Source organism: Ixodes scapularis, unplaced genomic scaffold (assembly GCF_016920785.2).
Source record: "Ixodes scapularis isolate PalLabHiFi unplaced genomic scaffold, ASM1692078v2 PGA_scaffold6__148_contigs__length_123643588, whole genome shotgun sequence".
NCBI lineage: Eukaryota > Metazoa > Arthropoda > Arachnida > Ixodida > Ixodidae > Ixodes > Ixodes scapularis.
In genome coordinates, this window is record NW_024609881.1 from 31,318,574 (window position 1) to 31,462,053 (window position 143,480).

The window sequence follows — 143,480 nt, forward strand, 5'->3', positions numbered from 1 at the left end:
CCGGTGGCGTCGCTGCGTTTCCATAGGAGCTAAGACTTTTTCTTTCTTTACTTTTTCCTCAGCTAAATTCGCTCTTTGCAAATTTTACAAAAAAAAAAAAAAATGCACCATCTGTGGGCAACGCTGCACAAAGTCGTAGCGCGATAGGTTAAGAAACCGAATTTTCGGGTCAATTTAAAGAGCCTGCCGTCTCCTTAAATCACCCGGTAGAACGCGCTGACGTCAGAAGGGACGTGACGAGCCCTTACTTAACGCTCTTAGAGTGAGCGCTAGCGAAAGGCAGAACTGGCTTGTATGATTAGGTAGTCGTCTACATAACGGTACACCCCGCAGCCCGGCGCTGAAACCTCCAGTCGCTCCGCGATGACCCGATCTACGTACATGAGAAATACCTCACTCAAAACCGGTGCACGACCCGATGCACACCCCCGCTCTCTGTATATAAACCTTAAGCATAAGTCACCGAAACATTCGTGTCTCGAATGTCGCGTGTGATGCTTTCACCTTAAACTGGTAGCCTCGCTTAATATGAAGCACAGAAATCCCGGTGGCTTCAACGTAATATTTCGTAACGTAACTTAACGTAAGAAAATGGGGCAGTGTGAACCAGCCTTAAAGGTATGTTTATACTCCAACGTAACGTCGACGGGCGCGGCGTAGCGCAGCGAGCAGAGCGATTGGTCGCAGATATCGAGTTCCTGATTGCCGGCCAATGAAAGGCGCGCGTCTTGCGCTAAGCTGCGTTCACTGCGCTCAACGTCGGAGTATAAACAACCCTTTACCCTCGTACTCCACAAAGGTTGAGCGTATAGGTAAACATCCAGCAGCTCCAGAAAGCCATTGACTGGAATCCCGGTGGAATTTTAGAAGTTCAGTGTTCGTGGATGGCGTTGTTCACGAAATCTACAAGCAACCGTAAATCCAGGCCATAGAACATGTCCTCAATGTCCAAAGAGAACATCCCGAGGGGCGCGGAGGAGACGTGGAGGGGCTCAAGATGGGGGATCAGTTCTGAGGAGTTCATTCATTTATTCACTCCCCTTCAGACCCACGATGGGTATTACAAAGGGGGGGGGGGGGGGGGGGGGGGGGGACATTGGCAAAAAACACAATGCAATAATGCCAGAAGAGAAAAAGAAGAACGAATTGAATGGGCGTATCACAGATGTAGGTAACCAATAACAGCTTCGGCGAATTTTTGACGGTCTGTTATCGTGACCACGGCTTCTGGTAACATGTTTCAATTTGTAATGGCGAGCTGCAAGGGTGAAAACTTGTAAATATTAGTCCTGGGAATGTCTAGGTGAAGTTTGCAGGAGTGGTCAAGTCGGCGAGAAATGAAAGAGGCAGGTATGCAATAAATAGACTTACGAGATGGAGAGTGCTAGAAAAGTTTATTAAGTAGTTTTAGTTGACATACAGCTCTACGTTTTCTTAGAGGACGAAAGTGGAAAATTCACTTCGAAGTGGTAACGCTTACAGAGTGGTTATAATTCCTTAGGATGAAACGTGCAGCTTTATTTTAGATGAATTCTAACTCTCTTTCAAGGAAGACTTGGTGGGGTTTCCAAATGACAGAAGCATACTCTAAAATGGGGCGTAGTAAGGCGCTATAAGCTACAAGTTTAGTTTCTTCAAATGCGAGATATAAAGTACGACGCAGAAAACCAAGAGATGTGTTAGGTTTAGAGGCTATATGATTTATGTGACATTCCCAAGAGAGGCTATTAGCGGCGAGATGTTTGGGTGGCGCCCTCCCATGGTTACCTCTCGTGACGTAGTAGGAGGGTAGGAGGGGAAGAAGCCTACAGTGCAATTGGACCCTGTGAGTCTTTTTATCTAGCATAGTATTACACAATAACTGGCATACCAAAATCTGCGCATTTGCGCTTGAAAGTTCCAAAATGACGCGATTTTAAACAGAGTTTGCACGCCAGCCGGACGCTAGCTACAGCCCACTCGGCGGAGCGGACGGCTTACGGGGGAGAGGGGGAGTGCATTTTTTTTCTCTTTTACCCTCTCTGCTATGACCCTAATGGAACGGTCTATACATATCATGCCTAACTCTGAACACCTGAACAGTTAAAATTTGATCGTTATCACCGGTATCTTCAAATCCTATTCGTAATCACACGCGGATCGATAGTTTGCGACATCGCTTGCCAAAGCTGGGCGTGGAAGGCATATTTTGGAATTTTTCTATCTGCCTCTCACCGCCTTCATGGCGGTGACATCCCATTGAAATTTAAAAAAAAAAGCCTTCGTGGCGTAAAAACAAGATAAAAAAAAATTCACAAGTAAAACAAATAAAGCTCCAGAAGAATCGATTTTTTTATTTAAATCAGATTCATTTGATTTAAATTTGACTTATTTAATTTAAATCTGATTTATTTGATTTATGATATTAATTTCGCTTCCATCCTTCTAGCCAGAAAAAAAAAATGTGTTCTTTCGTTCTTACAGTGGCGTCGACTGCGTTCCGTCATGCACTGCAGCGCCTCCCCATTGCCTCGTCGTAATGGGTCGCCATAGCAACCGCTCGACGCAAGCAGTAGTCGAACGCAACTGTGTGAACCAGCCTTTTGATGCATAATAAACATATCAGATTGATTTATTAATCCGTACGATCACTGAAAGTAATGGGGAAGAAACGATTACTGTTAATAAGCCGGGTAATGTTTTAGATAATGAAAAAAAGCTTTAAAGCGTTCTCATTCACAGCCTCATTTGCTTGCAATATATAGACATATATAAGACATTACGTATTGTGACGCACGAAGTGGAAGGTAGAAAGGAAGCTCGACGCTCCGTTTTGCTCAGAAGAGCACTACCTTTGATCTTTCGTATTTGATGATTCCTCCATTTAAATGCAAAGCAGATGCACAAGAAGGTCCTCAGATAATATACCAAACATGAAAAAAATTTTTTTTTTTTTGGAAAAGGTAAGATTTAGGTTAACGTAATAAAACCGGCGCGATAAAAAGAAAAAAAGAAACTTTATTATTGTTTATTTTGCATAGAGGCTTGATTTCGTCCTTCGCAAGTTCTAAGTGCATGGGCTTGAACCCTCCTGAAAACACAGAAATAAACTAGCCGATAGCTAAGTTTGCACCTTACTCAAACCAGATGCCTAAGTTTCAGAACAAACCATTATAACCGTTATCAAATATTTATTAGTTATGAGCGATTTTTTGAAAATGGCAATGGGAAAATGGGGTCAGTTTTTGGTAAATGGTGCCATTCAGCTTCACCTAATCGATGACTCAGTTTGCCTCCATTTTTCCGTTGAAATTTTAAGAAAATCACATAACTTTTGAATAGTTTATTTTTGTAATAACGAGAAAACGTTTTTTTCGCGAAACTTTTTTTGAAGGCTGCGTGCCTTGAGGGCAAATAAATAAATATAATACCCCCCCCCCCCCTTCCTAATATGTCCCATTCCTCCAGAACTCCAGACTGAACCGTAAATCCTGTAAAGGAATTACATTCCCCGTGCTTGATAAACCTTCGAGCCGAAACCTACGTTTTGGTTAACATTAATCAAATGTATCACTAATTCATTTGTTCTTAAATATAAACACGCTTTATTCTTTCTGTAAAATATAACTGAGGGAAGGACATAAAAGACGAGGACGGAAACGACGTTTCCCAACTGGCAGCGAACGTTTATTGACGATTTCGAAGGGGCAGGCTCTCCTCTCCTGAGGGAGGGGGAGTAAGCAGGGCACGCGTTATCAGAAAGAGGGGGAGGAGAAGAAGGAAGCAACCGGAATAGCAAAGGGAGGGAAAATGGGAACGAACGGGGCCTAACGAACTGTTGAAAGGAACAGAATGGGGGTCACGCTCTTCATCCCAAGTACTTTCTGTTCTTGCTTTGTTTTAAATCCCCAGTTTGTCACTTCTTCACTGTCCTCACTCACTCGCGCACCTCTTTGTACCGCGAGCGAGGATTCTGCTTCATTTTGCTGTATTTGCTATCCGAACTGTTGAGATTTCGGTGGGATCGAAACGATGGTGGTGCCGACGTTCGCTTACGTCGTTTACGAGGATGGTACGAGAGCAGTAGTGCCGGTGAAGCGCATCAAAAAGTTTTATCCCGAATCGGTGAGGTAGGAATAAGATGGTGTACTGGCGGTCATCTGGCGACCGTCACGAAGAGATGGAGGGATACAATCTTGGGAGACGTCGAGGAGCTTGGCGGTAAGTTAACACAGCGTTTATAACTTATAAAATGTTATACTCGACAGTGTTTTGGCCATACTCAATTTGGCAAGTTGTTTGCAACATTGCCAGAGACGGGCACGGGCTTAGTTTGCGTGCGTTGACATGGGCCCCTTACGTGAGCCGGGCTCATGGGGATCAGCGAATACCGGAGAAAAGCTCACACAGAAAAGGTCCGACCCTGTGCGGGTCGGAGAAAACCTCACCAGTCTTCTGACGGACCCGGAGCCAAGCTCACCTTGAATAAAGCTTTATGTAAAGTGATCGTTATCACGCGATATACCCAGTGTCCAGCATTGCGTCCGACGGAACTCAAAATGAAAATTACATTTACTTCCAATGTAACTTTACCCCAAAGGTTTCGAGTTACGTCCGACGTAACCCAATATCAAAATTAAAGTTACATCGGACGTAACTTTAAGTTTTATTTTGGGTTCCGTCGGACGTAACGCTAGACACTGAATTTAACGCAAGGATTGTAGGTGCCTTCCACGCAGGCGGTACTCTGTGTAACAAAGTTGGCGCGAAGCGCTTTTTCGCATTTTACTTATTATAGGGCGCGTTCACATCGGAGATGTAAAACATTCGCGCAATGCAACGCCAAAAAAAATATATATATATAAATAATTAAAAAAAAAAAAAAAAAGACAAGTTACACTGGCGTGCGCGATGAGCGAGAGAGAGAGAGAAAGCGTTGTGAAGGTCTCGTCTGGAAAACTCCTGCTCCGAACGCCGCTGATTGGCTCAGCCGCACCACAACTAAATCACATCGCGCAAGAAAAAAAAAAAGTGATTTTATGTTTACAAAGCCTCAACCTCTTACCTACAGAAGAGAAATTTAGCCATCGCTAACCTGGGGTATTTAACGTGCATTACGCTGAAGATCTGATTCCACGGAAGGTTGAAACGGGCAGGGGGATCGAACCCAGGAGGTCTTGCAACACAAGCTTTCGCTCCCCGCTTCGACGCTGAGGCGCTTTAGCCCACTCGGCCATCGATCCTCCTCATCGCAAAAAGTCGGATCAGCTGGCAACTGCTCAAAACGTGTCGGTTTTTTTCAACGATGGCCGCTTTTGCGATGAAAGTTATCGTGCGACTGCTGCCTTCGTTGGCGAGTCGTTTCTCAAAAACTCTCGCTCCGAACGCCGTTGACTGGCTCAGCCACTCCGCGACTAGATCGCATGTCAAAAAGCCGGGTCAGCAAGCGACTGCTCAAATCGCGCCGCCTTTTGCCGCGATGGTCACATTTGCGATGTGAAAGTTATCGCGCGACTAGATCGGATCGCCGGTGTGAACGCGCCTTTAGTGGAGCGGCTGTCCAGCAAGGAGGTTAGAAGTACTAGGAGAGGGCACGTTGCAATATTGGTGAAGCCTAGTCACAAAAAGTTTAAACGATGTTGTGGCCAACGTGACCGCAGATCTCTCTGGCTATTGGTGCGCATGACATGTCACGTGTGAGATGGATGGTTGATTGTAGGAGGATTCCTTGCACGCTTGCGCGCGCTCTGTCCGGTAGGTTTTATCTGATCGAAGGCTAAATGAAGGCTAGCTACGGTCACGTGATGTGGTCATGTTGGCCTGTTAAGAGAGGAGAGTAAGGAGGAAAATGAGAAATAGGCGAGGCGTCAAGGGAGCATGGCTTGCGGAGGCTTGGCGGCCGACGTCACGCCCTCTCCTACCCTTCTATCCTCCTTGCTGTCCAGCGTCAAACATTTATTGCATAGGTTTGTGCCCCGAAGGAGCAACATCCACCGCACAGTAGCTTTCATGGCAACCACTAAATTTAGAAATAAAAATAAAAACCCGAAATAAAAAAAAAAAAATAATACTTGACAGAAGAAAAATTCATATTTTTTATCTCAGATTAATTTGATAATTTTAAAACACGAGCTAGAAAATATGTATTATCGCCATATACATTTTTAAGCATCAGTGAACACGATGCGGAAAAAATGATTACTGCATTTTTTACAACTTTTTGTTAATGAAATCCCCGCCATACTAGAACAAAAACAGGTCCTTTTTTTTGTGAGCAGTTTTTTTTAATTTTCACTTCTATTTTTCGCGTTCTGATTTGATCGCAAAAACATGTGACGTAACTGACACGCCAAGTCAAAGGTAAAAATAAAGCTCAAGGCTCATCGATTTGCTCCAAGCCAATGTTCAGTTTTATATAAATCTTTCTTGTGTGAGGAATTTTTTATTTAAACACAGGAAATATGTGCTCATTGAAAGCATCAAATTATAAATGCTAAATAAAAATAATTATTTTTAAAATTATTTTTGCGGGAAAGGTTTGATATAAATCCTAGTAAAACAGGTCCGATTGTCATTTCTCTTATTTTCTTGTTATTCTCCACCCTAGTGAAATATGGAGATTTGGCAATGCGGTGTCGGTATCCTACATAAAAGGTCATTTCATAAATAAATATTCAGCAGCTGCTCACGCTGTAGCACTCCCACACTAAATTTCCCTCATTACTTTTTAATTAATGTTCTAGTGAAAATATTTATTTTACTTTATTTGGGAAACACCCTATGTGTTACGATATGTTTTTATATTTTAAAAATAAATTCAGCCAGTGAAGTGCAGAACGACCGCACGCTTCAGTTGGGTGAACATATTTCACCCGAGTGAACGCTCGATCCTTAGATTAATAGGTAGGCTTTATTTTCCCTTATCCGTCAAAAGGCCGATGAGCTTTTCTTTGCATCGGACAGTTTTGTGGTAAGCTTTTCTCTGCCGCCCGGCATCGGTGGTTGTGTGGACAGTGTGCGTCTCAGCTCAAAGCTTGCACAGCAGAACCTCCTGGTTTTGGTCCGCATTCTTTGCCCGTCACGATCTGGATACCTGGTGCACGTCAAAGACACCAGGTTAGTGGCAGTATCATGGTAGTGCTGCACAGGCTAAATTTATCATCTACAGCTAAGATACAGGTCACCCATTGAGGCGTACTGACTTCAAGGCTGTCTAAACATACAAGCAAGACAATTTTGAGCCGCACTCTACATTCGCTGTGTCTACAAGGTGGCTCAAATAGCGGCCAGGCTCTTTGAACCAACTGCAAAAATCGTTTCCTAAACCTGTCGCGCTACGACTTTGTGCAACATTGCCCACAGGTGGTTCATTTTTTCCATAAAATTTGCAAAGAGCGAACTTACCTGAGGAAAATGTAAAAAAAAGAAAAAGGCTTAACTGCTATGTAAACGCAGCGAAGCCACCGGTTTTTAAACAATAGGGTGCTGTTTGGCACGGGAGACAAAAGATGGCACAAGTGGTCACGACACCAACTGCCGCCAACGAATAAGCACACGGCGCCAAAGCCCGGCGTCAAATGGCAGACAATTTTTTCAACTCAAAAGCGCGGCGCGAGGTTTTTCGATGTTAGTTGCCAATGCATGATTTTATCATCCACAATAAGTCACGTTAAATGCACACATAATTGATTAAAAATGTATTTTTCAGGTTATTTTGACAATTTGTTTTTCTCCTGGTACTTATGTGCAGGAGTTTTCGAAGCCTGCGGAACGCGCGCTGCTTTTGAGTCAAAAATATCGTCTGCTATTTGACGCTGGCTCTTAGCGCTGTATGCTCGTTTGTTGGCAACAGTTGGCATCGCGACCGCTTGCGCCATCTCTTGTCTCCCGTGCCAAAAGACACCCTATTGTTTGAAGATCGGTGGCTTCACTGCGTTTCCAAAGGAGTTAAGCCTTTCTGTTGTTTTTTACGTTTTCCTCAGGTACGTTCGCTTTTTGCAACTTTTATAGAAAAAAATGTACCAGCTGCTAAAAACGTTGCATAAAATCGTAGCGCGGTAGGTAATGAAACGGTTTCTTGCGGTCGATTTAAAAAGCCTGGCTGCTATTTGAGACACCCTGTACAGTGTCTTCCGACGACACTTTACCCGTGCCGTCAGGTGCCGCCTCAAAGTGTGAAGCACGACGCTTATTCTGACATGTGTTTCATCGGCCGCTCGCCAACAATCTGTTTTAACATAGAGCACGAGTGAGACACATGCTGGCGAACCTTCGGTGATGCTAATCCTTGAAAAGTCTACAATCGCGGAGGAAGCGACTGGGGTCTCTGAAGAGAGAACCCTATGGGAAACCAGGTGGCCCCTCAGAGTATGTCACTTGAAAAATGATGCAAAAGTTGAAAAGCACTTTGCCCTTCGATTGTAGACTTTGCCCTTCAACCGCCTGGGCGTCGTCGCTCTCGTTGTCAGATGGCTCATGGGGCAGCATGGCGTCCAGCATGGTCGTTACCTTCCGACCATGTACCAGCTGGAAAGGGGTGAATCCAGTGGTCTCTTGAACCGCCGTATTGTAGGCGAACGTGACGTAGGGCAGCACCTCGTCCCACGTATTGTGCTCTACGTCGACGTACATAGAGATCATATCGGCGATTGTCTTGTTGAGTCGTTCCGTCAGCCCGTTGGTCTGCGGGTGGTACGCAGTTGTACGACGATGGCTGGTGTGACTGAGTCGGAAGATTTCTTGGGTCAGTTGTGCCATGAACGATGATCCGCGATCTGTAATCAGAACTTCTGGAGCGCCGTGCCGGAGGACGATGGAGTCAATGAAAAACTTGGCAACTTCCACAGCAGTCCCCGAAGGAAGAGCTTTCGTTTCGGCGTACCGCGTGAGATAATCTGTGGCGACGATGATCCAGCGGTTCCCCGACGTCGAAGGCGGAAAAGGACCAAGTAGATCCATTCCGATCTGCTGGAAGGGTGCAGTTGGAGGAGAAATAGGCTGCAGGAGTCCGGCCGGCCTCGTCGGAGGTTTCTTGCGTCGCTGGAACTCGTGGCATGATCGTGTGTACAGGTGGACGGTCTTGGGGAGCTTGGGCCAGTAATACTTTTCACGAATACGGGCCAGTGTCCGGCTGTATCCAAGGTGTCCGGACGTCGGGTCGTCGTGACATGCTTGAAAGATCTCCCCTCGAAGGTCGGTCGGGATTACCAGCAGCCACGGCGAGTTGTTGTCCCCGAAGTTCTCTTTGTGGAGTACACCTTGTCGAATGGCAAAGGTCGGCACGGCTCGTGAGAAAACACGGGGTACGGGACCGCCGCGCCCTTCCAGCTGCTCGATTAAGGCTGGCAGGATCGTCTCGTTGACGTCGTGCCATGTCATCGGTGTTCACTGCCCCTAGAAAGCACTCGTCATCATCGTCGTCGCTGTTGCCGGAAGGTGTTTCGACAGGGGTCCTGGACAGGCAGTCAGCGTCGCTGTGCTTGTGTCCTGACTTGTAAACCACAGTCATGTTGAACTCTTGTAGCCGGAGGCTCCATCGAGCGTGGCGTCCTGACGGCTCCTTGAGGTTCGCAAGCCAGCAGAGCGAGTGGTGGTTCGTGACTACGCGGAACGGGCTTCCGTACAAGTACGGACGAAACTTCGTTATTGCCCAGACGACCGCAAGGCATTCTTTCTCAGTCGTGGAGTAATTTCTCTCTGCCTTGGACAGTGTCCGACTTGCGTAGGCGATGACTCGTTCGGTGCCTTCTTGTACTTGAACTAGTACCGCGCCAAGTCCTGCGTTACTTGTGAATCTCGGTGTCCGCATCCTGATCGAAATGTCCAAGAACCGGAGGCGTCTGGAGTCGTCGCTTCAGCTCGTCGAATGCCTGCTGCTGTTCCTCGGCCCATTCGAACCTCTCGGTGTCCTTCGTGAGGTTTGTGAGCGGTGCGGAAATCCGTGCGAAATCCCGAACGAAGCAACGATAGTAGGCGCAAAGTCCAAGGAATCTTCGCACGGCCTTTTTGTCTGTCGGCACTGGAAATGACGCGACGGCGCGAGTCTTCTCAGGGTCTGGGCGCACGCCTTCGTTGCTAACCACGTGACCTAGAAACTTCAGTTCGCCATAGGCGAACCGACACTTTGACGGCTTGAGGGTGAGTCCAGCGGTCCGTATGGCTTGAAGAACAGCTCGGAGTCGTCGCAAGTGCTCGTCGAAGTCGCTGGGAAACACCACGACGTCATCGAGGTAGACCAGACAGCTCTGCCACTTCAGTCCTGCCAGTACGGTGTCCATAACACGCTGGAAAATTGCTGGCGCCGTACATAGTCGGAAGGGCATTACCTTGAACTCGTACAGCCCATCCGGCGTGACGAAAGCTGTCTTCTCTCGGTACCGTTCGTCGACTTCGATCTGCCAGTAGCCGCTCTTCAGGTCCATCGATGAGAAGTATCTAGAGTGGCGCAGCCGGTCTAACGTGTCGTCGATTCGTGGGAGTGGGTAGACGTCTTTCTTCGTCACCGCGTTCAGCTGCCGGTAGTCCACGCAGAACCGAAGCGTTCCGTCCTTCTTCTTAACCAGTACGACTGGAGAGGCCCACGGACTGCTTGATGGCTGGATTATGTCGTCGTTCAGCATCTCTTGAACTTGCTTTTGGATCGCCTCCCTTTCTTTAACGGAGACTCTGTATGGTGATCGATGCACAGGGCGCGCGTCGTCCTCGGTAATGATGCGGTGCTTCGCAACGGCTGTTTGGCGTACCTTCGACGACGTCGCAAAGCAGTCACGGTATTCGGCGAGGAGGTTAATCAGCTGCCGTCGTTTCGGGTCCGGAAGCTTAGGGTCGATGTCGAGTTGCGCTGGCGACGTACCGTCTTGCTGAGGTGGCGAGGATTCATCAGTAATGGCGGCGATTTCGGCGGAGTTTCAGAGATCCTCGACGTGGCCAACGGCTGCACCTTTTGTGAGGTGTTGCGTTTCATTTCGGAAGTTCGTCACGAGGACCACAGTCCGCCCATCCTGAAGTTCAGCTACTCCTCTTGCGACGCCTATTCCTCTTCCCAGGAGCAATTGAAGGTTGCCTTCCAGGACAACTTCGCCACAGGTAGCTGTATCGGCCACGACGGGTATGACAACACTTGATCGCGGTGGCAGGTTCACGTGGTCGGCAGCGACTCGGATGGCGGCTGACGCTGTTTGGGGTTTCTCTGAAGGTGGCACAGGGGTTCGCAGCGTCAATCTGTTTTCACGAAGGTGAAAACAGATTGACGCTTCAGACCGTATTCAGACAGAAAGTCCACGCCGAGAATGACGTCCCTGGCACAGTCTTGTAGAATGACAAATTTCACAGGGCACGTCTCCCCATGGATCTTGACGCGAGCGGTGCATCTTCCGACTGGTGTGATGAGATGCCCTCCGGCGGTCTTATTTGAGGTCCATCCCACGGCGTCGTCACTTTTCGCAGGCGGCGAGAGAGCCTCCCACTCAAGACTGAGTTGTCCGCTCCGGTGTCCACGAGTGCCGATGCGTCGAGGCCGTCAATAACAACGTTTAGCAGGGACTCAAACCGTAACCGTAACTGAAACCGAAAACCGTTTAGGAACGAAATTTTTTCTGTAACCGTAACCGGAACGAAACCGTTATTTGATATTTATAAAAACCGTAACCGTAACCGGAACCGTAAATTATTCACCGGTAACCGGTTTTAACCAATATTAACCGAAAAATAAACTATTAGTTTTTCTGAAGTATGACCTGGAGGAGAGATCTTAAATTGTTGTGGCCATTTGACAGAGTTACTGTCAGCGAGTGGTGCATCTGGTTACATATTTCCATTCAATCTGACTTTAGGATTAAGAATACTCAGATTGAATTAGTGGTCGAGCTTATAATTAAAAAAATTCCATATTTCTAAATCTGCCACACTCCTACATCGCTACATGTATTCAGTACGTGTCGCTTTCAGTGTATTAACTAATAAGTTCGAATTCTCAGATGTCCATCCAACTCGGTTCTATGAAAACCAGCGATGTTCCTGACATGCAGTAGCCAATATAAAGAAACGAGGTAAATTGGCCATCATGCAGAGCTGGCGGAAAAGAAAACCTGGGCCCGTTTGCTCGAAGCGCTAACCGCGGCTAAAGTTAGCAGCAGTACCTAGGAGAGGGAGTTTGAAATCACGTGACTGGGGGCTGGGATGCCGGGAAGCATGGCGGCGCCCCGGTGCGTGAGCGTCGCTCGCTTTGTAACTAATATGTCGTTGTAGCTGCACTATCGGGCGCGTTAGTCAGCAACGAATGGTTCAGGAGGCTTTCGCTTTGCCTTACCTCGCTTAAATCGCAAAGCACGAGCAATGACTTCGCGGCATTTGTTGCATAGTCTTTCGATTCTGGCCTTTCTAAGCCTAAATGAACGCGATAAGTGTCGGCATGGCAACGTCTTTGGAAAGCGGATTGCCTTGACTCAATCGACCGGATATTAATAGTACACAAAAGAAGACCAGCGTCCCGCCCCGACAGACCTTTTTCTAAATTACCCAAGCATCGAGAAGAACGTTGGAAGTGTAATTCTATGGTCCGCGCTCGCTGTCCTTCCTCTTATAAAAGATTCGAAGTAAATAATCATTATAAGACTTGGACGAACGCGCGTGCAAGGCAAAATTTGTTTTAGACTTTTTCCTTTAGAACGATAGGCCCGTAGCTCACAAGTAGAGTTCCTTCATACACACGCGCGCTTTTGCTTGAGTGGTGACATCTCAGCCATTTTTCCGCCCAATCGTTTCTTTATGCATTTTGAAGTGCGCGCCATCCGGTGTCACTCAGCTCGAGCGCGTAGCTCTGGCTAATGCATAGACGCCATTTTACCGCCCAAGTCACGCACCGAGTGCGCGAGAGCGCCACGCGCTGGCACATTCGAGGCAACAATGGATGTCTTCACCCTGAGACAGACAGACATGTAGGCACCCTACTCACAAGTTTTGAGCAGCGCTGCAGGCGAGCAAAATAGAATATTTGGCTCGCGTTTCGAACGTGCATCAATACGCTTCCCCACTAGAGCTTTTTCTACTCAGTTCCATTCTAAGTTCCAGCGTAGCAGAGGCTACAAGAGCGAGCTGTGAGGTTTCCGCGTCCCTGCCAAGCACGCGCGCTCGTGCAGTGCGAGCATCGTTCAGGATGACGCGCTTTTCCGAGTAGCTTCGGCTTCACTATCACGTAAAGTGAAATATACGTGCTCGCGGAAGCTCTGAAAGAAAGCAAATATGAAAGGAATGTTTATTGGAACGCTGCGGCCGCAACCAGCATAATTCTGTTCTTTTTTTTTAACTTTTTTTAGACGTTTTGTTACCGCACATCTACAGATGCTGACAGAGGCTTGTATTCGAACGTGGCACGTGCAAGATCGAACGTTACAGCGCCACACGGATGATGCAGCCAGCAAAACTTGGTCGCGTCTTGCGTAAGTCTTCCGGACGCGCTCGCGCCCCCTGCCCAGAGCAACGGGTATATTACTACTGCATACGCCAGCACGCGCAATGCCTGCAACTACACTCGTAGCATGCACCTCGGTGCTTGGGAAATTTGTGTGCTATCAATACAAGGCCGATTGAGTCAAGGCAATCCACTTTCCAAAGACGTTTCCATGCATGCCGACAATTATCGTGTTCATTTAGGCTTAAGAATGGCCAGAATCGAAATGCTATCTAAAAAATGCGGCGAGGTCATTGCTCATGCTTTGCGATTTAAGTGAGGTAAGGCAAAGCGAAAGCCTCCTGCACCATTAGTTACTGACTAACGCGCGCGATATTGCAGCTACAACGACATATTAGTTCCGAAGCGAGCGGCGCTCACTTTGCGGGGCACCGCCATGTTTTCCGGCATCCCTACTGATCCCTGTCACATGATCTCAGAATCCCTCTCCTAGGTACTGCGGCTAACTTTAGCCGCGGTTAGCGCTTCGAGCAAACGGGCCCTAAAGCCCCTGTATCCTGGGAGAAGTGGCGCCTTCATTGTTGTGGAAACGCGCGAGACACGTTCAGCGCGCCACTTCTGGAAAGAACATGGCGTCTGAAATCTAGCTCAGTGCTGCGCTGTGCCGCCATGACCTTCCCAAGGGATGCACGTTGCACGTGCCTCGTGCATCGACGCACTTTGCGCTACTTTTGAAACATGAAGGGGCTTTAATGGGCCCTGCTGTTCATTAATAATGTTTATGTTGTTTATTTAGTGTGAAACGTGTCGCGAGTGACGATTTTGAAACAACACAGAAAGAAAAAAAAAAGTCAAGGGTTTGACATTGGCGTTTTGTATTATATATACAATATATATATATATATATATATGCTCGGGCTGAGAGTGATGGAAGGAGCGAGGAAACGTCAGAAGGGTGTCCGAGTTTTTTTTCTTTTCCTTCCCGCGCCGAGACCCTTCTTCAAACCGAGTGGCACCTGCCGCCTAAAGCCCCTTCATGTTTCAAAAGTAGCGCAATGTTCGTCGATGCACAAGGCACGTGCAACGTGCAGCCCTTGGGAAGATCATGGCGGCACAGCGCAACACTTAGCTATTTCAGACGGCATGAATTTCCCAGAAGTAGCGCGTCGCACGTGCCTCGAGCATTTAACAACAATGAACGGCGCCACTTTTCCCAGGATAGAGGGGCTTTACCGTCGCCGGCACTGCCACGCCTCTCAGCTTCTCAACATCACAAAAGAAAAAGCCAAGGAGAAGGATGCCTCCTCGTCAAACGCGCCAACGCGCCACCCTCGTCCAACAGACATGGGATGCAATTTCTGCCTCCTTCGCCTGAACCTTGGGAGCTGCCCTGCTTCCAATCGTCGATGGCCTGGCCAATCTCGCCCCACACGGCCAGCAGGCTCAACAGTCTCTCTCGCAAAACTGTGAACGCGAGCTATTCGAACGTCGGCACGGTGAGCTGGAACATCCACAGACGCGCCGAGAGATCGCTTCCAGCATCGCCGGAGGCCTCCCCCTGCCACCGCCGGAGGTATGGCTTCTACGAGAATCATTTCTACCAGAGCCACCAGCGCAATCCAACTACCTCTGATAGAGGCCCCACCACCCATGCCGGAGCGAGGGTCCGTCATGCCTACGACATTCTGAGCGACCTCGCCCAGGACACCATAAGTTTCTCCACGAGAGATGTCCATGAGATCAGGCATCTCCCCCGCCATCGGTTCTACTGGGATGACATGCTCCCCGAACACCAGCACCTCATTTTCGATAGACTGGAACTCTTCCACGTCGTCGCGAGAGGGAACTGTAGGACGGCAGTCCTATCCCAGACGTCGAGGATTCGAGTCTGAGGTTTTCAGAGAGCTCCCCGACCAGCTACCCAACCAGCCTCGACGCGGACGCCACACGCCTCGTGCTCCCGCGCACACCAGCTACCGCCCAGACACCAAGTCGAAGAGGCCCCCTAATCGTGAGTCCGGCAGCTACGCTGAGTCTTCGAAACCCACCAGTGCCGTCATCGACGGCACAGTCGTCTCCTCGACGCTCCTGTGCGTTTTTCCTGTCGAGGACATTCTCGCCCATGCTCTTTGCGAGGCTGGCGTCTCGGCCGACCGTGCCCGAGCTTGATCTTGGATCGAAAAAAACGACCCAATGGATCCCGACTCGACAACCACCGCCACCGAGCGAATCCTGGAGTGGCTCAGCAGGACCGACAGTCATTGAGCCCCACGCCGATGACGGCTCATTCGACACGTAGGATGGCAAGGAGGAAAACCACACCAACACAAAGGAACACACTACAGACAAACAAAGCGTCGTCGAAGACTCTCAGTCGGACCTGGGTAGCACTGCCTACAAGTCAAAAGCGACGAGACCTACACCGCCAGTCCACTCGACCCAGCAGGCACCTGAAGTCGACTGGGCAGTGTTTAGTGAGGCAAGTAGTTTTCACGGGCCGCCCGACTACGGCGGACTTTCCTTTCGCTGCACGAAGGCTTCTTGCCTCACGGCCCGCCCAGCCCAGCTCTCAATTTTATTACTTCATTCACTTAGCAGTATTTTACTAGTGGATGGCTGTAGTTCTGTTCCTTCCTTCAGTGAAGCGAAGACTCGCCTGCATGTATGAGGTTGAAATCAACTGTAGCGACGAGAAAGTGCGAATGGTTCTTCCAGCATCAAGTGGGAACTTTCTTAGGGTAATTGTTTATAAATGGTGCCAAACAACAGAGTAGCGGTGTTTATTTTAATTTTTATTATATAGAACGCGATGATCCCCGAGTACTAGAAGTAACATGTATGCTCGGGCATCGAACTAAATAATGTAAATAGATGTAGTGAACACGAGTTGGAGCTAGGAACGTGTGCAACTTCTGACCAATTAGAAGTATTAAGACGTTTCTAGGTTCCTTGTATTTCACGTTATTGGATATCTGAGACTGCTTTAAACAGTTTTTTCTAAAATGTCTGTCTAGCATTTCAATTAGACAAATTATTGGAAAAACCGAAATAAACCGGTTTTTATGAACGTGTAACCGGTAACCGAAACCGTAAAAATTAAAACCGTAAAAAACCGAAACGAAACCGTTATCAACAGGAAGCGGTAACCGTAACCGTAACCGAAACGTTATATTTTTCGGTTTGAGTCCCTGACGTTTAGGCTGTTGGACACCGTTGCAGGGACGTCGGTACGATGCTGGGCGTCGGTAGAGTGGGAGCGCTCCGGCGTTCTTGGAGGCTGTTTGCTTCCGTCGTTTTCGGCGACGTCACCTCCAGGCGTTGCCGCACTTAGTTTTCCCGGCGACGGAGGGGAGATAGGCTCTCTCGGCGGGGTCGTTGTGCTGGGGACGCTGAACGTCGTGGCGATGGGGAGCGGGCTCCACGGCGGACAGACGACACTGGGGAGGGCGAGCGTCGGTGGTACTCCTCAATGTCGCGAGGGCGTTCGTCGTATCTTGGGCGCGGGTCGCTCGGGTGGAACCCGCGCAGCCCCAGTTGTCTGTAGGGGCATCGACGGTAAACGTGGCCGGCTTCACCGCAGTGATAGCACAGGGGTCGTCGATCCGCTGTCCTCCACACGTCGGTCTTTCGTGGCGCTGCCTGTTCTGGGTGGGCGTGCGCCCGATCTTCCTGGCGCTGGGGAAAAAGCGGCGCTGGAGGTTCACGTCGGGGTGGCGCGGTGTACGGGTGAGCAGGGGGTGGTGGTCGTCGGGTCACTGCGGCGTAACTCAACGTCGGTGGTTCCGGAGCGGTGCTGACGAGAACCTCAGGCTGCAGCGCTTGCTGGACTTCTTCCCTGACAATATTGGCGACTGAGGGCGAAACTGGGCTTGCGGCGGCAGGTAGAAGTTTCTTGATCTCCTCCCGGACGACGTCTCGGATTATCTCGCGGATGTCCGTGGTGTTGCAGCCGGAAGGCGAAAAGGAACCGACGCCGGGAACTCGGTGATAGTGGGCGGCTCGTGCTTGGAGGGACGTTCTATGTTGGTGGCCTCCGTCATGAAGCCTTCGACGGTGGTAGGCGGGCTCCGCACAAGACCACCGAAGATGTTTTCCTTGACGCCGCGCATCAAGACTCTGAGCTTCTTTGCTTCCGATGCTTCGGGATCGGCGCGGTTGCTCCGTCGCAGGACATCCTCCACGAAGCTAACGACGCTCTCGTTAGGGCCTTGAATCCTCGCTTGAAGAAGCTCTTCCGCGCCTTCTCTTCGTTGTTGGTTCGTGAACGTTCTTCGCAACTCAGCCTTGAGTTGCTCCCAGGAAGTGATCGAAGCTTCGTGGTTCTCAACCAGTTCCGGGCGGTGGCTTCCAAGGCGAAGTAAGCGTTCTGCAGATACTGTTCCGGTGTCCACCCGTTATGACGGGCCACTCGTTCGTACTGTTGGACCCCGTCGTCGATGTCTTCGTGGCTTTCGCCGTGGAAGGGAGCCGGTGTCCGAGGAGCGACGGGTAGGTAGACGACGGCAGGAGCGGCGGGGGTATGCGACTCGTTGGCCATCGTCGTCTTCTTCGGCTTGGGTTTGTCCAGCAGCAAACCGTACTCCGGATCCTCTCCCTCGGTGCGGCGGCTGGTCCGAGTTTCAGGTTCCGCGCTGAGTGGTCTTCTCACAGAGCTTGGAGTCGGGCTTGCACTGCGGGTCCTGGGAGGGGAACGCTGCACGGGCATGCGGTACCCCGCACCTCCACCAAAATGTCACGGGTGGTGACCAATAAACAATAAATAAACAGAAAGAAATAAACGTTTAATGTGGCGAACTTGTGCCAAAATAAAAGGGTACAAAAGATAATAATAGAGCGTCGCGGGCGTCGAAGTCGCCGTAGCAGCACAGTCGAACGCTGGGGCGAAAACTGACTCCGCTCGCCTTGCGGAATCCCTTATGTACCCTCGTGGGTTTCTGGATCGTTCGGCGTAGAAGGTTCGGCGCGTGGAACATTCTAACCTCGAATCAGCAAGACGGTTTTCGAATTCACCAGAACCTTACATTACAGTGTCAACAAAAATGCGTCTCCGCGGCCAGGAATCGAACCCTGGCTTTCAGCGTGGGAAGCAAGCGCGATAACCGTTAGGCCACGCGCGCGCTGCCTGCTTGGCCAGCTGCGCGCGCGGCACTATGCAGAAATGCGGGCCCCATCAATGTTTCTAGGTCACTTCGTGGTAAAGTTACTGAGCTTCCTATCATGCCAATGCATCGGAAGTGGCCCGAGAAACATCACTGAGCCCTCATTTCGATGCGAGCGCTTCGTGCAGCTGGTGGGCCATTAAGAACGCCATTAGTGTTCCCAGGTATAGTTCCACTCTGGAAAATGTTCTGTCTTGGTCATTGGGTAAGTGAAACTAACGGTTTATTCAGGGTGTTAGGGATTATATATGTGAGGAATGATTCAGGGCGACATCTCTCTTGGCCTGTGCCGCAGCGAGTGTACATGGCATGGTTCGTGCATTTTTTAGAGCACAGCTCTTAGGCGCCCGTTTCCGGCTTGAGCGGCGTCGCCGCCGGCGTAACCGCGCGGTGCATTGCGGGTAAATTTCCCCGCTAAATTTAGCGGAAACTTTTTCCCGCTATATCTAGCGAAAAATTTTCCCGCTAAATTTAGCGGAAAAATTTTCCCCTAACTTAGCGGGAAAATTTCCCCGCTAAATATAGCGGAAAAATTTATCCGGCTAATCTAGCGGAAAAATTTCCCCGCTAAATTTAGCGGAAAAATTTCCGTGCTAAATGTAGCGGAAAAATTTCTCGGGGGGGGGGGGGGGTCACTGACTCCCTGAGGTCACGTGATCCCCACGTGACCCCCCCGAGGTCACGTGACCCCTCCCCCAAATCACGTGCCCCCCCCACCCCCCGAGGTGGAGGATGAAGGGAGGAGGAGTAGCAGGCAAGGTCACGAGGGAGGAGAATGGGGAGGGGTATACCCTCCGTTCAGTACCCTTCCCTCCTCCTCCTCAAGAGCTGCGCTCCAATTCGGCGTTAAAGGGAGTTGTAAACTCCTTCCATATTTGTTTGGTGCATCGCGGTGCTGCAGCCAGCGGTCGCTTGTAGATGCAGCCTCGCGACAGTTCCCTGGTCTCTAGCAGTTGCAGCGAATGCGGCCATGTTAGGTGCCTTCTCACACCCCTCACAGGGATCCCAGTACAGGCCCAAGAGATGAACCGCATTAGGTACGGAGCTGCTAGAACTGGGAAGAGCCAGCATTGCTGCCATTGCATCACCAGTCGGATGAGGTGCTTGTGCCCAACAGAGGGCTCGCGCCAAGAAATTTCTTGTCCCAAACTCGGAGTCCGAGTTGCGCAACTGTACCATGAAGTGCTTGTATTTATGTTAGGTCCTATCCTTTATTTCACGCAAATATGTAAAGACAAACGATGACTCTAGACAAAAATTACAATTAAAAATAAAAAACTGGTTCACGGGTGCCGTGACATTTGCACTTCACCAAAGTCAGCTAACTATAAATTTGTTTTTTCTTCATCATAAAGAGGAACATTCAATTTTCACAAGCCCATGAGAAGTGAAAACAACTTCCTTGGTTTCAGTTGTGCTCGTATTGCAATTTCAAACAACAATGCATCTTGTTCACTTAAATGTCTGGGTTTTAGGTTACATATTGTAGATAGTTTCATTGTTCTCACATGGTGAAGAAATGTCATAAAATATGCTAGATTGTAGGACTGAAATGCATGCACTCCGAGTAACATATCATCTACCCATCCAGGGACTTTGGCTGACTTGGTAGAAAGGCTGAAGAAGAGAAGGATAGCCCTTCCAAGCGTCGTTGAGGGACATGTTGACCCTGACGAGGTCACTGGAGTATGCCAGACAGAAGTATGTATAGAAACTCCGAAGTCTATAAAAATTAATGTCTAGTAGTTCTTGGACTGACTCAGTTTAGAAAAAGCCGATGAGTTTCTGACTAAAACAATACTTCTATCTGGTTTAAACTAATTTAAACATATATATTAAGAACTCAATAAATGCGTACTTACCCTGCTTACCATGTATCTCATAGAGGTGGCTAATAAAGTGGCAAATTTATTTCTGCGCATTTAACCCTTTATTGACAAGACATAAAAAAATTGCTGAAAACATTTGTTTTTTAGAGATATTATATTTAACAAAATCAACGAATAGAGTTGAAATTAAAAAAAAGAGAAAAACCATAAGGTAAATTTGCAAGTTATACACGAACTGAACTCTGTGACGTCACGGCGCGGTGGTGTCAATCGCACTTCCGGTCTCGGGCTGTGGGCAGAAGTCCCCATGCCGGACGTGTATTCCTGCGTTGTTTTGAAAGGAATCAGACAAAAACCTGACTTCTGGTCAAAACGCCGCGACTGGCGCCGTACCAAAAGTGTCGAGGAAGGTTTCAAGGTCAGTTTTCACGTGCTCGGTTCGTCCGAGAATCTTGATATGTGCCGTGAAAAGGGAAAAGCAGACGCCGTCGGACAACGATTGCTTGGGCGGGAAACACTTTGGGTTGAATTCACGAATACTTGTTGTTATCAGATTTATTTGTTTTGTTCCAACATGAACGCCAGAAATCCGTCAAGTTGTGCAGACCACCTGCGGACTACGTTCAGTGCGTCTTCAAGTTCAAACGGCCGCCTGATCGTTCGAACTGTCGTCTGCTCTTTCATACGTTTCTGCTTCTCGTCTGCTCTCTTAGACGACGCGGACCCGTAGACCAAATGGTGGCCCGGTACTTGCGATAAGAAATAAGTGCAGGCCCCAACAGTATTAAATTTGAAGGTTGGTAAGCAGGCTCGATGTAAACAGCAGATAGAAGATGTTGATCATTGTTACCAGTGACCATCACCGACTTCTTATGCCTAAATCACTTGGTCCGATTCTGCTTGCGATTTTCAGTATCGACGTCGACCATCTTCTGCAGCCCGAGCGGCGTCGCAACTGAAAATTGCGAGTGAAATCTCATCATGCGAATCAGGCTTTAGCGTACATACTGCGGCGTCCACGCGTAATAAATCGCCACATGTCACATTATTCACGCGAAGTTTTGCGGTGTAACGAGCCTCGGTAATTTCGCTGGTGCCACTCAAGATAGTCAGAAATCGCAGGGAAGACGTAGAATCAACAATTGGAACGCGAAAAAGGGCAGGGGGACTCTCGCCGACGCCGACAACATCGCATTTCAATGGTTTGTTTATAGGCGACGGCGAGCTTCTTGCCCACACCCCCATCGCGCATGTGCGGCGCCAGTGGCGTCCGCTTTGGGCGCTCCGGTTTGTTTGTAAACATGAGTTGGTGTATAGCTTTGTTGCATGTGGGAAACACCAGGCGAATGTCCGAAGGTGGCTTTCTCTGCGCATACGATAGACTCAAGTAGAACAATCACACACTGCAAAATATTCCCTTACCCATATTTTTCGAAGTATTTGCGTACCTTTTCACCAGATGACTCTCTAGTTTCAATCTTTAAGACTGTTGCCAGACCACTAAATACAAAAAAGGTAATAATACCGAATATTTTACACACACAAGAAAATGGGTTGTTGCCTGTAGGCAGCATTCGTCAACGAAGGGTTAATACAGTGCAATCTCGTTAATTTGAATCTGAGGGGTACCAAAACTTCGAATAATGCAAAGTTTTGAATTATCGGGAGTTTCCTTCCTAGAAACACAAAGGACGGGACCTGTATGTTAGTTTGAATTATCCGCGAGTTTGAATTAACAGAATTTGAATTAATGAGATTCTGCTGTAGCTTTTTGCAGGTAGTTCAGCCAGCCTTCCATAAAGCACCCCATAGACCCAGCTGCTGCATGTTGTTTTTATATATTATTTATTATGCGCTGCAGGTGAATTGTGCAAAATGTAAGAGAAGCATGAAAAAAATCCTAAAGCTTTTTATTTTTTCATATTTTGATATTTCAGCTTTCAGTCAAAAGAAAAACAAAAAAAAAAACTGTGGTGGCCTCAAACACGCGGGGAAACATGCTGGGAGTCGCCTCAAAAGAGCCAGAAGCAGAAGTCCTCGAAAGAAAGGTCTGGTGCCACGTGCATGCTTGCTACAAGAACAAGAAAAATCTAGAGGACTAGAATTGAAAATCGCCATGCTAAACACAAAAATGAAAGAGTCTCAAATGCTGAACCGAAGGCTACAAGACGTTTTGATCTGCAAACCGGGTAATTTATTAAACTGAACTATGACCTCCTTCATAGTTAGCATAGTTAATTTTATTTCAATAAGCCAGAGTTACAATTAGAAAGGTTGCAAATGGAAAGTCAATAGTGCTTTGAGACAGTTGTGTATCTGTTGGACAGCCATTTCTGTGCCTCATCAGACTAGAGGGTTTACAGCATGAGAGGTCACAATCGCTTGTTTTATGTAACACTTTTAGGTTATATCTGTGGCAAAAAACTGAGGGAGAGGAAGTGATGAGAGAGCACTAGGATGCTACAGCTCCGAGCGAGCTCTTTTAAAAATGATAGTGAGTAGCAGTGGCGCCACAAGGGTCACCCGAGGCAGTAGGCTGCCGCGACCCTCCCCCGCTCCCCCCCCCCCCCCCCCCCTCCCCGCTCTCCTGGCCTGCTGCGGCACCACCCCCCTTTCACTGCCCAGCTGCACCCCCCTGAGCGCTGCATCGGGGCGGCCTGCCCCGATGCAGCGTGAGTCACTGCAAGGAGGCAGTGAGTAGAACCAAAACTTTATTCTACTCAATATTGTTCCAATGAGAGTTCAGCACTGTGATGTTCCCATGCGCTCTAACCTCCTCCTCTTCCTCAGCTTCTCACCAACTTGGTTATTTAAGTAACAAACACACATTCCTATGTACTACTCTCATTCTTTATGTTCCTAATTAATATCTCTATATTCTTCAGAGGCATCACTATAAGATGCCAGTGATGAGACTGATATAACAAAAAGGAGGTGCAGGGATGTAAGTACTGTTATGCTTATGAAGTGTTACCTTGTTTTAACACACCAATGTTCCGTACTTGCAGGCTGCGCTTCCTGCAGTGCAGGGGCTGCCGCCAGCCACAAGTGCTGGTTGCCGGGTAAGGAACTTTACCAGTCTTCTAGCGGAATAGCTGTCTGTGTACGAATATTGTCTCTGTCTCACGATTCAATGTGCTGCCCCGCAGACGTTCATGACTGTATATATGCTGGCTCTGCTGGGACAAACAGAGTGTTTCTGGGCTCTGGGGCAATCATTAGCGTCACTTCTTGAAAGACTCCTTTTGACCCTGTTTTGAACGCAATGACGTTCCGTGCTTGCAGGCCGCGCTTCCCGCAGTGGAGGGGCCGCAGCCATCCTTGAATGCTGGCAGCCGGGTGAGGAACCTTCCTAGTCTTCTAGCGGAACAACTGTCTTTATGTCCGAACATTCTCTCTGTCCCACGATTCAATGTGCTGCCCCACAGACTTTCATGATTGTATATATGCTGGCTCTGCTGGGACAAACAGACTGTTTCTGGGCTCGCGGGGGCAATCATTACCGTCACTTCTTGAAAGACTCCTTTTGACCCTGTTTTGAACGCAGTGACGTTCCGTGCTTGCAGGCCGCGCTTCCCGCAGTGGAGGGGCCGCTGCCATCCTTGAATGCTGGCAGCCGGGTGAGGAACCTTCCCAGTCTTCTAGCGGAACAACTGTCTTTATGTCCAAAGATTCTCTCTGTCTCACAGTTCAATGTGCTGCCCCGCAGACTTTCATGACTCTATATATGCTGGCTCTGCTGGGACAAACAGACTGTTTCTTGGCTCAGGAGGCAATCAATACCGTCACTTCTTGAAAGACTCCTTTTGACCCCGTTTTGAACGCAATGACATTCCGTGCTTGCAGGCCGCGTTTCCCGCAATGGAGTGGCCCCTGCCATCCACTAGTGCTGGTAGGCGGGAAAGGAACTTTACCAGTCTTCTAGCGGAATAACTGTCTTTGTGTCTGATTAACATTGTCTCTGTCTCGCGATTCAGTGTGCTTCCCCATAGACTGCCATGACTGTATATACGCCTACTGTGCTGGGAGGAACAGTCTTTCTAGACTCTCGAGCATTCCACATTGTTTCTATTAAACTTCCAATTAGAAGTATGCCCAATGTGAACATCTCTCTCCGACACGTCCATTGTTTTTTTTTTGTTTTTTTTTGTACTTTAATTCTTTCAGATATTAGTTTTATGTTTATTATGTGCTTATGTTATGCACTTGCATTCCTTTTTTATGCAGGCTGTCCAAATGGAATGTTCAGCGGTAACATTGATGGCTGGCGCTCGAAGATGCCTTTTTGGAGTTTACGTTTTAATAATCTTTATTTTGATGTGTCTGCAAACAGCATGAAGCCTAAGGACTGCCATGGAAAGAGAAAAAAAACACTTACAAAGCAGGAGAAAAGACAAGCAAATTCACAATCATGCACACAATATACTTCGTTCACCCCTAAGCAAAAGACTGCGGTATGAGTTACGTGCCCGCCGGATCAATCAGCTGCCTCCCTCTTTTAACCTGACCCGGCTTTTTACGCCTGGGTATGGGCGGGAGCATGATGACATGGCAAAAGAAAGGCGTATGACTGGTTCATTGAGGACAGCTTCAACTGCAGTCTCAGCGTAAGCCTGAAAAGAGTATAGTGGTTCGATTACTCATCAAAAAGTTGTCATGTCACAAAAAATATCTATCTTTATAAATGATTGCCTCCAGTTTACTAAATTTTTCAAAGATCACATATTGTGTCATATAGTTGTTGACATGAAAGACAAAATAGTCTTGTATGCGCATAAAAATAAATGAATGTACTTGCAATTGCACATAGTGGGCTTGAACCCCTTTACTTTGGTCGCAATCATTGTAACCTGCAGTATTCTTGGTGCTCGAGTGGGTCTAAGGGGCATCAACAATAGCCATGGCTACTCTTTTCAGCCTTCCAATGACTGCCTTTTTGGGGTCCGCGCTAACCATTTATTTTCTGGAATTTCACCTTGAGGCCCGTTCTGACACTGATCTTGAGCGACCGCAGCATACCCTTGATCCCGCCCCGAGCCGCACGCTTTGCCCAGCATCCTATGCAGATCTTGTCAACACCATATTCTCAACCCTATGTATGTCTGCCACACCCTAGGGCATAAGTGACAGTAGGAAAGTATTTACCCATTGCTTTTCGGGTGTGGAGCTCGCACAAACTAACTTAGCAGAACGGAACGTTCACGAAGCCCAATGCATTTAGAAACCCGAATGCAATTTCGCAACGGCTATCATCACATGAATGGAACGTGACCAGGGATGATTTAAAAACCATGAGGACTGCTTTCTGAACCTTTACTCCCGTAATCTTTCCGATTTGTGCTTCAAAATATGGTGAAAAGCAAGAGTAGAGGTGCAAGCATGCCAGAGTTGCATAAAGACGCCGAGCAGAGCATGCGCTACACCCCTGACGCGTTTGGAGCACCTGGAATGTTATACACGCATTCATACTATGCACACAAAAAAAATTGTATACATTTTTTGGTGTAATTTGAGATAAACTTTGTGTATAGGTACAATCAGTGCTCCATGCCACTGACACACTTTTAATGTGCACCCTAACCCACCATTGACAAGCCACCGATGGTGCCATGTCACAGTGCCGTTGGCACTATGTCGGCGGCTTCTTGAACATAAGAACCGGCAATGCAAACCCTCATAGCAAGAAATTATTACATCTGTTTCTTTGGTTGTTCGGCGGGACCAACGTTTCTGAACGTAAAAGCTGAGAATGTAAAAACTGGAAATGTACCTTTTGGGTTCCGCTTTACGGGCTTACAACAGTTGATCAAATCCCATTTCATCGAAGCACGGCTTAGAGAACGGGCTCGTTTTATCGAAGCACGGTTTAGAGAAAGAAGAGACTCAGTTTAATGAAACGCCGTTTATCGAAAAGGGAACAATATTTAAAGGGCAACTCCACTCCATTTTTACAATTTTTGGGTTATGATCTGTTTAGTCGAAGCCGGCGACCCTGAATCACGAGATATAATTTGTTTTTCGGTAGTGTGTATAGTCTTGTAGATATCGCGAATGCAAGAATCGGTCCGGCGGCACGGCGAAACCGAAACTACCGGTTGAAGCAGCTTGGCAACACTGATACTAGTGGCACGTCGTCGGTATGACCTAGTTCTAGTCCCGCGCTTTTGAGCCGACGCGCCGACAAGGTCATCTCAGTCCCACGTGGAGTTTCAAAACAGAAGGTTAGATGCACATTTTCTTTTTTTACCGCTTCACTTTGTTAATATGTACCAAATGTAGTAATTTTTAGTGTGTATTTATAAATTTGCCGGCCGAAAAGCGAATCCGGCTGCTATAAATATGACGCGGCCGGTGCCGGCGCAGCGTGACTGTAAAAAAGTACGAGCTCAGAGCCCAGCGTCGATCGGGACTTTCGTAAAAAGAAGCTCCGGTAACACTTCGGCAACTCGTGAGCGTTAAAGGGCAATTCCACTGCATTTTTACAATTTTTGAGTTATGATCTATTTAGTCGCAGTCAGCGACCCTGAATCTCGAGATATAATTTGTTCTTCGGTAGTGTGTATAGTTTTGTAGATATCGCGAATCCAAGTATAGTTACGGCGGCACGGCGAAATCGAAACTACCGGCTGAAGCAGCTTGATACTAGTGGCGTGTCGTCGGCATGACCTAGGTTTGGTCCCGCGCTCCCGAGCCGACGCACCGACAATGTCGGCTCAGTCGCACGTGGAGTTTCGAAACAGAAGGCCAGTTGTACATTTTCTTTTTTACCGCTTCACATTGTTAATATGCACCAAATGTAGTAAGTTTTAATGTGCATTTATAAATTTGCCGGCCAAAAAGCGAATCCGACTGCTATAAATATGACGCGGTCAGTGCCGGCGCAGCGTGACTGTATATGTTTCTTGCTCGCTGACCGAGAGAAAAAGGGATAATGGGAGATATTGGGAAATGTGTGTCCACAAGCGGTCTAAGTTGCTAAGCTAAGGTGCCTTTATATGCACGCTAGTTAGAACAGCCGCGACCTTCTGCGTCCGGCCAATCGTGCTGGAGCAGCCGGCGGAAAGTACGCGAACAGCGACGGCACCGCATCGTTCTTCAAAGACGCGTGTTTCATGGAAAAACCCGCAACGGTCAGCAGCCGCAGATCCCGTATGTAGGTGTCTGACGTAAAGTGCTGAGAGCAGAGCTTCGCGTTGGAGCTCGGAGTCGACGGTCTTCCGAAGTCTATCCGGCGAGCGGCACCGACCCACACCTTGTGCCTCTTCCGGTCTCTTGGGAAGTTGTGGAACCGCAGCTCCGGGTTGCGCACCGGATTGTTGGTGCAACGCACAGCACTACAAGTCGTGCTCGACATTGCCCAACGCGAGTCCGGCGAGTCTGTCCGGCTGCACGACACGCGCGTGAGCGAGCAGCACCGCTTCGGTCTCTTCCGCGCTGTTGCGAAAGCAATGCTGGAGTTAAATTAACTGCCTGGACGCTAATAAAAATAGGAGAACACAGGATAATGTGGTAAACACCTCGTGCCGTCAGCAGAATCGCAGAATGCCACGGGAAACGAAGCGTTCGCGGCGTCCGTACAAGAGCGTAGGACTAGACCTACGTCATTGCCCAGTGTTGCTTCACTAGCTCACCCGGTGCCAGCGTTGCTCACCCGCTTTCGCGCCGCTAACCGAGCCGGGAGAACATTTTTAATATTGGTTTTAATCGATAACGCGGCGTCGGTTTGACGTGATATTTTGAGTATGACCGTATTTTGACCTCCTAAAGCGATATCAGTAATTTCGAAAGGGTCTACTTTTTCAGTGGAGTTGCCCTTTAAAAAAAGGCTTTCCTACTTCGGGCGTGTATCACTGGTGCGCGTGTTAACCCAAGCCCCTTGCTGCCCTCCCGCCGGTTCGCGGCGGCAGTCTACGGCGGCTCATTACAAAGATGTTAACTCACCAGATTTACCCGTACACGCCGCTGCGCGGCGGCCGAATTCGTTAAAAGGATGTTCATCGCCATTTTCTCAAAAACTGGGTTCTCTATAAAAGGATTAGTAAAGCGGCGTTCGCTAAAACGAGCTTCTCTAAAGCGCATGCCTCCGCCACTTTACAACTGAAGTTGTATTTCCTGCCTCTAGTAGGGATGGTATTTATCTATATAAGTATTTATTTCCTCCCTCGGCGCCCGAAGTCCTTACAGAGGGGAATTGACAAAACGCACCCAAATCACATACACAGAGATAATAGGCAGGTGAATGTAAAACAAACAAAGAACCTAAATACATACACAAAGCTATTTAGAGGCAGGTAAACTTAACGAAAAAACTGTTAATCCGATTACAAAACACACTCATAAATGGCATTATTAAATTTGGCGCTTTCGATTATGTCGGCAATACATGAGGGAAGGCCATTCCAATCTAGAGATGTCGTGGGTATAAAAGACTGATTAAAACTTAATCAGTGACAGCGGGGGATGCCTACTTTATTTCGGTGATCGACACGTGATGAGAGATAAAGTGGTTGAGTTAAGATATGCTGACATAATATAGGGTTATGGTGGTAGACGTTATGAAATAAGCAAAGCCTTGATACCTTTCTGAAAAAGGAGAGGTCAGACAGGCCTAAAGTTATTTTTATAGCTGTCACGATCTATGTGCGATGATAGTTATGTAGTATAAAGCGAAAGGAACGGTGCTGTACGGCTTCTAGAGATAATGCAAGAGTTTTAGCAGGATTCCAGATAGAGGCTTCGTATTCCAGCTTACTGTGAACGTACGTATTTATAAAAGAGCAGTTTTAAGGACAGCAGTGCAACAGAGAAGTTTCTTTTGACGAAGCCGAACATGTGGTTACAGCATTAATTACATATTCAGTATGAGTGTTCCACGTTAGGGTCTTAGTTATATGTACGCCAAGGTGTTTAGCTTCCAATGTAACAATCCAAAGCATAAAATTTTTGATTTCCACTGTTGTAGAGGTGTCGAAAAATGGGGCTCGCAGGTTTATTGAAGTGAACCCCTACATCTAACATTAGAAATTTGCTGTTTGTAAAGTTTGGACTGCTTCCAGGAGGATCCTTTGTCAGCTCCACAAAGTGCCCCCTCTGCTGCGCTCCGATCTGTTAGCCAGACTCCTAGCCCCAGTGAAGGCTAGCACATGGAACACTTCTCGGAAGCTGTGGACGAGCCTTCAGTGGAGAACATGGAGCAGGCTGCAGATCCAAAGGATTCGCCCCTTTATGATGATGGCCTACCTGCACTAAAGGACCTGGCTGTGGTGCAGCCGTATCCGGCACTTTTCGAGCAAGGTGGTGACGAGGTATGGCTGTTTTTTATTCACATTTGTTTTTATGTAAATTTTTTGTTGAGACGCATACATACATTTTGGTACTATGAGAGCTAGTAACGAGGGATAAAAAGAAGACATTACTTGCAGCTTAAGAAACTCAGGGTGTGGCTTGAGTACTCCAATATCGCTCTGCAGCCAATGAGGTTGCAACAAGAACTGATTACCCCTGCAATTTATAAGCTCTCAAGAAGACGTCATCTGGCCTGTCATTATTCATTGTGTACCACAAATCACAAGAAGTCCCTATTGGCTTTACCATGATTAATCAGTTTGAGCCAATAGGGCCACAACTTGTGGGCAACCTCGTAGCACAGAAAAACCGACCAGGTTGACCATACGTCAATCATCCTTGGTTACCTCCCCCGTGATGTGGCCAAGTGCAATCTGCCATTCCAGAGGTGCTTTGTCGTGTATCTAAAGCTGGTACAAAGCATACGCAAAGGAGCAAAAGGTTCCAGCACTCAACAGTAAGTGTCAATATATGACTGCTTCCCATTGAACCAGCACAGTGTGCCGTTCTCCGAGGCAAGCAGCTGCGAGAGAAAGCCAACATATTGACTAATGATATGTGGCATGCTTCATTCGGACTTTTTTTCTGGGGGATATTAAAAGTAATCTGTAAATGTTGTTACTTCTGCAGGTTTACCTTGGTGAGGGCGTGTTTGCCTCAACTCAAATGCTGGCAGACAGAGAGGGACTGCAAGAGCGACTCCTTGTTCGTGATGGAAGTGACGACGGGGTTGTTTGGCACCCCCAACCTTCGAGATAGTAGCCTCACCGGGGAACCCTGCATGGGATATGTGAAGCAGAGTGCAGTCGAACGCCAGGCACTCACGCCCGTAAAGGTCAGGGCTGTCGAAAGTGAGTTTTGGTTTTCCATAGATATATGTTGATTAACATTCTTAGGATACATGAAGGATGCACATGCTCCCACCCTGCCATACTGTACTAGCAGTATGGCGAATTGAGCACTAAAGTGAACTGTACGAGCATGAGCTTATGGCTTTAGGAACGCAAGCATTTAGTGCCAGAATCTTGTGCTTCCTGTTGACTTTATGAGGAGAGAAGTAAAGGGACGAGTTGCTTAACGTAAAGCATTGGCATTTGTGAACCTTGACAGTTAGCTGCTAAAAGGAACAGATTTTTTGTTTAAAGCCAATGTTGAGGAACTGCTGGAGTACTCTAGCCAGAAATATTATAGACGGACAGGTGCCCGGTACTCACAACCTGTGAGATGAAATAGTGTGGTGATCTCCACCACACTGAGGTTTGGTTCCTGCTGTGTTTCGGCGTTATGCTTATAGTTTTGCCTTTGTTCCTTCTGACAGTGTAGTGGTTTGAACAGCATGCTATGGCTGATCTTCATGTGTAAACAGCATGCTAATTGGTTTCTCAGCATCTGTCTCAAAAGTTACATGTGTAGAAGAATCATGAAATTCACAAACTAGATTACCAGTTATGACACTCTCCTTCAATTAAAATGAAGCATTCAGCAGTGTCCACATTACTGGGAGCAATGTAATTCAAGTTGCTGTGCTTGAAACAAATAAGCACAAATCAGGTTATTTCCTCATTAATGCCAGGATTTGAGAGTTTCTGGCCTACATTTGTCTAGTATAAACAAAAATATGTGCTTAATGGACTGCAGGGATGATTACCAAACTAAAAGTTGCTGTTCATGAATGAAATAATTTTTAAATTATATATGAATACTAAGGTTATGTGGCTTCACTTCCATGAAGTAAAAGAATAGTGCAGCGTGTTCTTGATACTTCAAAACATTTTTAAACACAAGGTTTCTGACATTAGAAGGTGGGTGTAACACAGTTTTTACAGAACTTGTTCAGGGTGCAGGTTTTCTGAGTTGGCATAGTGCGTATTTAAAAACCAAAAACCCTCTGCATGGGAAACATTGGACACAAAGCGAAAGAAGACTATGGGCCAAGAAAGTGATGGAGAGGATGATACGAGGGCACACGGGGGACGTCAGAACGCCGAGCTTTGATTCGAATGATTAGTGGGTAGACCTAAAGCTAGCAGCCGTTGTCTCCACTGCACTCATTGAACGCGTTCAAATGTTAAACGCCTGGCATCCGACCTTTGTCCTTCTCATTCGAACGCGTTGGACGAGTACAGTGGAGGCAGCTAGCTTTGCGTCTACCCACTAATCCTTTCAATCAGAGAAGGGCGTTCTGACATCCCCACGCGCTCTCGTATCCTCCTCTCCCCCAGTTTTCCGGTGCATACTTTGATGCCTCAATCTTCAGAGCGCTAGAAATAACTATTCTTACTCTTATGAATGCTAGATGTATGCAAATACGGCAAATGAGTTTATTTTTATGGTCTCATTATTTTTTGAGACTGAAACAATTTGAGTATGGAGATTATTTTACAGGCAAAATATTTTGCAATTGGGCGTCCAATATTATGGTCTTCAATTATGCGGTGATGTATTGGCATTATCTTTGTTTGTGATTGTTTTTTAAATGTGAAAGTTGCATTAGTTACATTATTTTAAACATTAGGTCCCCCCATATTAAAGGGACCATGAAATGATTTTAAAATCTAATTTCATCCACCGCACGTCGTAAAAGGTGTGAAAAGAAACACAAAAACACAAAACTAGGGAGCCAAAAAAAATTATTTGCTATAGAACTTTTAAAAGAAAACTGGACTCTTTTGCGACTTCTTTCCTTCGAAAGCTCTGCCTTTTCACTACGATGCATCCGCAGAAATGGAGCACGTCAGCCGAATCCACGTCGCCTATTGGGTAAGAGCCTACCTCACCAGCACCGCGGTCGTAAACAATAAATAGCCGGCGAATGTTTCCTAAAAGTTTTGTTAAATAATATTCAGACCCACATTTTGTAGCATAATTAGAGATGTGTGGCGAAAATTGCCAAATTTGATAATGCTGAGAGCCAAGCGCCATCTATCGTGTGGTAAACGAAGCAACTACTGCGCGTGCGCAGTAGGGCAGGGCTGGCAGGGCCGACTTGAGAACGGTTATTTCCTTTGGTTTCCTTCCTCTCAAAACTCTGACTGACTGAACGTTTATTTTTCTACGTGTTCATCTCGCGCGTGCCGACTTCAAGCAGCAAGAAAAAAATGTACTTAAAACAGACCACGACGAACAAGAACGCTGGATCCACAAACACCCGAGAAGAGCGACAACAGCCGCGAATCGCGCTCCGACGAAGCTGTCGGAATATAGGCCTAGCAGGCACTCCGACTCGGCGCAGCGTTGCTTCGTCGCAAGACCGTCTGTCTGCCTGCGACCGGCTGGCGTGCTGAATGGAATATGCCCGCGCTACCCTTCTGGGGTACCCTTGTGGACCCTTCCCGTATAATAGTTTGATCGCTGACCTCAATTTTACGTTAAGAGGTGAGGTCAATCTCTTCCCCTTGTTTTCCGAGGCAGTGTTGACGAACACTCGTCGAAAAGGGACCCTCGTCGATTCTCTCTTCTTGTTTTGTGTGATATAGAGCTGAAATAAACGCTGTATGGATTACCTTCGTAACACGGTATGTACACTTTGTTATTGGTATGCCATTTTTATCCTGACAGACTGCACGTCACTGTCGAGATGTAACAGTTCGTGAGAGGTATACGTGCAATACCGGTCCAACCTTTCTTTGCCGAGTGTCGCGTCAGTATCGAGTTGCAATCGTAAAAGATCGGTCCCGAAGCGCTTACCAACAGCGCGAATACAGCACTTCCATCAAACGCGCGCGTCCGCTCCGAGTGTTAACAGGTATTTACGTGGCTCTTGCTGACACTCGTAGTTCAAACGTATCTTTTTTAACGTCGGCTCGCTCCTGCATCTCCGAGACCGCGAAAAACGCCGCGGCAATTTTTTTCCATCTACGTCGCTTTGCAAACGACTGACACTGGCCGCCTTTTGCCAACAATGACAGTTGGGTTGACTTCTGGAGTCTTCACCGGAAGACTCGCTGCACTTCCCAACAGGCATACCGGTGTATGGGACTAGTCCCATGCTGTCGCTGTAGCGCAACATATCTCGTTGAATTTCGCTCAGCTGCGATGCGGCGATGAGAGGCGCCGATTCAGAAAATACATCGGTGACATCGGCGCAGTAAAACCTACCGGCGCACCCAAACTCGTCGCCGCTAATGCTCCCATCTCCTACTGCCGAGAGAAGTTCCGGTTCCGGAAATAGCGTACGTCACGGCTTGCTTTGCGGTCAAGAAAAAGTCGATATTTCATTAATTTTTTGTGTAGAAGTTAATAAACCGAGACGAAAACGGATGCCTGTTCGGCATTCAGTGAACATTGACGGTTTAATGTAAAAGTTATCTGGAAAAAGTAAAAAAGTCATTTCATGGTCCCTTTAAGATACGCATAAAACGTAAGTCACATTTAAGTAGATAGACCCTTTTCCAACGTCTGCACCAACGCCTGTCTGCCATTGCTTGCTCGCATACTGTGAGCATATATTAAAAATGAGCGCCATGTCAGCATTTTGCGAGGACTAGTGTCCAGTCACGCACTTCATGAGCAAGCAATGGTGATCGCCAATGTTGCTTGATGGACTTTTGAAAAGGGACTATTGACTAAATAAATACTGTACCAACTATTTTATAAGGACATCGATGTGACTGTCTGTTTTGTTTAGATTACTTTCAGACGCCTGTCGGAGGTTCATCAGGGTTCGACCTACTGGCACAGCAGTGGAAGCTCGGCTCAAGGATATGCGCCACTACATGCGCGAGCTCCTTCAACCCTGAAGCCGAAGGTCAAATAAACAAGCCTGCGGGAGGAATGCATGTTCACAATTTCTCGAAGTTGAAGCATATTTCTCTGTGCATGCACTTTCTCTTAAGCTGCATAGGCTTTAGGAGGAAGAGCATTTTCCTGCTGAACTTCACTTTTTCCTTTTCTTGTTTCTAAAGCCTGTGAAACTTATACTGATGCACCATGATATCTAAACTTTTGTCAGCTGCATAAAAAGAACTCACTATCGAATGGTTATCTGAAAGGGCTCCTGGAAATTCTATGCAAAACTCTCGTATACAAGTTTGACACAAAACAGTTTTAAACCATATGCAGTGATAGGTGATTCATGTGAACCATGTGGTTAATAGAACCAATATACATCAACACGCGGCCCTGACGTCACGTCGCTACGGTGGCGCTGCTATGTTAGGGCGCATGTGAAGACGCTTCATGTCACACGAATCATTTGCCCACACCTCGTGAGGGCTTGTTTGTAAACAGCGCGCTGGCCTACAGATCATATCAACCTTATAAACTGCATAAAAAATATTGTACAAAACTATATTAACCATGCAAACCATATGATTATAATGCAATTAATTGCAACGGTGCAAGCGGGCTGGACAAGAATGACGAAAATAATCCCTGGAGAAGGGGAACAAGAGGGACAAAAGTATTCTGTGCGATAATACGGAAATTATATAAAGCCCATAGAGTTTCGACGGAAGTTTCTCAGCTGCTCACAAAATATTACACCTGTTCCCGAAGCTATCCACGACGACCACGACTGCACTCATCAGAGACCCCCTTGGTAGTTTCCTGAACATAATTGTGGCGCACACGTTTGAACCACAGATAACAGATGGCACAACTATAGACACAAGACCGTTTTTGGTATTTTGTTTTATTATTAAAGTACAATTATTGAATGTGTGAGGTAATCGGGACCGGGGATAGCAAACCTCATCTCGCAATAAAAAAGTATCACAGAACTCTTAAAAAAGGTAGAAATGATTGTTTCTTTTTTCTACAAATTCAAAATTTGGCTTATATTCACTTTTTCTTATTTCATGATCAATGAAAGGGGAAAGAAGGGGACTAGATATACAAAGCAGAATGTATTTTTCCTTGCGGACCTAAATACTCATTCACCTGTGCCAATCCTTAGAGGAATACCGAACCAAACATTGCAGTGTTCATATTAAGGGGCACACGATCTTTCCACGAGCCAGCAGCCGCCGGTGTCCGGGAGCACACACAACGAAATTGACATCATAGTCCTCCATTCACCCTTAAGATGACAGCAAAACGTATGGTATCCGGGAAAAAGGAGAATAAAGACAGGCTTTTCAACCGAACAAGTGAAAGCTACGTGCTGGTTAGATCAATTAATCGCCCACCTTTTACGCCAGACCCCACTGTGGAGATGAAAAAGCCTGTCTTTATGCTCCTTTTCCGCGGAGCCTACATATTTCACTGTCATCTTACGCGTGGAAGGGGGACCATGACGCCAAAGTGCTTGCAGGGAGGGGCCCTGCAAGCACTTTTTTACTGGTTTTTAATTTGCACCGAACTTGAGCGCCCTGAGCGTAGTAACCGAATGAAACTTTTTCTTTCTCGAATTTCACTTTATTTTAAAAGTTATAGGCAAATTAAGATTACAAAAACAAGCGAAAAATAACCTCCTCATGACGTCCTTGGTTGGTTGAGAGACCGGGAACTAGTAGAGGGGGTAGTGAGCTCAACGAGCACTCACGGCTGCCGCACCCCGTGCCGACGGCGCGAGAGAACGCCACTAAACCATGTTCTGGATAGGCTGTATACAGCAGGCAGCCAGAGCGGCTGTCATGCCATTTGCTGCGCGATAAAACACTAATTCGGCATGATACTTTATTGGCCACAAACGAAAGCAAACACGGGGTAAAGACCAGTTCAGAATGGGAGCCACTTCGCGGTGCCGTACCGCGAAACGGCCAAACCGCAAGGCAAAGCTGCTCGCCGAAGGCCTTCGGAACGCTCGGAGCCGGTCGGATCCTCTAATCCGTAAACGACCGCAGCGCCGCCGCGTACATCCGCGACCTATCCGTGTCGGCGCCTGATCCCACTACTCCTTTCTAGTATGCGCAGCCTTTTCCACCGCTTGGTGGCGGGTATGTCGACGAGTCATTTCCTGTTTCCGTACGTTATAAACTGCATTTGTTTCTTTTCTTATCTAAAAATACTGAACAAAAACTACTTTTATAAATAATTGAAGCGGTTCGCGCCACTTATAATTTGTATTTCGACTCAAAAGGAGCTTTTAGCGGCTCTGACCAGTAGTAAGCCCAGGACCAAAGACGTCACATTTCGCGCGCTTTCGGTACCGTGGGTCGCCCCCGGCGGTGGAGGAGGTTTCGGCGTCGTCCGGTTAAAATATGATGCACTGATACTTAATTACTCTCTCTCCGTGCACGCTGGCTTGCCCGAACCCCAAGAGACGTGGAAACGGCAAAAAAGGTAGACGCTTAAATACGATTGCAGGGACCCCTTAAGGCCTTACAGAATCCCGGCACCCGTTCTATGTTTACTACCACCACACAGCTACTGTCTCAATCATGCAAACTAATTTATCACTTCCTCCTCTTTCCTTAGGCCAAAAAATAAATCGCCTGTGTCTTTTTTATACAATTTCTCATTCCCATACTAAATTAAAAGACAAACTCACTTTAAATACAGTCTTTAATCACCGCGCGTAGATCATCAGTTTAAAGTTAAAATTCCTCGTTGCGTTACTTCAGTTTATTAAAACTATGGTGCCTGGAACGCGTCTCCGACTGGTGTGTTTAGCGCGCCCAAAAAAGTAGGCCCCCGATTTCCCCCTGATGACGTCATACAAGTGTCATGCTGTCGCCGGTCGCGATCCTGGCGGCGTCCCAACAGCAGTGGTGTTTGTAGCAGATGCCTGATCTTCTCCAAGTCGCTCTCAAGTGTGGAGGTCCACGGAAGTTTCGGCAGCTGGAGGTTGCGACGCCATGACGACAGAGAAACTCGTGTTCGGTTGTGCTCCTCGCAGCCTTCTCATTAGAATTTCTACGACCAGCCGCCAGGATCGCGACATGCAACAGCATGACACTTCGGCTTTTGTGACGTCATTTGTTGCCACTTTGGGACCACTTTTGATGTATGGGCGGGATAGGACGCTAAACACACCAGTCGAAGACGCGCTCCAGGCACCATATTAAAACTAATTCATTTCCTGAACATCCTCCCAGCGGAACCACCTTCCGGTACATGCAGTAAACATACCATACTTTTAGTTAATAATGAGGTGACTGCCTACTTATGTAAATGTTATAAGCTCCGTATTCGCTTTGTTTCATAATTTATAACTTATTTTCAATTTTTAAGCATTTTGTATGGTTTTAGTGCCTTGCTTATACTGTCTGTGTATTCCTGATTGTACTATATTTTGTTTGTCCCCCTCTCATATGTAATACCTTGGAGCCTCTAGGGTACAAAAATAAATAAATAAATACATGAAATTAAGAAACACGTTCCAAACGCGTTTTCCTCACCACGAGACGCGAGGAGGGTGAGGTTTTTATGTTAGAAGTGTTTCCCAAAGCATCTACCAAGGACGGTTGCTGCTTCACTGCCACGAATAACCCTTGCTATTTTTTGGACCACCGGTGCGGAAACCGTAACTTTCTCAGTGAAGGATTTGAAATGATGTCATGGAAAAGGAAATGATTTTTCACCTCTTTGAGGCAGTTTGCAAAAAGCGACTTCATTTGTATTTAAGCTAAAAAAAACATAAAGTAACGAGTAAAGTGATTTGAAAAACGATAGGCTGAAATACTAACGCAAATGCTTTACTCGATAGTCATTGAAACAAGTAAGAAGCGCTTTAGCAGTGCGTTACTTAGAAAAGTAATGCGCTACAAGTAACGCCGTTACCTGTAACGCGTTACTTAAAGAAAAGATACTGCAACAATGTAAACCACCAAATCATCATCGTGTCAACACGTGTCCAAATAGGCTATCTCGTTTTTCTGCAAGAACAGAACTTTGACTTCCGGAGTTAATTTCCTTCTGTGTATTTATTTCATATGCCTCCAACAATTCCCTAGCTGTCTCATCAGTTCCTTTACCAATGATTGTGATGCTGCCGAAAAGAGGACAACAAAAACAAGTGCCGTAGCGCAGGGGCCGACGACACCCCGACCTCCCCCCCCCCCCCCCCCCCCCTTCTTCCCCCCCGCAGTTGATCGAAGCGACCAATCACGCTTCCGTGCTCTATCCTTAATGCACCGTCCCGTTTTTATAATGTAGGACGTCCAACATTGGAAAAACGGGCCGCTGCATTAGTGATAACGCAAGTTGTTTATGTCACCCTCTTTTCGACAACATCACTATCATTGGAAAAGGAGCTTGTAATACAATTGGAGAATTATTAGGGTCATATGAAATAAATAACTAGAAAGAAAACAACTGCGTAAGGCAAACTTCTGTTCACTAGCACAAAGAGGAAATAGTCTACTTGACAAGTGTTGACATGATGGGGATTTGGTGGCCTACTTCGTTGGGAGTGTCTCAATAAATATTTAGTGGTCAGCCAGAGCTCGTCGTGCTTACGTCTTTCCCGTTTTCGTAGTTTTGCTCGCTCTTTCATATATTGCTTGTCACGAGACCAAATCGAATGCTCACGCAATGCTCGTGTCTACATTTTGAGCCGCATTTAATTATCGTCACCATGGGTATCGCAAAGCTTGATGGAAAAATCCCAAGGATCGCGTTGTTGACAATGCCAACGATACAATACCCGTGACTTTGTAATCGAGCTTTACGAAAAAGAGACTAAAAGAAAACGTCCCTTTTATCCTTGAAATAAAACCGCAGCAAAGAAGCTTCATGATCAGTGCGAGTATACTTGGGTTCCATAGGCCAGTATTGTTGAAAGCGAAAAACATTTATACCCAATATAGCGTTGCACGGCACCTTTAAAGAAATGATGCCGCCTTTAAAACGGCGCAGCAAACGACCACATATAATACAATAGTCGGACAGTTCAGCACCAGTGACCTGTGTTCGAAACCAGTCTCTCCTCGAGAAAGAAAGTGGACTTTATCCATAATCTTTCCCAGCGCGAGAGAACGCAGGAAGCACCGCATACGGCAAACTTTTATCGTTGCCGCTTGCACGGTTGTTGCAGGTCGAAGTCTCATCGCTTTACTGGCACTCCTAAAAAAAAAAAATCTGAGTTGTGACAGAGCTGATAAGTCAGTGTTCGGGGGGAGGGTACCAATGAGGTTAGTAACGTGCCCCTTATCGTCTCCGTGCTGATTGTGAGCCGGGTCTCTGCGAGATGCGAGCAAGACACATAGCATCAGAGGCCCGCAGTCCCAGGATGCGAATGCGGGTTGCGGTCCCAGAAATGCTGGGAATGCGGGTCCCAGGATGCGGGTTGAAGCCATTGGAGAATTTGAAACCTGCTTCGCTGGGTCCTGGTGAGGCGGGAACCCAGCGACTGACCCGACAGGAGCACGGCGCCTCCTTATATAGGCTCCGGCCCCCTGGCGGCGACCCCGCTCGTCCCCACGGTTAATGTGCGGTGGAGGCGAGAGGGGCCGTCGGCCGGGTTCTGGTCGGTAGGGACCCACCCAACCCACCCCTTTTTATTCAGCATTATTACAGTCGCTGCAAGCGCTTCTTGTGGCGAAAGGGTATGTCCATGACCACGTGTTAAAGCCTGGTAGACCGCCTGGTTGTCGGTGAGGACTCGGGTTCTTGGTGGCGCCAACAGCAAGGCCAGCAAAACAGCCCAGAGTTCCCGGAGGTAAATGGGTGTCGGCTGGCCGGTGATGACGGCGACATTGCCTTGGGGTAGGCAGATCCCAATGCCCGTGGAGCTGGCGTCCGCGTATACATCACGCTCAATGGGCACAGTGTCAAAAGGAACAGTTACCGGCAGGGACTGCACAACACTTTCAAAGAGGTGGAGCCAGGAAAGAGGGGGGTGGGCGCCAGTAGCAGCGGCCACATGGAGAGGGCGTAAGGCATGAAAATGGGATGCATACAAAGAAAAGTAAAAACCCCAAAAACCAGCTGCTCGCTGGTATACTTTCTGGGTTTGGGGCTGATGTAATGCACGCAAAACCAGGAGAAGGTCCTGTCGACGGGAGGGTGTGTGACCAATAGTGCCAGATGTTCCATCAAGAAGAAAACCTAGGAACTTAACCTGTCTGGCAGGACGAAACATAGAGTCACTGGGGTTCAAACGAACGCCTGCTTCTGAAAGTTGCGCAAGAAAAATGTCTAACTGTGTTTTCAGGAAAACTGGGTCTGGGTGGGCAAACAAAAAATTGTCAAGGTGTGACCATGCCCATAAACCACGGGCTCTTGCCTCGCGTGCGAGGGCAGTTGCAAAGGCCTGCATAAAAAAGGGGGCTGGCCTAATGCCAAAAGGCAAAACTGTGTACCGGTAATAACGTCCATCAAGCCGAAACGCCGTCAAAGCACGAGTGGCAGGGGCTAACCCGAAGTGATAAAATGCATCGCGTAAGTCGAACTTCACAAAAAACGGGGCTGCCGGCAAAGGGCAGGCCTTAAGGGCCTGCGGAAGTGGCGGCAAGCGAAACTTGGGGCTGGGCAAGGATGAAGTTAAATGTGAACAATCGAGCACGAAACGGGATGCTGTGGGGGTCTTCGGTACCAGCTGAATAGGTGACAAAAAAGGGCCGCGTTTTGTTTCCTCAATTATGCCGGAGGCAAGCATGGAGGCCACCGCCAGCCGGAGCACAGGAAGTTGGTCCGGGTGGGGGTGGCGACCATTAAACACAGAACTCTTTCGCGCAAAAAAGTTCAGTTGGGATGGGTCAAAGGGGGGGTTAAACCCGAAGGTTTCGGCGACAAAGTCCCATCTGACCTTGGGAATGGGCTCACTGGGTCGGACGGGAGGATGCGGCGGTAGGAGCGGGAAGGCCGCTGGGCGCCGGCTGTCGTCGTCGCCGTCGTCGGCTTGGTCCTGATCTGGTGGGGGATGTGGCTGATGGCGTTGAAGCCATTTGGTAAAAAAAAAAATGAAAGCCGCTTACAACTCCCTGTAACGCCGAATTAGAGCGCAGCTCTTGAGGAGGAGGAGGGAAGGGCACTGCGGGGGGGGGGGTTAAACTAACCAGGGGGGGTCACGTGACCTTGGGGGTCACGTGAGCCCCAATGCCGATGACGTCATCACTGACGTCACTGATGACGTCATCAGTGACGATGACGATGCGGGTACCGATGACGTCATTAGTGACGTCACTGATGACTTCACCAGTGATGATGACGATGACGATGCGAATGTCGGTGACGTCATCAGTGACGTCGCTGATGACGTCATCAGTGATGATGACGATGACGATGCGGATGTCGGTAACGTCATCAGTGATGTTGACGATGACGATGCGGATGCCGGTGACGTCATCAGTGATGATGACGATGACGATGTGGATGCCGGTGACGTCATCAGTGATGATGACGATGCCGATGTGGATGCCGGCGACGTCATCAGTGATGATGACGATGACGATGTGGATGCCGGTGACGTCATCAGTGATGATGACGATGACGATGTGGATGCCGGTGACGTCATCAGTGATGATGACGATGACGATATGGATGCCGGTGACGTCATCAGTGATGATGACGATGACGATGTGGATGCCAGTGACGTCATCAGTGATGATGACGATGACGAGTGGATGCCGATGACATCAGTGATGATGACGATGACGATGTGGATGCCGGTGACGTCATCAGTGATGATGACGATGACGATGTGGATGCCGGTGACGTCATCAGTGATGATGACGATGACGATGCGGATGCCGGTGACGTCATCAGTGATGATGACGATGACGATGTGGATGCCGATGACGTCATCAGTGATGATGACGATGACGATGTGGATGCCGGTGACCATCAGTGACGGTGACGTCATCGGGGGTCACGCGACATCGGCGGGGGTCACGTGACCTCGAGGAGGGGGTCACGTGACCTCAGGGGAGTCACGTGACTTCGGGGGGTCACGTGACCCCCCCACGAGATCACGTGACCCCGGTGGGGGGCTCGCGCGGTGCATTATGGGACATTTCCCATGATGCACCGCGCGGTTACGCCGACGGCGACGGCGACGGCGACGGCGACGCCGCTCAAGCCGGAAACGGGCCCCTAAGAGCTGCGCTCTAAAAAAATCTGAGTTGTAACAGAGCTGATAAGTCAATGTTCGGGGGGAGGGTACCAATGAGGTTAGTAACGTGCCCCTTATCGTCTCCGTGCTGATTGTGAGCCGGGTCTCTGCGAGATGCGAGCAAGACACATAGCATCAGAGGCCCGCAGTCCCAGGATGCCGCCAACGTTTGTACCACTGTCCACAGAATTGATACCAGGTCTGGACTGGAGGCCGTTATGTTTCGAGCATCCCCTTCCCCTCGACAGGCTGTGCCATGTTTGTGGAGTGCTGTGCAAGGAAACGGTCGTGCTGCCTTGTTCCCACACCCCTTGCGACGTCTGCTTCGAGGGCAGCCTTGACCTGGGTTGCGTATGTCCACTGGACCGAGAGAACTTCGACAAAAATGCGGTGGACAAGCTGAAGTTACCACCGGGACAGTTGCTGAAACTGAGCGTGTCTTGCTGGAATTCTGCACACGGCTGCAACTTCATCGGGCCCGTCTCCGAACTCTTGGATCACTTCGATAAAGAATGCCTTTACCACAGGGCTTCTTGCCCTAGGTGTCATCAGGACGTGCCACGGCTGGGCGTTGTGCAGCACTGCGTCCAATGCTACGACCCTAAACAAGGCGCGGAAGCTCCGTTGCAAAGTCCGACACTGCAGGGAGTACAGTTACGTGAAGACTTGGAGAAGGCCAGTGCGGAAATTAAGCAGTCTATTGCTGAACTTAAGGACGGCTACTACGTGCTGCAAGCCAGTGTCAACACCGTCGCGAATAAAGTCAATCTGGGACATTCAGTAGCAAGTCGAGCAGTTACTGAATCCGCGTCCGGCCTCCTGCAACAGCTTCAGAAGACGCACCCAGATATGACCAAACTGGGAAGAGAGTTACGTGGAACTTTTGAGAACACCACAGCCGATATCAAGCAGTCCATCTCTGAACTCAAAGATGGCTACTGTAGGCTGCACGATAGTGTAAACGCAGTCGCGGATAAGCTTGGGCATTCAGTAGAAGATCAAGAAATTGTTGAAACCATGTCGAGCCTCCTCGCGCAGCTCCAGAAGATTCAGCCAGATGCCATCCATCGGGAAGGACAATTACTTGAAGACTTGAGGAGGTCTTGTGCTGAGATCAAGCAGTCCATTGCTGATCTCAAAAACGACTTCTCCAGGCCGCAGACCAGTATCGGCGCATTCAAGGATGACGTGAAACTCGAGCACTCGGAAAAAAGGCAAGTGATGGCTGAAGATGTCTGACACACAGTTTCAGCCTCTCAGAATGTGGGTTTAGACGATCTAAACCTTGAGTCCGGAAGAAGTAAAATGACGGACATGTGAGCTCTTTTCTTTCTCCGTGTCTCAGGGTTTAGATCATGATCCTTTTAACCAGCTCGCATGCATACTTTCGCTTCTTGCAGACTTTCGACCGTGAATGTCACTTGACTATACTGGAGGAAAAGTTTCTTTAGCAGTCGGCGTTTTCAGATGCACAAGCTGCTGCAGAGCTTGCTGATCTGGTTAATTTTGCGCTCGCTGTGTCCATGTTAGTAAACTAGTGCACCGGTCAAAATCTGCCGAAATCAGAGGAAAAACGACACGTGACCCCACACTTTAGAAATGGTGTGTTCACGGGTACTCCTTTGAGAAGAGCCAAACGATGTACCATGTGACCTTCTAGGGGGAGCCATCTGATTCTCCTAAATGAAGTTATAATGATACTCTCCCTTTATGGGCGTTGATTTAGCACTTCATTTAAGTCCTCCCGGGGCTCCACTGACTCCAAGGCATTAACGTGACTCCCGATAATAGGGGTGATATAAAACACCCACTACGACTTCCAGGACACGATTCCGAAATGTTGTGGTTTTCTCTAACACCACGAAAGTCACAGGACTAATACCGTATTAATAGAAGGCCGGTTTTTAACCCCTTAGGGACTCAGCGGACACCTTCGTATTAACGTTCTCTTAAGCCCCCTGCGGGGCACCATGAAACTCAGAAAACTCCCACCCTTGAAGGTGTCCATTGGCATCCTTTTGTGTACCAAGGATTTCCATGACTCCGCTTTTTATAGGTATTCGCTGACAATTACATGACCAAACATGGAGTCGTTTGTGCTTATGACATTTGCTTCACAAGATAGTTCCTTTTTTTCCAGAGGAGGCCCGTTTATGGATCAAATACCCCTAAAGAAGAGCTCACAGCTCAGAAATTGCACGTATTCATCTCTCCTTCAATTCCTCTCCCTATGAAAACGCGCGTTCTCTTCCTAACTGAACGCTGATTGTAGCTGCGCGCGTTCTCTCCACATCTCGAAGATGCCACAGAAAGTTGTACCCGAGCATAAGTTTAATTCGGACTTCGTAGCAGACGGTGCATTTTGTTTTTCTTTCTTTTGCGAGAATGGCTATCGTTCCCTCACTCGATTCTAGCTCGACTGTGTTTGTAACGGAAGGGTAACTTTTAACATCGCCGAATGGGAAAAAGACAACCACGAAGTAACGCGAATTTGAAGAAACAAATTAGTGCTTATATATGCCTGAATTGTAGCCAATACTTGCCACGTTTTTAGCGCTATCAGTTCGCCGTCACTCGTAGTCGTCATAAGTAAAATACCATTTCGTTCCCCTACTAAAAAAAATGAGGATAATTGAAGGGCAAAGAGTTAACCTGAAAGCATGGATCTAGCAAGCTACTCTACAGGAGGTTTAGATAGAAAGAAAAAGATTGGAAAGACGAAATTACATGGCTAATGGAGCAACTACACCGATGAGATGATCAAAGCGGCATTATCTCACACCTATTTGTGCGAGTCTTGCGTCTCACGAAAATGTAATCAATGCGTGTGTTGCTTTTGCGGAGAATCGAATAGAGTCCCAGCCACCGAGATCATTCTCGGCGGTAAATGAAGCATCATCCGTGGTTGACACTGTCGTCTCAAGTGCCTGTGTATCGGTGGCGTGAAGAGTACGTACTCTTGCCAGGGGGCGTAATCGTCCATGCCTTTGAGGTCATTTGATATCAAACTCCTTTTTTAAAGAAAGCGCCCTGCTGAAAAATAACTAACATGTGCACCTATACGGCCCATATTCCAAATTTATCATATGAAAAACCCATGAGAAAAAAATTTCTTGAGAAAATTAAGCACTGCATTTTTCGGTTTGTAAGTCGCACCCTTCTATAAACGGCCATTTTTGCATAAAACAAGAAGTTGGCACAAGTCGCACTTGTATATCTGTACGGTCAGAGTGGCAAAACTACATAGGCAGGTCCGCATATGTGTATTGCGATCGCGATATGGGCTCAAGTGGCAGCCAGTTTCAATATTCTCGCCAGCGAATGCAACGAGATATAAAAACCCCGTGGCTAACTTGGGCAATTAAGGTTCCTACTCGTAGAGAAAAAAAAAAAACTCCTGTAAATCATGCCGTCTTATAGGCAGCGTTGGAGGTAACGGGTTACTAGTAACGACGTTACTGGTAACGCGTTACACTTTTCGCTAACGCAGTAACGTACTCGTTAGTATTCTGAATGACTAACGAGTAAAGTATTTCCGTTACTTTTTTTACGGAATCGGCTGTCAAATTTCGTTACTCGTTACTTTTGACCAAAACTGGTGAAATTCTGCACGAGCTTGTCTCAAAATCCTGCACCAGCTTATCGCTGCACGGAACCAGCATCCGTCACAGCAAAGTAAAAAAAAAAAAAAAAAAAAACTTACTTTTCGGAGGCGAAAAAAGCCTTCGGCTACCAGCTAATTCCGTTCATCCTCCTTTTTCTTTCTTTTTTTTTGTAGAGTCACCGCTTACAAAGCTTGAACGAACGACTACGTTACAGCCTCCTCCCCTCCCTCCTCGTCCCCCCCCCCTGCTTTGTGCAGCAGAAGTGGACAGCGGGGGGGGGGGGGGGGAGCGGTGGAGAGACATCTGTTTACAACAGTGGACAACTAGTGGCGATGCGCGATTTGCTCGTTTCTCTTAGGGAGCCTTCATGTGCGCTTGAAGGCACCCTAGTTTTTCTAGTTACAAAAAAAAAAGAAACATCCTTTGTGGAATATTTTTACCCTCGCTCCCCCCCCCCCCCCCCCCTCTTCGTTGCCTGAGAGTTCCTGACCCACTTTTGTACACCGAAGAATTTTTCGCTTGGTTAGTCTTTAATTCCCTAAAGTCATGATAAAAAAATTACCGTAATATCCCGAGTCATCGCCCATCCCCGAGCCATCGCCCACCCCATTTTTTGGGCCAATATCGATTTCCGAAAAAACACCGAGTCATCGCCCACCCCTTCAAATACCCCAGCGCGGACTCTGCGATCCGCGAACACTCATCCTACCCGAATGACGCGGCCGCGGACGTTACAGTTGGAGGACGTCCGTGACAAAGTAAAACGAAGGAGGGAAAGACACTTCTTTTTGTTTACGCATTTCCTCCGTGAGTGACCCCAAAGTGGTCGTGTATCCGTGCGAAAAGAAAACGATGGAGATAACAAAATAAGAGTTTGTTAACGTAACCGCGGAGTGTTCGGTCAAAGTCTGTCTCCGCCGAAGTAAGGTCACCGCGAACCCGCTCCTTCTTCCCGCCCGTCGCGACCGCGGTTGTGCCATATTTTAGGCAAAGCCAAAGCGTAAATAAAGCTTTGCTGGAACGTCCTACACAGACGTTTGCAGAGCGTCCCAACCGTGCATTAATAGCCCGCCGTGCACGGACGCACGTATGTACGCACCAAACAAGAAAGTTGCGCAAGAGCTTGCAATTGACAAGGCGCCCGACTTGGCCCGACGCCAAAGTATTTGCCAACGCGACCGCCGGCTTTCCCGCTTCCCCAGCATTGCTCTTGGTCGCTTCATTGGTCCGCTCGCTCGCTCGCTCGCTTGTTGCGCCTGGTCGGTTTTTCTATTTTCTTGTAGACTTTTCTTTCTTTTTTTTTTTACTAACAGAACATAATGGTCACATTCTTTCACGGAACAAACGTTCGTGCTATATGCAGATCGGCGGTGTTTCTAGCGCGTATGCAAGCATCGGACTTCGCTATAGTAAAATATTCTTTCGTGAGCATTTTTTTCTATAAAACAATGAAACTAAATCGAGTTTTGAGTTTGATGTATCTCTTGTGCATCATCGCTAGATACGCAGAGAAAAATAGGCGGTTTTTTTTCGCTTTTTTTCAAGTGTTTGGGCTCACCCACCGAGACATGGCCCACCCCACTTTTTTAAAGAATTTCAGCGGTTGGGGGTGGGCGATGACTCGGGATATTACGGTAAAAAAAAAAAAAAGTTTTAAACCTGGAAAGAAAACTTAAAGACACGAAACCTTTCTTTTTTTTTTCACAGAAAAACTAAGAGCTACTGCTGGTAAGAGGCAGCAAGTGATTATAGCCAGTGTGCTGGTAACCGGTGTCCTGTTCCAGATAGAGAAGTAAATCAGTCTCTGGTAATAGTACGAACCGGACTGTTACTAAAACCGGCGTACAGATGAGGGGTGTTGGTTGGCTGGTTGTGTTCCAGCAGTCCTCGTTCGCATGCTGTAGTTTATAAAAGCCGATTGACTAACACCTCCGACTCATTCTGCGCGTGAGATGGACATGAATAACAAAATTCCGTCGCCATGGCCAGCAGGTCTGAATGAAATGTATCAACTAAAGGAGACAATAATCAGGTAATTTACAGTTTCAATGCCTAATCTGCATGCCGAAAATTAAGCGGCTTCGCGCATCAAAACACTATGAAACCATTCTGTAAATTTTTATCTCTATCCGAGCTTGTTAAGGAGGCTTATCATACATCTCTGCCAAACATATGTACTCGAACAGAAAAGTAACGTAAAAGTAAGTTTCGTTATTTTTGAAAAGTAACGGTAACGGTATATCGTTACATTTGTAAAAGAGTAACGTAGCTCGATAACGCGTTACTTTTTACCAAACTAACGAGTAACGCTATTTCGTTACTTTTTTTCGGTAACGGGCACAACACTGCTTATAGGACACACTGAAGTAGATTTTTAAAGAAGAAAGCTCGACTAATATTCCTGAAAATAAATTAGTCTTATCAGTGGACTGCTTTTAAATATTATGCTCGGGTCTTCGGTTTTAGAGATCGCAAAATCTGTTGAAATCCTAGGTGCTATTTTTACTAGAACTGATTCCTCGAATGAACACGTGAAGTATATTCGCGTAAAAAATTTTAAACTCTTGGAATTATATGCAAAACTCGCCATGTGTTCCCTGAGCGAGTGAAGTTATTTTTTTGCAATATTCTTTGGTTTATACTCACTATGTATACTGCCGCTTAGTTTGGGGCCTAACGATTAAAAATTATTTAACACATATGATTCTAGCACAAAAACGTAACTCGTGTTTCAGCAAGCGTTTATTTGTTTCATGCTTAGGGGTAATTCTTTTAAGAGGTACAAAATTGTGTCAATCAATGATTTGTTTATAATGCAAATAAATGCAAAGGTGCAAGCGAGCTGGACAAGAATGGAGAAAATAACCGCGGAGAAGGGGAACAAGAGGGAAAAAGAACAAACACAAATCTCCAAACACAGCTAGGTGACTGGTGTGCGACCGAACCCGGACCAGGCGGATTCTTTCGGTCGCGCACCAGTCACCTAGCTGCGTTCGGAGATTTGTGTTTGTCCTTTACCCCTCTTGTTGCCCTTCTCCGTTGATTATTTTCGTCAATGATCTGTAGAAGTGCCGCTTGATGTTTGTATACAGTACAGCGATAGAACGAAATAACAACTTTTTTTTCTTCGTGTTGTCCGGTTTGGAGAAACACAATACAGGACCGGGCTTAGGCTTCGCCTTTAAGAGTGGAATGTGATTGCTAAATATAAACCCCCGCTCGTTTCAAAGCCGTGCAAGCGTGTCTGCTTGGTCTACATCTCCTTCCGGCAATGACAGCAATCAGAAGCATAGTCGATGAGCTCCTCGAGAGCGGCGATAACGTCCCACGCCAGTCATGGTGACTCGGCTGTTTCAGGCACCGAAGACTACAGGATGCTTCTGCACTCGTCGCCCTCAGGGGAAGCGATGAAACGTGCAGTTGTTCTGCACGGCGACGTCGCTTGTCGGCCTTACCGTATCGAGGACTTTCGGAAACCTGTCGACGACGCCGGTATTCTCAGGGAAGTGACAAAGATTGGGGCATTTCACATGTCGCACGTCTGATTGGCCGACCTCGGGACGGACGCGGACAAGCCAAGAGTGCTTGAGGCGGGGCGGCTCACCGTCAAGGGCCACGGGTTCGTCGTCGTCGACCCGTTTCAGCAGAAGCTGCGGATCAAGCTCCATTAGGTGTCCTTCGTTGTCAGGTACGAGTACGACGGCACTGTCCACCGGACCTTTGCAGGGTACGGCAATGTCGAAGACGTAGCACGGGAGTGGTGGAGGGTGGCGGGGTTTGACGGCGACGAGTCGACCACCAGGAGCGTGCGCCTAACTCTACGGAAAAGCGTCGGCCTCGAGCGCCTGTCGCACCAGCTTCGGCTCGGGGGTGGTACGGCGCTCCTGGTAGTGGCTGGGCGGTCCCCCATTCACCTAACGTGCGGCATGACGGGCTACATGCGACGGAACTGCCGGGGCCCCGGTGCGCCGAGTGCCGCGGCTTCGGGCACGAGCAAGCCGACCGTGTCCGCTCTTTTACGCCTAGGCCACGGGACGAAAGGCGAGGGACGACCACCAGAACGACCACCTCATGGAAGGAGATTAGGCTGAGAAGGCGACTGCTCCCACATGAACCATGACCGAGCAGGCAAACGAAAGGGACGACGAGCCCGTAACCAATCCCGCAAGTGCGAGCGCTTCGATCACGACGCAGGAAGTCGCCCGAAGCTCCTGCCTTTCCACCGGACGTTCTTCCAACGGCGGCTAAGCACCAGTCGGCCTCGCCGACGGAGAACAGACAGGCAGGCGCGGCTATGGTTCCTGACGAGAACCCCTCCGGCACAGCGATGGACGTCGAGCCGGGATCTGCAAAGCGCCAGCGAGAAGACGTCTTGAGGGTCTCCCAGGAACGTCAGCCGAGCCAGCTCGAAAAGATGAGCAAGATAGTGGGCGGCTGGAAGTGTGCGGATAGGCAGCTGCGGTCTTCGGCACCGAAGGGCCACGCCAAACTGTCGCAGTGAATTGGCGTGCAGACGGGCAGCCCCATGTGACGACATCCTGTCGAGGTAAGCGCCGTACCTTCGGTCTGGGCCCCGCTAGCTTATGGTCTCCTTAGAAAAGCCTATACGACTGGCGACCCTCAATGTACGAGAACTCGCCGAGCGTAGGAGGCAAAGGCAGCTTTGCGCATCCTCGTCGAGCGCGACTTTTTGGGTATGGTCGTGGTCCAGGAGACCAAAGTAGGAAGCGAGAGCCAGACCGAATTTACGGTGCTCCCGTTCACAGCACGGTATACAACGTCTGCGTAAGCCACACGGTAGAAACGTCCGCGGGCTGTATCCTGTTTGTGAGTCAGAGTTTACGCGGGACAGTTCAGCGGGTGATGACGTGTACGTCTGGACGATTCGTTGTTTGTGACTTCTTTTTCTTCGTACGAATGGCAGGTTGTTTGCGTTTATGCTCCCACTAGAGTGATTGGGTGGCGCGCGTTCTTTGATTGTATTCAGCAATGTTTAGATTGCGAGCGCATCTAATTTATTTGGCAATTTTGACTGCGTGTTCTCCGCGTCCGTCAAATCGAGCGCTACGGCCTATCGTGATGTGAGCACGGAAAGTATTTGCAGTATATAGTGAATGAGTTTGGCCTCGCTGACGTTGGGGAATGTCTGAAAAAAGACTGAGATGTTCAATTTACCTACTTTCAAGAGGCCAGTCAGGCCCGTCTGAACCGCGCTTATGAGTCGATAGAGTAAATACCTTTATATTCCGAATATTACGCGCTCCCTGTTTTTTTAAATTGACCATTGTCTGGTTTCTTTTTGTATCCGCAGTGAAAACAGAAAAGTGTTTAGATGGGATTTATAGAAAATTAATGCGAAGCTTTTTGCAGATGAAGCCCTGTTTGCTATCGAAAAAGTGATTTACGGAGAAAATTCAGAGCATGAAGCGAACCGGGAGCTGTTCAAGCAGGCTGCAAAGTAGGTGTAGAGAAAGCAAGTATAATCAACTACGAAGAAAGAGTAAAATGTCATTACGCAACACTTTGCAAACTTCGTGTAAAAGAAGAGAGTAGAACGCCATGCGTGTTCACAGACGACATTCCTTCTGTGAAAGATAAACTCGAGATTGCAGTCAGGGACCGTTATCGCGGGTCGATTGTAAGTGCGATGGCCGAACAATGGACCACGGGCGAAGCGCCAACTAAACGTGCGCTGAGCCTAGAAAAAAAGATATGTTTGTCGCAACGAGATAACTGCCCTATTGAAAAAGGCCAATATGAACTCGGCTTATTGGAAATATTGTATTCCAATGAAGTTGATGGAAACCAATAAAAACTTATTGTTATCCGATTAACCCAATACGCACGATGGGAATTCATATCGGAGCACAATATCCCGATATAGTATGTGGTTATTGGTATACAACAGGATATTGGAGCACAATATCCCGATATAACTTGCGGTTATTGGTATACAACACGATATCGAAGCACAATATCCCGACAGAACTTACGGTTATTGGAATAGAATACGACACCGCGAGCATATTGGTGACCGACATGGACATACTGCGCGGCCACACGATATATAAATATCGGTCTTCGATCACGGGCCCAAAGGAGAATACAATATCGCGTGGATAAATCTCAGAACGAATTCCAAGTTACCAACATGAATTACGTCGGCATATACCGCGGATTAAGAGGATACGTAACACAGTCTTGATCGCCCGTGAAGCAACATGTGGATATCGGTACGCCCACATATACGACATCGCGTGAATGATATTGTAGAACAGCAGGAGTTACCATACGGCAATACGAGAGAGAACGATATTGGAGGTGGATACACACAGAACACAAACGTTCCGCGTTGCAAACACATTCACATTGATCGAAAGCGCAAGTGTACGTACGGCACACAGTACACACAGCCTCGAGCGCTTGAAATGCTAGACAACCACCAAACCATTCAGAATAACTAGCTGGGACACCCGCGACCTACTTTTCAATGAGAAAGCCCAATAACGACGTGCTCATTGGAGTGATCGTTTTCAAACAAATGTTTATTGCAGTTTTAATGCAACAAAAGTTAGGTTACCGATGTTGGAACCCAAATCGAACGCGATACGTGACAATGTCAGTTCGCACGATAAAATAATGAGGATTAATGGGCTTGACAGGTCACGTGCTTCTTACCCGCACATTTATCGATATTGACCCACCTTTCTGGGTAATCCTACGTCGTACACAAAATCCACAACCACACACGAGCACATTTCACCCACCACTCTTCGTCGCCTGTTTCGCAAGATTCACACACTGTAAAAAACGGCGGGAAAAATACGTGCATTTGCGCCATCAAACGATACGTTACAGACTCGTTTTATGAGAAAAGTCCCCATCGTCAACCCGCGCGCGCGAAAGCTCGAGCGCTCGAGCTTCGGAGGCAGTTCGAATTCCGAAGGGAGGCGAGCCGAGCCAGACAAGCAGCTGAGCGAGCCGCCGAGTGGCCGAATCCGCCGATCCAGCCAAGCCTAGCCAAGCCGCCGAGATTACGCGATTGCGCCATTGCGCAGCGACCGCGACCGCGCCAACCCGGCGAGACAACGGCGATGGCGGGACCGACGGATAACGGCTCGTCAAGTTCGTCGCGCACTTTGCTTGTGGGTTCCAAGTGAAACCAACGCACTTTCAATCGCTTCGAAAGGTACGTATAGACGACTTTATTACTTGCAGCATTGAGTGCTTTGGTATACACAGATCAAAGTGAACACTGAAGGACAGAAGGGATACATGATGTTTTGAAATCGCAGCTTATTTGAACGCATGCGTCCCCTGCTGAAAGCGTCTGGCTGTGCTCTGTTGCAGACGTCATTTCGACTGCGTGTACTCTGATGTAACGTCAGTCAGTGTTTACACTCGGCTAGCTATCACTCGGCTTGTTATCTCATGTGCGAAATAGACGTAGAAACCAGCGCCTCGTCTCTTTCGGATATTGAACCTCCAGCCCCCTGGCTCCCAGCGTGCTTACCGGCGGAAACCGTTCGACGTGTTGGATTATTGGGCTCGTTCGAAGAGGCGTTGTTTAAGGCTGCGGTCCCACGGCGGCCATGACATATGACGCTTTCAGCACGTTTTCGAAATGCGATCGTGGCGTGTTCAAGCTTGCTAAAATTATGTGTTATATATCATCTTGTAGTGTACAACATTATCTTTTATCTGATGTAGGATTTGTTTTCCTAGTGCAAAACGCTAATTCAGTGGGCACCCGCGAACATTGGCCTTTTCGGCAAAACATGGTTTCGTAGTACAGTGGTACAGGGTGCACTATTGGAGAAATTTCTTTCAAATTTTAGAATGTTATAGAAGAAGAGTGCGTTCATTGTCAACGGAGGCCCTTTTTTCGTTTTTTATTTTATTTTGACAGATATTTACTTTAAAAAAATTGACTTTGCGGAAGCACTTCAGTCGCGAAGTTTTCGGCGCCTACTCGGTCATTTTATTTGAAACTTTTTACATCACTTTGTAATTATAGTCGAAAGAGTTACGCTAAATTTCATTGTAATATGGCTTAAACTTTTTTCGGAATGCTCACGTGAAAAGTGACAAAAACCGTTAATTTTGGCAAACTTCATTTGGTAGTACAGTGGTACAGCGCTTAGGGATTGGCACACATGAATAAAATTGTAGGCCCGCAAAGAAAAACATATTCTGCTTTGCAAAGCGAGGCCCTTTTTCTAAATTTCACTTTTGATTTTCCATAAAAAAAGTTTGAATATAGGTGAAATCACGTATTTGTTGATAGTCAAAAACGAGTATTTTGACCCCTTTTGGCAGACATTTAGGGCGATATTTTTAGTATTAAATGGAGATTACTGTTCCAGGTCCTGATTATTAGCCCACATTTTCACTAATCGAGCCTATTTATTTAACAAAATCATAAAACATACAGAAAACACAAATTGGATGTCTGGTTGCGCCCTCTATGTGGCGGTGGCTGAAATGTGACTACGCGAGGTTCAGGAAACTGCCGAGGGTGGCGCTGATTCCAGCTGTGGTTGCCAGCTTCGGAAACTGGTTGTACACTTGGCTTCTTCCATTTCTTGCAAAATAACGTGCTGGAAAACTTGGTCGAACTCGTGAGGTCCTTTATAACACGGTACTTTCTGCTAATATAGCTTTTAGGAAGAATTTCAGTCGCTTTCATATTGTCAAACGATTTTTTTTTTTATGCGAGGCTTCACTGGTTCAGTTTGCTGAATAAATTGTTCACGCAATCGATATCGAAGTTTCAAATTACCGAAATGCCAAAATCGCCAGTTCCGCGTAGATACGCAGCGTAACGCACGTGCTTCTGGTGCGTGTGCACGTACGTGTTTGCTGCGTGGTTCTTCGGTTGCTGCAAGTTTTCGCGTATTTATTGTGCACTGCTTACCTCCGTCTGCGCACGCCTCTCAACCTTGTAACTACCCCTGCTCTGTTTGCCCAGAGTGAAGTTTGTGTCTGTCTTTTGTGGGCACCCTGGCGGTTCCCAAGCCAAGTTGCCCGACTGCGAGGCTCAAGCCGAACTTTTCCCGCGTGGCGGCGACGTCACGCCAGCCACGCGCACATCGGATGCGCCGCCTTGATAAGGCAGATCAGAGGCGGCGCACGGGGAGTCGCTGCTTGGACTCCGGCAGCGCCGGTAGCAATGTTAATCGTCTTGTCCATGTCCAATTAAATGTAGTTTCTTGTTGTTGAAACCGTTGGCTCCGTGTTATTCCTCCGGGTCGGGTATGCAGCAAGGCAAACCGACCACAATGGCGCCCAACGTGGGGCCAGCCAAGTACGCGCTCGAACCGGCATGCGCATGGCGGGGCCCCGAGGCCTCCACGCAAGTGGACTGTCCGAACGAGACCTCCCTTCCCCACCACGTCAACCAGGAGAGTTGGCGTGGCATGCATGGTGAACTCCCGTGCGGGATAAGCGTGTGTTCGCCTAACTCTCCCCGAGAGGTCCCCGGAGGTCACAGCGAGGCCCGTGAGGGTTTCGGGCGGGGGTCGCCACGACAGGTGGGAGGTCGTTGGCCGTGCCCTGTCGCAAGCTGGGGCCCAACGGAGATCACCACCCAAGCGAACCATCTTCATCAGTCTGCTCCTGCAAGTGCTGGCGAAACCTGGCACGGTGCGGTCGCAAACCCGCAGCCCAGCAGCATTGACCCCCGCCGCAACGGAACAAGCCCTCCCCACAACAGCCAGTCGCAAGCCTGGCGGAGGCCCTCCCATAGTGGTTCCTTATCCGATCACTGGAGGCGGTCCGACGGGCACCTCGGTGCCGGTGGCCTAAGCAGGCAACTGTCGTCGGACTGCTGCTACGAGTGCGAGCAGCCCGGCCATCACCGAAACCAGTGTCCAAGACTTCCGGACACTACAAACAAGAGGTGGCACGAGACGGCGGCAAAGGGCCGGAACCAGAACCAGGGAAACTACTACGGCCGGCGACGCTGAAACCAGACAGCCACTCGCCGACGGCCGTTGCAGTCCCTGGGAGCAGTGAGGCCGTGGCACAGATTCCATCGGTATGTCGAATCCAGCCCGAGCCTAATATCATTGAACCGCGCATGACGATTTCACTGCTCGATTTTCCCATTGCCGCACTTTTGGATTCTGGGGCCGCTATCTCGCTCATAGGGGATTTCGTTTTCGAACTCTGCAAAGCAAAAAAGATAAGCCTCCGGGAGTGCGAAACCCGTTTGCAGCTAGCTTCTGGTACAGCGATAACAGCTGGAGGAGCCGTGAGGCTGCAGATTCGGTTTAATGGAAAAAAGCGACGTCAGCGATTTCTTTATATGCCAGGACTTGTGGTACCTGTGATCTTGGGCCGAGATTTCATTACAGGCGAAAGCATGACACTCGACTTTTCTGGTGGTGGATACCGGCTGGGACAACAACCGGAGCTGACTCCGTTTACCAAAAGGGAGGACTGCATCCCTAACTCGACCACTGCAGCCCACTTCACCACGGTGCCAGACGTCTTGCCTGCCGGCGTTCGAGAATCGTTGCGAAAGTGCCCCGCAGGCAGCCAGCAGAAGCAGGAGCTGCAAGCCGTCCTGGAGTCTTTCTCACCGATGTTCACGGAAACACCTGGAAAGACTGACATTCTGCTGCACCGTATTGAAACCGGTGACGCGCCGCCTCGGAGGTGCAACCCTCGACCGATCAGCGTCCACAAAAGGGCACTCCTTGATGCGGCGCTCGAGGAAATGATCGACACCGGTTCAGTACGTGAGTCGAAGAGCCCCTGGGCATTCCCCGTTGTTCTCGCCCCGAAAAAAGACGGAACAGCCAGACTCTGTGTGGATTACAGGCGGCTTAACGATGTGTCCGTACGAGACAGCTACCCTTTCCCCAGCATTTCCTCCGTGATGTACGCGCTCGGTAACGCGACCGTGTTTACAACGCTGGATTGCAGTCGCGGGTTCCTTCAGATAGAGATTCACCCATCAGACGTTCCAAAAACGGCTTTCATCTGCCACAGAGGGTTGTTCGAGTTCACCCGACTGCCGTTTGGCTTGTCTAACTCTCCAGCCAGTTTTCAACGCCTGATGGATGTTGTACTTGGGAACTCGAAGTACGAATTTGCCATGGCATACATGGATGACGTGGTTGTTTTCTCGAGAACTATCGAAGAGCATGTCGAGCACCTTCGCATTGTACTTGAGCGAATGCGTAATGCTGGGCTCACGATTCATCCCGGAAAGGTTCAGTTAGCCGCGCCCAAGATTAACCTCCTTGGATTCGTTGTGGATAACGGCACGCTCCGCCCCAACGAAGATAAGTTGCGCGCGCTAACGGAATACCCAAGCCCACATGACGTAAAGAGCCTACAAAGATACCTCGGAATGATTGCGTTCTACAGGGATTTCATTCCACACTGTTCCGAGATATCGCAACCGCTCAATCACCTCCTAAAAAAAGGCGTCAAGTGGTGTTGGGCCGAACAACAACAATGCGCATTCGCAGCCCTTTCAAAAGCCGTGACTGACAACGCTTGTTTACAGCTCCCAGACTTGAACAAGCCGTTCGTTCTGCAGACAGATGCAAGCGACTGTGGCCTGGGTGCTGTATTGCTGCAGGAGTATGGCGGTGTGCTTCGGCCAGTTGCTTTCACGAGCCACACGCTAACTTCAGCCGAGCGCAACTACAGTGTCGCAGAACGTGAATGTCTCGCCATTATTCATGCTTTGAAGCGCTTCGATATGTACCTAGATGGCGCAACGTTCCAGATTCAATCTGATCACTTAGCGCTATCATGGCTAAGGGGACTTAAGAATCCAGCTGGACGTCTTGCTCGTTGGGCGCTTACGCTACAACAGTACGACTACTCCATTGTGTACCGCCCGGGGTCAACTAACAAAGTTGCTGATGCGCTTTCTCGTGCTCCACTTCCTGAGGAACACTCGCAGGATACCCATGGCTTGGTGACCGTCGCGGCCACGACACGAGGATCCCCAGATTCACGGTGGGGTACATTGGTGAGCCGCGAGGAGCTTCGCAAGGCGCAGCTGGATGACGGACTCTGCCAACGCGTGTCCGCTTGGCTGGCAGCAAGAGGTCCAGTCGACCGCCCAAGTGACGAGGAGTTCGACTCCTACTTGATGAGCGACGACGGCCTCCTGCTGCGCTACATCCCCCAGGCCGACGACGATCCGGATGGCTCGGCGTTCCGGACCGTGATACCTCGCAAGCTACGTAAGCTTTTCATCCGATACATGCATGACTCTGCCTTGGCAGGACACAGCAGTGGGAGCAAGACTTACGAAAAGTTATCCCAAATTGCTACCTGGCCAGGCATGAGGCAGGATGTGCTCCGATATGCTCGTAGCTGCTCGGTGTGCCAGAAGGCAAAACCACGTGGTGGCCAGCCCCCCGGTCTCATGCAACCAATCGCGAGTCAGAGCCCTTGGCAGATTTGTTGCTGTGACGTCATGGGCCCCTTCCCACGTAGTACCCGGGGCAATCAGTACTTGTTCGTGGTAACCGACCACTTCACGAAGTGGGTTGAGTTATTTCCATTGCGGAAGCTAGATTCGCAAAAAATCTGGGAGTGTCTACTCGAAACATTCGCTAGGTTTGGCTTTCCTGCACAGCTTGTAAGCGATAATGCCTCCTATTTCACGAGTAAGGTGTTTGTGGACGCATGCGCGGTACTGGGAATCAAACACAAAAGAACTTCCCCGTACCACCCGCAGGCAAACATCACGGAAAGGGTAAATCGAAACCTTAAGATGATGCTAGTGGCCTACACAGAGCGCCACAAGGACTGGGACGCGAAACTGCCCGAGCTGGCATTCGCGACCCGTACAACCACTAATCGGTCAACGGGTCTCACTCCTGCCCAATTAAATTTCGGCAAGGAGCTCGCATTCCCGCTTTCCAACAGCCTCCTTTCTACAGAGTCTGGAGGAAGGCCTCGCCCCTACGTGAAGTTCGCAGAGGACCTGCGAAAGCGCTTCTCCGATAACCTTCGAGAGGCCAGAGAAAATCTCGACGTCGCCCGGGTACAGCAGGCTGAACAGTACAACCGGGGGCGACGTGACTTGCAGTTCGAGGTGGGAGATTTTGTACTCCGGCGTACTCACCCACTGAGTGACGCCGCTCGAGGCTTCGCAGCCTCCCTCGCCAACAGGTGGGAAGGTCCGTTTCGCGTGCGTGAGAAGTGCTCGCCACTCACTTACAAACTAGTTAACTGTGAGTCTAGTGAGGAAACCGGACCTGTTCATGTCACCGACCTTAAACGATTTTTCCAAGCAGAAGACGAAGATTCCTCGCAGGACCGGAACGACACTGACGGCAGTCCCGTTCCGGAAACCCCCTTGTCTCCACCAAGGCGGCGGTATAATCTGCGACGTCGGTGACACCAAAGAGAGAGGAACTTTTTTTTTGTCTCCTTGGCCTCTTTCGCATTTTGGGGGTAGTTTTCTACTTCCACGGATCTGCCCCTTTTTCAAGAGAGGGGGGGAGAAGATTGTGTGCCCACCTCAGATCCGTTATTTCAAACTTTCTGGAAGGGGTCCGAAAATAACGTCAGGCTCAGCCCTCAACTGAGTCCCATGTCGTCTGCTTCCATGTTTTCTACGAAGCTGACTCATGGACAAAACCGTCGCCACACCCGCCATCTGAACGACACGGCGGCCGGTCTCATCGTGGACCGCGGCCACCCTCTACAGGACGGAGCAGCAGCTGGCTAGGATCAAGGACCACGTGCAAAGCAGCCACCTGGTGGAGCCCTGATCCCGAACAAGCGACAAGCTGGCACTGACCGAGCCGCCGCGCTCGTCAGCAGCCGCCGCGCTCGTCCAGCAGGCGCCGGCCGGACTTACAACGTCAGTCCGCCCAACAGCGCCATCCACCCCCTGACAACCACAACGTCTCCGTCATCGACATGCCGGACGAAGCTTGAGGGGGGGGAAGTGTGGGCACCCTGGCGGTTCCCAAGCCAAGTTGCCCGACTGCGAGGCTCAAGCCGAACTTTTCCCGCGTGGCGGCGACGTCACGCCAGCCACGCGCACATCGGATGCGCCGCCTTGATAAGGCAGATCAGAGGCGGCGCACGGGGAGTCGCTGCTTGGACTCCGGCAGCGCCGGTAGCAATGTTAATCGTCTTGTCCATGTCCAATTAAATGTAGTTTCTTGTTGTTGAAACCGTTGGCTCCGTGTTATTCCTCCGGGTCGGGTATGCAGCAAGGCAAACCGACCACACTTTTCGTTCGCTGACTGAGCTCGTGTCGGTGTCCTTCCTACTGGCTGCTGTTCGTTTTTGCGTACCGTGTGTGTCACTTTGATTACTAGGTCCCCTGCTTATGGGGTGGAGCAAGCGGTGGGCGTCGCGCCAGGGTTGGGTCGTGATTGGGGAAACAGCTTAGCAGCCGACGCCGACTTCGGCGCGTTTCTTCTGCGCACGCGCGTACTGTCATTGATATCGCTACTTCGCGCCGTGACGATGCGCTGATCTACAGGCCGGTCGGCGCTCGCGTGATATTGTTGAAAATTCTCGAGCGTGTATTTACGTTTCGAAAGCCATAATAGAATTAAAGTGACTATTTGGCCGGCAGCCGGCATACCGTGGCTCTGAAAACAAATTGCTAGGGGTGTCCTCCCATTCGGGTGCGCGCAGTCCGTGCTTCTGGCCGCCCCGGCCGCCCAAATGCGTTTTTCTGATGCTTGTTTTGTTTTCAGTAAACAGACAGTAGATTCCTGCTGATATTCTCCTTTATAATCTTCACTCTTGACAACTCTTTAGTGTTGGAAGGAACTCCGTCAAATTTGACGATAATGCATGTGTAAGTACAACTGGAACCTCATAGTTGCAAGAATACTTTTCCTGGATTGTCTGCATTAGAGTGCCTCCATGTGCGCTTCGCGCACATGAAGGCTTCCTAGTCTGCACCTTTCTGATAATATGATCGGTCTCCATAAATTGCACTTCCCCGCTTCGGGAGCACGGCCAGCGGTGGTTCTCTGTCGGTCATCGAACCTCATATACGTGAAGCGTTGTCAAAGCTGTGATATACCGGGCGTTTTATTATTATGTTTTGTTTTGTTTTGTTTTTTTTTGGCTGAAAGAAATTATACTTTTGGTATTCCCGGGGATAACATTATCGGCTGCGGCGGACGTAAAGGAACGAGAGTAAATTGACAGTTAGTGGCCTAATAAACTAAAATTTGCCATTTGCGAACGCTGGAGAGGGGGCGACCTCCTCTCCACTGTTCGCTCCGCTGAAGTGGAACAGGGTGGGAGGAGCTCCCACTTCGTTCTTGACCTGTCACCGACTACAGTTGCGAATTCCACTTGTCATTTTGGAGCGATGACGAGATAGAGCTGAGTCATGTATTGCCTTCTCTGAGATGAAGAACGCAATGCGCGCGGAGTTGCTCCACGTATGCACCAGTCACCAGTAAAAACGACATGTCCTCCGAGGAGGTCGAGCGAGACGCCGGCTGACATGGGGGTCGGTCACCTCACCGTCACCACCGTCTACCGTGCCTTCAAAAACACGGGGCGCAATGTGTTTCTGCAGTATAACAAAAAATTGAACAAACAAGGTGCAAACTTTCATTTTTTTCCTAAGTGTGGTTTGCAGGGCTGAACCGAATACAAAAACGATACGCCGTGCTGGGATGACGTCGACTACAATGGTACACGACGGGAAAAAGGGTTTCGAAATTGGCGCGCAGGTTTTGCAGCATTTGCTCATACGGACAGCCAACGCCGCCCTGGTGGTTCAACTAATGTTTTGTTCAAGATGGCCGCCGTGGTACCGCAGCCTTAACGCTCGCGAGTCGCCGAAGTGTTACCGGAGCTTCTCTTTACGAAAGTCGCGATCGACGCTGGGCTCTGAGCTCGTATTTTTTTTTTTTTTTTCCTGGTAGACTAAGAGTGCCGACCATTCATCTGTGGTGCCGACTGGCGCCGTACGAAGTTGAGAAAAGCTAGCGAGTCTGTCAGATTTTCGTGACGCCGCCCAACTGCTCTGCTACCGGCTGCGCTCAAAAAATAAGGTAAAAAAAAAACGCGTTTTATAATTTTCAAATTGTTTTTTTTTTTTTTTTGCCATGTTTTATTTCAGTCGCCGCAAAGTAAATCGCGGCCGTACGTCTGTTGACTCCCGATTACTGTCTCTACATCGTAGATTGTCTCACCACAATGGTGCCTCGTTGGTGTGATCTTATTCTGATATCGTTACATCTTGCTTTTTCATCTTGGCACACTTCTAGACGACCTTCTACACGTTGCACTCCTTGTCGACATGTCGCTGGTGTTAGAGACAAATCTGAAGTCGCTGTTTGCTCACTCCTTGGTGCACATATTTCATGTTCAACATCAGGTATCTGAAGGAGGCGCCATGAAACCCTGGAGTTTGTTTAGAGGTACCTCAACAGACTGCATTCAAGTGTCGTTTTGTGTGTTATAGTTTCCTACAAAACCAAATTGCACTTTGTTCGTAATATACCCTATAACTGTTCACTACAATTAAAATTGCTATGAAACATTGGCCACGAGAGGTGACTCGGCCAACGCAGCCTGAAAATTCCTCGCATAATTGTTTTCATGGGTCATTTTGGGAATTGACAAATTTTCTTGTGAATAATGAGTGTTCTGCACATGTGTTCTACTTTTCGTACAGGTACTTCAGTTAGATAAACCCCAGCAAAGGCAGCAAGACAGTCTCATGGGGTCACACCAAGGATAACTGCATTCCTGCTCGAGTCCCGAGTCTTGTCACCAAACTTCACTGAACATAATGGTACATTCCCTTTCCTTAACCTTTTTTTCTGAAATGTGTTTTTTTTCTTGTTGCTTTTTTCTATTGAAAAAGGGGTAGTACAACGTTTAAACACCCAATGTTTTTTTTTTTTTATTTCTGTAAAATGTGTAGTAGATTGTTTAAACACCCAAGCGTTCATAAATTGTCTCTGTACCAGACAATAGGGTGTCTTATACTCTGTTTCATACTTAGCGTGCAACGCTGTCAAAGGTACTAAAGTGGTACGCATGAAAAAATAGAAAAAGTGTTACTTCGCGCGTTTCGTGGACGAGTGGTAGAAGGCGCTGCTCCGGCGATATTGACGTCTCAGTGGCCGTAGTTTGAAACCGTTTTATGCGCAAAGCTTTTTGGTTTTTTTTTTTTTTTTTTTAGACATACTTTTTGTGCAAGATTGTGCGCATTGACGAAGTGCATATTTCAGTTCCTCCTTCTTGATTTTTATTTATAAGTCGCCGAGAGGCCAGATTTCTACCATCTGGTCTGCCGCTTTGCAAGTGTTATTTGCCTCCAGCACCGAGTTATATTTTTCTTTCGTGCAGCGTGGAATGAGGAATCGCCCTGATAGCGGCCTTGTCCCAAAATTTATAATAAAACGTTAATCGACAATAGTTGTGGCCTGTACAGTTTATTTTGAAATAGCTGTCAAGGGTAGGAATCACCCTCTCGGAGCACTTGCGATGCACCTTCAGGCGAATGGCGTTCTGTGTGAACTCGTCATGCTTGACGGTCCCCGTGCTCAAAACTTTCACGTTGCGAGGTCTTTGCTTCGGGGACGCCACCTTGCCAGATAGGCACTGCGCCTTGCTTTTCGCGACAGTACAGGGCACACTCCAGTGTCGTTACTGGCCGTCTCCAGGACTTCACGACCGAATTCTCCGGGGAATGTGTTCTTATACTCCCGTACACATTGGCGATCATCTGCTTGCACTATTTCAAGATTTTCGCACAACGAATCTTCGAAAACATCCGAGCAGGAAAGGTACTTGAGCTTGCTGCGTAAGACGCCATCTTCTCAAAACCAGCCAGTGCCACACAACCCGAAAACCCACAGCGGCTGCCACACGGATGAACACGAAAACAATTTAAGGTGGTTTACATTATCTCTTCCTTTTTCTTGAAAAACATTTGTGCTCCATTGAAATCATAACGCCAATATCAGTTACTAGCCCCGAGGAGGCACATTTTCCGACTTTTTAAGATTTTTCTGCAGGGGACCCACTATCTTATGGGGCGAACGTAGGCACGGTCAGCAATGCAAACCGGTGCGCTAGCTTTGACTGCGTTGCACTTTATGTATGAAACAGAGTATAGGATCGCTTCAGACGGGGCAACCTTTCCAGCAATTTTGGGGCTGCTGGCGGGTTGTTCCCTAGTTTTCCCTAGATCGACACGAATTGCTGAGATTGGGTCCGGCTCGAAGCGGACGAGCAACTCTGACTACTCGGAGATGTTTGAAGCGGCAGCAGCCAATCAGGAATGCAATATTTTCACGTGACACCCCTGTGGTCGTGATGATGAGAACTGAGGACTTAGTTCTGGTTTGAAATGGATCATTTTTGAAAATAAACTGTTTCAAAAAGACGAGTTAGTATTCTCAGCCCAATTTAAAGATATAAAAACATGTTTTTAGGATATAACTGTGTGTCTAAATACTGTAAGAAAAATAAAATTTCATGATAATGATGGCAAGTCGTAGCAATTCGGTTGCTGCATGTGAACGCGGGCGGCCCGTGCTGCTGGTGTTGCGACATGAAGTTGCTGGGTGAAATTGTTCCGTCTGAAGCGGGCTTTAAGGAACTGAATTCAAGGGCCGTGGAGCTCTGGGCGCAAGCCCACCTGGAAACATTTTTTTTTCTTTTTTGCCTTTTTAGTATTTAAATAGATATATATATATATACTTTTTTTTAAGTTTTAACATATAGATGCATAATTTACACGCTAATTCATTTTCAGAAGCGCTTTTATTCACACTCTGTGGCTTTCTAGTGCTTGCAATAGCTTCTCGGTGAGCTAATGCCAGCTCTGCAAAGGGAGAGGGATCTTCCCACGCTTTGCAGGCTGTAAAGCTGTGGCTTGCACAGCTCTAGTGTGTCACACCTCGCTCACTGGCTCCATCGCGAAGCATAGGTGCTGCACGAGTCGCGCCACACCGTAAGCCCAAAAAACGGTTGAGTGACAAACCTGGGACCATTTGTCACTGCACTCAGCTATGGTATGGTGGCATGGTCGGGGCATGAAGCAGGGGTATAGCTTGGAAATGCTGATCTTCATGACATTTTAAACACATTTTTCATTACTTTTGTGTCGAGTTGTCAGCATTCCAAAGGTGAGAAAGCAAGCAGCAGCGACAGCAAGAAAAGAAAAATTTAAGACCGCTTTCACCAAGAATCAATTACGAGCATTAGTAAGGCATGGAGTGTAATTAAAATGCTCCTAAAGGTGAATTAGCGTATAAAGTAAGTACTTGTGCCTCAAAAATACAAAAAAAATGTAAATATAGTTATAAGGATAAAAATATACACCAGGAGGACTTAAACCAAAAATACAGTCTTTAAGTTTGAAATTTGACACCTTAAACCACTTGGCCACCACCCAATTTCATTTCCAGGTCGTTCATCGAGGTATATGAATTTTGTTTGCAGCTGTCGGCTGCAAGAGAGATTGCCTTCTTTTCATTTACTTTACTATTCCCACCAAATATGACAAGTGATAAAGAATAGAACCTCATTTGGTTGGCCGAGGCACTGTGCTTGCATCAAGGCAAACTAGCCTGTCTTGCTGTGTTCATATTTTGTTTCATCCCCGCAGGGGGCACCTGTGAAAGCAGGTGTTTGGAGAGTGGCGTCTCCACGGACCCCGAGCCGTGCGGGTTCGCCCGCCCACGTATGGCTGTGCGTGGCTTTCCCGTGTCCGGGGAAAAGGGCATCCTGGTGGTTGAGCCGAGCCCGGGGTAGGTTTGGACCCTTCGGGGCCCCCCGGGTGAGGCAATACACCACTTCGGCCCCCGCTTCTCGTAGACGGGAGTCCTGGTAAGGCCCGGCCAGGATGATTCAGTCTAGTCACCTTTTCTTCTACTATCCCCTCCAATCTTTCACCTTTACCTTTCCTGTTTCTTTTACTTCTCTCTCATTTCTCTTACTCCTTTTTCACCCCTCTTTGGCGGCAAGGGCTAACCTTGGGTGGCAATAGACCTCTGTCTTGACCCACACTTGGGTATAGTTTCCCGGCAGCACTGTTAGCGTAACGTCTCCAGCCAAGATCATCTTGTTATGGTGCGTTACCTAACCCCTTGTTGGGCTCGGTGGTGGGCGGTGCACCGCGGATTCCGAACATTCTTTGCCCTTCTATGGCGCCCCACCCCTCTAAACCCCGTTCAGGGCACGCCCTTAAAAGGCGTTGCCTTGAACACAAAACCATTGACAAAGATCCCGATGTAGAATCCTTCACAAAGTTTTTTGTTGTTCACTCTCTTGATGAACACAAGACAGTTGCAAAGATGTCACCCTTCATTGTAGCCAAAGTTCTAGAGCACCTTGTAGGGTTTTCCTACAAGGCAAAAAAACTGTACTCTGGAGACCTCCTTGTGGAGGTAGACACAAAAAAGCAAAGCGAAGCACTCCTCAACCTGACCACCATTGTTGACGTAAAGGTGTCGGTGAGTCCTCACCGCACACTCAACACCATTCGTGGAGTCCTCTCTGAAGACGACTTTCTGGACACAAGCGAAGAAGAACTTCTCGAGGGACTCAAAAGTTCCGGCGTTGTCGCCGTTAAACGCATAATGTTTCGGAAAAATGGTGAACAGGTTCCTTCTAAACATGTTATTCTTACTTTTGAGAAGCACACGCTCCCAGAGACCGTCAAGGCAGGATACCTGAACTGCCGCATTCGCCCTTACGTCCCCAACCCCCAGCGGTGCTTCCGTTGCCAACGTTTTGGTCACGGAGCACGCAGCTGCCGAGGGAAGGAGACATGTGCAAAGTGTGGCAGTCAGGGCCATGTTTCTGACATTTGTGAGGAGGCTGTGGCCCACTGTGTTAATTGCGGTGGACCACACCCCGCTTACTATCGTACCTGTCCCTCGTGGAAACAAGAGAAAGACACCCTTGCCATTAAAGTGAAAGAGAACATTTCGTATTCGGAAGCGAAAAAACGATTCTCCTTTGTGTCAAAGGGGAGTTTTGCCGACGTGGTGCGCAGGGGCCCTGCACCACGCTCGGAGTCGAGGGCCACGCAGGTCTCTCCCGAGACCTTGGCGGCCGACCTCAGGGCCCCAGCTCCTCGACAGGGGCAGCAGCAGCTTCCTCCAGCCCCTGGTGGTGGCACGCGTGCTGCCCCTCCATCCAAGGACAGGCCGGCAGCAGCCGCGCCTTCCCCCTCTCCTAGGTCCCCTCCTAGGGAGGAGCGAGCTTCTCGCTCCTGCTCGGTGGAGAGGGTCCCCCTACTGAAGGAGCAGCATGGTACCCATGCAGCTCCTGTGAAAGGAGGTGTCAAGACGAACTTGGGTGACCCCTCGCCCAGTTCGTCCGCCACTCCTCCATCCGGTCGTGGCCGGGGTTTTCCCCCGCGCGTACCAGGCCGGACCAGCTCCGTCATACTCCATCCATCGGACACTTCCCAGGACATGGAGATACCAACTGATGCTGACAGTCAGTCTACTCCTGGGTCTGACCAGGATGGTATGGAATGGGAGACAGCTTCTCGTAAATCTAAAAAGAAGCAACCTGTAGTAGCGCCCAAGTGATGACCCCAATAGCTGCCGTATTGTGGTCACATATTCCACCTAGCTCGAGTTGGCTCTCCATAGCTTTATTTATTTTACCAGGTTTTATCTTATATTTACATATTTACACACTTTTTTATTAGATGACGAAGTTACATTTTATGCAATGGAACTGTCGCGGTATTTTAAGAAATATTGATGATGTCAATCATTTCATGGATGAGCTTCGACCCATCGCTCTTGCCTTGCAAGAAACCCATCTTCACTCTAATTCTTTTAACATTTTAAGGCGCCATCAGGTTTTCAGGAAAGACCGTTCCGCTTCCACTCCTTCAGGTGGCGTTGCAGTAGTTGTGCAGAGTGGAGTCGCTTGCTCTCAAGTCCCACTCCGCACACCTCTGGAGGCAGTTGCAGTGCGTCTCCTCGTGGACCGCCTTGTAACGCTTGTTTCTTTATACTTACCACCAAATGTTCCTTTAAATCTTCAAGAGCTGCAGGGACTTGTTGGACAGCTTCCTCAACCGTTTTTAATTTTAGGTGATTTTAACGCTCATCATCCCATGTGGGGTAGTACCCGTCAGGACTCCCGTGGTGGTGTAATTGAACGTCTTTTGTTGTCTTCTGGGCTGTGCCTTCTTAACGGGAGAGAGCCAACTTTTTTTAGTGCGGCACACAACACATTCACATCTATTGATCTTTCTATCGCTTCACCTTCATTACTTCCTTGCTTTTCATGGAAGGTTCCTCATAACCCTTTTGGAAGTGATCATTATCCAGTTGTTTTAGAAAGTACCGTTCCATTGCCTAATCTTTTAAAGCGGGTTCCTAGGTGGAAGTTAGACAAGGCAGACTGGGCACTTTTTAATCTTCACTCCACTTTAGATCCTTCGCTTCTTTCGTCTATGTCCCCTGAGAATGCTACACTTTATGTTACTGAGCAGATACTAAAGGCTGCTCAGCAGTCCATTCCACAAACATCTGGTAATATACCCAAAAAATGTAAACCTTGGTGGAATAAGGAGTGTGCCACAACCCGGGCGGACCAAAATAGGGCGTGGGGCAGATTTCGCAGATACCCCACTTCAAGCAACCTTGTTGAGTTCAAGCGACGAAAAGCCAAGGCTCGTTGGACAAGGAAGCAGGCAAAGCGGAAGTCGTGGATGAAGTATCTCTCTTCTTTAACCAGCTTTGTCCCAGCCAAGGAGGCCTGGGACAGATACAGGAAAGTAAATGGGGATTACAGGTGCTTTGCCATTCCAACGTTTAATGCTCCTTCTTCGTCTCTAAAAGATACTGGTAACATACTCGGGGAACATTTTTATAATTCATCTAGTTCGGCCAACTACAGTGTTTCCTTCGGACAGTTAAAAGTTCGTGCGGAACGACAAAAGCTTGTCATGTCAGGAGGAAACTCGGCATCGTATAACCAACCATTTACGCGATGCGAGCTTGAGATGGCTCTTAATGTGAGAAAGCTCTCTGCCCCTGGTCCCGATGGAATTCATTATGAAATGCTGCGCCGCCTTTCTCCAGAATCCCTTGAAAACCTTCTCCTGTTTTTTAATCTTTTGTGGGAAAAGGCATGTTTCCCTCAGGCTTGGAAACACGCACATATCATCCCCCTCCTAAAGCCTAACAAAGACTCCTCACAACCATCAAGCTATCGCCCAATTGCACTCACAAGCTGCCTTGGGAAAACATATGAAAGGCTTATAAACAGGCGACTGGTCTACATGTTAGAAAGCCAGAGGGTCTTTGATAACAATCAATGCGGATTTCGCCAAGGTCGATCTACCCTTGACCACTTAGTTCGCCTGGAGACTGTGATACGTGAGGCATTTGTAAACAGGCAGCACTGTGTTGCGGTTTTTTTCGACTTAGAAAGGGCATATGACACAGCGTGGAGGTATGGGATTCTCCGAAACTTGTATGCCTGTAATATCCGGGGCCGTATGCTGCGAAGCATAAAGGAATATCTGACAGACAGGACTTTCCAAGTTCGTCTCGGCTCAGCCCTATCTGACTCCTTTGTTCAAGAAAATGGAGTCCCTCAAGGGGGTGTTTTAAGTGTGACTTTGTTTTTGCTGACAATGAATTCTCTCGCACGACTGCTGCCACCATCTATTTCATATTCTCTTTATGCTGATGATATACAGATTTCATCATCGTCCTGTAACCTTTCTAGTTGTGAGCGCCAGTTGCAGTTAGCCATAAACAAATTGTCCAAGTGGGCCGACGAAAATGGGTTCAAGTTCTCTGCTTCAAAAACGGTCTGTGTTCCTTTTTCTTTGCGACGCGGGCTGTCTTTGGATCCCTCCCTGAAATTAAATGGAACACCTATTCCAGTGAAAAAGGAGCACCGATTTCTTGGTGTAATATTTGATAAAAAGCTTAACTTTATTTCCCACCTTAAAGCTCTGAAGCAAAAATGCCTTCACTCCACAAACCTTTTGAAAGTTTTATCTCACAAGTCTTGGGGGTCTGATAGAAAATGTATCCTGCAGTTATACAACGCCCTTGTACGATCCCGTCTTGACTACGGTGCAGTAGTGTATGGATCGGCTCGGCCTTCTGCCCTTAAAATGTTGGACCCAGTTCACCATCTCGGCTTGCGACTGGCAACAGGAGCCTTCCGGACGTCGCCCGTCCTCAGTTTGTATGCAGAATCCAATGAGCTGTCCCTGAACAAACGACGTACATATCTTAGTCTAACATATGCTTATAAGATTCTGGCCGACCCCCAGCATCCGACATACTCTTCACTTACAAGGTCAAGGTTCTTTCGCCTTTTTGAAAATAAACCAAGCATTGTGACTCCGTTAAGCTTCCGTATTGAACATCTTCGCACTTCTCTGCACCTTCCTCTGGGCCAGGTCGGCCTCGTTAGGAAAGTCAACGGTATTCCACCTTGGAAAGCACAGCGAGTTGAATCTGACAGGTCTCTTGCGAAGTTTAACAAGCACGGCATTTCTCATGCTGTAATTATGCAAGAGTTTGGTGAACTGCAAACTAAGTATGATGGTTATCTTCATGTTTATACAGATGGTGCCAAGACTTCTTCTTTTGTCGGTTGCGCTGTGTATTCAGAACGCTTTTCCAAGGTTCAACGACTCGATTGTGTCGCCAGCATTTTTACGGCAGAACTCTATGCGGTATCAATGGCGATCGAATGCATTATCAATAGGAAAATACTGAGGGCGGTCCTGTTTGTTGACTCTCAAAGTGTGATTCTTGCAGTTTGCTCTCTTAAAGACACTAAAAATATGCTTGTACAACAGATTCAATATAAACTTAACACTGCTTTGCATGGAGGTCAAAATATAAAATTTTGTTGGGTACCCAGTCACATTGGCATACAATGCAATGAAGAAGACGACAAGCTTGCAGGGTCTGCCGGTAACCTTCCACAATCTCTGTCCTGTTTACCCTATCAAGATATTAAGCCCTTGGTAAAGTCCTCGATTCTTCATTCTTGGCAATTGGAATGGGACATGGAGTGCGGTAACAAGCTTCATGTTACCAAACCGGCTTTGGGAGTTTGGGAAAACTCTTCATGCAAGAGCCGACTTCATGAAACGTTGTTGTGCCGTCTGAGAATCGGACATTCTTTTGTAACCCATAGGCATCTGCTTTCGGGAGAAGATCCACCAGTCTGCGATCAGTGTGGTGATAGGCTCACTGTTTTGCATATCTTGTGGTTGTGCCCTGGTCTTGAGCCCAAGCGCCGCATTCATTTCCCTGAATTTTTTCAACATCATATGCCATTTCATCCTGCTCTCCTTCTGGGAGAGAATCCTCTGGTCTCTTTTGAACGAGTAATAGAATTTCTTGGTAGTATTGGCCTTTTATACCGATTATAGCTTTTTGGTTAGCCGTTTTGTAAAACCTGTTTTATAGTACAAACCTTCAATTAGTTTGGCGCAGATGGCCTCGTAGCTATTGCGCCATAAACCCCCAAAATCTCTCTCTCTCTATTTTGTTTCATCATCTGTTTAGGATTCTGTTGTCGCTCATCAAAAGAAGAAAAAAAAAAACTGACTAATTCTGACTTATTCTGGTGTTCAGGTACCCTTGGCAGTAAACTCTGCTAAATGGGGCAAAATATAGATACTTTTTTTAGCAAATATGCATCGTTTTAGCAAAATGAGCTACACTATTTGACTAACGTGAAACAGAACGAGCCTCTCCACTTGGGTCTTTTTTCATCTCTCGCAGACACTATTTCCTGCTTTTTGTGGTTTGTATCGGACTTTTGTATTCTGTCCGGCCAAAGCACCTGTGTTACACTAAGACTGGGTTCTTTAGGATATCTACAGGTATTCTTCGCAGCAAATGGCTTCCAATCAGGAACACGAGTTCGTTCTCGGCCACCGAGAGCAAGTATTTTCAAGGTGAGCTATTGCCCGCCTATGAGTTTTGTATTTCAATCCTCTTGAATGCCATAACTTATGTGTAGTGGTCTTGCATTAGTATTTTGTTGTCTCTCTTCTGCAAAAACACCCAAGTTTGACTAAGACCAGGTTCTTTCTTATACATGCAGGTCTTGGTGGCAAGCACCAGCCAATCAAGGCCAGAAGTTTGCTCTTTGCCGCGCATGGCAAGTGTTTTCAAGGTGAGTGATTGACGCCTATCTGAGTTGTGCGCTTCATTCCTCACAGACACTCTATTTCCTGTCTGTATAGTGGCGTTGTTTCAGGCTTTTGTGTCTCTGTCCGGCCAAAGCATCTGTGTTAGACTAATCTTTAGGATATGTGCAGCAATTCTTGGCAGCAAGTGGCTGCCAATCAGGAACACGAGTTTGTTCTCGGCCACCAAAAGCAAGTATTTTCAAGGCGAGCTATTGCCCGCCTATATGAGTTTCAGCATTCATCAAGGAGCGCAAAATCAAAGCCCGGGGGTTGGCCATTGCAAAAATGTTGACTCGGAAGCGCATAGGGAGGAAGCTTTATAAAAGTATCCACCTGCTTCTACAAGACAAACCAAAACTAAGAATGTGGGTTCCATTTGAAAAAAAACAAAACAACATTGTCAGCCCGAATTAACTCGGGGGCGGCACTGAGCAAACAAGCCACGGTAGAGTATGCTTGGTTCAGGCGTTTGTAGGGGTGGTAGATAACTCGGTGTTTTCTAAAAAAAATATTTTTTTTTCTAAAAGTGTGGTGGTCGAATATTCAGGGATGGGCATTGAGTCGGGATGTTAAGGTAAAAATTTCATCCACATGCCGGGATTCATGTGCCTTGTCCCCCTAGCGAGGGGGACAAGGCCTTCAAAATTTTGGGTTCGCAAAAGGGGTGCGTCAGTATTGACGTCTCATTTTACATCATTCGTCTCAATTTAAAACGCACTATAAATGACATGCCTGAGATTCGTTTGGGTGTACTTCCTCTTAGCAAGTATATGGTTCTGTCTCAAAAAGGTCTAATCTGATGTTGACCGCTCCTCAGGTCTCCACGGACGATTCATCAGGACGAGACCCGACCGGGACACTAGGGAGGAACGGCTTAAGCAAGGGAGGCTACATATACGTCAGCTTCTTGCGGACAAGAAACGAAAATAGATAGATGGTGTGTGTTTCATTTGCTATGCCTTTTGGCGTGCACATTATGTTTGTTATGTTTCAAGATACCTGCAGAGTTTGGTTTCAACTATTGTAAATTACCGAGCATGCGCCCAGGTCGCAGAAGCGCCTACCCTCTGATTCAGAACGATCCGCAAATAAGCAAAGGGCATACCAGACACCCATCCACCTGTTTTGAGCCATGCTCAAAATATTGAAAGAGCACATCAAGCGCCAGGTGCTGTGGCGCCTTTGCCACAATAGCGCCAGTCGCAGGGCTGACAGATCCGTGACTGGCGCAAGCCATGGCATGGCCTTTGGGAACCAGGGAATCGAGATTAAAGAAGTAGCGCAGAAATTGGAGGCGAGTGGTGAAGGTGAGCAGAGTTAACAGAAAACAAGGATGAAGGGAGTTCCGTCGCATGAGGCATCTGTGTCCCGTGCATGTAATTTTGAGTGTGCTGTAGGTGGCTACCCAAAAAAATTGTTACTTGGATGTAACTAATCGCAAACCTCTCTTGCAGTTTCCATGGCCCACAAGCCAGCCGGCGCCAGTTCATTCTCGTTCAAAGGTGAGGATTCTAGATTTTCTAGATTGCTCTGAAGCAGCAATACTGAAGCCAGAGAAGCGGTACGGCATATTTAATTGACAGAACGACTGGGGACGCTTTCACTGAAGCTTGTTTTGCTGCAATACACGTGTGTATTGCAGCAAAACAAGCTTCAGTGAAAGCGTCCCTACTCGTTCTGAGCTCCGTCAATTAAAGGTGCCGTACCTCTTGTCTGTCTGGCTTCAGTGTTGCTGTAGGCGACAAAACGTGTGCCCAGTTTTGTCACAAGAGGCATATTATGTCACGCACATGTAATTTTGAATTTATCCGGCTTAGTGTGCTGTAGGTGGCTGGTCAAAGAAATTGATACTTGGACGCAGCTAATCGCAAATCTTTCTGGCAGTTTCCACAGCCTAAGAGCTAGCAGGTCCCAGTTTGCTTTTCTTCAAAGGTGAGAATTCCAGATTCCCGAACGAGGAATACTGAAGCCATATGAACGGTACAGCATTTTTAATTGACGGAGCTCAGAACGACTGGGAGCTCCTGCATTGAAGCTTATTTTTCTGTAATACAAGCGGGCGACATTGACACGTGCCCAGTTACGCCGCAAGAGGATATCTATGTCCCGCGCATGTAATTTTGAATCTTTCAGACTTGGTGTACTTTACGTGGCTACTCAAAGTAACTGCTACTTGGACGCAACTAACCGCAAATCTCTCTTCCAGTTTCCACGGCCTACAAGCAAGCAAGCACCAGTTCGTTTTTCCTCAAAGGTGAGCATTCCAGATACTCTAGTTAGGTGCAAAGCAGGAATAGTGAAGCCAGACGAGCGGATACATATATTTAATTGACCGAGCTCAGAATGACCTGTGGCAGTGGCATTGAAGCTTATTTTTCCACAATCAAACGCAGACATAATTTTGAATCTACCCGCTTGGTGAAGGATTGCTACTTGTCGCGAACTAATCACAAATTTTTATTTTGCAGTTTCTATATAACTACAGCTGGCAGGTGCTGTTTTCATTAAGGTGAGGATTTCACATTCTGTTTTCAAACATCAAGTTTTTGAATGAAAGTCCTAAACAATTAACTTTCTTTTGCAGTAAATGCCAGATCCTCCAGTTCAGGAATATGTTAAATGTATTTGGTATGGATAAGTCCAGTGTTTTGCTTCTTTATTCACAATTTCACAACAGCAACATTTTTTTAATTTATCACTCAGAAATACACACAAGAAGAGACTGCGTTGCAGAGAAATGTTGCGCTGAACGTGATATTCCAACTCGTATATAGTTTTATTGGTAGCCGATATAATATATTGGATTCCAATATCCATAATACGCTGAGTATATTGGAATCGTAAACCCTTATTGGATCCCCATACGACACATGGGGATCCAATAAGGGTTTATACGGTATTGGATTCCAATATTTTCAGCGTATTATGGATATTGGAATCCCATAACAAATCCTTATTGTAATACAATACAATAAATGTAATGTTTTCCAATACACTGTCTATATTTTATTGCAATACAATAAAAAGATATTGTTTACCAATATCCATAATACGCTGTTTATATTGGGGTTTTCCAATAGGGTGTAGTAGAAAGTGAGCAAACAGCCACGTGCGAAACGGATAAAAAATGAGCTTGCCTTCTGAGCACTATAGAACAGCTTACTTCAACCCCCTCTCGTCGACGTGGACGTTTTAAAGACTACTTTGTGTGTTTTATGCCGCCAATAGACAACGAAACGAAATAAATCTAGGAGGTGTCTATCACAGTTAATGAAGTGCTTATAGCAATCAAAGCGTTAAACCCGAGAAGGTCCCCAGGCCGGGACAGCCTAAGGCCAACTTTTACATGGTTTAAGGTATACATAGGGCTCCATGTTTTCGGATAAATCCAAAAAACTGCGAAAAACACCCGCCGGTAAAATTTTTGTCAGTTCGGATTCATCCGATAAACTCCGAATTGTTATGTGCCCATGCCACCCCCCCCCCCCCCTTCTTTTTCCACAACAAAACAAAAGTTTTCTCTTTTTTTCTTTTTACAATTTGAGCAGCGCAGGATCAATGGACCTGGGAAAAAGATACCATAATTATCTTTCAAGCCTCGGACCGTTGTCAACAGGGGGTCTTACGGCTTGTTTCGTCAAGGTTGGTTCAGGGAAACAAGTCATCGTACCATTCGTGTCACGACAAAAGCCAATCTTTTGGATTCCAGTTTGGGCCATGGGATTTGGGTTTTAAAGAAAGGAGAGGGTATGTTTCTGGGGGTAACAGTGAAAACTATGGACCATAGAGATTGTATAAAATAGGGAAGAGAGGCAGTTGAAACTTCTCTATTACATCCTTAACCACTCCACTTCGCGCGGCCGCGGGATAGATTGATGGGATATTACGAGCTTCCTTGCGGCTACCTCCGGCAGTTTATTGATTTTAAGGTATCGACGTTTATTGAAGCCACACTTGTGTGCGACTTTTGTCATGGGACAAATTAGTATTGCCATTGACACCAACGCTAAATTCAACTAAAGAAATATTAATTGATACAAGCGCGTTTTATTTTTTTTATCTGGCATACGTTTACATCCGGCTATTATTTATTATTTTTAATAAGAAACACTGCGAAATTAATCTCCGAATTTCGGAGAATTGGAGATTTACGAAAAATAAACTCCGATAATCACCGAATTTTCGCTAAAGAATAAACTGCGAAAAACACCCTCCGAATTTTACGAGAAATAAACTCCGAAAACACGGAGCCCTAGGTATACACCACGGTCACTTCTAAATGCATTTGAAAATAGAAACTTTGAGATTACTAGGATACAGAAGTATAAGCTACGTAACTGAATATTTGAAACATCGCGGTTTGTACAGTATTCTAATGTTGACTAAAACGTATTAGCGATACATTCCGTTAAAATATTTTTTTTTTCACTGCTTTTTGTCAGTGCCTGAGGAAGGCCGAGCCTTGTCAAGCTGCTTTTAAGCAGATTTTTCCCGGCTTTCCTTTTTTTTTTTGTTTGAGTGCAAACAGGAAATATACATATTATTATTATTATCATTATTTTTAATTAGTTCAAGGCAAGCTTTTATATCTTAAATGTTACATCAAGTCGGTGCACATGAGACCACTGGTCAAATCGGTTTAATCAATTCGGAGCCAGGCGTTCGCCTGCCCGCGCAACCCGAGCCTCGAGCGCACGCTCCTCGAGTGGCCACGGGCTGATCAGCGCCAGTCTGTCAGTCAGTACTATGGTGCCTGAAGCGCGTCTCCGACTGGTGTGTTCAGCGTCCTATCCCGCCCATACATCAGAAGTGGTCCCAAAGTGGCAACAAATGACGTCACAGAAGCCGGAGTGTCGTGCTGTTGCATGTTGCGATCCTGGCGGTTGGTTGTAGAAATGCTGGCGAACACCACAGGCGAACGCGAGTGTCGCTGTCGTCATGGCGTTCCAGGCGTTCCAACTTCCGGCTGCCTGAGCTTCCGTGGACTGCCGCATTGGAGAGTAACCTGCAGCAGAACTGGCGTCTGTCATAACAGCACAGCTATTGGGACGCCGCCAGGTTCGCGACCGGCGACAGCATGACACTTCTATGACGTCATCAGGCGGAATTCGAGGGACCACTTTTTTGGACCCGGCAAACACAGCAGTAAGAGACGCGTTCCAGGCACCCTAGTCAGTACATAACACCTCCTCCAACTAGTTGTGGTACCCGTAGCGTTGCGGAGGTCGTCTGGTTCTGGTGGCCCGGGGGATGCCCGAAGCGGAATTAGTGCCGGCCGTCGAAGGCGCTGACACTGGTTCCTGAGGAGAAGTCGTTGGCTTGTCGCCAGCTCCCGGATGTTATCTGGTTGGTTGGGCCCGACTGTCAGAGCTGTGTGATGGTGGTTGCGTTGAAGCCGAGCTGTCCATCTCGATGTCCCAGACAGGAGGCCACTTGTCCGCTTTTTCTCGCAGCTCGGTGTTTGTCCATCGCTTTCGTATATGGTTGCGATGACGGCGCACTAATCCTTGATCAATGCGGACCATCCATGAGCGTAGGCCCATTCGACGTTTGGCAACTCCAGTAATCCAACCTTGGCTGCTTGGAAACTTCTTCGTTCAAACTGCCTGTCCCGCGTTCAGCTCGTGTGGGTCCGTGGCACCGGTCGTTATTTCAGGTTCTTCAGAAAGGGTAGAGGAATCGGCCACCCTCACAGGTTTTTCAAATACATCACACTTTAGTCGTTCCAAAGCTCTTGTATGGTACGGCTGATGTATGGAAGCTCCCTTCCATACATCAGCCAAGCTGGCGTTTTGCCCGTGGCGACGTAAACGGCTCCTCTCGACTGCACGCGGGTCAAATGAACCAAAATGAAGAGCCAACAGCGCGATGGGAATTGGTAGCAACGGTAGTACTCGCCCGGTGAACGACACGCGAAGCGGCGTGTTGTCTGTCGGCAGTCCCGTCGAAAAAGGCAAAATAAAGACACAATTAAATACAATATATTATCCAAGAAATATCGCGCGCAGAAGAGAATACAAACACTTAGAAGCCATAAAAAATACACTTGAATAGATAAAAATAGGTACTGAAATCGAAAAACAGAGGATTAAGAGGAGACAAGCGACAAGGCAATGCGATCTCACGGCAGAGCGGCCAGGCCAGGGACAGTCTCTCCCACAATTCCTCGCGCGCGGGTCGGGGCGCTTGGGGGATTTCACAAAAGGGCTATTTCGTTTCCTTTTGCCAAAAAAGAACCGTACGGTTATGCTTTTCCCCGAAACCTATCCCCACTTATGGCAAAGCTTCCCTCACCGTACCCTCGTACTCTCACTAGGGGAAAGGGTAAACGGTCGGTCGACTTTCAGATGCGTTTTATTTATTGCTCTGGAGCATGCATGCTGTCGTCTTTAGTTTGGACTGGATGTTTCGTGAGGCCACGGCGCAGTTCCCGCCTTGCTCTCTTGTTCCGTTTGTGCGCTCGCTACGACAACGTTTCCTCTTTCGTAAGAGGAAAAGAGTCTTCTCGCAGGCTTGCAATTAGAGATGCCGTGAAGTTTTTTCGACCGTGAGGTTCGAAGATCGAATAAGGGGCTTTAAAGGTTCGAAAGCGGTTTGAAGTGTTAAACTTATTACATAAAATGTCCAACGATTTCCGAACTTCCGAATTTTGGCGCAAAAAAAAGGACATTGTTTTCGAACTGTCGACCTTTTAGCGGTAAGAATTTCGACATTTTCAAACTTTAGACCTCATCACGTTGAGAAATTCGACGATTGCTGAACTTTCTGATCTGCTAAGATAAAAAGTCGACAAATTTCGAACTTTCGAATCTACTAAGATCAAAAGTCAAAGAATTTTGAACTTCTGAAAAAAAGGTTCGGAGACATTCGAACCAAGTTACGCCCCAAAGGTTTAATACCGCCTCGGTGGTTCCGATGCGAAGTGCCGGCCTACGTATCCTCAAGTGGCGGGTTCGAATCCCGGCCGAGGTGCCTGCAATCTGATGGAGGCTTATTGCGGAGAAGACGCTGTGCAACATAGCCTTCGGTTGCACGCCGAGATACCCAGGTAGTCGAAATGAATCCTCAGTACTCCGCTGTCGCGTGCCAGATGTCCGTCATTTGTTTTGGTAGGTGAACACACGAAATTCGATCCAAAGGTTTAAGGCGACCAATATTTATAACGCAAGATCCTAATGCATCGAGGGGAGTGAAAACTGCACTGGGGTTTCACCGAGCCAATCGGGCCACCGACGACTCGCTGTTAAAGCTCTGAATACTCGCTTTGAGCTGACCTCAATGCTCCTCTTCATCCGACTTCCGCACACAGCATTTTTTTCACAACTCCGTAGGTTGCCACGAGGTAACCGGTGGGCCAATGGATCCCTGGTCTGCAGGCTTGAAATTCAACCAAGGCGCCTCGCTGAGGCATCCTTTATAACCTTAGATGTTTGTGAACGCAAGTCCACGATATTCGCGAGTAAGATACTAGAGAGTTTTAGTAGATCGTGTTTTTGGGCCACGCTCTTTGTAGCGGGAGCTTGCGCTGCACCTTCGATGCATGCTCCGAAGCGCGCGCCTGTAGCGGTAGCGGGCCTTTAAAAACGATCTACTAAAACTCTCTACTGGTGGGGGAAAGGCGCGCGCGTAGCACGACACCGAGGCGCTACAGTGAACGTTGTCGAATCGGCGCGTACTTTATCATTATTAGAGCCGGATGTATTTTAGAGATGGCTATTATTTTTCATCAAAAACGAGTTCCAAAAACTGGCATTATGGTGAGCCCGATGACGACCGGTCGTGACTTGATCAGTGTATTTTTGGCGGTCGGGTTACCACCTTAAACAGTTTGGTTGCGTTCGTCTCACTTTGAGCTGTGTCGGGTGCTGTGCCTGTGTCCAGTGTTTTCTCCGCCCTACGGGTGATCCCACCAAAAATAAACGTCCAGAGCAACTGAAAACTTTCGGGAAGCCTGGATGCCTGTATGTGCGTGCCTTGTCTTGTATATTTCGGTGTCTAATGCCAGCACCTTATTCAAGCGACGTTTGATCGGACTGCTACTCATTTGCAAAGGGCTAGAGAGTATGATCCAGATACAAATTATATCTCGGGGCTTTTTAGATGGAGAAGCTTTCAAGCAATTCAACGCTTGTTCATGGTTTAAAATAAACAACGAGTAGTAGTACCGTCAGTACCACAGTACTAAGGAGGCATAAAAAAAATGCGCTACGTTTTCAGCGAAATTTGTAGCACATTTCGTGATTTTGTTAACATGGAGTCATCAAAACTGCATTTGAAACTGCGGAGTTTTAGTTCCGTCCGTGAAATTTGAAGACTTTGAACCTAAATTTAGAACTTTCGAACTTTTCAAGGTTGTACCTCGAAGAAATTCGAAATCGCCGAATTTTTTAAAACTTGAGTCTCTATAAAATTTGTAGATTTAAAATTCTGAAAATGTGGGCTCTAAAAAAAATGGAACTCTTGCGACACGAACTTCCAGAACCGTTGCATTATGGACTGTTTCAAATTCAAACCTCGGCGGGGTACAAAAGATAGAAACGTTTCAAATTCGAAGTTTAAGAAGGTATGAAATGTTGGAAAACTTTAGAAATCAAAGTTAGGGAGCTCACGGCACCCTTACTTCCAGTTACACGGCGCTGTTAACGCGCACTCCTCTCAGAATGCCACGGGCGCGGGCACGTGGTTACGTTTCCCCAGCATGCACAAAGTACGCGACAACGTAAAACCGAAACACAGAGACGACGCCGTTTGCGCGAAACCGCCGAAACCTGGGAAGAAAGATTGGCTCTTCGAAGAGAACAATATGTGGACCGTAGGCAGAGATCGAGGAAAGTTGTGGTGGCTGCATTCGAAACCGGCGACGCCCGGAAGAACAAACTAATATTACCCCTCTTCGCTTAGTCGGAACCCCTGTGCTAAATGCTAACGAATTTTGCCGAAAGCCACCGTAGCAAGGGCAGCGATTTCGCAATATTTTTTTTTAGAGCGCAGCTCTTAGGGGCCCGTTTCCGGCTTGAGCGGCGTCGCCGTCGGCGTCGCCGTCGCCGTCGGCGTAACCGCGCGGTGCATCATGGGAAATGTCCCATAATGCACCGCGCGAGCCCCCCACCGGGGTCACGTGACCTCGTGGGGGGTCACGTGACCCCCCGAGGTCACGTGACTCCCCTGTCACGTGACCCCCTCCTCAAGGTCACGTGACCCCCTCCTCGAGGTCACGTGACCCCCCGAGGTCACGTGACCCCCGCCGATGTCGCGTGACCCCCCGATGACGTCATCGTCACTGATGACGTCACCGGCATCCACATCGTCATCGTCATCATCACTGATGACGTCACCAGCATCCACATCGTCATCATCACTGATGACGTCACCGGCCTCCGCATCGTCATCGTCATCATTACTGATGACATCACCGGCATCCACATCGTCATCGTCATCATCACTGATGACGTCACCGGCATCCCCATCGTCATCGTCATCATCACTGATGACGTCACCGGCATCCACATCGTCATCGTCATCATCACTGATGACGTCACCGGCATCCACATCGTCATCGTCATCATCACTGATGACGTCACCGGCATCCGCATCGTCATCGTCATCATCACTGATGACGTCACCGGCATCCCCATCGTCATCGTCATCATCACTGATGTCACCGGCATCCACATCGTCATCGTCATCATCACTGATGACGTCACCGGCATCCACATTGTCATCGTCATCATCACTGATGACGTCACCGGCATCCACATCATCATCGTCATCATCACTGACGACGTCACCGGCATCCGCATCGTCATCATCACTGATGACGTCACTGATGTCGTCACCGGCATCCGCATCGTCATCGTCATCATCACTGATGACGTCATCAGCGACGTCACTGATGACGTCACCGACATTCGCATCGTCATCGTCATCATCACTGGTGAAGCCATCAGTGACGTCACTAATGACGTCATCGGTACCCGCATCGTCATCGTCACGGATGACGTCATCAGTGACGTCAGTGATGACATCATCGGCATTGGGGGTCACGTGACCCCCAAGGTCACGTGACCCCCCCTGGTTAGTTTACCCCCCCCGTGCCCTTCCCTCCTCCTCCTCAAGAGCTGCGCTCTAATTCGGCGTTACAGGGAGTTGTAAGCGGCTTTCATTTTTTTTCTTTCGTTTCCCCCACAAATTACAAAGATAAAGGGGGAGCGGTTCGCCTTACGACACATATGTGGCGCTGTCTTCAGGACACTTTCCTTCTCGTCTGCCGCTCAATCTCCCACTTTTACCACAACCTGGCTGTCTATAGGAATGGTGACTAAAGCGCAGTCTCTCTCCCTACATAGAAGGCAATGTCACAAGGATTAGGCTTGGAACAAATGGGAAGGTGTTGTGTTCTTTCACTTCTCGTTCTTATCCTTCGCGTATTTTGCGCTGTTTTCAAGCTTTCAAGGTGTTTTCGTAGGAACTTTGAAGGTACTTCTTAAAGCGGGGTATTTGCTATGTTGCTTGCAGTTTGTCGGTGGGAATGGCGCTACTGCCCACTGGACAGCTGCGCCCAACGACTTCGGTGTGGGATTGCTTGGGACTGATTGTCTGATTTTCTATGCAGGTTGTCTACAAAGCAGGCAGTAATGCATTTTGTGAAAATGTCGAGGGACATGCAAGAGGATGCTGTGCATGTAGCCATCCAGGCCCTGGAGAAGTGCCAACGTGGAAAGGACATTGCGTTCTACATCCAGAATAAGTTCAGCGAGAAGTATGATGCGTTCTGGCAGTGCATCGTGGGGACCAACTTCGACTCGTATGTGCATTATAGAATAAGGTGTCATATCGACTTCCAGCTAGGCCATATGAGAATCCTGCTCTTCAAGGCTATATCTACCAGTCACTGCGTGCCTTCTTTGTATGAAAATCGGCGTCGTGATCAGTACCTTGATTCATCCTAGACGATAAATGTTCGCAAGCATCGACGTAGCGCTCTAAGGTGTTGCGGCCAGGCAACGTGAGGCAACCAGACTCTCAGACGACATCATAGCCGTACGGAGACTTGGCACGCCATAGCACGCATTGACGGAGCTTTTACTCCGACCACCAATACATATCATTAAAAAAAAACAAAAAAACAGCTGCTCTGAAGAAAAAAACAATGTTGTGATTGTTATTGTCGAGCTTTTTCTGGAAACAATAAAAAAATCGGTTTTGAAACGATTCTTTCGAAAAACTCAACTCGGATAATAATGTAAGCAGGACAATATGGAGCAGAAATGTAAATACTGCAGTACAAGTAGATTTTGGCAGTTATTAGGGGGCTGCTAATGAATGGGCATGCGTTTGGAAGTGTTGTTAAGATTTTGGTATAAGTACACGAAGGACGGCTCCGCTTGCTGTAAGAAGGAGCTTCCGAGTACTGGCGATTTCTTTCTTCAAGACCGCCACTTGTGCTTTGAGCGCTCGTCTTCATTTTTAACCAAGTTTTGGACGCTGTCTTTATAGTGTCCTGACCTGCTTGATCGATGAGCACAATTCGAGTCCCGTCCATTTTGTCTGCATTGACAAAGTACGCCTTCGCTGCTTCGGTGACTCATGGCTTCGTGGCAGTTGTACTGTCTCATGACATCGTCCATGATGAGCGCCAGCCAGTCCAACAGTCACGTCAAGTGGAGTTTGAAATGACTCTCCCGGGGCGATGTTCGTATAACAGGTGGCTCAGATGTGAAGCAGCATACCAGGAAAAGATGTAGGGCTAAGTAGCGGCGGTTGTAGTGCGGCATGGAGATGTGCATCATCATTAACTTGATTTTTTGGGCAGATTGCCGTCGGCTTTGGCCACACGCTTTAAAGGAGAGCACTCTTTCTGTTGACAAGGTTGCATTCAGGGATGGGTAGTATTTTAAATACTTTGTGTATTTTGCACTTGTATTTAATTACAAATTGGGTAATGTATTTGACGTGTGTATTTAAATACTAAAACGTAGGTATTTCAAATACAACTGTAAATAAATACAATTTTGTGGGCGAAAATACATCCCTCAAATTTATTGTCACTGTCCAGAGCAGGAAGAAAACTACGTTCTGCACCGAATGCAGTGTCTCTCAATCAAGCACAAGCGTTTAGTGACCTAGTGATTACGGTGCTAGTCCAGGGCAAGAATAGTGATGAAATCGACGTTCACATGCAGACTGGCTAAGTAAGTGCCTGTGACAACTTGTGATGCTTTCCAGCTTGATTTCCATCCATATTTTTGCATGGAACATTCTAAATGCGCGGGTCGTACAGATTTTCGTAACTGGTGCGAGTTGCGCGTCTTGGTCGTCTCGGTTCTTTGTTGGTCTATACCAAAATGTATAATCGGCAAAAAAAGCAGCTTGAAGCTCTGTACTTCTCTCACCTATTACGTCCAAGCTGATTACATTTTTTTTGTGATTATATTTCTATAACATTACTAGAGCCTCGCACACTAACTCCCGAGTGTGCGATGCAAAATTAAAATGAGATACCGAGAAACCCGTTGCAGGTGCCCTGAAGTCGCTGACGCAAATTTTAAGGAATGTATTTGAAGGAGACCAAATACATTTGGTTGTATTTGTATCTTGTACTTAAATGCTTTTTTGGAAATGGAATTCGATTTGTAATTAAATACATTTTTTACGAAGTATTTTGTATTTGTATTTCAATACATATTTGCATGTATTTTGCCCATCCCTGGTTGCATTTGAATAGCGTGACAAAAAAAAAAAGGTAGGAATAGCATCCTTTTTTAATATTTTCCTTTTTTGTCCCCTCAGGACAGCGGGCAGCGCGCCTCCCCATGGCGGCGCGGAATGGCTGAAAGCAAGAGCGCAGAACTTCAATGTAGCGCAAGGTGCATCGATGCACGAGGCGCGTGCAACGTGCAGCCCATGTGAAGATCATGGCGGCACAGCGCAGCACTGAATTGCATTTCAGACGCCATGTTCTTGCCAGAAGTGGCGCGCGGCACGTGTCTCGAGCATTTCCACAACAATGAATGGCGCCACTTTTCCCATGATAGAGGGGCTTTCACGTAGAACCCGTAAGGAGCCCCTTCTCCGGGCCTCTGGCCACGCCTAACACGTGACCCAAGAGGGGGGAGAGAGGGCCTGACACGTGCTCCAAGAGGTGTGAGAGAAGGGCGGCCGAGCCAACACCTCCTTGAAGACAAGGCCATAGCGCTCTAAGAGGTTACGTCACAATGGCGGAGGAAGGAAGTCCATGGCGCAACTACGTGAGGATACGCTATCGACGTGAAAAAAATGTCCCTTGACAAGCGGCGTGGTGTTTATTTTTTTATTGATTTATTTACAATACCCTCAAGGCCGTGAGGCGTTAGAGAGGGGAGTGGGTAATACAATATTGATTAATCACTTCGCGAAATGCGGCGGAATCCTTGATGGCTGCGATGTCACCGGGAAGGCCATTCCAGTCCACAATTGCGTCGGGGAGAAGGGCGTTTCGATAAGCTGTGGAAAAACATCGTGGCCGGGCTATTTTTTTCGGATGATCTAGTCTAGAGGATGAATAGGTTGGCGGAGTGAGAAGAGTCTGATGTAGTAGAAGGGAATAATAGACTTTATGCAATAGGCACAGACGAAACATTTTCCGTCGGGTAGCAAGTAAGGGAAGAGAAAGGTCAGATTTCATTCGAGTAACACTAGAAAAACGTGAGTAGTCAGATGCAATGAACCGGGCAGCACGGTTTTGGACAGCCTCAATACTGTCTGTTAATGAAGAAAGGTGAGGGTGCCAAATGGAGGATGCATACTCTAATTTGATCGTACTAAGGAAATGTAAAGGAGTCGCTTTAGGTTACTTGGGACAAATCTGAAGTTGCGACGGAGGTAACCTAGGCTTCGGTCAGCAGCAGACACCACTGAATTGATATGGCTGTCCCAAGAGAGGTTTTTTGTTAGAAGAACACCAATATACTTGTACGTGTCAGTTTGTTGTAGAGGAACATCATTAAGAGTAAGAGTAGAGGAAGTTTGGAAGGTGGAACGAGAGAAGCGCATGTGTTTACATTTGTTAACGTTGAGGGACATTTGCGAATTACTACACCAGTTATTAATAGAGTTAAGGTCATCTTGTAGCGCTACAGAATCAGAGGGAGATGCTATTTTACGATAAACGACACAGTCATCTGCAAACAAACACATTAATGAGGACACCTGGAGTGGAAGGTCGTTGATGTAAATAAGGAAGCGTAGGGGACCAAGGACTGTTCCTTGGGGCACACCGGATGTTACAGGGGCCAAGGCAGATGAAGAGTCGTTAGCATAAACAAACTGGTTTCGTTGCGAGAGGAAAGATTTAATCCATGATAGTACGTTGGTGCCAAGGTTTAACGATGAACGTTTTAGTAGCAGTTGGTTATGTGGTACTTTGTCAAAAGCTTTAGCAAAATCAAGAAATACAGCGTCGGTTGGTAAACCGGAGTCGAGGTTAGTAAAAAGGTCATGGGTTAAGCAAAGAAGCTGTGTTTCACAAGAGAAATTTTTACGGAAGCCGTGCTGTGCCTTGTTAAAAAAGGAAATGGAATCAAGGTAAATGGATAGATTCCTATGGATTATGTGCTCCAGTATTTTCGAAGATACAGAAGTAAGAGAGATAGGCCTATAGTTTAAGGGAGATGATTTATTACCGCTCTTGTGGACCGGAATGACCTTTCCGATCCTCCAATCGTCAGGAACTGCCGCTGCATTCAAGGACTGCTGGAAAATTTTGGCTAAAAAAAGACTCGACGAACACACTGTGCCCTGCAGTATTTTAGAGTTGATGTTGTCGACGCCAGAGGATGAAGACACTTTCATAGATTTGATAATTTTTACAATACCGTCAAAATCAACATGTATTGGATCCATATAAGGGGCGTTGTTAGCAATGGTTGGTAACAATGCTAAAGGACGTGGGATGGTGAACTGAGCAGAGAACATGTTATTTAAAACTGAGGCACATTGACTCGCCTTTATTTTGTTTTTAAATTCATCTTCCAGGTTAAGTGGCGAGCGCGGGGTATGATTAACAACTTGCCAGAATTGGCGAGGGTTATTAAGGAGCAGGGATGGGAGGGTTTCCTGGTCGAAAATACGCTTCTGTTCCGCAAGCATGCGCTTGTACTCATTTGCGCATTCATTATACCTGTCCCAAGACTCAGTGGTGTTATTATTTTTGGCTGTCCGAAAACGGCGTTTCTTTTTATTGTTGAGTGTTTTCAGCGAGCGCGAGTACCAGGGGTTAGAAGATCGGGAACTTATGGTGGTGCTTGGAACATGTATTTCAACAAGTTCTAATAATTTGTTCTTAAATTTACACCAGTTTTCGTTCACATCCCTACTATCAAATTTATCTAAGAAGACTGAGAAGTAATTTGAGAGGTCCATGTTAAACTGCTCATAATTTCCTTTGTTGTATAGCCTTATCGTTTTAACAATTCTTATATGTTCAGGCGCTTGAAATGCTAGGTCACAATGTACTGCCTTGTGATCACTTATGCCTTCGAATCCAGACAGCGACGAGACACACTCAGGTTGATTCGTTAATACCAAGTCTAATATATTTGAGCACACGTCATTTACACGCGTTGGAAAAGAAACCATCTGGGACAGATTGAAATCTAAACAAAATTTAACAAACTCACGACCGTCACTGGTAACACAATCTTGATCAGGAGAACTCCATTTAATATCGGGGAAATTAAAATCACCAAATAAAAGAACAGGATGGTCAGGAAGTTGCACACATAAAGTGGACAGCTCGTCATGCAAAGAAGGCACAAAATTAGATGACGCGTCGGGTGGCCTGTAACAGGCGCCAAGCAGGATTGATTTAAAACCGCATTTCATTGATACCCAGATTGCTTCGATAGAGCTCGAGATAAAGAAAAGGGAACTTTGAATACTTTCATGCACGCATATTACAACACCACCACCACGACGGCCGCATCGATCTCGCCTATAAATGATAAACTCAGGGTGACTCGGCAATATTTCATTGCTGTCTATACCGGAATGAAGCCAAGGCTCGGAGATGAGTACAATTTTAGCATCACAAGAGGAAATAAGAGAACAAAGTTCCTCTCGTTTTGGCATTAGGCTACGCGCATTTAAGTATAAAACACTAATTTTGGAGCTAACAGCGGCAACAATTGGGGATGTAACAGCGGCAACACCACCAATGGGGGAGCTAACAGCGGCAACATTTCTGCTCCTACTCCCTGCCCGGTCCTATGGGAGAGTTTCAATTACGGAATCCGAAAGTGCGTCGTAGCTGAAGGTCTTAGGGCCCATGTGCAATTTGTCAAACCGAAGTTTAAATGGGAGACCCTGCGGTTTTGCGAACGAGTAAAGTTTCTTTCGTGCGATGCGGATATTCGCAGAGAAATCCTCAGAGAGAGTGATGGGTGTACCTCCGAATTTAGGCCCACAAAGAAGTAGTTGATTTTTCGTTTTGTAAGAGGAAAAGCATACAATAACCGGCCTGTTTTTTTCTTGCGAGTGCGCTCCCAGTCTGTGCGCACGCTCAATTTGGGAGCTATCAAGCGTAACACCTAGATTATTTTTGGCCAAGTCTATTACTTTTTGTTCAGTGGATGACCAAGATTCACCTACGCTATCGGGTATTCCATGAATTATCAAATTACATCGGCGGGACGTCATTTCTTCGAGCCGGGACGTCATTTCTTTAGTTACAGCTGTTTGTACAGTGGCCAAATGCTGAAGGGCACAAATATCCGTTTTCGCCTGCGCGATGGTTGTTATTTCTCTCTCAAGAGAATTGAGCTTGGTGGTAAGGGCAAAGACCGAGTTCTAGAGTTGCGTCTGGTTATGAAGTACCCTCTCAACATCGGTATTTAGAGCAGCCTGGCCCGTCGTCAGGCTCGTTACATTGGCGTCTAGTCTTAGTAGCAATACATGCATATCCTCAATGTGCTTTGGATCAACCTTTGGAGGGCCGGGGTTGGTTTCGACGTCACCAGAGAGTAATAGTAGTTTAGCAAAAATATGCAAACAATCACAAGCAAAACAAAACAGCACTTTGGGGCACGGGAACCATAAGATGAATACGTAGCTTGAATTTTTTGTATGTAGCGAGAAACGTTTACAGACCTGCACAAAGGGAAACATGTCGTGCGTGAGCGTCGGTGTCGTTACGGCGCTCCCGTGCCCACTGAAGCGGGCGGCGCTGGGTCCGTCCTTATGTAGGCCGGCGGCCGGGGATTCTGGGGCGTTTTCGGCCAGGTTGACGTCACTGTGTCTGGACAGAAGTTTTGGCGGGGCTCGATGGATGACACGGCTGGAAGCGTTGGCGATAGTGGCCCATGGGGACAGCTGATGACAGAGGCAGAGCCCAGTGACAGCGCTAGGACGATGACTTTCTTGAACAACGGGAGCTGCACAAAGGGAAGCATGTCGTGCGTGAGCGTCGGTGTCGTTACGGCGCTCCCGTGCCGTAACGACTGTATTTCAATACATATTTGCATGTATTTTGCCCATCCCTGGTTGCATTTGAATAGCGTGACAAAAAAAAGGTAGGAATAGCATCCTTTTTTAATATTTTCCTTTTTTGTTCCCTCAGGACAGCGGGCAGCGCGCCTCCCCATGGCGGCGCGGAATGGCTGAAAGCAAGAGCGCAGAACTTCAATGTAGCGCAAGGTGCATCGATGCACGAGGCGCGTGCAACGTGCAGCCCATGTGAAGATCATGGCGGCACAGCGCAGCACTGAATTGCATTTCAGACGCCATGTTCTTCCCAGAAGTGGCGCGCGGCACGTGTCTCGAGCATTTCCACAACAATGAATGGCGCCACTTTTCCCATGATAGAGGGGCTTTCACGTAGAACCCGTGAGGAGCCCCTTCTCCGGGCCTCCGGCCACGCCTAACACGTGACCCAAGAGGGGGGAGAGAGGGCCTGACACGTGCTCCAAGAGGTGTGAGAGAAGGGCGGCCGAATCAACACCTCCTTGAAGACAAGGCCATAGCGCTCGAAGAGGTTACGTCACAATGGCGGAGGAAGGAAGTCCATGGCGCAACTACGTGAGAATACGCTATCGACGTGAAAAAAATGTCCCTTGACAAGCGGCGTGGTGTTGTTCGTTCATGCGCGTTTATCCGACATTAATATACGTTTTAAAGGCGCCGTCTCGTACAATTTATTATATATATATTATAAACGTAATATACAACGAGCTACCAAGGTTGAGAGTACCAAATTTATATTTATGAATATCCCCGTAACCGCGGGACTACGTGCAGTTCCGCAGCACCCCACACTTTTCGAAAGGACCGGCTGCGATGCTGCTGATGCCACATGGCTCCGATTCTGGTAAATTTACGTTGTGTGTGAGCTGCTGACTGTCTGAAAAGGAACGCTGAGACATCTCAGAAGGGAAGGAAACCGAAAAGAAATCCAGTCATTGTCGCAGGGAGCGCACACCAGCAAGAGATGGGTCGACAACGTTAAGCCTTTCATGGCCGCTGCTCTCGTGTGTGGTACTTTCGAGACTTGTTTCCCGTCGTATTTCTGTCATCACCGTAGTCTCGGGTAGTTTTTTTTTTTTTTGTGTTCGCTTGGATACTACGGCATTTACGTGGATTTGTGAAACAAGTCCTGCTACGGTTTGAGTGACGTGTGACAACTAGCCAACGAAGACTCTGGTCGATTAATCGACAGACCTCTCTCTCGACAGAGAGAAGCTTCTTGCAGTTCGTGTTCAAACGTGTTCGTCACGGGTATTGTGGGACGTATGGATACGAGTCACAGGTGAAAACAACTTATTTACGGGCTTTCTTGGTCATGTAGGGCGCAAGTAAAATGCTGCAATCGTTTTTTTTAATCGCATGATAGATTGCAATTTTGTTCTTTGTCGTTATTCGTACGCAGTTGCGTCGACATTTGTAAATATGCGCGGTAATCTAGTTTTCACTGGAAGGTGAAAAACAAGTTTGTGTGATTATTAAAAGTGCGTTGTTTGTGGTTCTGTGTTTATTTATACTAAGCTTGTTGTATTGCCTTTACTGCGTTTATACTAGAATCTTAACTATTAAGGTAATAGTATTATTATATACAAAATAAGTTGTTTTGTTCTAGGACAGCTCGATGGTTGGTTGGTTGGTTGGTTGGGGTTTTATGGCGCAAAAGCATCTTAGGCTATGATGCGCCAGGTACATACACTATTGCAGGTAGGGTTTCGAAGAGGATAGAACTTTAGTAGTTGATGATAGGTTAAAACTATGTGTATGACTTGTAAGTAGTTATGGACATGAAGTTGGGTGTAAAATCATAGTCGGTGTAAAAGGCCGATAGCTTTCAAGAAGTTAAAAACGCTGTGATGCGGAACTAATGGTTCGTTGCCAAGCAAAATAGGAAGGTTTAAAGGCGTATGTTCTTCATATAGCTGAGGAAAATGTTTCCGTCGGTCTAGGTCATAAGCAGGGCATTCTAATAATATGTGTGCGACAGTTAAAGGATTATTGCAGTGTTCGCACTCTGGGTGATGATGATGATTGGGGTTTAATGGCGCAAGAGCGACTTTGGCTATATTGCGCCAGACAAAATTACTTAAGACGGCTATACTAGGAAAGAGATATTAAAGTTTTCATGGTAAAAGTTACAGCTGATGTATATATCCGGTCTTTTTAAGATAGTCAAAAACACGGTTAAAGGGCACTAAAGGATGATCACCAAGCAAAAACATAGGATGAAATGGAAGGTGATCTCTAAAAAGTTCAGCAAAACTTTGTCGGCGATGTTGGTGATGAAATTTACAATGCCATAAAATGTGCAAAACTGTCAGTACTTCTCCACAATGAGCACAGAGCTTTTCGCCTTCGCCACAAAGAAGATGTAGATGAGTCAGACGTGAATGGCCAATCCTCAGGCGGCATAATAGAACCTCCAGTCGACGTTCCTTATGGAATGAGCTCTCCCACAGAGCCAAGATGGGCTTAATGACATGAAGTTTATTGTTACACTCCGCGTCCCACTCGGACTGCCATGCCTTCAAAAGTGATTTCTTCCAAAGGGGCCCAAGGTCCTGATAGGGTAACCCAAGAGATGTTGCCGAGTCCTTTGCACCTGCAGCCAGTTTATCTGCTTGCTCATTCCCTGGAATTCCGACATGACTGGGCACCCAGCAGAATATTATGGTGTGTCCGAGTTTGAGAGCCCGGTTTATTTTGAACCGTATATGTAGTACAAGAAGGTTCTTTGTGGGAAGTCTAGAAGAGACAGCCTGTATCACGCTTTGTGAATCAACAAAAAGGATAGCCTTTAATATTTTGTTACTCATGATATGTTCAATGGCTAGAGAGACACCATAAAGCTCTGCAGAGAAAATGCTTGCCATACCATCCATTCGCCAAGCTTTCTCAAAGGAACCAGAATATACGGCACAACCAACAAAAGATGAAGATTTCGACCCATCAGTATAGAATTCAGTATAATCTCTATATGTCTCCTGCAACGACTGAAACTCCTGATGCAGGGCTTGAGGGAAAATAGCCCGTTTATCATACTTTGTGAGCGACCAGTCGCAGAAAATCGGCAATTCGTCCCACGGAGAAACTTTTTCTTTGTGCTTTAGTATGACAGCATCATTCAGTGGAAACTGGAGGGAGGCACAAAGGCTTTGAATGCGGAAGTTAATAGGACGCACGATACGTGGCTTGTTTTCAAAAAGTTGAGAGAATCGACAGGTACGGATGGTAGTGTAAGATGGATGTTGCGGGTCAGAATAGACCCTGCAAGCATAAGAAAGGCTAAGGTACTGTCTACGCTTCTCGAGAGACATCTGAAAGGTTTCTGCATACAAACTCAACACAGGTGATGTGCGAAAAGCACCTGTAATTAGTCGGAGCCCCAGGTGATGAACCGGATCCAGCATCTTTAGTGTAGATGGACGTGCAGATCCATACACAATTGCACCATAGTCGAGGCGAGACCGAACTAAGGAATTGTAGAGTCGCAGGAGGCAGCGCCTGTCGGACCCCCACGAGTTGTGGGACAACACCTTGAGAATGTTTGATGATTTTAAGCATTTGCGCTTCAATTCCTTCAAATGAGGTACAAAAGTGAGCTTCTTGTCAAGAATTATGCCCAGAAATTTGTGTTCCTGGCGAACAGGTATGTCAATGTGGTTTAAATACAAAGAAGGATCAAGGGACAATCCCCGGCGGAGCGAAAAGGGAATGCAGACAGTTTTTTTCGGGAGAAAAAGTGAAACCGTTTTCATCTGCCCATTTGCTCATCCTATTGACTGTAAGTTGTAGTTGTCGTTCACAGCTGGAGAGGTTGCAAGAAGAAACGGAGACCTGCACATCATCCACATACAATGAGTAAAACACAGACGGTGGTATCACACTTGCAAGACTGTTAATTTTTACAGCAAACAGAGTAACACTTAAAACTCCTCCCTGAGGGACTCCATTTTCCTGGGGGAACACATCGGACAGTGTAGAACCCAAGCGGACCTGAAAAGTCCGGTCGCTTAAAAAATTCTGTATACACTGGAGCATGCGGCCTCGTACCCCATAGTTGTGCAGATCCCGAAGAATTCCATACCTCCATGTGGTATCATAGGCCTTTTGCAGATCGAAGAATACCGAGACACAATGCTGCCGATGTACAAATGCCTCACGGATAAAAGTCTCCAAGCGAACCAAATGGTCTGTGGTTGATCGTCCCTCCCGAAATCCACACTGATTAATGTCCAAAATATTTTCTTCCTCCAGAAAATAGACTAGACGCCGGTTGATGAGCCTTTCATAAGTCTTCCCAAGACAACTAGTGAGCGCAATGGGACGGTAACTCGCTGGAAGAGAGGGGTCTTTACCAGGCTTCAGAAGAGGAATAATGTGGGCGCTTTTCCAGCATCGAGGGAAAGCAGCTACTTTCCATAGATGATTAAAAAACATAAGCAAATAAATTAATGATGCTGGGGACAAGTGCCTCAGCATTTCGTAATGAATCCTGTCTGGACCTGGTGCAGACTGCTTTTTTACACCCAGCGCCACTTCCAGTTCGCACATACTGAACGGTCTATTGTAAGCTGCCCGGTCATATCCTGACATCGAGTCAGGATATGACCGGGCATTGGGAGTCTCCGACTCGCAATGGCGGGACGCACACATGCTTTTGCGTATCTCCGTCTTTTTCTATGCGTGGTGGCATTAGTGAGCCTTCGCAGGAGTGGCCTTCCGTCGTCAACAGTGTCGACAGAGCGTGGAAATCGGGTGGCCCATTTGTGGACAATAACAGCTTCGCCAAGCACCGCTACCTGTAAAGGCGAACTGTTGTGGTGGGCAGGCGTTAGGCCTAACGGCCGGCCTTTATCCGCTGGCTCAATCCGCCGTCAACCGCATCTCATCTGGCTCCTTCTCATCGCCGGTGACGTGCCCCCCAACCCTGGTCCGCGGCCCACCTGCCCTCGCTGCTCCCGGTCGGTGTATGACAACGTGGCCGCACTTCAGTGTGACGGTTGTGACTTCTGGCTACACCGAAAATGTGAGGACGTATCCTTTGCGTCGTATCGCCGCCTCTCCTCATCATCATCAGAGTGGCTCTGTGCTGCATGCCAACTTCCGCCCTTCGTCGACGACTTGTTCCCGTCCGAGCAGAGCTGAGTCGTGAACTCCAACACCAGCTCCTCCGAACAACCGGCAGTGCAGGCTTCCCCCGTGACCATCGCTTCCCCACCGCTTCCCTCTCCTCCGTCGGCGGCCAAGAACACCAACCTGGGAATATGGTTTTCGAACGTGCGCTCGCTGAAAAACAAACTGCTTGACTTCCGCACTCTTCTCCTATCCTACCCGGACACAGTATTTGCAGTTTGTGAAACTTGGCTTGACCGCTCAATACCTGACGGGCTTCTTGTGGATGTGGAAAGTTTTACTATCTTCAGGAAGGACCCAGCCTCGAATGGAGGAGGTGTGCTGGTGGCGGTACCCTGCCACATGACCTGCCGGAAACGCCAGGACCTGGAGCATGAGCACCTTGAGGCTGTATTCGTCGAGGTGAATCACCACCAAGGAAAAGTGCTGATCTGCTGTGTTTACTGCCCCCCAACCTCACAGTCTACATCCTACGATCTCCTCGGCAACTCCCTCAGGCGGGCTGGAATGGGCAATTACCTGAACATTTGTGTGCTGGGTTATTTCAATGCGCATATCGACTGGACGGATCCATCTGCTCCCACCCCATCGGCCCCCTGTGATGATATGCTACTTGATATCATGGAGACCGGCGGGTTCCTTCAAGTTTGTTCGGAGCCCTCCTATATTTCACACTCTGGGAAAACGTCCTTCCTAGACCTGGCCTTCGTTACCAATCCAGCACTTGTATCGAGCTGTTCCCTTGAGTCCAGTCTCCCTGGCTCCGACCACCACGCAATTTATCTCGAGAGCCTACTCAAGCCGCCAAAATCTGGTCCGCACGCGAAGCGAATCCAGCAATTCTTGAAGACTGACGGAACGCACCTTCAAAACCTGCTGCACCTTGCACCCTGGTCCCTGGTGACTGACGAACCTTGTATTCACGATGCCTACGACCTCTGGTTAGATCTCTTTTCGGCCATAGAAGCAGAATGTGTTCCCACAAGGATGACGACTGGCCGGCAGCGACCATGGATCACTCAAGATATCATTCGGCTCTCCCGTAAGAAACGCCAGTTATTCAAGAAAGCACGTAGGACAAAAAATCCACTCCACCTCAGCACAGCGCAGCAAGCACAGAAAAGTCTGAAAAAACTAATCTACTCTGCACACAGGGCCTCTATGGAGTCAATTGCAGGGAAAGCCATCCATTTCCCAAAGCTTTTTTGGGCCCATGTAAACAATCAAAGAAAATCATCCTCCCGTCCTGAATTCTTAGTTAACGGAAGCCAGGTAATAGAACCCGGGGCTATAGCGGAACTTTTCAGTGACCACTTCTTATCGGCTTGGACCGACCCTGGCAACCCCTCACTTCTACCCTCCAACACACCTCGTTGTAGTTCACCACTTGCATCGTTCGATGTGCAGGAAGAAGACGTTGCAGAAGCACTGCAGCGTATAAACCCATCTCAGAGGGCTGGACCTGATGGCGTGCACCCAGCTTTCCTGAGGATGTGCTCCAACAAACTCAGCCCGATCCTGGCAAAACTTTTCACGAACTCTCTTCGTGCCGGCTCTGTCCCCCGACAATGGAAGACTGCCCAAGTCACCCCGATACACAAGGGAAGCGGGCTGTCCAAGTCACTCGTGTCCTCGTACCGGCCAATATCAACTACATTCATCGTATGCAGAACAATGGAGAGAATAGTTAACCGACATTTACTGGAACACATTGAGCGACACCAGCTGCTTTCCTCGCACCAATATGGTGTCCGCCCCGGCCGGAGCTGTGAGCTAGCTCTCGCAACCGCGGTTCACACCATCAGTAGTTCCTTAGATGGACGTACACCATGCGAGCTCGTCCAACTCGACTTCAAGCAGGCCTTCGATAAAGTTGACCACTCCATCCTATTGCAGAGACTCTCCGACATTGGATTATCCGGCAACCTGTTGGACTGGGTAACGTCCTTCCTGCTCGGTCGTACCCAGCACGTAGTCTTCGGCGGGCAGAGGTCTAACACCGCAGAGGTCGTGTCAGGGATTCCTCAGGGTAGCGTCCTAGGCCCTACCCTCTTTAACATCTTTATTGATGACATCACCCGGGTCTTAGGTTGTACGCCCCTTCTTTATGCCGACGACCTCACCCTCGTGCAGCCAATCCGTCGTCCCCTCGATCACCAACTACTCCAAGCGGACCTGGACAATGTTGTCGCCTGGTCGGGAAAAAACTGACTTTCACTGAACTTTGCCAAGTGCATTCTGATGCAGATATCCTCATCCAGGCAGCAGCGTTCCGCACTCCCCTGCTACAACCTCGACGGAGTGAACATTTCCAGAACGACCAGCACCAAGTTGTTAGGTGTCAAACTGGACTGTCGACTCAGTTTCGGCACTCACATTGCCGAAGTGATCTCCCGAGCTCGAAGGATGCTGGGTTTTGTTACCCGTGTCTCAAGAGGGGCCGGGTCAAGAACACTGAGGCACCTCTACACCGCACTGGTGCTGCCGCACCTTGGGTACTGTGCCGCAGTCTGGGACCCCCCTCAGGCCACCTTATCCGCTTCTCTTGAAAGTGTGCAAAGACGTGCCGCGTACACTATCTTGCGGTGGCAGACCCCTCATGTCCCCCAGTACCGGGACATAGCTACGGATGATCTGCTGGCACGTGTGGGTTGGAACTCCCTGGCCCTGCGCAGGAAAATCTCCTCGGTCCGGCTTTTGGCAACCTGCCTCCCGCCAGAGGCTCCCGAGGTTCCTCTTGCTCGGCAGCTGCGGCTGAACCGGAACGGTGGCCCTCAACCACTCTTTGCCCGCACTGACCGGCACCGGAATACCTTCGTCATCAGGGCAGTAAATCTGTGGCGGTCCCTGCCATCAGAGCTGACAGCGGGCCTGAGCGAGAAAGAAGATATAAGACCCATCTGCAGGGGGGAAATACCGCACTTGCGGTCCTAAGCAGCACGCAGCCGAGTGTTGTTTTGTTTGTTGTTGTTGTTTTTTTTTGTTTTTTTTTTGTTTTTTTGTTTTTTTTGTCGCTCATGTAACTGCGGCACCACAGACCTCCTGGTATGGGCTCCTCGCCTTTTGTGGTGTCGCAACTCTTTCCAAGTTGAATAAATATTATTATTATTATTATTATTGATTGCTTTTCAGCAGTAGACTGAAACTTCTTAAACTTTACACTAAAGTTGGAAGAACTAGATATATGTTGGAAGTGCAAACCAGGAACATTTGCCTGATCTTTGAGAGATACGGCAGGCAAGGGAAAAAGAGGGATTCGGAAAGGTTGATAGTCGCCTCGGACTTCTCGCAGGCGGTCCCACACTTCCTTCGCTGGAACAAGGCTATTTATAGAAGAGGCATATTTGGTCCATGAGACCCTTTTAGCCTGTTTTCGTGTCCGATTCGCCTTAGCCCTACTTTTCTTGAATGCAATTAGGTTTTGATTGGTAGGGTACCGACGAAAAACTCCCCAGGCTTTATTCTGGTCCTTGCGAGTGGTTGTGCACTCCTTAGTCCACCAAGGTTTGCACCTCTTAGGAAGATGTCCAGATGTTTGAGGAATAGAATTCGAAGCCGCACCAATTATACATTCAGTGACATAAACTGTCGCATTGTCGGGGCTCATAGTACGAAGCAAAGATGGATAAATCCCAGCCTCTAATTCAAAAATAGACCAGTCGGCGTTCTCCAACTTCCACCTCGGAAGGCGAGTCGGAATCGATGGAATCGGTTTAACGATTTCTAAAACAATTGGAAAATGATCGCTGCCAAAAGGATTGTTTAAAACTTGCCATGAAAAACATGGAAGTAACGATGGTGACGATAAGGACAAATCAATAGCTGTAAAAGTGTTATGGGCGGCACTAAAAAATGTTGCTTCTGTTTGGTTCAAAAGACACCCCGGATGATAATAAAAGTCGCTCAATGACTCCACCACGAGAGTCCTGTCGAGAACTACCCCACAGGGGGTGGTGGGAATTAAAATCGCCAAGAATTAAAAAAGGCTCGGGCAGCTGGCCGACGAGTCCCTGAAATTCTTGCAAATGCAGCGGAGTGTTGGGTGGCAAGTAGAGTGATACAAGGGTAATGAGGCGGTCAAGAAGAATTCGAACTGCAACTGCCTCAAGTGGAGTCTGTAGAGGGACTGGAGCACAGGCAACTCCACTCTGCACTACCACTGCTACACCACCCGAAGGGTTTGATAAAATGCGGTCCTTTCGGAAAACCTGATGACGATGTAGCACTTTTGTGTGGGTGTCACTCAGATAAGTCTCCTGTAGGCACAAGGCCACAGGACGGAGCTCATCAAGAAAAAAATGTATGTCATCAATGTTACGAAAAAGGCCGCGACAATTCCACTGCATAATGCTAAAATTGTGAACCATTGTAACGTTTATAATAAAAAATAAAATTAAAAATAACTGTCAAGAGTAAGCAAATTTTTTACGACTTAAAATCTATCTTTACACGCGGAGCATTTTTATTTTTGGAGGTGTCATTCGGCCTGCCCGTGTTGCCACCGGAGGCCGGAAGTAGAGATTCGGAGCTCGAGTGGGGTCTGTCCTCGCCGGACCTTGACCCACTCTCGTCCATTGGCTCAGCTGGAGCCAAAAGGGGCTCCTCCTTGGAGGCCTGTAACCTTGACGGCTCCCCCGGTTTCCGAGATCCACTAGGGGCAGAGGGACCAAGTCCCCTACCTCGTGGTGGCTGGAACGGAGAAGCAGGGGGTGCAGAACCCTGTGCAGGGAACGCAGACCCCTGTGCTCGGGTGGATCCCGACGGAGCGGCATCCACCCTGTCATCTCGAGGTAGAGCAGTGTGCACTGCTCCAGAGGTGCCTTTCTTCTGCGACGGGGTGGTCTCCGTCTGTTCGGATAATAAATCCGAACCTTTCGCACGGCTGGGGAGGGCACCTGCCCGGGCAGCTGAGATAGCGCGCCCTGGGAGTTGCACCTTTAGTTTGGGACCAGAGGACTTAAGTGGTTGAGCAAGGTCCCCATAAGACACTTGCGTTCCCACAGACGCCATGGGTGGTGCAGGTCCCCGGCGCACCACCTCGGCAAAAGAGCCTCTCTGAAAACCCAAGAGGCGACGTTTTGATTCGGGATAAGAGATGTTTTCCTTCACCTTCAGAACTTCCTTTTCTCTTTTGAAATGTTCACATGACCTAGAATACGCAGGGTGCTTGCCTTTACAATTTACACATTTCATGTCTTCATGACAGTCGTCAGCGTTGTGCTCGGAGCTACCACACCTGGCACATGTCTCACGGCCATGGCATGACCGCGAGCCATGCCCAAAGCGCTGACAACGGAAACAACGGACAGGGTTAGGTATGTAAGGCCGGACCCTACAATTCAAGTACCCCGCTTTCACGGAAGAAGGCAGGCTGTTGAGCTCAAAGGTAAGGACCAAGTGTCGCGTAGGAAGTTCTTTGTCATCCCTACGGATGGTGATGCGCTTTACAGCAACAACACCCTGGCTGTGCATGCCTTCAAGAATCTCTTCCTCCTGACTCTCCATCAGGTCATCCTCAGATATAACACCACGAACGGTGTTGAGCGTACGGTGTGCAGAGACGCTTACTTTCGTGTCAAAGATATGGTTGAGGCAGAGCAACGCTGTTGCCTGATTTTTCTCAAATACTTCTACCAAAAGGTCTCCAGAAAAAGTCTTTTTTGCATTAAACTTTTCCCCTACCAAGTCTTTTAAGACCTTAGCCACAAGGAAAGGGGAGAGTTTCGACATCGGTTTCGTCTCAACTTCGGAATGTATAATGAAAAACTTAGTGACGTAGTCAGTGTTGTTCTTGTCCAAAGGTGGTAGATATGCATCGGTGCGGACCCTTTAGGGGGCCCGATCAGAAGGTTTAAGCTTGGAACCCATATGAAGGAGGAGGGTTTTCGGAAACTGTGGTGCACCGCCCACCACCGAGCCCAACAAGGGAATAGGTAACGCTCCATAACAAGAAGGGCTTGGCTGAAGACGTTACTCTATTAGTGCTGCCCAGTCTCTATAACCAAGTGTGGTTCAAGACAAGAGAATCTATTGCCACCCAAGGTTAGCCCTTGCCGCCAAAGGAGTTGAAAAGGAAAGAAGAGAAATGAGAAGAGTGAAAAGAAGGAGAAGACAAAGGTGAAAGAAGGGAGGGGATAGTAGAAGGAGGGGCGACTAGACTGAATCATCCTGGCCGGGCCTTACCAGGACTCCCGTCTATGAGAAGCAGGGGCCGAAGTGGTGTATTGCCTCGCCCGGGGGCCCCGAGGGGTCCAAACCTACCCCGGGCTCGGCTCAACCACCAGGATGCCCTTTTCCCCAGACACGGGAAAGCCACGCACAGCCAGACGTGGGCGGGCGAACCCGCATGGCTCGGGGTCCGTGGAGACGCCACTCTCCAAACACCTGCTTTCACAGATGCCCCCTGCGGGGTTCGCACTCTGGGGCTTCCTCCCTGCGCAGAAGGTGGCCATGGGTGAGGTGCGTATGCGCTATCCTTAGCCGACACAGGACAACCTCATAAAAGCGTTCACGGTGTCTTGCACTCTCCCACTCACTAAGCAGTGGCTTTACAGTATGCAGCTTATTTACTTCTTCATCCCATTCTTGCTGCCACTTCTCTCTTATACGATGCCTTAAAAGTCTGTGATAGTCTTTATATGGAATGTCATGCAGTTCGACTTCTTTGTCACCAGCAGAACTGGCTGCAAGGTCTGCTTCCTCATTACCCGGTATACCAACATGGCTAGGGACCCAGCAAAAGACTATTTTAATGTTCCTTTTGGAAGCATCAATGATTTTATTCTGCAACTCTATGATTATTGGGTGTTCAGAGGTATTTAGTGATGAGAACGCTCTCAATGAACTGAGTGAATCAGTATACACAACTGACTTCATGCTCTTCATTTCTATAATATGATTAACTGCCAGGCGGATACCACATAGTTCAGCTGTAAAAATAGTAGCTGTATATGCAATTCGTTGAACATAGCGAACAGAGGGGCCAACCATAGCACATCCAACAAACGTTTCTGTCTTGGTGCCATCTGTGTAATACGAGCTGTGACCAGCGTATCTACTTTGGATTTCATAAAATTCCTGTATGATACATTCTGGTGGGGTGACTCTCTTTCTGAACTTAGTCAGTGAAAAGTCACAGAAAATGAGGCTATATTCCCACGGAGCTATTGCTTGAGGTACGGGGGTCACGGGCATTGTAGTGCTCAGTCCAACCGAATCAGCTGCAGCTGCAGCTGCATTTCTCATACTAAAAGGCGGGATTACAGAGGGCTTGTTGTCAAAGGTGCGCTTATATCTTGTTTCTTCTACAGCCTCGCGTGTAGGATGCAGGGTGAGTGAACGTATTCGAAGGGAATACATAAATCCCAAAGCAAACCTTCGCTTTTCCAGAGACCATTCATTTGTCTCTGCATAAAGGCTGGGGATAGGCGACGTGCGAAATTCACCTGTAGACAGTCGCAATCCCTGGTGATGAATGAGGTCAAGCATTCGAAGAGCTGAGGGCCTTGCCGATCCATATACACAACTACCATAGTCGAGGCGTGAGCGAACCACCGAACTGTAAATTCGGAGAAGACAGAGACGATCAGAGCCCCATGAGGTATGAGAAAGGACTTTAAGAATGTTTAGTGCTTTCTGGCATTTTACCTTAAGATACCTAATATGAGAAAGAAAGGACAGTTTACTATCAAAAATAAGCCCTAGGAACCTCTGCTCCGGTTTTGTTGGTATTGGAGTGGAGTGCATGGTCACCGATGGATCTACTGTAGCTCCTCGTAAGCGAGAAAAGCAAACAGAAACTGTTTTTTCTGGTGAAAACCTAAAGCCATTTTGATCAGCCCACTTGAGCAGATTGTTTACTGCTAATTGGACCCTACGTTCACAGAAAGCAATGTTACAGGATGAGACGGATATCTGAAGATCATCAACATAAAGTGAATACTGTACGGATGATGGGATGGCCCGGGCTATCGAGTTTATTTTTATTATAAAAAGGGTGACACTCAATACGCCTCCCTGGGGAACACCGTTTTCCTGGCAAATTCTCCAGAGTAGGTAGTGCCTAATTTGACACGAAAGGTACGTATCGCCAAATAGCTCTTTACGAATGCTAACATCCTGCCTCGAATGCCATAGCTATACATATCTTGTAGGATGCCATGCCGCCAGGCAGTGTCGTAAGCCTTTTCTAAATCGAAAAAGACAGAGAGGCAGTACTGTTTATTTACGAAGGCCTCACGGATGGTAGACTCTAAGCGGACAAGATGATTCAATGTAGATCGTGACGAACGGGAGCCACACTGATATTTATCAAGAATATTTTCTTTTTCTAAAAAGTACACGAGTCGCTTGTTAAGCATTTTCTCCAGAGTTTTGCTAAGACAGCTTGTTAGTGCTATTGGGCGGTAACTGGATGCACACAATGCATCCTTTCCAGGCTTAAGAAAAGGAATGGCGGTTGCCACTCTCCAAGACGATGGAAATGTACTCTCCTGCCAAATGCGATTAAACAAAAACAAAATTATGTCGAGTGTGGAAGGGTGAAGGTGAGTAAGCATATGGTAGTGAATTCCATCTGGTCCAGCAGATGTAGGTTTAGTTTCATGCAGTACCTGTTCCAGTTCATTCAGTGTGAGAGGTAAGTTGTACGCTTCTCGAGCTCCGCCGGATGTCCGCACGGATTGGAGTTCTGCTTGTCTCTTGTGTTTCAGAAATGCAGATGAACAATTCTGAGCTAGAAACACGTTCAAAGTGTTTCCCAAGGAGATCTGCCTGTTCTTCTAGGCTCTCAGGGCACAGTCCGTTTTCGGAAAGAAGCGGTACTGAGTAAGCCCGGTAATACCCATTGACTTTATGCACTCTATCCCAAACTTCCTTGGTGGTGGCAGTGTTGTTAATAGAGGAAGACGCGGCGGATGTGTCTCGCATGAGCCTTCATCCGCTTGAAACTGATGAGATTAGTCACTGTTGGGTAACGTCTAAATATGCCCCATGCTCTGTTCTGCTTTTTTCTTGATTTTTCACAGTCGGCATTCCACCATGGTTTAGGGCGGCGGGGTAAGCGAGATGAAGTCATCGGGATAGCTAAAATTGCAGCATTGAGGATGTGGGCGCTAAGCAAATTGGTGAGTTCATCAATAGACAGTTTGTTAAGCAATGTACAAGCGAGCTGGGTTGCTTGGCTGAAGACAGACCAGTTTGCTTCCTCGAACTTCCAACGGGGAGTTCGTGTAGGCACTGTAACAGGTGGATTTAGTCGGTTCAGAATGATAGGAAAGTGATCGCTCCCATAGGGGTTAGGATCGACAGCCCAGGAAAACAAAGGAAATAATGTCGGATCGCAAAGAGACAGATCAATAGATGTAAAAGAATGAGTTGGGGCACTGAAATACGTAGATTCTGCTTTGTTCAATGAGCATATAGGTGTTGAGGAAAGAAAACGCTCTATCATCGAGCCACGTGTATCTCGTCTTCTACTACCCCAAAGAGGATTATGAGCATTGAAGTCACCGAGAATTAAGGCAGGTTGGGGTAATTGGTCGTGAAGTGATTCAAGCTCTTCGCGGGATACAGGATAGCTTGGGGGAATGTAAAGTGAACAGACGGTTATTAAACGGTCCAACAGAACACGAACTGCCACGGCTTCCAGAGTGGTATTCAAAGGAACCTCAATACATGGGGTAGACGGCTGGACAACTCTAGCTACTCCACCAGAACTGTGCGACAAAAAAGGTCTGTCCTTGCGAAAAACCTGAAAGCGCCTTAGGATATTAGAGTGACTATTGTTTAAGTGTGTTTCCTGAAGACAAAATGCTATAGGGTGATGCTGGTCTAACAGAGAGTGCACGTCATCGTAGTTTCGAAGCAACCCTCGATAGTTCCACTGCAGAAATGCTGCCATTATGCATGAATTAGAAGAAAGACCATTCATCAAGACCTAAAAATCAACTTTGATGCGGGGTGCATTTTTCTTTTTAGATGTGTTCTTCGGCCTATCTGTGTTACCACAGGAAGTCGAAGGTAAGGACTCCGAGCTTGAGAGTGGCCTGTCGTCCTTGGACTTGGGCCCGCTCTCGTCCATCGGCTCATCAAGGGCCGCCTCTGGCTGATTCCTAAGGGCCTGCGACCCCGACGGCTCACCAGGTTTTCGGGCGCCTTCAGAGGGACGAGAAGGAAGTCCCTGACCTCGAGGCACCTGCGTTTTGGATGGCGCAGGGATTGAAGATCCCTGCGCTTGAATGGACCCCGAAGCGATAGGATCTACCTTTCGCTTTGGGGTTGAAGTGGTTTGTGCCACTCCAGATGAGGTTGAGGGGGACTCAGCGGGGGACGCAGGTCGTCCGTTGACGTCTGCGTTCCCGTTGACGCCGTCGACCGCGCCGGTCCCCTGCGCGCGGCCTCGGCATAAGAGCCTTGAGAAATAAAGGAATATCTTTTCCGTGCTTCTGAGTAAGAAATATTTTCTTTGGCCTTTAGTGAGAGAATTTCCTTCTCTCTCTTCCACAGGGGACAGCTGCGAGAATATGCTGGGTGTGTTCCTCGGCAGTTGACGCAAAGATGGGTATTGTAGCCACAGTTGTCGGAAGGGTGGTCAGTGCTTGCACATTTTGCACAGGTGGCTTGTCCTCTGCAGGTTAGTGACCCATGTCCAAAGCGCTGACAGCGGAAGCAACGCCTTGGATTGGGGACGTAGGGGCGGACTTTGCAGTTGAGATACCCGGCTTTAACAGTGGAGGGGAGCGTTGTCGAGTTGAACGTTAGCACAATGTGCTTTGTGTCCCGTTCTTCACCGTCGCGACGGATAGTGATACGTCGCACAGCGACTACCTCTTGATCTTGAAGTCCCTCGAGTATCTCGTCGGTAGATATTCCAAGGAGATCATCTTCAGAGATGACACCCTGCGTGCTGTTCAGTGAGCGATGTGGAGTCACTGACACTTTGTAATCTCTTACTTGGTTGAGTGCAAGAGGTGCTTTGCTTTGCTCAGCATTTGTGACCTCCACAAGCAGGTCGCCAGATGGAAGTTTTTTGGCTTTAAAGGATTTTCCTATCACAGTTTCTAGGGTCTTTGCGACCAAGAAGGGGGAAAGCTTTGCAAGTGGTTGATCTTCGTTCTCCGAGTGCATTACTATAAATTTGGGAAAATTCATGACTGGCAAGGTAAGGCTTGTTGATGTTGTCTCTTCGGTCCGGACCCTTTTCGGGGCCCGATCAAGGAAAGATTTAGCTTAGTATCCATATGAATGGGAAAAAGATTTCGGCACCTGCGGTGTGCCGCCCACCATCGAGCCCAACTTAGGGAGTAGTCAGCAGTCCATAACAAAATGGGCTTTGCTGGAACCGCTGATCTACTAGCACTTGCCCAGGTGCTATACCCAAGTGTGGTTAGGATAAGGGTATCTGCCACCACACAAGGTTGGCCCTTGCCGCCAAAGAAGGTGAAACAAAGAGAGAGGGAAGGGGAGAAAAGAGAAAGAGGGGAAAGTAGAAAAAAAGGCGACAAGACTGAATCATCCTGGCCGGGCCTTACCAGGACTCCCGTCTACGAGAAGCGGGGGCCGAAGTGGTGTATTGCCTCACCCGGGGGGCCCCGAAGGGTCCAAACCTACCCCGGGCTCGGCTCAACCACCAGGATGCTCTTTTCCCCGGACACGGGCTCGCCACGCACAGCCAGACGTGGGTGGGTTTTAGCCACTTTTTACTCAGGGTCTGTGGTGTCGCCAATGTGGCTGGGGTCCGTGGTGACGCTACTCGCCAAACACCTAGCACCTAAGGTGCAGGCGCCCCCTGCGGGGCTCGGGGTCCGTGGAGACGCCACTCTCCAAACACCTGCTTTCACAGGTGCCCCCTGCGGGGAAGACAGCTCGAGCCCATAGGTAGAGGTAAATTAGTAGACGAAGTAGTACGTTTAGTACCTCTGCCACACGGAAAAGTTAATATATTTTCATTCAGTCATATAGGATTTAATCAGCTCGCGGTCTTGAGTGATTATACGAGCGCCGCAAGCGGATTTATCGACCCCATAATGTCATTCGATCGAAATTACATTAATTTTGCTATGTGGCCGGGGTATGATGCAAGAATTCAGTGACTGCACGCGATAACGTCGCTTACATGATCGTGAGAAACACTTGTCTTGCCTTGTCCGCGTTGACTACGTCTACCTGATTTTTAACTGTTCTGTTTTGCTGTTTCCAAATCACTGCGTGTCTCGCCATTTTGTCGAAGTATTTCTGCATAAAGTATGCATTCCTACAACAATAATTGCATGACTCAATGCTTTCGACTTAAAACAATCACATTTTTTTATAGACGTCTTATACGCATACCTCGTGCCATCTCGTACAGATTATTTAGCGGTGTAATATTTTGCTCGTGTAATAAAATGTTTTCTATACCCGTTGCTATGTGCAGCTTTCATTTGAGCTAATGTGACACGCGTATGTTACTAAAAACGCGTTACGACGGTCGATCCACGCGCGTTGCCTTCGCTTCAACGCGCGCCCCCGATGGCCTTCCTTTGCGACGTCACGAGAAGAGCGCTATGGCCTTGTCTTCTAGGAGGTGTTGGTCGAGCGCGCGCCCCCTCCCCTTAGCTGATCTTCGTTGCTTGTTCGCCGGCATTCTCTCTTTTCATGCGAAATAGTTCTCATTTTTTTCGGGGTCACAGCAATGCTGTGAAACTAAAAATTACAGTAGGACAGGAGGACAGGAGGCCTACGGTGTAGGAATGCGAATGCATTATAGTCCCGCGGGTGGAATGTTTTCGAGTAATGTTTCTACACGTATTAAAGGCTTCACTGGCTGCTGCCGCCGACGACGCTCGCTGGTACTTTCTCGACGCGTGTACTGACATCCTTTTGTTTGTGACACAAGTTCGCCGACAAAACCTTTATTTTCAGATCATTAGTCACCATCTCGTCACCCTCATTCGTGACATTTCTGGTGGAGGTGAGGAAAACTTTATTTCAAGTGAAAGAAGAAAAAGGCGATAACATCCGCCGGCTCCTACCGTTCGATCCCCCCCCCCCCCCCCCTCGTCGTCGTTATGTCCGTCGCACCCCGGACTCCTGCTACGTTGCACGGCGACGTCTATGAAGACATGGAGGTGTGGATCAACCAGTATCAAAACAAATGGTTTATTTTTCCATACTACAAAAATGGGGGAGTCCGAAGAAAAAAGCTGATAAATCAGCTTGACATGGTCCTCGGCCACCTTGCAGAGAGAGTGGTGGCGGCTATGAAAAAATATACATTAAAGAGTTAGCAAGTAAAAGAGTTATTGAAAATACAAAAGGGCGTGTCAGGAGATATGCGTAGAAGAATTAAACAACATTGAGAAACTGACTCGCACTTTCCCTTTCGTTACACAAAGTTCGACTTTCCTTAAAAGCCTAATTAAAAAAAAAACAAAAAAAAAACGTCTACCAAAAAAATGTTCTTTACAGCGTAGATCTTTATAGCCTATTCAAGTTGCAAGATACGTAAAAAAGAACAAACAGTACGAGTGGTCTACGATAAAATACAGAGCTACAGCCAACATCCGAGAGACGCGATGGGAATACGGCATGTAATGCAGTACACTGTGAGGTAAACTAAAGTACACAATACAAATGGAGTGCGGCCAGGGCCGCGCACACTTTTGTTTTACGTCTTTTTCGTGGTACAAGCGAGATGCCCGGCACAATGCATGGGGGACACCTGAACAGAGCCTTCAGAACGTCTACTTTGCTCTCGAGGGCACGGCGCGAGACTGGTTCGAGAATCATGAAACCGTAAAAACCCGACAGTTAGTAGAGAATTTTAAAGAACCGTTTTTGCACTTCGGATACGGTACGATGGGCCCTCCGGTACAAACTGCGCATGCGCGAGTCTTCTGTAATAGCGCATGCCCAGTTCGTATCGGAGGCCCCCATCGTTTCGTATCTGACGTGCAAAAACGGTTCCCTAAAACTCTATAATTTTTTAGGGAAAGTGCAACGAGATACTAAGAGGATATCGCAGCTGAATGGTCTATTTTCCAGTAGGCTTCTGCGCATGCGCACACCGCCTCCCCTGGCCTTGCTTCCGGCTGTCGTCATTTTGGCAGGGCAAAGTTCCGGTCGATCAACATATTCAGCACGTGTCTTCGCAAGTATTTCGTCTTTTAGGAGATTCTAGACTAAGCATACGTTTGTGTGGGGCATAAAAGGCAACGAAGATCAAGACAACGGCACGATGCCAATGTATTCTGACGGGCGGAGGCAAGTTGGGCTGCCCTTCCTTTGTAGTTCGAAGAAAACTCTGCAGACGGCGCTTGTTAGCCGTAGCCTCTAACGTCCCTGGATATTTTATTCGTTTTTACAGGTAGCGACAACTTTCCTCCTTTCCATCTACGATTCCTCTTTCCCCCAAAATTTTCTCCTCTCCCTCTCTAGCGCCGCCATTCGCTTCCTAACGTCAGACGGGAGGGCGGTTCCGCTGTGTTGTTATGTGGTTAGCAGTAGCGTAGTCTTCCTTGTTTTGGTCATTTCCAGCGGGTGAACTAAATTTGGATATCATCGGGTTACTTACGTGAATCGAAGGTAAGCTGTTATTTCCGGAAAAGCACATATATATATATCAAATATTTTGCCGCAATCCCTATCATACCGCAGCGAGAGCTTTCGCGAGCAATGCTCTCGGCGATGCTAGATATGTGCGCGCCTGCGTTACAATAAACTATTTATATTTGTAATAAAGACAAATGCCTTGTGAAAATTTCATTCAGTCGTCGATAGAGCCGCATGGTTAAGCTATTGTGAGAACTCTATTTTGTTTGCAACCATTCTCCCTCGTGGCGAGCGTTGGTAATGCTACGCAAACGTGTGCACGGTGTAGACGCAAACGCGTTTGGAACTCATTTTTTTGGGGTGTATCTACATGACTTCAACACACATTTTGTTATAAGTACTAGTAGCAGTGTTTAGATGGAAAACAAACGTCGTGCGAAGTAGTGACCTTGACGAGTTTGGACGATGCGAGATCCGTGCGGATGAATTTACAGTACTTAACTCACCAGTCCCAAACAATATTTCGGGTGAAGTTACACCATCGCACGTGTTATTCCCACATGCGATAACGGGATATCTTGTCCTCGAACCTCTACTGCGGTCTCAAATAACTCTGTGAAGGATTCTAGCTGGCAACTTTCGCTGTTTTTGATTGCTGGATAGCATACCTTCAGCGTGCAGTGAAGAAATGTTGCGTTCAACTTCTATTATTTTGCCGCATTAAACGGTGAATCCAAGACCAATTTTATTAAATCGCGTTCAAGGAATTCGCTTTGAACGTGTTTAATGTCTCTGTCTACTTTTTTCTGCCTAGATTCCACTGTAACATCCACGTAGATATTTTTTTAGACAAAACCAACGAGACTGGGGGGAAGGAAGGACAACACAACACGAAGCACATGCATTGTGCAGACATTTTGGTTTATTTCAGCTCTTGTCGTGCGATTATATATATATATCCCAAAAGGCAAGTGTTCTACTCCCACAAGCTCCATTATTCCTCAACTTCGCTTTCTATTCCTAGTTCGGACCACAGCTCTCTCAAACACAGGTGGTAAGCCAAAGAAGCATGAAAGGCGTTTTCGGCTCATACTGTCCTCGGTAGCAGCTTTTCGTGTTTCGTAGAGGTTCACTGCAGGACACTCACAGCTTAAGCGGCCAATCGGCGGCTTCATTAATTCATATCCTGTCCCTTAAAAACTCAGATTACGCGAAAACCTTTGCCGGCGAACAACCGGGTTTTCGAGTGAAAAACAACAGGCTAAAACGGCAAAGCACCGATGCCGCATTTCAGCTGAGACCGAGTTCGGCAGTCAGGCGCGTCAGGAAAAACATTGCACGTGTACCTATGTGAACGTGTGTGGAAGAGGTAACTAGTTCAGGAATGCTCACCTCACAAAGCTTGCTGCTTCTGGTAGGGACAAAGTTTTTCCTCCCAATCATGGGGAGCCATGCCTTCTGCCTCTTCAGATCGGCTTTCCGAAGCGGAACGGCGAATAACTTTTTTCCACTACCAGAACCCTGGCGGCACCCAAACGCGCAACACCCCGTCATCTAACACAAACGCTTACTACTTGACTTGCCTCATTACGGTCGAGAAACACCAGGACGTCGAGCTAAAGTCGTCGGCGAGTATCACGAAACACGCGAGCGGACGGAGCAGCCGAGCAGCTTGGAAGCAAATGGCGGACGGAAGGGGCGACAATTCCGGAAATCACGTGATATCGCTCTCCTCCAATAGAAACAGATGTCGGCGCGGCAAAGAATGACGGTACTTGTAAAACGCAGTGAAAAAAACATCGAGGGACTTTAGTAGCCTCACTTTCTTTTCAGTGCGGAGTGAATGTAGTTTGCACATTTAAAAATTCTAAGCTTAAATGGTAAAACAAAATGGCTAGGTGGCGTGAGCTACCGCCCGATCCAAAGGGCTCAGCCGCCGGATTCATCCATCCATCCATCCATCCATCCAGGTAACGAGCGCCGTGAGCAAGTCGAGCAGGACAGAATTTGAGGATCGGTTGAGGCAAATGGATGGGAAGTAATGGGCACGAAAGGTTTTCAGCTATTTATACATGAGTATGGTCACAAAGTGGAGACAGTGCACTAGGAAATTAAGAGGAAAGTTTTTAGGCTATAGTGGAGTTACGGAAGAGCAGGTCTCAGTTAAGAAGAAAGTTAAGGCCACAGAAAGAGATCGGTGGCTAGAGGGAATGCAGACAAAGACGGCTCTGGAAAGCTATAGATTAAACAAAACAATTATTGACAAAGAAAGCATTTATGACAATTCTAGGGGAAGTTCATTGTTGTTTGAGGCAATAAGGAAGGGTGTTTTGCGAACCAGAACATACAGAGCGAAAGAATCCAGTGTGCGCTGCCTGTGGAGAGGGGGACGAGACGACTGAGCACTTGATATTCTACTGTAAAGAACTTTACCCTATGCCTACCGAAGACAACATAGATTTAATAAAGTCACTGGGTTTTGGAGACAGCTAAGGAAAAGTTGATTTCAAAACAGCAGAGATTATTAAGCAAAGATTAACTGAATGGTGTCAAAAAGCGAGATAAAACTAGGCATTTTCTTATTAGAGAGTTTTATAGTCTCACTTTGTTTTCAGTGCGGAGTGAATATAGTTTTTATATTTAAATATTCTAAGCTTAAATGGTAAAACAAAATGGCTAGGTGGCGCAACCTACTGCCCGATCCAAAAGTCAATTAGAACTACGGACTACAGACTACGCTAGTCACACAAAAAAAGTATCGTCGTTAGTTTAGGTAATTTTTAGAGGTTCGACCTAGAAACACCGAAGCAGGGTTTGGGGAATTCCAGACGAAAGGTCATCTGATTTTTCACAAACCCGGTCAAAAGCTCACCGATCTTACTCGGAACCTGGACAAAAGTGTTGGCTTTTGTACATGAGCTCAAATAACGTGACAAATTAAGCACCGCATGCCATAAAACATATGCATGACTCGCGCAGGGTATGTTTCTTGTTTCAGAAAAATCTACTACATTAAAGCCAGATTGACAGAGGGACCTCTTAAAAGTTCTTAATCCTTTTGTATGTCAATAAAGAAAGTGACGGCGCTCCCGTTGTAGTAACTGTAGGTTACCTTTTCAATTTGCTTACAGTAACTGCAACCTATCCTTAATTTTCTCTCTTGCATAACTTTAACTGTAACACAGTAATATTTTAACAGTTACGTGCCTGACTGCCTCCATCATACAAAAATAAGTGCATCTAGCAATGTTACATAGTCTGCTTATATATACCGTATTACTGAAAGGGAAAGAGAGAAAAGGGAAAAGGGTTACCGGCGATTTCCTCCTTGCTGGGTAGTCAGCAACAAGTGGAAGACTCAGATAATCTCAGTGGACACGTGTGTTGCTCCAAGTTCGCTTGTTTTCTTTGCGTTTTTTTTCTATTTCTTTACTTCCAGATTTAATTAGAGCTAGCGTATTCAATAACGACAATCCCCTGGTCAACAGGACACCATTGTTCGGTAATAGGCTTCACGAATAACAACAGAAAACGCCGAATATTATCAGAGGACACTAGGGCCGGCTTGCTTGAAACGGCGTCTCAGCTGAGACCGGGTGAAAGAAAGCACTGCCAAAGCCAGCGCACGTGCTGAGCGGGACTCAAACCGTGTCTCAAGACGCTGGCATGCACCGGCCTTTGCGGTGTTTCCTTCACCCAGTCTTAGCTAAGACACTGCTCTAGCAAGCCGGCCCTATCGCGCACGGGATCCGACAAGGCAACTGCGGCTGCAATGTCTTGAAACACCGTGGCTTTCCACATGACCAAAACCTTGGTCGGCAGTGTGTCGCGTCAGTTAACAGAAAATACTTTCCCCCGACGCCTTCCTCTCGAGTGTGCTCGGAAAATCTCGTGAATAGAGCACGCACCGAACGTAGCACTGTACCGCCGATGAACATGGGCTACGCTCGCAAGATGGGTGTACGGTTTCTCGTGAGCATCGTTGTTCCAGCTTCAAAATTTTAGTTACCTTATATCTCTGAATGCTCAGATGGTGCGGTGGTGACATTGACTCTACTTTATTATCTATAACTTTTAGTTTAAGGGTCATATTCGCCGCCCTGTGTGGCTGCAAAATGTTGAAAAGACCCGTGAACTTACTTTGAACATCACAACGCGACTGGGTTCTTCCTATTTTGCAAATTAGTGTATAACGTAGTTGTAAAGAAACAAATTTCTATTGCTAAAACATGTTCATGCATCGATTCCGGATCGTTGAATCGATGATCTACCCACTCCGGCATTGGGCCCATCTCGACTTCTATGCTTTCTGGAACTGAAAACGTAGAAAACACACTGGTAAACACAAAGTCTCAAATTAAAAATAAAAAAAAAAAAAACACCTGGCCGGAGGGAGCTGCCTTTGATCATTCCCTAAAATCCTCTTATTTCGCGCGTCCTTATTCACATTATATTTCATTGTTGCAGACCACACAAAACGCGAAAAATGTTCACGGTGTACCGCATCTAAAGCCACATAAAACCTGAAGGGAAATTGATTCGCTGTAAACTGATGCAATGCTTTGAGTACTCACTTCCAGTTTCTATCGGGGGCGCGAGTTCAGTGCCGCTCTTCTCAGCATCGCCGTACTGGTGGACGCCATAATGCGGGGCAAGAAAGCTTCCACATGAGTTGAAAAACACTATCCGCGGCACACAGGAACAACAAGACGCGCCTCAAGTCGGATACCCAGCACTTTGGAGCGCCCAACCAGCACACCCAATGCGGGAGCGGCGCCCTGAAGAGCGCGAAATTTCTCTTCCATGCTGAATGGTCATCACCTTTTAGCATGACCGCGGTACCTGACGCTCGCTAGATGGCGCTACAGTCTTCAGAATTGCGCTACCCACCATAAAACGGTTCGTACAACCCCCATAAATAAGGAACAATAATAATAATAAAAAAACAAGCACAACCAAAAATATTAACCTTGGTGTTTGGTAACCCGGGTTCGAAGAATATGTACTTTTCAGTCTATTCTTTAGTGAATGTGGTCACTTACCTGGAATCACTTGGGTAACCACACATAGCCTATAGTTTAGTTCAGCACATTCTACCCCCGGTAAACTTTCGTCCGGGTTATCACAAATGAAAGGTGATTCTTTGTCCAGGTCCACCGAAGAATGAGCGAGCTTTTCTATTGGTCCGCCAAAAAATAGGTGAGCTTTAGCCGGAGAGCTCCAGTCAGCTGAGTTTTTCACTGTTGAGCTTCTGCCCGGTTACCGAGTTTGGGGGAAGGGGGCGGAGAGGGCGTCATTCCAATTTGGCTGAAGCATCAATGCAGGCAGCAAACAATGGAGGATGCCTGGATCCCAGGGTAGAGACCATCTAGAGACGTTCGTGCCCAGTGCCATAAAAAATGTTATTCTTCCAAAAACATACCAACCCGCCCTGCGGCGGCACGGGGTTGCCTGCGGGAATCTCGCACACGAGCGTTGCGCCCTGTACATCTCCCTCCCTCCCTCCCTCCCTCGCCCCCCCCCCCCCCCCCCCCCCCCGAATGTGCTGCACCCAAACACCACACTAAAGTTTGTGGGATTTCTCTTGCCGCTACCCGTCTCGGGGAATGGCACAGCACACCAGTTCAACAACACGTAAACATTTACTGACTGCTATCGCCCGTGCCGCGATATCAAAAGCCCCTTCGCATACGCCGCGATGGCCCTTTCTCAGCGGCGGAGCGCGGCTCTCGTGGCCAGTTGCCGTTGGCCCCCTGGCGGTGAAGATGACCACTGACGATTGTCGGAGGAGCTATCTTCGTAGCGCTTTGTAAGCTCAGACTAGACAACTCTTTAGCTCTCGACCATCATGCCAAGCAGCAGATCTCGGTGTACGTCGCCAGCCCCTTTCCCCCGAGCTTTTCCGCATGGGCGGCCGTCGGTCCATTTACACCCGCTAGGCCTAGCTCGACAACGGCAACGGAACACCGGCGCATCTCCCAACCGAACCGCCGACCATCTCCGGCCGACATCACGAGACACCGCCTCGACCTTCGTACCGTCTGTGTTCTTCTACTGGCCGGCGACATCGCAACAGACCCTGGGCCGCAGCATCCTTCGTGTGCGAGCTGCACGAAGCGAGTGTGAGACAATCAAGCGGCCATCTGCTGCGACTCATGCGATGGTTGGTTTCATCGCGGTTGCGTTTATATGTCACTAGGAGAATACCACAAGATAGGTAAAGGAAGCGACCCATGGTTTTGCCTTGTCTGTTCGCTGCCACCGCTCACAGATGACTTCTTCGAGGTGCTGGCTGCCCCTGACTCTTCATCTCCTACCGCGCCTGGCATCCCTGACACATCACCGCTCCCCAAGCTGAGCAATCCGTTCAACAAGACAGTCACATTCTGGTACACTACCTGCCGAAGTGTGAAGAACCAGTTGTCAGACCTCAAGCTCGCCTCCTCAGCCCTCCCCGGCAGCATTGTCATTCTCCTTACGGAAACGTGACTGGACGCTGGTGTCTGTGACGCCGAGCTCTTCGGCCAGGCCTCCTTTAACGTCCATCGTCGTGACCGTCCATCCCACGGTGGTCGCGTGCTCATTGCCGTGCCGTCCAGCCTCCCGGCAGTCAGGAGGTATGACCTGGAGCACCCGGAGTTGGAGGCCACCTTTCTTAAACTCCGCCACCCAAAAGGCAGCTCCCTTCTAGTCCTAGCTTATTGCCCACCGTCCACCAGGGCTACTGCCTTCGAGCTCCTCGAGGAATCGTTGACCAAAGCGCTGGCGAAGCCTTATGGCGAAGTGCTGCTGTACGGTGACCTCAACAGCCATATCGACTGGTGGGGTACCGATACTCCCATTTCTTCTGATGCGGCTGACGACACTCTTCTAGGCCTGGTGTCGACATTGGGGCTTTCCCAAATCTGCCGCTCCCCCACCTATATCCCATCCTCCAGTTTCCTCGATCTTGTGTTTGAGTCCCATCCACAGGGGCGAAAGCACTGCGCCAACTGCGCCATTGCGCGCCAATCCATTTTTGCTGCGCCATCCTGCTCCCAAGCGCACATGTTGCGCCAAAACTAGCCAAACAAGTCTTTTTTTTTTTAAGGCAATATTTATTGGAGTACTCTTTTTTGTTGGCCGCAGTGATTTACCGTGTTGTGTTTGTTTAGGCAATTCTGAAGAAATAGGAACTTTTAGCAAACAGTTGCCGCGTACCGCGCACTACCGGAGCCTTTGTAGCATATGCTTCTAAGCGCGCGCCCGAGTGATACCGTGACAGCGGGGCGCGCGCTTAGAAGCATGCTTCGAAGGCTCCACTAGTGCGCAGTACGCGGTAACGGTTAGCTAAAAGGCCCTATTGCTATGAAACCACCATACCGATGTGGTCGTGTCAACGGCGTGTAAGCCTGATGGCCGAAAATGGCACATGCCCAGGTCGCTTTGTCAGAGTACTCATCAGAACCCCGACAAATTACAAGACGATACTTCATTTCGTTATTCACTTTTTTTTTTTTCACAGTGGCACTGAGCATGAACGAGTGTATTTGAAATACGACACACACGCATTGAATTGCCGTAAAGTCTCGCACAAACGCCCGCCCACCAAAAAAACACCCATCTCGGTTTTTTCTTTTTTTTTTAAATTTTATCGCATGATTTGCGGTATCGGTACGCGGCAAGCGTGCTCGTCGCGGGTTTCCTCGTGCTTATCGCACCGTGACACGCGAAGCTGCAGCATCCATACTATGCGGGGTATCCCTTCCCATGACATGCAAATTCCAAATTCATTCCCGCATTCTTTTTTTTTTTTTTGCCTGTGATTTTTGCGCGCGATATCACTTCCTGTGACACCCGGGTTTGAGGGGGCCCGGTTCTTGCGTCTATATCGCCTTGTGAAGTGCTAATGCGCTGCGTCCGCGTTCTGCTGCCGTACCCGTGATTGGGCAGTTCCTAGCGAATTCCCACATACTTACTGCACACGTGAGTTCGCCGTGTCTGCGATATGTATCAGTAACGAAAGGACAGTGAGTGCGCAGGCGAGCTGGTGATAGTTTATCATAATGTTTAAAAGCCGAGACTGTGGTGAGGGAAAAGTTAGGAAACTTTTAAGTTGAAGCGTTTCCGTTTCACCTATACTCTTTTTCACCTCAACTTGTGCACCGGCGAATTCTCCTCAAAGAGAATTGTATCAGTGCGCCAACCAACCAGAGTGCCGGGTGTCCTCATTCGCACTCCCACTGGGAGGAGTCAGAGTGCATGTTGACAGTTGATTCAGCCAGCGGGTTGCAAGCAGGTTTGTGGCGTGCGTATTCGTAGCGGTCGCTCAGGTCGCTCGCGAAAGAGCGGGAGTCTGTGCTATCAAACCGCACTAGCCGGCATCTCAACAGTTGCAAGGAAATGTAATGCATAGAAAACATGATTTGCAGCTATCGTCGCGCTTCGTCGCCATCGCTTTCAATCGGGCATGCGGACCGCGTTTGCAACTTCGCTGCCGCGCAACATTCGCGCTTTTTATGTTGCCTGGTATGTGACATGCCCTTACGTTACGGTCGCGGTTTTGTTGAAAAAGTTTATATTATTTGCTTCTTGAACTGGTAGCCTGCAATTTCAGTCTCTCCAGCGTCAAATACCACGCCCGCGAACGGCTCTCTGCTGCACCGATAGGCATGCGAGATGTCCGATAGCATTTGGAAATGACTGGTAAAGTGCCAGATTGCTGTAACAGACGGATTACTCAGCAGATTCTCAAAATAGTGTAAAACGTGTTTTCTGCAGCTGACGTCGACTGCATCAAAGCCGCGAATGTGGAGTGGTGAGAATTGTGGTCTAATATAAGCAGTTATACAATATTGTTGGTCTAATATGAGCAGTTATAGTTATATGAGCAGTCACCAAGAAAACTGCAAGTATATCTACAAGGTTTATTGTTGGTAACAAGGAGCACACCACATTCATAGTAGCTCTGGTTCATGTTCTGTGTTCATTGCAGGCCACTGTCCACAGCTCTTCTAGCCCCTGCTTTTTTGCTGCGATGATATGTAGCATTCTAAGTCGAAAAATTGTATGATCAAATGGTGGATATACACAGCATTAGTTGTTCTCTTTCCCCCCTCCCCCATGGTAAAAGCCCCTAAAACGAACAATTTCGGTATTGTATTGTACTGCCCAAAACAGTTTCCTGTTACAATGCTTGCATTGTTTGTTCCCAGTTCTCTTACCTTCGAGAAAACAGATGCAGCTCTACTACATCTGGGCACTATAACTGACCGCCCCACATCCACTTATTTTAGTATGCAACTATGTCACTTCATTGCAGGTCTAATCCTTTGAATCACTATAAAAAATTTCTGGGACAGCACCAGCATGCATTTGTGTATAGCGAATGTACTTGTGGCAGCTTTTGTTTGCAGTGCCACAGCCCTGCATCTTTGCGACTCATAAGCTTCTTGAAGTTCGTATTTTGTACATCCCTAGGATGAACACAGGACAAACACTAAAAGGCCCTTTCGTGTTTGTCCTGTGTCCTAGGTTTACAATGTGATGTAAGCTCATGAGCCAAAAACTGGTAACACAAGCAAATTCTGTAGACCTGCACTGTTCAATTAGACCTCGGGCACTTCCTGTGTACTCTGCATTCAACGAACTGCATTTCTGGCGTCTTTGGGCCAGGGGTGTTCTAAAATTGAATTCTGCTGTGCAAGTCTATTCTGTAACCTTTGCTGTACCCTTATTATGCTGTTATATTGTGTACGACAAGTGTGTATGATGTTTGTGATTGGGAGGGGGAGCGGGGGGGGGGGGGGGGGGGGGCGGCGCCTCGTGAGGCAATTCTGTTTGCCTTTTGTGTCGGCTCTTGGGCAACGACTGTTTGTATGTTGTTGCCTAAATAAAGTTTCAATCTAAGAGGAACTACCAGATGAGTGCACACAAGCCGGTGTAAGCTGAAGACATGCTAAATCCCGCAATATTAGCCTGGGAGACGAGAAGGGAATGGAACGACGTCTTGAACATGGCTCGGTGTTTAATATTTCTGTGCAACATAACGGAGCCGACTCGTCGTGTTGCTGCAGCCGTTCTCGGAGAGGCAGGGTTGCGTACCAGATGTCGAGAGTCAGCCAACACAGGCAGGCCGCCTTTCTTTCAGAGAAGGCTTCACGTAGGCTTCCGAAGCCGCCTCGTCGTGTTGCTGCAGCCGTTCTCGGAGAGGCAGGGTTGCGCACCAGATGTCGAGAGTCAGCCAACACAGGCAGGCCGCCTTGTTTTCAGAGAACACTTCAAGTGGGCCTCCGAAGCCGCCTCGTCGTGTTGCTGCAGCAGTTCTCGGAGAGGCAGGGTTGCATACACCAGATGTCGAGAGTCAGCCCACACAGGCAGGCCGCCTTGTTTTCAGAGAACGCTTCAAGTGGGCCTCCGAAGCCGCTTCGTCGTGTTGCTGCAGCCGTTCTCGGAGAGGCAGGGTTGCATACCAGATGTCGAGAGTCAGCCCACACAGGCAGGCCGCCTTGTTTTCGGAGAACTCTTCAAGTGGGCCTCCGAAGCCGCCTCGTCGTGTTGCTGCAGCCGTTCTCGGAGAGGCAGGGTTGCATACCAGATGTCGAGAGTCAGCCAACACAGGCAGGCCGCCTTGTTTTCGGAGAACTCTTCAAGTGGGCCTCCGAAGCCGCCTCGTCGTGTTGCTGCAGCCGTTCTCGGAGAGGCAGGGTTGCATACCAGATGTCGAGAGTCACCCCACACAGGCAGGCCGCCTTGTTTTCAGAGAACGCTTCAAGTGGGCCTCCGAAGCCGCCTCGTCGTGTTGCTGCAGCCGTTCTCGGAGAGGCAGGGTTGCATACCAGATATCGGGAGTCAGCCCAGACAGGCAGGCCGCCTTGTTTTCAGAGAACACTTCAAGTGAGCCTCTGAAGCCGCCTCGTCGTGTTGCTGCAGCAGTTCTCGGAGAGGCAGGGTTGCATACCAGATGTCGAGAGTCAGCCCACACAGGCAGGCCGCCTTGTTTTCAGAGAACACTTCAAGTGAGCCTCTGAAGCCGCCTCGTCGTGTTGCTGCAGCAGTTCTCGGAGAGGCAGGGTTGCATACCAGATGTCGAGAGTCAGCCCACACAGGCAGGCCGCCTTGTTTTCAGAGAACAGTTCAAGTGAGCCTCTGAAGCCGCCTCGTCGTGTTGCTGCAGCAGTTCTCGGAGAGGCAGGGTTGCATACCAGATGTCGAGAGTCAGCCCACACAGGCAGGCCGCCTTGTTTTCAGAGAACACTTCAAGTGGGCCTCCGAAGCCGCCTCGTCGTGTTGCTGCAGCAGTTCTCGGAGAGGCAGGGTTGCATACCAGATGTCGAGAGTCAGCCCACACAGGCAGGCCGCCTTGTTTTCGGAGAACTCTTCAAGCGGGCCTCCGAAGCCGCCTCGTCGTGTTGCTGCAGCAGTTCTCGGAGAGGCAGGGTTGCATACCAGATGTCGAGAGTCAGCCCACACAGGCAGGCCGCCTTGTTTTCAGAGAACACTTCAAGTGCGCCTCCGAAGCCGCCTCGTCGTGTTGCTGCAGCAGTTCTCGGAGAGGCAGGGTTGCATACCAGATGTCGAGAGTCAGCCCACACAGGCAGGCCGCCTTGTTTTCAGAGAACACTTCAAGTGGGCCTCCGAAGCCGCCTCGTCGTGTTGCTGCAGCAGTTCTCGGAGAGGCAGGGTTGCATACCAGATGTCGAGAGTCAGCCCACACAGGCAGGCCGCCTTGTTTTCAGAGAACGCTTCAAGTGGGCCTCCGAAGCCGCTTCGTCGTGTTGCTGCAGCAGTTCTCGGAGAGGCAGGGTTGCATACCAGATGTCGAGAGTCACCCCAGACAGGCAGGCCGCCTTGTTTTCAGAGAACACTTCAAGTGGGCCTCCGAAGCCGCCTCGTCGTGTTGCTGCAGCAGTTCTCGGAGAGGCAGGGTTGCATACCAGATGTCGAGAGTCAGCCCACACAGGCAGGCCGCCTTGTTTTCAGAGAACACTTCAAGTGGGCCTCCGAAGCCGCCTCGTCGTGTTGCTGCAGCAGTTCTCGGAGAGGCAGGGTTGCATACCAGATGTCGAGAGTCAGCCCACACAGGCAGGCCGCCTTGTTTTCAGAGTGGGCCTCCGAAGCCGCTTCGTCGTGTTGCTGCAGCAGTTCTCGGAGAGGCAGGGTTGCATACCAGATGTCGAGAGTCAGCCCACACAGGCAGGCCGCCTTGTTTTCAGAGAACACTTCAAGTGGGCCTCCGAAGCCGCCTCGTCGTGTTGCTGCAGCAGTTCTCGGAGAGGCAGGGTTGCATACCAGATGTCGAGAGTCAGCCCACACAGGCAGGCCGCCTTGTTTTCGGAGAACTCTTCAAGTGGGCCTCCGAAGCCGCCTCGTCGTGTTGCTGCAGCAGTTCTCGGAGAGGCAGGGTTGCATACCAGATGTCGAGAGTCAGCCCACACAGGCAGGCCGCCTTGTTTTCAGAGAACGCTTCAAGTGGGCCTCCGAAGCCGCTTCGTCGTCTTGCTGCAGCCGTTCTCGGAGAGGCAGGGTTGCATACCAGATGTCGAGAGTCAGCCCACACAGGCAGGCCGCCTTGTTTTCGGAGAACTCTTCAAGTGGGCCTCCGAAGCCGCCTCGTCGTGTTGCTGCAGCAGTTCTCGGAGAGGCAGGGTTGCATACCAGATGTCGAGAGTCAGCCCACACAGGCAGGCCGCCTTGTTTTCAGAGAACGCTTCAAGTGGGCCTCCGAAGCCGCCTCGTCGTGTTGCTGCAGCAGTTCTCGGAGAGGCAGGGTTGCATACCAGATGTCGAGAGTCAGCCCACACAGGCAGGCCGCCTTGTTTTCAGAGAACACTTCAAGTGAGCCTCTGAAGCCGCCTCGTCGTGTTGCTGCAGCAGTTCTCGGAGAGGCAGGGTTGCATACCAGATGTCGAGAGTCAGCCCACACAGGCAGGCCGCCTTGTTTTCAGAGAACGCTTCAAGCGGGCCTCCGCAGCCGCCTCGTCGTGTTGCTGCAGCCGTCTCGGAGAGGCAGGGTTGCAAACCAGATATCGGGAGTCAGCCCACACAGGCAGGCCGCCTTGTTTTCAGAGAACACTTCAAGTGAGCCTCTGAAGCCGCCTCGTCGTGTTGCTGCAGCCGTTCTCGGAGAGGCAGGGTTGCGTACCAGATGTCGAGAGTCAGCCAACACAGGCAGGCCGCCTTTCTTTCAGAGAAGGCTTCACGTAGGCTTCCGAAGCCGCCTCGTCGTGTTGCTGCAGCCGTTCTCGGAGAGGCAGGGTTGCGCACCAGATGTCGAGAGTCAGCCAACACAGGCAGGCCGCCTTGTTTTCAGAGAACACTTCAAGTGGGCCTCCGAAGCCGCCTCGTCGTGTTGCTGCAGCAGTTCTCGGAGAGGCAGGGTTGCATACACCAGATGTCGAGAGTCAGCCCACACAGGCAGGCCGCCTTGTTTTCAGAGAACGCTTCAAGTGGGCCTCCGAAGCCGCTTCGTCGTGTTGCTGCAGCCGTTCTCGGAGAGGCAGGGTTGCATACCAGATGTCGAGAGTCAGCCCACACAGGCAGGCCGCCTTGTTTTCGGAGAACTCTTCAAGTGGGCCTCCGAAGCCGCCTCGTCGTGTTGCTGCAGCCGTTCTCGGAGAGGCAGGGTTGCATACCAGATGTGGAGAGTCAGCCAACACAGGCAGGCCGCCTTGTTTTCGGAGAACTCTTCAAGTGGGCCTCCGAAGCCGCCTCGTCGTGTTGCTGCAGCCGTTCTCGGAGAGGCAGGGTTGCATACCAGATGTCGAGAGTCACCCCACACAGGCAGGCCGCCTTGTTTTCAGAGAACGCTTCAAGTGGGCCTCCGAAGCCGCCTCGTCGTGTTGCTGCAGCCGTTCTCGGAGAGGCAGGGTTGCATACCAGATATCGGGAGTCAGCCCAGACAGGCAGGCCGCCTTGTTTTCAGAGAACACTTCAAGTGAGCCTCTGAAGCCGCCTCGTCGTGTTGCTGCAGCAGTTCTCGGAGAGGCAGGGTTGCATACCAGATGTCGAGAGTCAGCCCACACAGGCAGGCCGCCTTGTTTTCAGAGAACACTTCAAGTGGGCCTCCGAAGCCGCCTCGTCGTGTTGCTGCAGCAGTTCTCGGAGAGGCAGGGTTGCATACCAGATGTCGAGAGTCAGCCCACACAGGCAGGCCGCCTTGTTTTCAGAGAACACTTCAAGTGGGCCTCCGAAGCCGCCTCGTCGTGTTGCTGCAGCAGTTCTCGGAGAGGCAGGGTTGCATACCAGATGTCGAGAGTCAGCCCACACAGGCAGGCCGCCTTGTTTTCAGAGAACGCTTCAAGTGGGCCTCCGAAGCCGCTTCGTCGTGTTGCTGCAGCAGTTCTCGGAGAGGCAGGGTTGCATACCAGATGTCGAGAGTCAGCCCAGACAGGCAGGCCGCCTTGTTTTCAGAGAACACTTCAAGTGGGCCTCCGAAGCCGCCTCGTCGTGTTGCTGCAGCAGTTCTCGGAGAGGCAGGGTTGCATACCAGATGTCGAGAGTCAGCCCACACAGGCAGGCCGCCTTGTTTTCAGAGAACACTTCAAGTGGGCCTCCGAAGCCGCCTCGTCGTGTTGCTGCAGCAGTTCTCGGAGAGGCAGGGTTGCATACCAGATGTCGAGAGTCAGCCCACACAGGCAGGCCGCCTTGTTTTCAGAGTGGGCCTCCGAAGCCGCTTCGTCGTGTTGCTGCAGCAGTTCTCGGAGAGGCAGGGTTGCATACCAGATGTCGAGAGTCAGCCCACACAGGCAGGCCGCCTTGTTTTCAGAGAACACTTCAAGTGGGCCTCCGAAGCCGCCTCGTCGTGTTGCTGCAGCAGTTCTCGGAGAGGCAGGGTTGCATACCAGATGTCGAGAGTCAGCCCACACAGGCAGGCCGCCTTGTTTTCGGAGAACTCTTCAAGTGGGCCTCCGAAGCCGCCTCGTCGTGTTGCTGCAGCAGTTCTCGGAGAGGCACGGTTGCATACCAGATGTCGAGAGTCAGCCCACACAGGCAGGCCGCCTTGTTTTCAGAGAACGCTTCAAGTGGGCCTCCGAAGCCGCTTCGTCGTCTTGCTGCAGCCGTTCTCGGAGAGGCAGGGTTGCATACCAGATGTCGAGAGTCAGCCCACACAGGCAGGCCGCCTTGTTTTCGGAGAACTCTTCAAGTGGGCCTCCGAAGCCGCCTCGTCGTGTTGCTGCAGCAGTTCTCGGAGAGGCAGGGTTGCATACCAGATGTCGAGAGTCAGCCCACACAGGCAGGCCGCCTTGTTTTCAGAGAACGCTTCAAGTGGGCCTCCGAAGCCGCCTCGTCGTGTTGCTGCAGCAGTTCTCGGAGAGGCAGGGTTGCATACCAGATGTCGAGAGTCAGCCCACACAGGCAGGCCGCCTTGTTTTCAGAGAACACTTCAAGTGAGCCTCTGAAGCCGCCTCGTCGTGTTGCTGCAGCAGTTCTCGGAGAGGCAGGGTTGCATACCAGATGTCGAGAGTCAGCCCACACAGGCAGGCCGCCTTGTTTTCAGAGAACGCTTCAAGCGGGCCTCCGAAGCCGCCTCGTCGTGTTGCTGCAGCCGTCTCGGAGAGGCAGGGTTGCAAACCAGATATCGGGAGTCAGCCCACACAGGCAGGCCGCCTTGTTTTCAGAGAACACTTCAAGTGAGCCTCTGAAGCCGCCTCGTCGTGTTGCTGCAGCAGTTCTCGGAGAGGCAGGGTTGCATACCAGATGTCGACAGTCAGCCCACACAGGCAGGCCGCCTTGTTTTCAGAGAACACTTCAAGTGGGCCTCCGAAGCCGCCTCGTCGTGTTGCTGCAGCAGTTCTCGGAGAGGCAGGGTTGCATACCAGATGTCGAGAGTCAGCCCACACAGGCAGGCCGCCTTGTTTTCAGAGAACACTTCAAGTGGGCCTCCGAAGCCGCCTCGTCGTGTTGCTGCAGCAGTTCTCGGAGAGGCAGGGTTGCATACCAGATGTCGAGAGTCAGCCCACACAGGCAGGCCGCCTTGTTTTCAGAGAACACTTCAAGTGAGCCTCTGAAGCCGCCTCGTCGTGTTGCTGCAGCAGTTCTCGGAGAGGCAGGGTTGCATACCAGATGTCGAGAGTCAGCCCACACAGGCAGGCCGCCTTGTTTTCAGAGAACACTTCAAGTGGGCCTCCGAAGCTGCCTCGTCGTGTTGCTGCAGCCGTTCTCGGAGAGGCAGGGTTGCATACCAGATATCGGGAGTCAGCCCACACAGGCAGGCCGCCTTGTTTTCAGAGAACACTTCAAGTGGGCCTCCGAAGCCGCCTCGTCGTGTTGCTGCAGCAGTTCTCGGAGAGGCAGGGTTGCATACCAGATGTCGAGAGTCAGCCCACACAGGCAGGCCGCCTTGTTTTCAGAGAACACTTCAAGTGAGCCTCTGAAGCCGCCTCGTCGTGTTGCTGCAGCCGTTTTCGGAGAGGCAAGGTTGCATACCAGATGTCGAGAGTCAGCTCACACAGGCAGGCCGCCTTGTTTTCGGAGAACTCTTCAAGTGGGCCTCCGAAGCCGCGTCGTCGTGTTGCTGCAGCAGTTCTCGGAGAGGCAGGGTTGCATACCAGATGTCGAGAGTCAGCCAACACAGGCAGGCCGCCTTGTTTTCAGAGAACGCTTCAAGTGGGCCTCCGAAGCCGCCTCGTCGTGTTGCTGCAGCAGTTCTCGGAGAGGCAGGGTTGCATACCAGATGTCGAGAGTCAGCCCACACAGGCAGGCCGCCTTGTTTTCAGAGAACGCTTCAAGTGGGCCTCCGAAGCCGCTTCGTCGTGTTGCTGCAGCAGTTCTCGGAGAGGCAGGGTTGCATACCAGATGTCGAGAGTCAGCCCAGACAGGCAGGCCGCCTTGTTTTCAGAGAACACTTCAAGTGGGCCTCCGAAGCCGCCTCGTCGTGTTGCTGCAGCAGTTCTCGGAGAGGCAGGGTTGCATACCAGATGTCGAGAGTCAGCCCACACAGGCAGGCCGCCTTGTTTTCAGAGAACACTTCAAGTGGGCCTCCGAAGCCGCCTCGTCGTGTTGCTGCAGCAGTTCTCGGAGAGGCAGGGTTGCATACCAGATGTCGAGAGTCAGCCCACACAGGCAGGCCGCCTTGTTTTCAGAGTGGGCCTCCGAAGCCGCTTCGTCGTGTTGCTGCAGCAGTTCTCGGAGAGGCAGGGTTGCATACCAGATGTCGAGAGTCAGCCCACACAGGCAGGCCGCCTTGTTTTCAGAGAACACTTCAAGTGGGCCTCCGAAGCCGCCTCGTCGTGTTGCTGCAGCAGTTCTCGGAGAGGCAGGGTTGCATACCAGATGTCGAGAGTCAGCCCACACAGGCAGGCCGCCTTGTTTTCGGAGAACTCTTCAAGTGGGCCTCCGAAGCCGCCTCGTCGTGTTGCTGCAGCAGTTCTCGGAGAGGCAGGGTTGCATACCAGATGTCGAGAGTCAGCCCACACAGGCAGGCCGCCTTGTTTTCAGAGAACGCTTCAAGTGGGCCTCCGAAGCCGCTTCGTCGTCTTGCTGCAGCCGTTCTCGGAGAGGCAGGGTTGCATACCAGATGTCGAGAGTCAGCCCACACAGGCAGGCCGCCTTGTTTTCGGAGAACTCTTCAAGTGGGCCTCCGAAGCCGCCTCGTCGTGTTGCTGCAGCAGTTCTCGGAGAGGCAGGGTTGCATACCAGATGTCGAGAGTCAGCCCACACAGGCAGGCCGCCTTGTTTTCAGAGAACGCTTCAAGTGGGCCTCCGAAGCCGCCTCGTCGTGTTGCTGCAGCAGTTCTCGGAGAGGCAGGGTTGCATACCAGATGTCGAGAGTCAGCCCACACAGGCAGGCCGCCTTGTTTTCAGAGAACACTTCAAGTGAGCCTCTGAAGCCGCCTCGTCGTGTTGCTGCAGCAGTTCTCGGAGAGGCAGGGTTGCATACCAGATGTCGAGAGTCAGCCCACACAGGCAGGCCGCCTTGTTTTCAGAGAACGCTTCAAGCGGGCCTCCGCAGCCGCCTCGTCGTGTTGCTGCGGCCGTCTCGGAGAGGCAGGGTTGCAAACCAGATATCGGGAGTCAGCCCACACAGGCAGGCCGCCTTGTTTTCAGAGAACACTTCAAGTGAGCCTCTGAAGCCGCCTCGTCGTGTTGCTGCAGCCGTTCTCGGAGAGGCAGGGTTGCGTACCAGATGTCGAGAGTCAGCCAACACAGGCAGGCCGCCTTTCTTTCAGAGAAGGCTTCACGTAGGCTTCCGAAGCCGCCTCGTCGTGTTGCTGCAGCCGTTCTCGGAGAGGCAGGGTTGCGCACCAGATGTCGAGAGTCAGCCAACACAGGCAGGCCGCCTTGTTTTCAGAGAACACTTCAAGTGGGCCTCCGAAGCCACCTCGTCGTGTTGCTGCAGCAGTTCTCGGAGAGGCAGGGTTGCATACACCAGATGTCGAGAGTCAGCCCACACAGGCAGGCCGCCTTGTTTTCAGAGAACGCTTCAAGTGGGCCTCCGAAGCCGCTTCGTCGTGTTGCTGCAGCCGTTCTCGGAGAGGCAGGGTTGCATACCAGATGTCGAGAGTCAGCCCACACAGGCAGGCCGCCTTGTTTTCGGAGAACTCTTCAAGTGGGCCTCCGAAGCCGCCTCGTCGTGTTGCTGCAGCCGTTCTCGGAGAGGCAGGGTTGCATACCAGATGTGGAGAGTCAGCCAACACAGGCAGGCCGCCTTGTTTTCGGAGAACTCTTCAAGTGGGCCTCCGAAGCCGCCTCGTCGTGTTGCTGCAGCCGTTCTCGGAGAGGCAGGGTTGCATACCAGATGTCGAGAGTCACCCCACACAGGCAGGCCGCCTTGTTTTCAGAGAACGCTTCAAGTGGGCCTCCGAAGCCGCCTCGTCGTGTTGCTGCAGCCGTTCTCGGAGAGGCAGGGTTGCATACCAGATATCGGGAGTCAGCCCAGACAGGCAGGCCGCCTTGTTTTCAGAGAACACTTCAAGTGAGCCTCTGAAGCCGCCTCGTCGTGTTGCTGCAGCAGTTCTCGGAGAGGCAGGGTTGCATACCAGATGTCGAGAGTCAGCCCACACAGGCAGGCCGCCTTGTTTTCAGAGAACACTTCAAGTGGGCCTCCGAAGCCGCCTCGTCGTGTTGCTGCAGCAGTTCTCGGAGAGGCAGGGTTGCATACCAGATGTCGAGAGTCAGCCCACACAGGCAGGCCGCCTTGTTTTCAGAGAACACTTCAAGTGGGCCTCCGAAGCCGCCTCGTCGTGTTGCTGCAGCAGTTCTCGGAGAGGCAGGGTTGCATACCAGATGTCGAGAGTCAGCCCACACAGGCAGGCCGCCTTGTTTTCAGAGAACGCTTCAAGTGGGCCTCCGAAGCCGCTTCGTCGTGTTGCTGCAGCAGTTCTCGGAGAGGCAGGGTTGCATACCAGATGTTGAGAGTCAGCCCAGACAGGCAGGCCGCCTTGTTTTCAGAGAACACTTCAAGTGGGCCTCCGAAGCCGCCTCGTCGTGTTGCTGCAGCAGTTCTCGGAGAGGCAGGGTTGCATACCAGATGTCGAGAGTCAGCCCACACAGGCAGGCCGCCTTGTTTTCAGAGAACACTTCAAGTGGGCCTCCGAAGCCGCCTCGTCGTGTTGCTGCAGCAGTTCTCGGAGAGGCAGGGTTGCATACCAGATGTCGAGAGTCAGCCCACACAGGCAGGCCGCCTTGTTTTCAGAGTGGGCCTCCGAAGCCGCTTCGTCGTGTTGCTGCAGCAGTTCTCGGAGAGGCAGGGTTGCATACCAGATGTCGAGAGTCAGCCCACACAGGCAGGCCGCCTTGTTTTCAGAGAACACTTCAAGTGGGCCTCCGAAGCCGCCTCGTCGTGTTGCTGCAGCAGTTCTCGGAGAGGCAGGGTTGCATACCAGATGTCGAGAGTCAGCCCACACAGGCAGGCCGCCTTGTTTTCGGAGAACTCTTCAAGTGGGCCTCCGAAGCCGCCTCGTCGTGTTGCTGCAGCAGTTCTCGGAGAGGCACGGTTGCATACCAGATGTCGAGAGTCAGCCCACACAGGCAGGCCGCCTTGTTTTCAGAGAACGCTTCAAGTGGGCCTCCGAAGCCGCTTCGTCGTCTTGCTGCAGCCGTTCTCGGAGAGGCAGGGTTGCATACCAGATGTCGAGAGTCAGCCCACACAGGCAGGCCGCCTTGTTTTCGGAGAACTCTTCAAGTGGGCCTCCGAAGCCGCCTCGTCGTGTTGCTGCAGCAGTTCTCGGAGAGGCAGGGTTGCATACCAGATGTCGAGAGTCAGCCCACACAGGCAGGCCGCCTTGTTTTCAGAGAACGCTTCAAGTGGGCCTCCGAAGCCGCCTCGTCGTGTTGCTGCAGCAGTTCTCGGAGAGGCAGGGTTGCATACCAGATGTCGAGAGTCAGCCCACACAGGCAGGCCGCCTTGTTTTCAGAGAACACTTCAAGTGAGCCTCTGAAGCCGCCTCGTCGTGTTGCTGCAGCAGTTCTCGGAGAGGCAGGGTTGCATACCAGATGTCGAGAGTCAGCCCACACAGGCAGGCCGCCTTGTTTTCAGAGAACGCTTCAAGCGGGCCTCCGAAGCCGCCTCGTCGTGTTGCTGCAGCCGTCTCGGAGAGGCAGGGTTGCAAACCAGATATCGGGAGTCAGCCCACACAGGCAGGCCGCCTTGTTTTCAGAGAACACTTCAAGTGAGCCTCTGAAGCCGCCTCGTCGTGTTGCTGCAGCAGTTCTCGGAGAGGCAGGGTTGCATACCAGATGTCGACAGTCAGCCCACACAGGCAGGCCGCCTTGTTTTCAGAGAACACTTCAAGTGGGCCTCCGAAGCCGCCTCGTCGTGTTGCTGCAGCAGTTCTCGGAGAGGCAGGGTTGCATACCAGATGTCGAGAGTCAGCCCACACAGGCAGGCCGCCTTGTTTTCAGAGAACACTTCAAGTGGGCCTCCGAAGCCGCCTCGTCGTGTTGCTGCAGCAGTTCTCGGAGAGGCAGGGTTGCATACCAGATGTCGAGAGTCAGCCCACACAGGCAGGCCGCCTTGTTTTCAGAGAACACTTCAAGTGAGCCTCTGAAGCCGCCTCGTCGTGTTGCTGCAGCAGTTCTCGGAGAGGCAGGGTTGCATACCAGATGTCGAGAGTCAGCCCACACAGGCAGGCCGCCTTGTTTTCAGAGAACACTTCAAGTGGGCCTCCGAAGCTGCCTCGTCGTGTTGCTGCAGCCGTTCTCGGAGAGGCAGGGTTGCATACCAGATATCGGGAGTCAGCCCACACAGGCAGGCCGCCTTGTTTTCAGAGAACACTTCAAGTGGGCCTCCGAAGCCGCCTCGTCGTGTTGCTGCAGCAGTTCTCGGAGAGGCAGGGTTGCATACCAGATGTCGAGAGTCAGCCCACACAGGCAGGCCGCCTTGTTTTCAGAGAACACTTCAAGTGAGCCTCTGAAGCCGCCTCGTCGTGTTGCTGCAGCCGTTTTCGGAGAGGCAAGGTTGCATACCAGATGTCGAGAGTCAGCTCACACAGGCAGGCCGCCTTGTTTTCGGAGAACTCTTCAAGTGGGCCTCCGAAGCCGCGTCGTCGTGTTGCTGCAGCAGTTCTCGGAGAGGCAGGGTTGCATACCAGATGTCGAGAGTCAGCCAACACAGGCAGGCCGCCTTGTTTTCAGAGAACGCTTCAAGTGGGCCTCCGAAGCCGCCTCGTCGTGTTGCTGCAGCCGCTCTCGGAGAGGCAGGGTTGCATACCAGATATCGGGAGTCAGCCCACACAGGCAGGCCGCCTTGTTTTCAGTGAAGGCTTCACGTAGGCTTCCGAAGCCGCCTCGTCGTGTTGCTGCAGCCGTTCTCGGAGAGGCAGGGTTGCATACCAGATGTCGAGAGTCAGCCAACACAGGCAGGCCGCCTTGTTTTCAGAGAACGCTTCAAGTGGGCCTCCGAAGCCGCCTCGTCGTGCTGCTGCAGCAGTTCTCGGAGAGGCAGGGTTGCATACCAGATATCGGGAGTCAGCCCACACAGGCAGGCCGCCTTGTTTTCAGAGAACACTTCAAGTGAGCCTCTGAAGCCGCCTCGTCGTGTTGCTGCAGCAGTTCTCGGAGAGGCAGGGTTGCATACCAGATGTCGAGAGTCAGCCCACACAGGCAGGCCGCCTTGTTTTCAGAGAACACTTCAAGTGAGCCTCTGAAGCCGCCTCGTCGTGTTGCTGCAGCAGTTCTCGGAGAGGCAGGGTTGCATACCAGATGTCGAGAGTCAGCCCACACAGGCAGGCCGCCTTGTTTTCAGAGAACACTTCAAGTGGGCCTCCGAAGCCGCCTCGTCGTGTTGCTGCAGCCGTTCTCGGAGAGGCAGGGTTGCATACCAGATATCGGGAGTCAGCCCACACAGGCAGGCCGTCTTGTTTTCAGAGAACACTTCAAGTGGGCCTCCGAAGCCGCCTCGTCGTGTTGCTGCAGCAGTTCTCGGAGAGGCAGGGTTGCATACCAGATGTCGAGAGTCAGCCCACACAGGCAGGCCGCCTTGTTTTCAGAGAACACTTCAAGTGAGCCTCTGAAGCCGCCTCGTCGTGTTGCTGCAGCCGTTTTCGGAGAGGCAAGGTTGCATACCAGATGTCGAGAGTCAGCTCACACAGGCAGGCCGCCTTGTTTTCAGAGAACACTTCAAGTGGGCCTCCGAAGCCGCCTCGTCGTGTTGCTGCAGCAGTTCTCGGAGAGGCAGGGTTGCATACCAGATGTCGAGAGTCAGCCCACACAGGCAGGCCGCCTTGTTTTCAGAGAACGCTTCAAGTGGGCCTCCGAAGCCGCCTCGTCGTGTTGCTGCAGCAGTTCTCGGAGAGGCAGGGTTGCATACCAGATGTCGAGAGTCAGCCCACACAGGCAGGCCGCCTTGTTTTCAGAGAACGCTTCAAGTGGGCCTCCGAAGCCGCCTCGTCGTGTTGCTGCAGCAGTTCTCGGAGAGGCAGGGTTGCATACCAGATGTCGAGAGTCAGCCCACACAGGCAGGCCGCCTTGTTTTCAGAGAACACTTCAAGTGGGCCTCCGAAGCCGCCTCGTCGTGTTGCTGCAGCCGTTCTCGGAGAGGCAGGGTTGCATACCAGATGTCGAGAGTCAGCCAACACAGGCAGGCCGCCTTGTTTTCAGAGAACGCTTCAAGTGGGCCTCCGAAGCCGCCTCGTCGTGTTGCTGCAGCAGTTCTCGGAGAGGCAGGGTTGCATACCAGATGTCGAGAGTCAGCCCACACAGGCAGGCCGCCTTGTTTTCAGAGAACACTTCAAGTGGGCCTCCGAAGCCGCCTCGTCGTGTTGCTGCAGCCGTTCTCGGAGAGGCAGGGTTGCATACCAGATGTCGAGAGTCAGCCCACACAGGCAGGCCGCCTTGTTTTCAGAGAACGCTTCAAGTGGGCCTCCGAAGCCGCCTCGTCGTGTTGCTGCAGCAGTTCTCGGAGAGGCAGGGTTGCATACCAGATGTCGAGAGTCAGCCCACACAGGCAGGCCGCCTTGTTTTCAGGGAACGCTTCAAGTGGGCCTCCGAAGCCGCCTCGTCGTGTTGCTGCAGCAGTTCTCGGAGAGGCAGGGTTGCATACCAGATGTCGAGAGTCAGCCAACACAGGCAGGCCGCCTTGTTTTCAGAGAACGCTTCAAGTGGGCCTCCGAAGCCGCCTCGTCGTGTTGCTGCAGCAGTTCTCGGAGAGGCAGGGTTGCATACCAGATGTCGAGAGTCAGCCCACACAGTCAGGCCGCCTTGTTTTCAGAGAACACTTCAAGTGGGCCTCCGAAGCCGCCTCGTCGTGTTGCTGCAGCAGTTCTCGGAGAGGCAGGGTTGCATACCAGATGTCGAGAGTCAGCCAACACAGGCAGGCCGCCTTGTTTTCAGAGAACGCTTCAAGTGGGCCTCCGAAGCCGCCTCGTCGTGTTGCTGCAGCAGTTCTCGGAGAGGCAGGGTTGCATACCAGATGTCGAGAGTCAGCCCACACAGGCAGGCCGCCTTGTTTTCAGAGAACACTTCAAGTGGGCCTCCGAAGCCGCCTCGTCGTGTTGCTGCAGCCGTTCTCGGAGAGGCAGGGTTGCATACCAGATGTCGAGAGTCAGCCAACACAGGCAGGCCGCCTTGTTTTCAGAGAACGCTTCAAGTGGGCCTCCGAAGCCGCCTCGTCGTGTTGCTGCAGCAGTTCTCGGAGAGGCAGGGTTGCATACCAGATATCGGGAGTCAGCCCACACAGGCAGGCCGCCTTGTTTTCAGAGAACACTTCAAGTGAGCCTCTGAAGCCGCCTCGCCGTGTTGCTGCAGCAGTTCTCGGAGAGGCAGGGTTGCATACCAGATGTCGAGAGTCAGCCCACACAGGCAGGCCGCCTTGTTTTCAGAGAACACTTCAAGTGGGCCTCCGAAGCCGCCTCGTCGTGTTGCTGCAGCCGTTCTCGGAGAGGCAGGGTTGCATACCAGATGTCGAGAGTCAGCCAACACAGGCAGGCCGCCTTGTTTTCAGAGAACGCTTCAAGTGGGCCTCCGAAGCCGCCTCGTCGTGTTGCTGCAGCAGTTCTCGGAGAGGCAGGGTTGCATACCAGATATCGGGAGTCAGCCCACACAGGCAGGCCGCCTTGTTTTCAGAGAACACTTCAAGTGAGCCTCTGAAGCCGCCTCGTCGTGTTGCTGCAGCAGTTCTCGGAGAGGCAGGGTTGCATACCAGATGTCGAGAGTCAGCCCACACAGGCAGGCCGCCTTGTTTTCAGAGAACACTTCAAGTGAGCCTCTGAAGCCGCCTCGTCGTGTTGCTGCAGCAGTTCTCGGAGAGGCAGGGTTGCATACCAGATGTCGAGAGTCAGCCCACACAGGCAGGCCGCCTTGTTTTCAGAGAACACTTCAAGTGGGCCTCCGAAGCCGCCTCGTCGTGTTGCTGCAGCCGTTCTCGGAGAGGCAGGGTTGCATACCAGATATCGGGAGTCAGCCCACACAGGCAGGCCGCCTTGTTTTCAGAGAACACTTCAAGTGGGCCTCCGAAGCCGCCTCGTCGTGTTGCTGCAGCAGTTCTCGGAGAGGCAGGGTTGCATACCAGATGTCGAGAGTCAGCCCACACAGGCAGGCCGCCTTGTTTTCAGAGAACACTTCAAGTGAGCCTCTGAAGCCGCCTCGTCGTGTTGCTGCAGCAGTTCTCGGAGAGGCAGGGTTGCATACCAGATGTCGAGAGTCAGCCCACACAGGCAGGCCGCCTTGTTTTCAGAGAACACTTCAAGTGGGCCTCCGAAGCCGCCTCGTCGTGTTGCTGCAGCCGTTCTCGGAGAGGCAGGGTTGCATACCAGATATCGGGAGTCAGCCCACACAGGCAGGCCGTCTTGTTTTCAGAGAACACTTCAAGTGGGCCTCCGAAGCCGCCTCGTCGTGTTGCTGCAGCAGTTCTCGGAGAGGCAGGGTTGCATACCAGATGTCGAGAGTCAGCCCACACAGGCAGGCCGCCTTGTTTTCAGAGAACACTTCAAGTGAGCCTCTGAAGCCGCCTCGTCGTGTTGCTGCAGCCGTTTTCGGAGAGGCAAGGTTGCATACCAGATGTCGAGAGTCAGCTCACACAGGCAGGCCGCCTTGTTTTCAGAGAACACTTCAAGTGGGCCTCCGAAGCCGCCTCGTCGTGTTGCTGCAGCAGTTCTCGGAGAGGCAGGGTTGCATACCAGATGTCGAGAGTCAGCCCACACAGGCAGGCCGCCTTGTTTTCAGAGAACGCTTCAAGTGGGCCTCCGAAGCCGCCTCGTCGTGTTGCTGCAGCAGTTCTCGGAGAGGCAGGGTTGCATACCAGATGTCGAGAGTCAGCCCACACAGGCAGGCCGCCTTGTTTTCAGAGAACGCTTCAAGTGGGCCTCCGAAGCCGCCTCGTCGTGTTGCTGCAGCAGTTCTCGGAGAGGCAGGGTTGCATACCAGATGTCGAGAGTCAGCCCACACAGGCAGGCCGCCTTGTTTTCAGAGAACACTTCAAGTGGGCCTCCGAAGCCGCCTCGTCGTGTTGCTGCAGCCGTTCTCGGAGAGGCAGGGTTGCATACCAGATGTCGAGAGTCAGCCAACACAGGCAGGCCGCCTTGTTTTCAGAGAACGCTTCAAGTGGGCCTCCGAAGCCGCCTCGTCGTGTTGCTGCAGCAGTTCTCGGAGAGGCAGGGTTGCATACCAGATGTCGAGAGTCAGCCCACACAGGCAGGCCGCCTTGTTTTCAGAGAACACTTCAAGTGGGCCTCCGAAGCCGCCTCGTCGTGTTGCTGCAGCCGTTCTCGGAGAGGCAGGGTTGCATACCAGATGTCGAGAGTCAGCCCACACAGGCAGGCCGCCTTGTTTTCAGAGAACGCTTCAAGTGGGCCTCCGAAGCCGCCTCGTCGTGTTGCTGCAGCAGTTCTCGGAGAGGCAGGGTTGCATACCAGATGTCGAGAGTCAGCCCACACAGGCAGGCCGCCTTGTTTTCAGGGAACGCTTCAAGTGGGCCTCCGAAGCCGCCTCGTCGTGTTGCTGCAGCAGTTCTCGGAGAGGCAGGGTTGCATACCAGATGTCGAGAGTCAGCCAACACAGGCAGGCCGCCTTGTTTTCAGAGAACGCTTCAAGTGGGCCTCCGAAGCCGCCTCGTCGTGTTGCTGCAGCAGTTCTCGGAGAGGCAGGGTTGCATACCAGATGTCGAGAGTCAGCCCACACAGTCAGGCCGCCTTGTTTTCAGAGAACACTTCAAGTGGGCCTCCGAAGCCGCCTCGTCGTGTTGCTGCAGCAGTTCTCGGAGAGGCAGGGTTGCATACCAGATGTCGAGAGTCAGCCAACACAGGCAGGCCGCCTTGTTTTCAGAGAACGCTTCAAGTGGGCCTCCGAAGCCGCCTCGTCGTGTTGCTGCAGCAGTTCTCGGAGAGGCAGGGTTGCATACCAGATGTCGAGAGTCAGCCCACACAGGCAGGCCGCCTTGTTTTCAGAGAACACTTCAAGTGGGCCTCCGAAGCCGCCTCGTCGTGTTGCTGCAGCCGTTCTCGGAGAGGCAGGGTTGCATACCAGATGTCGAGAGTCAGCCAACACAGGCAGGCCGCCTTGTTTTCAGAGAACGCTTCAAGTGGGCCTCCGAAGCCGCCTCGTCGTGTTGCTGCAGCAGTTCTCGGAGAGGCAGGGTTGCATACCAGATATCGGGAGTCAGCCCACACAGGCAGGCCGCCTTGTTTTCAGAGAACACTTCAAGTGAGCCTCTGAAGCCGCCTCGCCGTGTTGCTGCAGCAGTTCTCGGAGAGGCAGGGTTGCATACCAGATGTCGAGAGTCAGCCCACACAGGCAGGCCGCCTTGTTTTCAGAGAACACTTCAAGTGGGCCTCCGAAGCCGCCTCGTCGTGTTGCTGCAGCCGTTCTCGGAGAGGCAGGGTTGCATACCAGATGTCGAGAGTCAGCCAACACAGGCAGGCCGCCTTGTTTTCAGAGAACGCTTCAAGTGGGCCTCCGAAGCCGCCTCGTCGTGTTGCTGCAGCAGTTCTCGGAGAGGCAGGGTTGCATACCAGATATCGGGAGTCAGCCCACACAGGCAGGCCGCCTTGTTTTCAGAGAACACTTCAAGTGAGCCTCTGAAGCCGCCTCGTCGTGTTGCTGCAGCAGTTCTCGGAGAGGCAGGGTTGCATACCAGATGTCGAGAGTCAGCCCACACAGGCAGGCCGCCTTGTTTTCAGAGAACACTTCAAGTGAGCCTCTGAAGCCGCCTCGTCGTGTTGCTGCAGCAGTTCTCGGAGAGGCAGGGTTGCATACCAGATGTCGAGAGTCAGCCCACACAGGCAGGCCGCCTTGTTTTCAGAGAACACTTCAAGTGGGCCTCCGAAGCCGCCTCGTCGTGTTGCTGCAGCCGTTCTCGGAGAGGCAGGGTTGCATACCAGATATCGGGAGTCAGCCCACACAGGCAGGCCGCCTTGTTTTCAGAGAACACTTCAAGTGGGCCTCCGAAGCCGCCTCGTCGTGTTGCTGCAGCAGTTCTCGGAGAGGCAGGGTTGCATACCAGATGTCGAGAGTCAGCCCACACAGGCAGGCCGCCTTGTTTTCAGAGAACACTTCAAGTGAGCCTCTGAAGCCGCCTCGTCGTGTTGCTGCAGCCGTTTTCGGAGAGGCAAGGTTGCATACCAGATGTCGAGAGTCAGCCCACACAGGCAGGCCGCCTTGTTTTCAGAGAACACTTCAAGTGGGCCTCCGAAGCCGCCTCGTCGTGTTGCTGCAGCAGTTCTCGGAGAGGCAGGGTTGCATACCAGATGTCGAGAGTCAGCCCACACAGGCAGGCCGCCTTGTTTTCGGAGAACTCTTCAAGTGGGCCTCCGAAGCCGCGTCGTCGTGTTGCTGCAGCAGTTCTCGGAGAGGCAGGGTTGCATACCAGATGTCGAGAGTCAGCCAACACAGGCAGGCCGCCTTGTTTTCAGAGAACGCTTCAAGTGGGCCTCCGAAGCCGCCTCGTCGTGTTGCTGCAGCCGTTCTCGGAGAGGCAGGGTTGCATACCAGATATCGGGAGTCAGCCCACACAGGCAGGCCGCCTTGTTTTCAGTGAAGGCTTCACGTAGGCTTCCGAAGCCGCCTCGTCGTGTTGCTGCAGCCGTTCTCGGAGAGGCAGGGTTGCATACCAGATGTCGAGAGTCAGCCAACACAGGCAGGCCGCCTTGTTTTCAGTGAACGCTTCAAGTGGGCCTCCGAAGCCGCCTCGTCGTGTTGCTGCAGCAGTTCTCGGAGAGGCAGGGTTGCATACAAGATGTCGGGAGTCGGCCCACACAGGCAGGACGCCTTGTTTTCGGAGAACTCTTCAAGTGGGCCTCCGAAGCCACCTCGTCGTGTTGCTGCAGCAGTTCTCGGAGAGTCAGGGTTGCATACCAGATGTCGATTGTCAGCCCATACAGGCAGGCCGCCTTGTTTTCAGAGAACGCTTCAAGTGGGCTTCCGAAGCCGCCTCGTCGTGTTGCTGCAGCCGTTTTCGGAGAGGCAGGGTTGCATACCAGATGTCGAGAGTCAGCCCACACAGGCAGGCCGCCTTGTTTTCAGAGAACACTTTAAGTGAGCCTCTGAAGCCGAATCGTCGTGTTGCTGCAGCCGTTTTCGGAGAGGCAGGGTTGCATACCAGATGTCGAGAGTCAGCCCACACAGGCAGGCCGCCTTGTTTTCGGAGAACTCTTCAAGTGGGCCTCCGAAGCCGCGTCGTCGTGTTGCTGCAGCAGTTCTCGGAGAGGCAGGGTTGCATACCAGATGTCGAGAGTGAGCCCACACAGGCAGGCCGCCTTGTTTTCAGAGAACGCTTCACGTAGGCTTCCGAAGCCGCCTCGTCGTGTTGCTGCAGCGGTTCTCGGAGAGGCAGGGTTGCATACCAGATGTCGGGAGTCAGCCCACACAGACAGGCCGCCTTGCTTTCAGAGAAGGCTTCACGTAGGCTTCCGAAGCCGCCTCGTCGTGTTGCTGCAGCCGTTCTCGGAGAGGCAGGGTTGCATACCAGATGTCGGGAGTCAGCCCACACAGACAGGCCGCCTTGCTTTCAGAGAAGGCTTCACGTAGGCTTCCGAAGCCGCCTCGTCGTGTTGCTGCAGCCGTTCTCGGAGAGGCAGGGTTGCATACCAGATGTCCGGAGTCAGCCCACACAGACAGGCCGCCTTGCTTTCAGAGAAGGCTTCACGTAGGCTTCCGAAGCCGCCTCGTCGTGTTGCTGCAGCCGTTCTCGGAGAGGCAGGGTTGCATACCAGATGTCCGGAGTCAGCCCACACAGACAGGCCGCCTTGCTTTCAGAGAAGGCTTCAAGTGGGCCTCCGAAGCCGCCTCGTCGTGTTGCTGCAGCCGTTCTCGGAGAGGCAGGGTTGCGTACCAGATGTCGAGAGTCAGCCAACACAGGCAGGCCGCCTTGTTTTCAGAGAACGCTTCAAGTGGGCCTCCGAAGCCGCCTCGTCGTGTTGCTGCAGCAGTTCTCGGAGAGGCAGGGTTGCATACCAGATGTCGAGAGTTAGCCCACACAGGCAGGCCGCCTTGTTTTCAGAGAACACTTCAAGTGAGCCTCTGCAGCCGCCTCGTCGTGTTGCTGCAGCAGTTCTCGGAGAGGCAGGGTTGCATACAAGATGTCGAGAGTCAGCCCACACAGGCAGGACGCCTTGTTTTCGGAGAACTCTTCAAGTGGGCCTCCGAAGCCACCTCGTCGTGTTGCTGCAGCAGTTCTCGGAGAGGCAGGGTTGCATACCAGATGTCGAGTGTCAGCCCATACAGGCAGGCCGCCTTGTTTTCAGAGAACGCTTCAAGTGGGCTTCCGAAGCCGCCTCGTCGTGTTGCTGCAGCCGTTTTCGGAGAGGCAGGGTTGCATACCAGATCTCGGGAGTCAGCCAACACAGGCAGGCCGCCTTATACGCACAGAAGGCTTCACGTGGGCCTCCAGCAGTTCCCGGAGAGCACAATGGAAGAAACACTTTGCCACACTGCTTACATATTAAGTGGCTCCACACCTGGAATGTGTGGCTGGCCTGATCCAGAGACAACTTCATCGCAGCTTTCATCTTCATAGGAGTCGTCGCTGTCATCTCCGGCATTGATTTCGATGATGATTGGTGCAACCTCTCTGTCCGACAGGCTGTCATTCTCCCAGAACTGCTTTTCCATCTTCTTAACATGCTGTATAGCAGCGGTCCAGTAGTCTTTCGTGACATTCTTGATTGCCTGCTCTAGAAGCACCTTCACATCTTTTAGTTTGAAAGACGAGTTGCTTCGTGCAACCTCATTCTTCACTTGCCCCCAGATAAGCTCAATGGGATTCAGCTCACAATGATAAGGGGGCAGCCTAAGAACCGTGCACCCAACAGTTTCAGCACGTGTGTCCACTCGGTAGCTGAGGAACTTGTGTCGCACTTGGGAGACTAAAGAAATTAGTTCCACCTTGAGCATGTCTTTGTCCCAGTCAATTCCCTTTGAGCTTAGCCATTCTTGGATGACACTCTTGGTTGAAGATTTCGTGGGGACACACTCCACGCGTCTTGAGTGGTAGGAAGCGTTATCCATTACAATAACGCTTCCTGGCTCTACCTTGGTCAGGAACAAGTCAAACCAATGTTCAAACCTGTTGCCATCCATCTCGTCGTGGTAATCGCCCGACTTCACTCCATGAAAAATGTCGAGGCAACCTTCCACAAAGCCTTGGTCACCCCCAACGTGAGTGACAATCAGTCTGCTGCCTTTGCCAGATGGACTTTTGAGACCGGTGCTGAGGCCGCGATTTCCTGCGTCTCTGGCAGAACGCACCGTCGTGTCGACCCAGATCTTGTTGACGGTGTGTCCGGCGTTGACCCACGTTTCGTCGAGATAATAGATCGCCTTACCCTCTGCTCGAAACTTCAGGATCGAGCGGAGGTACTTCGCACGCCACACAAGGATGTCGTCCTTCTCAATGAGAAGAGAGATGCGACTCCTCTTCTGCAGCTCGAACCCAATGTCATGCAAAAGACGGTGCACAGTCGATGGACTCGGTTCCACGGCGACCTCATCATCCTTCAGCGCTTCAATGAGGGCTTCGCGTATCTTCGTGACGGTCGGGGTTTCGTTCCTTCGAAAGAAGCCGTGCACGCAGGACCGCAACGCAGACAGCACAAAAGAGTCGTACTGGACCAGGCGACGACGGGTGCCAACCGACTTTGGGCGCTTACCAGTTGGAGTTCGAAGGAGCCCGGAATTCGTGATGGCTTCCTTCTTTATGGCAACAACTGTCCGTGCTCCGACGCCAGTATACTCAGACGTCAGCTGGTATAAGTCGTTCCTCAACCTGTCCGGGTATTGTTCTCGCAGCTTGGCGTACACGGAAAGAACCATCTGCTTGCAATCGCTCGAGAGCTTGTGTCCTTGCCGATGCTTCTTCCACAAATTTATAGGTGTCGTGGCGGCTGGCTTACGTCTCGACGGCGGTGGAGATGGAGCCATGGAAACTACCTCAACGATATCCACAAAGGAAATACGCTGAATAATAAAACAGAACGATAAAGTTGTAAAAAATATCTGAACACGCAGAAGAAGAAGAACGCAATCGGGCCGAGCGCGTCGAGCATTCGATTCCCCGAATACAACAACAACATGACGTCACCGAGTTAACCGGACGCGTTCGTAAATTCAACAGAAGTAAAGAAATAGACACTCAGGCTGCAAGTCTTGCGCCGTTTAAGTGGACAGTTTGACGGTACAATTGTTTTATTTGAGAAAAGATGTAAGCCAAGTCGGGAGTATTGGATTTATTAAGAAAGCAATTATGTTTGTGAACGACTCACTCTTCCGTGAAAAAACGAACGCAGTCAGTAGGGCCTCAGTCACCACGCAGCGACTGCGTGCGATTCGTATTTTAAAAAGAATCACACCAATAAATTTGGACATATGAAAAATTATAGCTCAAAACGTGCTACATAATAAGCCCTATTTAAGATGATTGGATTATCACGATTACGACGCTCGTATAGAACTTTTTTCTTTGTAGACACTTTTTTGTTTATATTTGTTTCAAAAATGGCGGAGGAGCGCTTCGTGGTGGTGCGACGGTGACTGGCCAATGCGCGGCCTGTAGAGGTGGAGCCTCCGGTGCACAAGTTGGGGTGAAAAAGAGTATAGCTTGTAGTCCCCCCCCCCCCCCGAACACGCACACACACATACACACACACGCACAAACACATTTACCTTTTAATTTTGGGTGTGCATTCTTTCAGGACCTTGCGGTATATAAATGTACACAGCTTGCTGGCATTTGTTCACCTATCATCTAATTTCTGGGGAAAGCAATAAAACTACTCTATAAAAAATAAACACTTGGCATAATATATATTTACTTTTGCGTGTTTGGGATGCTTTTGCTGAGATTGCTTCCGCGTTCCTCCTTCGTGTCGTAAATGTAGGAATGGTATAGGTGGCATCGTGAAGTTTTCAATATTTTGCATTTGTACTTTTATCAGACAGAGTAGATATGTACTCTGTTGAGTATTGGAATACTTTTGATTTGTACTCTACTCGGAGTATTGGAATACTTTTGTTTGCTAAACAGGGACTTGAAACATTTGTATTTCCTAATGATGAACTGTAGTCAGTATTGGACTTTATTTCATACCATAATATTGCAGCTTGAAATGGTGTTGTTTTTAACATCTGGAACGTGCGATTTAGGTTGTTAAACAGTGAAAATGTCTTGTTTTCATGAAGCTTAAGTTGTTTTTCTTTAGTTGCCTATGCCTACTATTGTAAATCCATGAGAGGAACCAACCCGCTACCACCAGGACAGTTCTCAATGGCAGCCATTCAAATATCTTTTTTGCTATCGGCTGGAATAGTTTAAGGAAAAGTCATGTTTGCAATGGTTCTAGAATGTCACATGGAGATGCTTTTTTATTTACATTTATTTTTTGTATTTCGAAAAAACACACATGTGATTATAGCACCAAGCAGCTCCCAGATTTGCTTATACTGCTCCGAAACTCGTTTTTTGTTGCTCCTGAGCTGCTCCAAAGCTGAAATTTTACTGCTCCAAAGCTGCTCCAAAGGGGCGTCTTTGCTGCTCCCAGGCCTGATCCAAAAGCCTGAAGCTTGCTTCCACCCCTGCATCCAACTCAAAGCCTTTCCTGCGATGTTTACCCTGGCCTCTCCGGGAGTGACCACCTGGCCATCGAACTCGCATACGCCATGGCACTTCCCCACAAGGGACACTTCGCTCGCGCAGTATGGAAGTTTCACCGGACTGATAGAGAGCACATGGCTCGGTTGTCTCATCTCACCCCATAATGCATGACGACTATGGGCGACGACTGCCTGGAGAACATGGACCTTTGGTGCGACTATGTGTGTGCAATCCAGAAGGAGTGCGTACCCTGCGTTGTTTCTCGCCGGGGACGCTCTCGAGCCCCGTGGATCACAAAAGAACCTATCAGCTCTGCTCAGAAGAAGCGAGCACTCTTCAAGCGTGCGGCCCGCCTGCAGTGCGCTGAGACACTTTCGCGAGCAAAAGCACTCCAGCGCTTCCTGAAGGCCGACTAAAACACTGCCGAGACTGCATTTGCTAACGCCATTGCTTTCCGAGCGCGAAAGGAACCAAAAGTGTT

General features: G+C 49.4%; 3 protein-coding genes and 1 long non-coding RNA gene across 4 annotated transcripts; 3 read left to right on the forward strand and 1 right to left on the reverse strand.

Annotated features, from left to right (window-relative positions):
• Window positions 1-23,409: 23,409 nt before the first annotated feature.
• Window positions 23,410-29,632, forward strand: LOC121833039. The gene is made up of 4 exons (XR_006076523.1): window positions 23,410-23,478; window positions 23,661-23,714; window positions 23,942-23,995; window positions 29,432-29,632. It is a non-coding gene; the product is annotated as an uncharacterized LOC121833039 (long non-coding RNA).
• Window positions 29,633-42,813: 13,181 nt separating this feature from the next.
• Window positions 42,814-83,351, forward strand: LOC8030235. The gene is made up of 2 exons (XM_029977755.2): window positions 42,814-43,871; window positions 83,015-83,351. The coding sequence occupies exons 1-2, from the start codon at window positions 42,814-42,816 to the stop codon at window positions 83,349-83,351; spliced, it is 1,395 nt and encodes a 464-aa protein (XP_029833615.2).
• Window positions 83,352-97,269: 13,918 nt separating this feature from the next.
• LOC115328604 lies at window positions 97,270-97,962 on the forward strand. The gene has a single exon (XM_029989907.2). The coding sequence runs from the start codon at window positions 97,270-97,272 to the stop codon at window positions 97,960-97,962; it is 693 nt and encodes a 230-aa protein (XP_029845767.2).
• A 41,883-nt stretch (window positions 97,963-139,845) lies between these two features.
• Window positions 139,846-143,151, reverse strand: LOC120843661. Its single transcript, XM_040215091.1, has 2 exons — window positions 143,017-143,151; window positions 139,846-140,796 (listed from the first exon to the last, which is right to left on the reverse strand). The coding sequence occupies exons 1-2, from the start codon at window positions 143,149-143,151 to the stop codon at window positions 139,846-139,848; spliced, it is 1,086 nt and encodes a 361-aa protein (XP_040071025.1).
• Window positions 143,152-143,480: the final 329 nt, after the last annotated feature.

Bases quoted from the DNA above. Each gene is read 5' to 3' on its own strand.
- LOC8030235 (XM_029977755.2), top strand. From the start codon at position 42,814: ATGCCGCCAACGTTTGTACCACTGTCCACAGAATTGATACCAGGTCTG. The intron at 43,872-83,014 runs GCAAGTGATGGC...TTTTCTATGCAG, and splicing joins CTCGAGCACTCGGAAAAAAG to GTTGTCTACAAAGCAGGCAG.
- LOC115328604 (XM_029989907.2), top strand. From the start codon at position 97,270: ATGCAGATATCCTCATCCAGGCAGCAGCGTTCCGCACTCCCCTGCTAC.
- LOC120843661 (XM_040215091.1), bottom strand. From the start codon at position 143,151: ATGAGACAACCGAGCCATGTGCTCTCTATCAGTCCGGTGAAACTTCCA. The intron at 140,797-143,016 runs GTAAACATCGCA...CTCATTGAGAAG, and splicing joins TCACTCCCGGAGAGGCCAGG to GACGACATCCTTGTGTGGCG.